At 42.7% G+C, this 121896-nt stretch overlaps 1 protein-coding gene and 2 long non-coding RNA genes across 4 annotated transcripts; 1 reads left to right on the plus strand and 2 right to left on the minus strand.

Moving 5' to 3' along the window:
* The first annotated feature begins 6185 nt into the window (after positions 1–6185).
* On the plus strand, positions 6186–121687 carry LOC109872916 (roundabout homolog 2). Of its 2 annotated transcripts, XM_031808087.1 has the most exons (28): positions 6188–6757; positions 33858–34184; positions 68451–68608; positions 70706–70826; positions 71031–71169; positions 71379–71506; positions 72189–72200; positions 80726–80850; positions 84859–85030; positions 94861–95063; positions 98526–98607; positions 100033–100201; positions 102791–102957; positions 103252–103373; positions 103816–104032; positions 104665–104789; positions 105487–105664; positions 105975–106211; positions 107592–107631; positions 108011–108150; positions 113784–114071; positions 114414–114564; positions 116249–116473; positions 116838–117034; positions 117325–117441; positions 117687–117833; positions 118238–118386; positions 120919–121687. In XM_031808087.1, exons 1-28 carry the CDS (start codon positions 6694–6696, stop codon positions 120928–120930), a joined length of 4212 nt encoding a protein of 1403 aa, XP_031663947.1. In that variant the 5' UTR covers positions 6188–6693; the 3' UTR covers positions 120931–121687. The 2 variants fall into 2 exon arrangements, with proteins under 2 accessions (XP_031663948.1, XP_031663947.1); XM_031808088.1 differs by lacking the exon at positions 72189–72200 and having other exon boundaries at positions 6186–6757; positions 120919–121684.
* LOC116358125 (uncharacterized) lies at positions 98764–99430 on the minus strand. The gene is made up of 2 exons (XR_004205992.1): positions 99279–99430; positions 98764–99112 (listed from the first exon to the last, which is right to left on the minus strand). It is a non-coding gene; the product is annotated as an uncharacterized LOC116358125 (long non-coding RNA).
* LOC116358124 (uncharacterized) lies at positions 101374–103380 on the minus strand. Its single transcript, XR_004205991.1, has 3 exons — positions 103265–103380; positions 102828–102965; positions 101374–101424 (listed from the first exon to the last, which is right to left on the minus strand). It is a non-coding gene; the product is annotated as an uncharacterized LOC116358124 (long non-coding RNA).
* Positions 121688–121896: the final 209 nt, after the last annotated feature.

The raw sequence follows: 121896 nt of genomic DNA on the forward strand, positions 1-121896 counted from the left end.
GAACCACAGTTCAAAAATAACTACAAAGATATTGGGTGGGTTAATGAAACGAATGGGCCCCGTGTTCGGCAATTATATGCTTTGTAAATAAGGGAATAATGAAAAATGTGTATAAATGCTTTGGAAAGCTATTATCAAAATCTTCACAGAGAGATGCTAACTTTACCTCATAAATGTTGAATAGATGTGCAGTTACCACCTAAAATACAGGTTATTAAGTGTGTGTGCTTTTGTCCACACCAATGTAGGCTCAATTAAAACTTGTATTGTAGTATTTATGCAGTAGCATTTGGACATACCTTTTCCCAGAAGTAACAAAATCCATGAACAGTTTTTTGGTGCTATAAAAACAGCTGGAAGAATCCCCTCACATGCAAAAGCTTCCAGTTTTCAATATATGACAGGTAGCTAGCATGAAGCGATGGTGTAAACAAAACATTTGTTTTATACATGTTACCCTTGCAGAGTCATGTAGTAAACACGTAAATAAAATGGCAGGTAATTTGGAAAATGAAACACTGAAGTGGCTCATGACATTTGCATATAATATACTTAACTCAATGGCCTTAACAGAATTTCCAGCAAACGTTTAGAGCAGTTTGTGAAATGCAGTCAAGTACTATTCAGAGGCAGCGTTTTTGATCAGTCTCCATGGCAATCACAGTTTGATTTCTCTGCAATATGTGTGAACACTTGAGTTGTTGGATAGCAGTGAAAAATAATGAAATGGCAAGGCTTGACAGAGGCAGATATGCAGTATATACAACAATGAGGCCCATTGTGTCAACGGGTGTATAAGACGCGAAGTCAGGTGCAGGAGAGTAGCGTGAGTGTAATGGTTTTCTTCATCTGAAGGAGAGGTGGACCAAAGCGCAGCGTGGTGGTTATTCATATTCTTTTAATTTATAAAGAAACTACACATGAGATAACTAACAAAAACAACAAATGTGAGAAAACCTAAAACAGTCCCATCTGGTGCAAAACACAAAGACAGGAACAATCACCCACAAACACACAGTGAAACCCAGGCTACCTAAGTATGATTCTCAATCAGAGACAACTAATGACACCTGCCTCTGATTGAGAACCATACTAGGCCGAAACATAGAAATACCCAAATTATAGAAAAACAAACATAGACTGCCCACCCAACTCACGCCCTGACCATACTAACTAAATACAGAACACAGGAAATAAAGGTCAGAACGTGACAGTACCCCCCCCCAAAGGTGCGGACTCCGGCCGCAAAACCTTGACCTATAGGGGAGGGTCTGGGTGGGCGTCTGTCCGCGGTGGCGGCTCTGGCGCAGGACGCGGACCCCACTTCACCATTGTCTTAGTCCGCATTATTGTCCGCCTCCGTGGCTTTCTCACCATGGCCACCCCTCTCAATGACCCCACTGGACAGAGGGGCAGCTCGGGACAGAGGGGCAGAAGCTCTGGACAGAGGGGCAGAAGCTCTGGACAGAGGGGCAGAAGCTCTGGACAGAGGGGCAGAAGCTTTGGCGCCTCTGGGCTGAGGGGCTCTGGCGCCTCTGGGCTGAGGGGCTCTGGCGCCGGACAGGCGGGAGGCTCCGGCAGCGGCGCCGGACAGGCGGGAGGCTCCGGCAGCGGCGCCGGACAGGCGGGAGGCTCCGGCAGCGGCGCCGGACAGGCGGGAGGCTCCGGCAGCGGCGCCGGACAGGCGGGAGGCTCCGGCAGCGGCGCCGGACAGGCGGGAGGCTCCGACAGCGCTGGAGAGGAGGGAGCCCCTGTAAGGATGGGCCGGAGAGAGAGCCTGGTGCGGGGGGCTGCCACCAGAGGGCTGGTGCGTGGAGGTGGTGACGGATAGACCGGGCCGTGCAGGCGCACTGGAGCTCTTGAGCACCGAGCCTGCCCAACCTTACCCGGTTGAATGGTCCCGGTCGCCCTGCCAGTGCGGCGAGGTGGAATAGCCCGCACTGGGATATGCAGGCGAACCGGGGACACCGTGCGCAAGGTTGGTGCCATGTAAGCCGGCCCAAGGAGACGCACTGGAGACCAGATGCGTAGAGCCGGCTTCATGGCACTTGGCTCGATGCCCACTCTAGCCCGGCAGATACGCGGAGCTGGAATGTACCGCACCGGGCTGTGCACCCGCACTGGGGACACCGTGCGCTCCACCGCATAACACGGTGCCTGCCCGGTCTCTCTTGGCCCCCGGTAACCACAGGGAGTTTGCACAGGTCTCCTACCTGGCATAGCCATACTCCCTGTGAGCCCCCCCCCCAATACATTTTTGGGGCTGACTCTCGGGCTTCCATCCGCTCTGCCGTGCTAGTTCCTCATAATGCCGCCTCTCTGCTTTTGCTGCCTCCAGCTCGGCCTTGGGGCGGAAATATTCTCCTGGCTCTGCCCAGGGTCCTTTACCGTCTAGAATCTCCTCCCAAGTCCATCTCTCCAAATAGTGCAGCCTCTCCCACTGCTGCTGCTGCTGCTCCTGCTGATGCTGCCTCTGTTGCCTCTCCTGCTGCTGCTTTTGCCGTTGCCCGTTACCACGCCGCTTGGTCCTTGGTTGGTGGGTGATTCTGTAATGGTTTTCTTCATCTGAAGGAGAGGTGGACCAAAGCGCAGCGTGGTGGTTATTCATATTCTTTTAATTTATAAAGAAACTACACATGAGATAACTAACAAAAACAACAAATGTGAGAAAACCTAAAACAGTCCCATCTGGTGCAAAACACAAAGACAGGAACAATCACCCACAAACACACAGTGAAACCCAGGCTACCTAAGTATGATTCTCAATCAGAGACAACTAATGACACCTGCCTCTGATTGAGAACCATACTAGGCCGAAACATAGAAATACCCAAATTATAGAAAAACAAACATAGACTGCCCACCCAACTCACGCCCTGACCATACTAACTAAATACAGAACACAGGAAATAAAGGTCAGAACGTGACAGTGAGGTAAACAGGCGCACTTTTATCTTAGTTCCAAAACGAGAGCATTACATAAATCAAATGCGCTCAAAACATGGAACATAACAAAAGTAAAGCGCGTAATAAGACACCACAATAACATGAAACAATTACACACAGAAAATGATGGGAAACAGAGGGTTAAATACAAGTAGATTGATTGGGGAAATGAAAACCAGGTGTGTATGGAAACAAGACAAGGCAAATGGATATATGAAAAACGGAGCAGCGATGGCTAGAAAGCCGGTGACGTCGATCACCAAACCCTGCCCGAACAAGGAGAGGAGCGACTTCGGCGGAAGTCGTGACACTTTGTGAAAGGGTGAACATTTGCAAGCTAAAAAGACACAGCTCAAATGAAGATGAAATAGATTGTGCAACAGAACTTCAATAATTTGAATAAATCTGTATTATTGCTGTGTCATAAAAAACAACTATTTTCCACATTCCACATAACATGTGATCTTGCTTTGGCGTGCCACAACCAAGGGGCTATATGGTCGAAAGACTTGCTTGGCCAAAGTCCAATTGGAGCTGTCAGCTTTAATGGTGAGTTGTTGATCTGGGGCAATAAATCATGATACACTGGCACATGTTGAAACCCAGTCCACAGTCATTGGATTAATTAGCCATATTAGCCATGTGATGGTCATGTGTGTTGTGTGATGTCCTGGGGGTTGTATGGATGGTTCATGTATACGGTTCCAAGTTCTTGTTGACGATGTCTGTCTTTCCAGCAATCATTATGCATGGCTAACCGTGTTGCGCAAAGTAATTAAGGTTAGCTAAGCTATTTGCATTCTGATCACAGTTCACAATATTCTGAGAAGATCTTTTCCAGTTTACACTTTCAAGGCTAGAATGAACTTTCAACCAGATCTCAGGGCAATTTGTAGGATTTGGTATGTATGACATATATGTTAGGTTAGGATACATTATGAATGGAATAGTGGTTGGACAATATCATACGAATTGGATGACGTAACGTATCATACATCTTGGAGGATGTATAGTATTATTCGTCTTTCTCTGTTGCGTCTTTCTCTGTTAACATCAAGAGAGAATTACTGGGAGAATTGGTGGTTAGGAGAACTAACGATAAAGGTTAGGAGAATTTCCATAAAAGGTTAGGAGAATTTCCGTAAAAGGTTAGGAGAATTTCCGTAAAAAGGATGCTAATGGCGAAAAGAAAGGAGGGGAGAGAGAGAGAACCCCCCAAAGGCGTCTCGTCAAATATTCCAAAAAGGTCATGCTCATCCGTTTTAGCATTTGTAATCCACAATGATAATTTACTTCAAACAGCAAGGCGTGACAAATGAAGCAGAGGCACAGCAATAGAAAGATCACCCGCTAAAAACTGAAGTACCTCTAGGGCCGAGACACAGCATCCAACCATGTTGATAAGCTGTCAGCCATAATACGACATCTAATGCCGGATAATTCATCTAAATTCATTGACTGCACCATTTCGCTGACAGCTTGGCCAAATGTTTGATGGGGGCCCCAAACTAGCGGCATCCGTCACAGATGAGCTGAAATGTATTTAGGGACTGCATCATCATGTTTTATTCAATTACGCACTGGAGCTCAATGAATCAGTTTTTGCAATTAAGTTAAACATGCACATGCATGAAACATGAGGGCGATATCAAGGGTATTCAAAGTTAGGGTTGCTTTCCTTGGTTTTGTTGTGCTTTAGGAGAAGGATGCATTTCAAGTTAAATGTTGTTAGATTGTGTAGATTGTGTTTGAATGCATGGATTTGTAAGTTAGGAATTTATAACAGAAACACTTTTTTTTTAGAAATCTACAATGGTGGCCTACACCAGAATAGCATGGAATCCTGATAACATCGCAGTCCCTATGCACAGGCATGTCAGTAAATGCAATCTCCAGAAGCATTTCGATGAATGTCAAGCACCGCGTTTACTTGGGTATTTTGCAATAAGTCATATTATTTGGCCAAGGGGCACTCTATCAAATCACTCCATATTATTGCCCACTGCGGCACTTGATGGGTCCTACTATGTCCTGCTCTGTTGAGTCTTATCCTCTGCAGTTTCCCCCTGTTCAAGCACATGTAATATTGCCTTTCGCATTCCATCAAGTCAAGACACAGCCCTCGTTCAGATAGGTATAGTGACATTTTCTCAGCACGGTGGGGTTTGTTAAGATTCTAGAATGGTCTATTTTATTCCTTGCTCTGTGTAAATAACATCATATCGGCCTAATGCCTACTCAATGTGATTGTGAAGCCTGGTGTGTGTCTTTTCATATAAGGCATATGATACGTTTACATTTTAATTCATTCCATGATCAGGTGATTGATGCCAGTATCTCAAGGTAAATGTTATGGCAGGCTAAATGAAATGCACATGTTGAATAATGTATGCATTTTCATGGGAATATTTTGAATCAACATACCCCATATAGATAGAAAACTATGATTATAGGCCTAGCATTCTGAAAGCATCTTATTTGAACCCTCTAACTGGCAATACAAAATCTCCCTACAACCTTATTAATTAACACAAATTGTTCGACTGATATATGACATTCATAAAATTTCAAGTGAAAATATTATCCTGACACTAACTGACATATTTTTGTGAAATGAGTTGAGACCAGTACATTCTACTGATCTGTAGACCATATTTTAAAGGTGCAATATGCAGAAATCACATTTCTTGGTTGCTAAAATTTTAATAGTTCACCTAATTTCAGTTTATGTGACAAAACAAGCAGTCATTGTGTAGAGAATCATTGCACCATCTAAACCACTGTATTTTTAGCTGTTTGAAGCTGGTATACAAAACTGAAAGTAAAAGAAAGTAAAATGTAGAACGGGAAGCATAGAAATAGTGCACATAGAACAGATATACAGCTTCCTGGACTTGCTTTCAAGTCTGGTTGGGTCATGGAAAAGTTTAAAGGTTTTTATTTCCCATACCTGATTGATTTGTATACACTGAATTTTCTTATACAACTATTTGGTCTATTTATTGAAACATGTATTTTTTATATAAATGTAGATTGAAGTAAAGGCATTGGCGTAATTATACCTACAGTCTCGAAATGCGCAACATTGTGTGCAATTTTGGTCAGTTCTAAAAAAAGTTATAGAAAATATATTTATTCACTGTCTCTTTAAGTGTTCACTGTTTCGACTGCTATACACAGGAGCTAGGGGGTGGGCTTTAGCCACGAGAGCGTTTTTGCAGATAACAGGACTTCTGTTCATTCAAGAGTGAGGAGGAAATGGGAGACACAGAGAAAGGATGAAAGTCTCTATCAAGAATTAAGCTGCACATAATCTATCAGAAGAATACCTTTTTGATGAGGAAGTTGACTCTCAATACAGAGGGACGGAGTTACGAAAAATTCTCATCAACAATACGGTGACAGTGGCAGAGAACTAAGAAAATAGCGCATATTCTAGGGCCGACCATATCCAGACGCGTAATTTTGCCATCCTTCCGCGCCTGTTGCAGGACATTATCAGAGGAATACATGATATAAGTAGAAGCCGAAAGGAACCAATTCTTCAGAATGTCTTATGTAGGCTTTTTTAATCAGTTGTAATGCTGCGAGTGGTTAGGTGGTGGAAATTGTCCGAAAATGTGGGGCTGACTTTCCAAAGTTGTCGGATGCCACTTCTGTAGACTTGACCGACCATACCCACATTTGGATAATTTAGATTTTTGGGGGGATACCTTTGAAGACAACTTTATCATACACCAGAGGGTAATGGAGTTTCGCCTCACGTTGGATACCCTATTGGTTTTTATTGTGCTTATTGGTTTGGTTTTTGGTAAGTTCAATGCATGATACAATTCTACTATTTCTTATATTTTATGCTCAATGTGTTTGACTATAAATTTGTTATCCATTGTGATGCATTTGTTTTTGGTGACACTCTCGGTCCCATTAACCAATTAAATTAAATGTGGGGTTTATTTTTGCGCGCAAGCCTTCTGTGACAGACGCGCATTCACTTAAACTCCTCTCGGTATAGGCCAAGTAAAAGCATATTATGGAGTGATCTTGAATAAGAAGATAATATGACAAATTTGTGTATTTTGCTCAAAACATTGACAATTGAGAAAGTTGATTACGACATTATAAACAATGCCCTTTGATGCGCATCCGTTTCTCAGCTAAACGCAGACTACTGGCTGTACCTATAAATGAGGAAAATATATCAGTGTACCTTTTAAAATGAGGAAAAGATATCCGTGAGGGGAGAAATGTTTAGGTCTTTGAGGCCACCTTGACAAAGCTTGACCAATCACAGAAATAACTATTCAGTGATGCCACTGGGTTCGACACCACTTAAATTATGCAAACGAGTTTAAGAGAGGAAAAATGGATGGCATGGGGACCTTGGCAACATGTTGACCTCTGTTGTGACTGTGTCTTCAATATCTATATTCTTGAATAACTAATGAGAGGAGATAGGGCCAGAATTCGAACAGCTGAATGTTGCAGTTGTAAGTAATAGAGATAGTAACAGTATGTCCCAATCACAATATAATTTCTTATTTGAAGTTTCACTGAGTTTTGTAACAGAAGGTGGATTGTTCTCAAGGGAACTCAGCCTGTTGATTAATTCAACTAAGTTACCATAACTCGCTATCCCCATTGCATGTCCTATGGCCACAGGGAGGATTCCCGGTCGTATGCTGGTGCCAATTTAACAGGAATTACTGGGATTTTGTCATTTTCCGACAGCATGGTGTCTGGGACCCTGCCCTATACTGCTGAGCTGGCTTTTACGAGGCTGTAAACATAGGCTATGAACCCAGACCGTGACAACATCTGCGAAAGCACTCCTTCAATGACTCTAGATGCTCCAATGCGGCCACAAGGCTACATTGAATGCACACTCGTTCACAGCTTTGTCAAATCTTCCTAATTCAATGTTCCCATAACCTCAAATCGAATCAATGTCATTTTCCACCAGATTTTCCTCTCTTAAGTCCAAATATAATTTTTATCCTATGTGTCTGCTCTGCGGTGAAGGTCCATCCTGCTATCGCCCATTACTTTTTCACACCTGATAAGAGCCTTAAATGGGGGCCAGGGTTGAGTTTCAAGGTCTGGCTTCGGTTTGTCAGTAAGGTGACGTTCAATCAACCCAGTTGCTAGTTTGTCAACCCTGTTTTCAGTCTCCTGAATGACCGAATGGGAGAGGGCCATGTGTTTGCTCAGCTCCTTTTAAAGTCACTGGAAAATGGCCTCAGAACAGCTGTCAGTTTTCTCATGACTGTCCCCAAACAGGCCTTTAATGAGGCCAAAAAGCCAGGATGAAACCTTTGACGTAATTACAGTACACACATCCCAGAACAGGCCTGGGTGGAGAATGGCTTCTGTTATTGGTCTAGAGTGCGTGCAGCTAGAATAGAAACCACTAGCTAAGCTATGCATCTCTATGTCATCACCATTACTCAGTGAGTCATTTCCTAAACGGTGACGTGAATAATGGAGACGTTTGATGGGTATCAGGGATCCCTCACTAGGCTACCATAGACCAGGCTTTTCCTGTTTGTCTGTTGTAAACACTGTCTAAGACGTCTGACTGCCACCAGCCCATAAAACATACAGTAGACAGAGAGCTGCTTCCCCAAGTGAGGACACCAGACACCTTAATCATCTCGGTTCTGATCTAAAATCCTCACTTTGATAAGATCTAAAAAGATGTACAGACAGCGAGAGACACCAGAGAGACAGACAGACAAACAGGCAGAGAGAAGACAGAGGGAGAACGTTAGGGCAGGGCATGTGCCCCTCAGATTATTAATATTATATTTTATTTTTGCTTTTGTTGTTTCTCTGTAATAGTACTAGCCACCTAGCAATTTCATGAAGTTGGCTTTAGCTAGCCCAGATAGGCTCTCAATCTCCCAACCTCATAACTAGCTGGCATCTTAGCTGGCATGCCTGCTGGCAAGGTTGGTAGACTTTAGAAAAGCAAGACATGACTAAATGTACTGAATAAAACTCACATTCCTTTCAATCTTTTACCCAAGTCAGGAGTAAACAGACAGCTCAAGATGTATGCTTAGATATGCAGACAAATACACTTTTTTTTCTTACATAGAAATAAGTATAATGATTAAGGCTGTAGGAAAAATGCAACATTCTCCAACTAGGACCACCCCCCCAGCCATCCTCACATATTTTGTGCCCCAATAGATTTTTGCGGTGAATGGTGCCCTTGCTCTCTGTTGCCTCTCAGATAACACACACACACACACACACACACACACACACACACACACACACACACACACACACACACACACACACACACACACACACACACACACACACACACACACACACACACACACACACACACAGGGAAGTGCAAGAAGGTAGTGGGTACGGCCCAGGTCATCACTGGGGCCAAGCTTCCTTCCATCCAGGACGTCTATACCAGGCAGTGTCAGAGGAAGGCCCCAAAAATTGTCTCCAGCCACCCTAGTCATAGACTGTTCTCTCTGATCCCGCACGGCAAGTGGTATCGGAGCTTCAAGTCCAAAAGGCTCCTTTACAGCTTCTACCCCGAAGCCATTAGACTGCTGAACAGTTCATCAAATGGCTACCTGGATTATTTGCAATGACCCTGCTTTTTTTTACACTGCTGCTACTCACTGTTAATTATCTATTCATAGTCACTTTATCCCTACCTACATGTACTGTACATATTACCTCAATTACCTTGACTAATCTGTAGCCCAACACATTGCCTTGGTACCGGGACCCCCTGCATATAACCTCCTTATTGTTATTTTATTGTGTTACTTTCTTTCTTTTTTTACTTTAGTTTATTTAGTAAATATTTTCTTAACTTTTATTTTTCTGAGAACTGCGTTGTTGGTTAAGGGCTTGCAAGTAAGCCTACTTACTAGTAGTAAGTCTACTTACACCTTTTGTATTTTGCGCATGTGACATACAATGTGATTTGATTTGACACACTAGCAGTCCCCCTCATCGCTCCTATCTTCGTCTGTTATCATGCAGATCAAACAAACTGTCGATAACTTGGGAAGCGTTGGCATGAGCCGTAGAGTTGATCCATCACCCATAGCGTGACTCAGCTAACCAAGCATGAAGACATGTTCAAAATCTAAATCACTCACTATTAAAGACGATCATGATATTCCTCATGTCTCTGCTATTTGTCATCAGCCAAAGTCCGTTATCATAAGCGCTAAAATACCCATCAAGAGGCACAAAGTAATTTGAAGGTCAGACACATTCTTATTCCGAGGGCTAAAAAGAGGCACCCTAACCTGTTTGCCACTGCCAGATAGGGCTGAGGTATCCAGTTCATCTGGTCATCAAAAGAAACAAACCAAACCACAGGGGACAATTTCTTTAACAGTGACTGCTGACAACACCTCTCTCCAGACTTTGAAGAGTTCCAGCGTGGCTGTCCGAAGTGAAAAAGTCCACAGGGCCCTCAACAATACCAGCGTGGCATAAATCTGACGGGCCCCTGGGCCGGGGCCCCAAGTCGCAGACGGCTTAATGGCCAGTGGCATTAGTTCCAGTAGTCCAGTGGTTGTATGGACGTTGATAAAACATTGTGTGGATGCTGACCCCTAGCGCTGGTCACGCACTAAAAGGGACAGAGAAAGAGAGAAAGAAAAGAGAGCGAAGGTGACAATGTATGACTGTTACGGCTTTGTGTTTCTCTGTATTTTTTTCAGTTTTACCATAAAATATATTCTATGCATTGTATTTCTATGTCCTGTTTTTGTCGGCATAGGAATATAATTAATATAATGTATTTTTATCCTGTCACTGTCAACACAAGCTGTCAACAACATTTTCTGCATATTCCGTTAAACTTCTGCTACTTGAGGACTGTGTAGTTAGTTATATGCAGAACAGCGTGATGTGGGCTGAGGAAGAAGACATTTCAAACTCTGGAAGTCTCACCCCTCCACCTTTTGTCTGCGGAGGCTCTCAAAGTGTTTTCAATTTCATAGATACCGGTTGAAGTGATTGAACTGCAAATTAATAGTTTTCTTTGCATGAAATGGCAAAGTAAATAGGATGTTTTCCCTGCTATTGCTGTGTTAATCCAACATTAAAGCAATATCTGCGATCCTTCTGTTATGTGTTTGTGAATACACATTCATCTATTTCTGGAAAACCAGGGAATTTTACTGGAATTTTGAAACATTATACCTACACCTATAACCCCTAACCTATACCATATGCCCATAACCAATGCAATTTTTACCCATAGGAGTTGACTTCTCTGTGCCCTTGTTGCCCCTTGGCATGGGGCACATCACATCCTTAATGCACTGGCTACAGCATGTAACACCAAGTGTTTTGAAAATGCCCTTTTATAAGAAAGTGTGTGTGTGTGTGTGTGTGTGTGTGTGTGTGTGTGTGTGTGTGTGTGTGTGTGTGTGTGTGTGTGTGTGTGTGTGTGTGTGTGTGTGTGTGCGAGCATATGTGAGACACAGGGGGAGTGACATGTGTGGCTGCGCGGCGCTGTGTTGATGAAGACAGCGTGGGCACTGGAACATAGCAGAGGAGCTATCCTGCTCCTCTCAGGCATCCTGTTCACCCCCATTGCCCTGCCCAGACCTCACAAGGTCCCCCTGTCTGTCTGTCAGGAAGTCACACAGAGAGGCAGCATGTCAAGGGTAGTTTGGTGTTTGGTGTTTGGTGTAGATGTGTCTGAATGCACTGTGTGTTTGCTTTGTATGTGTTTGTCCATGAGTGTATGTATGCCAATTTTATGTGGCGTTGCGTGTTTTCAAATTCAATCAATACTCTTGGTGTGTTTCAAGTTTTAATGTCACGTGCACAAGTACAGTGAAATGCCTTTCTTGCAAGCTCCAAACCCAACAATGTGGTAATCAATATCAATGTAGTACTAACAATAACATAAGGTAGAACAAAAACACACAAGAAATAGAAATAAGAAGAACACGAGAAGTAAGAAGCCATTTCCTATACCATATTTACAATGTGCAGGGATACTGGAGTGATAGAGGTAGATATGTTTCGGGATAAGGTGACTAGGCATCAGGATATATGATAAACAGCGTACCAGTAGCGGGAATGATGATTGTATGTGACTGTGTGTAGAGTCAGTATAAATGTGTGTGCATGTTATGTGTGTGCTGGAGTGTCAGCATGCATAAGTGTGTAGAGCCTTCTGAGTGTGCAAAGAGAAAGTGCAAAAATAAAATACAAGGGTGAACTCAGATAGTCCGTGTAGCCATTCAGTTAGCTATTTATCAGTCTTATGTGTTTGTGTGTGTGGGGTGGTGTTGTGCACCACTTCAGCCCGGTATCATCCTGATGTTATCTCGTGAATTGAATAACTTTGTTTGTGAATGTGGGTTCCACTCTGACAAAGAAAATCAGAAGAATATATGGAAATCCCTGTGATCACGTTAAGGGACATTTCCCTTCTCTGCTTTAGTTTGATCCACCTATTGTGATGGAGGTGATGGAGGTAATTATCATTTAAAGAGGCAGGTCATGATGAGACTGGTACCTCTTTGGTGAATTCAATGTCTTCCTCAATTAAAGTACAGAATATCTTCACCAAATCAATGCAAACTGATATCGTTCCTCAAGAAAAAAAAAATGCTAAAGTTAACCCCACTATACATCTGGGGATCCAAGATCTTTTACAAATGATTGACTAATATCTGTACTACCATGTTTTTGAGAAACTGGTGTTTGTAAAAAAACTGCACTGATATGGCTCTTTTACAACTTGTAAATAGACCTTTCTCGATTTATCCAAAGTGTTCAACATTGTTGATCATTAAATATTACTTGCTAAATTGCATTATTATTATGATTATACATATAAATGGCTACGTAATTACGTTTATGATTGAGAACAATTTGTATACGCAAATGGTCCTGCATCTACAGGTGCATCTACCATCTACTAAGATATCCTGTGGAGTTCCACAGGGTTCAATCATTGGACCTTTGTTATTCCTAATCTCCCCACTGCCACACCTCACATAGTCAATTGTCTATCAGATACAGAGGATCTATACTCTGGAATTCCTACCTTCACATTGCCAAAACATGATCATCCCTCAATAACTTCAAGCATAGACTAGGGCCTGATGAACCAAACAACCCAGTAGTCTCCTCCATGTAACCTAACTCTTACACTCACACACAACATGCGCACACACACATATAAAAACACATGTTTTCGGCATTCAGATTTTCATATCGTCATACCGTCCGTCTCACCCTGGAATTTACAGTATTACCTGCTTAGTACACAAGGGCGCCAGAAAACACAAAAAAGACCATTGGGCGTCTATTATCAGAATGCTAACAAAAGTAGCGCAAGTATGAGCAAATTTCCATAGAGGCTGCTAGCTACAGTTGAAGTCGGAAGTTTGCATACACTTAGGTTGGAGTCATTGAAACTCGTTTTTCAATCACTCCACAAATTTCTTGTTAACAAACTATAGTTTTGGCAAGTCAGTTAGGACATCTACTTTCTGCATGACCCAAGTAATTTTTCCAACAATTGTTTACAGACAGATTATTTCACTTATAATTCATTGTATCACAACTCCAGTGGGTCAGAAGTGTACATACACTAAGTTGACTGTGCCTTTAAACAACTTGGAAAATTCCTGAAAATTATGTAATGGCTTTAGAAGCTTCTGACAGGCTAATTGATTAACTCAGTGCCTCTGCTTGACATCATGGGAAAATCAAGAGAAATATTGTAGACCTCCACAATTCTGGTTCATCCTTGGGACCAATTTCCAAACGCCTGAAGGTACCACGTTCATCTGTACAAACAATAGTACGCAAGTTTAAACACCATGGGACCACACAGTCGTCAAACCACTCAGGAAGGAGACACATTCTGTCTCCTAGAGATGAATGTACTTGGTGCGAAAAGTGCAAATCAATCCCAGAACAACAGCAAAGGACCTTGTGAAGATGCTGGAGGAAACTGGTACAAAAGTATCTATATCCATAGTAAAATGAGTCCTATATCAACATAACCTTAAAGGCCGCTCAGCAAGGAAGAAGCCACTGCTCCAAAATCGCCATAAAAATGCCAGACTACCGTTTGCAACTGCACATGGGGATAAAGATCATACTTTTTTGAGAAATGTCCTCTGGTCTGATGAAACAAAAATATAACTGTTTGGCAGTAATGACCATCGTTATGTTTGGAGGAAAAGGGGGAGGCTTGCAAGCCAAAGAACACCAACCCAACTGTAAAGCATGGATATATTGAAGCAACATCTCAAGTCAGGAAGTTAAAGCTTGGTCACAAATGGGTCTTCCAAATGGACAATGACCCCAAGCATACTTCCAACGTTGTGCTTAAAATAGCTTAAGGACCACAAAGTCAAGGTATTGGAGTGGCCATCACAAAGCCATGACCTCAATCCTATAGAACATTTGTGGGCAGAACTGAAAAAGAATGTGTGAGCAAGGAGGCCTACAAACCTGACTCAGTTACACCAGCTCTGCCAGGAGGAATGGGTCAAAATTCACTCAACTTATTGTGGGAAGCTTGTGGAAGCCTACCCAAAACATTTGACCCAAGTTAAACAATTTAAAGGCAATGCTGCCAAATACTAATTGAGTGTATGTAAACTTCTGACCCACTGGGAATGTGATGAAAGAAATAAAAGCTGAAATAAATCTTTCTCTCTTTGGACATTTCACATTGTTAACATAAAGTGGTGATCCTAACTAACCTAAGAAAGGGCATTTTTACTGTGATTAAATGTCAGGAATTGTGAAAAACTGAGTTTAAATGTATTTGACTAAGGTGTATTTAAACTTCCAACTTCAACTGTATTTGCACGTCTCTGATCACTCTATTGAAGGAAAAAAGCACGGTTGACTTTCAATATACACAGCTGGACTCACCTGCTCCCGCTTTCTCCGGTTGTGCTATTTATAAACAAATATGTGACTGGCTCAACTGTTCAGGGGAATATTTAAAACCTCTTGGGGCTAGGGGGCAGAATTTTCACTTTTGGATAAATAGCGTGCCCAATTTCAACTTCCTGCTACTCATGCCAAGAATATAAGATATGCATATTATTCATAGATTTGGATTGAAAACACTCTGAAGTTTCTAAAAACTGTTTGAATCATGTCTGTGAGTATAACAGAACTTATGTAGCAGGCAAAACCCAGAGGACTAACTATTCAGATTTTTTTTTTGCCTCTCTCTGTTCCCTGACTTGTCATTGCCAAGGGATATTTCTTAGGGACCTGTTTTCAGTTCCTACCGCTTCCACCGGATGTCACCAGTCTTTGGAATTTGGTTGAGGTTATTCCTTTGTGCAATGAAGAAGTAGGCCAACTAGGAACTGGGTACATTTTGTGAGTTGCGCAAGACGTGAAAAGTGGCGCTGGTTTGTTTTCATTCCTGTATTGGCACAGAAAGACCAGTCTACAATTTGATCGATTATTAACGTTTAAAAATACCTAAAGTTGTATTACAAAAGTAGTTTGAACAAACTTTTTAAAAACGTACAGTATATTTGTATATTGGTTTTCGTGTCATGGTTTTCATATTATTATTCCAAGATGGCGTAGCAGTCAGACGTCTTTGTCCTTCGTCTTGTCATGTCCCATGTACAGTGGGGCAAAAAAGTATTTAGTCAGCCACCAATTGTGCAAGTTCTCCCACTTAAAAAGATGAGAGAGGCCTATAATTTTCATCATAGGTACACTTCAACTATGACAGACAAAATGAGAGAAAAAAAATCCAGAAAATCACATTGTAGGATTTTTTATGAATTTATTTTCAAATTATGGTGGAAAGTAAGTAGCTTGCTAGCCGGGACCTTTATCATCATCTGACACTAATTAGCATAACGCAACGGACATAAATCTTCCTAGACAATATTCCTATTCATAAAAATCACAAGTTAAATATATTGGAACACAGCTTAGCCTTTTGTTCATCACCCTGTCATCTCAGATTTTCAAAATATGCTTTGGCTGAGAAATCGCCCGGAAATTGCGGTCACCACAACGCCAAATTAACTCCATAATATCGACAGAAACGTGGCAAACGTTGTTTAGAATCCATCCTCAAGGTGTTTTTCTAATATCTATCGAATAATATATCTGTCGGGACAATTCCTTTTTTCTCTAGGACCGATTGGAGTAATGGGTACCTCTGTACTTTACGTGAGAATCTCTTTCGGAGCCACCATGTGACCACTTACGCAATGTGCCCCCATACGGCTATTCTTCAACAGAAATGCATAAAACGACGTCACAGTGCTGTAGACACCTTGGTGAATACGTAGAAAGCGTAAGCTCGTTGATGGTCCATTCACAGCCATATAGGGAGTCATTGGAACGCAGCGCTTTCAAAACCTGGGGCACTTCCGGATTGGATTTTTCTCAGGCTTTCGCTTGCAACATCACTTCTGTTATACTCACAGACAATATCTTTACAGTTTTGGAAACGTTAGAGTGTTTTCTATCGAAAGCTGTCAATTATATGCATATTCAAGCATCTTTTCCTGACAAAATATCCCGTTTAAAACGGGAAAGTTTTTTCCCAAAAATGACAATACTGCCCCTAGATATTATTAAATAAATTGTGAAAAATAAATAAATAAATATAAGCCCTTTTGGGTTTCCACCTCACCTGCAGACTGTTTAAAAAAAATGTTTTTATCTGTTCTGTTTTGTCTTACATTTGTTTTCTTTGGTGCAAATAAATACAACCTAATCATGGTCTTCTTATATGGTGCTGTATTTGGATAGTTCCCCGCTAAGTAAACTAGTTGCCAACTTAGACCCCTCTGAATGGCACTTCAAACAGCATTGGCCCACTGCCATGTGTACACTCCCATCAGGAGATCTCAGTCTAATGACTTTGAGCACAGACACACTTCCTCACCTCCACTGTTGACTTTTTCATTTAACTAAACTCATACTTTCTATCTCCTGTCACTCTATTACTACTACTACTACTACTATTAGGGAATAGACTCCTAGCTAGTCTTACTTGCCAACAACAGTAGTCTGTATGTTGTACTGGTAGTAGCTTTATCTTAGTTCCATTTCCATTAACAGCATAGTATTCAGTGGACAGTTATAATTGCTCAGAATTCTGGTGAAGGTCAGATGAAAATGTTACAAATAAACAATGCATATATGGCATATGGTAAAGAGGATTGGAGATGGAGTGAAGTTATCAAGCTTCTGTTTCTCTCTTCCCCCTTAGCCATCCTCTGAAGTCTAACAACAGAGATTTGGTTTTCATTAGATGAGACAATTTACTTGCGAAAAAGTGTCTATTCATTGACGGACTTGTCTGCCTGTCACGCAGCTTTGAAGCAGCTCAGGTAGTGGTTCCACAAAAGTGCAGCTAAATTTTCAAATTGACTGTCAACAACCAAAATGATATGCGTAGTAAAAGTGTGCGCCCTCCCGAAGTCTAATTGTCACCCGAAGCAGCTGGCAGAATTCTACAAATTGTCAGGGAGACCATTTGGTATTTCTCAGGTGCCAGACATTGCAGACTTGAGCACTTCGAAAGGCTCAGGCAATCGTTTGATGATTCATAATTTACCGTCCTCTGTTTCTCACAGTGACTGGTTTCCTGTCAGTGTAGGGGATAATTTGTCAGCTGCTGTCATCGATTCCTTGACTTTGGCATCTGTCATTAGGATAAGTTCCTGTCAGATTTCCACTGAATATTCCTGTCGTCTCAAATAGGAATGTCAATATGGGAGAGGTAGTGAGAAGTAGGTACAGACTAGAAGGGAAGATCTTTCTCCACATAGAATTCCTCCGCTGGTTGTTTGCTCCATTTCCTTTTGTGTCCATCCCTTATCACTCTAGGACACATCCCTAGTGCCTTGTATTGCCTTCGTTTTGTAAAGCAGTATTGCCAGTTTATAAGAAACTCTAAAGAGTACATCTGGAATGTGAATTTTGCAGAGTGAGTTTAAAACTAGCTATGTTGCATACTTTGCCTTGTTACCTTTATTATGTTGTTGTTCAGGTAGGCATTAAGCACCAAATGCACAAAGAGAGGCTAGGCCTCTGACTGAGCATAGGGATGTTAGCCTGACTTAATCTGCTGCGGATAGCAGGAACAGGCTCTGCAGCCAGACATTTGATATCCCCCCTACTACACCATTCATCATATGCCTTGATAATATTCACCAAGTTCACTTTGGGCCCCTTTCCTCTTCTGTGGTGATATGTTGGGGTCTGTGGGTCAGACAGGATATGAGTTAGGGGCAGTTTGTGTGTGCACACGTGTATGTCTGTGTCTTCAGTTCCGGTGGGGTCTCTAATCCAGAAGAATGCTGAGACTGTGCCACTGTGTGTAAACTGCTGCTATCTCCCCCAGCTGTGGTGGTGGGCTGGTCTCAGTGGAACCCCCAAACCAGGAACTCACTCTGGGATACAGTCTCACACGCCCCAGTGATATGATACAGCTAAGCAGGGGCTCCGCTGTTGCACTCACTGACAATTTATTAGTGATCTGCCTTTTACACCCCTGCCTCTACGCTATGTAAAATTACTGCCTGTAGTCTGAAACAGACAGCTCTTTGTGAAACGTGATCAGTTGCAAAGTTGTTTTCCAGATGTCGCTGTTGTTTGGTTAATGATTATAAAGAAATAAGAAAATACTTGTTACCATCTCTCTGAATTAGTTTTCAGTGGGATCAAATGTAGAAAGAGTTAAGCAGACGTAAGACTTGAGGGTGGCTTGTGCATCGCCGTAGCCTTCATGCAAAGTGACAACCCCTGGAAAACTCAGCACATGAAGCATCAATATCTCGCTTATGATTCCACTCTCTATTCTCCCCATCCTCCTCCTCCTTTCCCTCTCTCATGTACAATTGACAGTGTTAGTAGGGGAGAGTGGGGCATGTTGACCCATTTTTTTTTACATTCAGCATCACTACTTCAAGGAAAATATAGTATTATTTCTAACAAAGCTGTCTATGTATATTTCAGGATATAATCAGAATTCATGTAAACATTACGGAAAACAATGGGGTCACAACTTACCCCAGGTATGGGGTAAGTTGAGAATAAGGATAGGGTAAGTTGAGCCCCCTTGGGGTAACATGTTCCACTTCTACTAATTTCTGTACTGACTTGTGTTTTTTTCACAAACACAATTCAACACAATCACAATAACATTTTTGGATTTTAGGCAGTGACCCTTGCCAAGGATGTGGCCTCTGGTGTCCAACATGATAGATGTTGCTGTTTCTTGAATAACTTGAACCAATAAAGCCCTAGAAAAAGGATGATGAGTTTAATTTATGGATGGGGTTGTGGTATATTGTACATCTTAAATGTATGCCTACATTCAGATTCTTGCTGTTCAATATCACTTACCCACTCCAATTCGTAGGCAAGCTCTCTGCATTTGAGGCTTCTAAAGTGTTTGCCGGCCCAGAGTACTTAGCACCTCTGAACAGAGTGCAGGTCATTTGCAAACCAAGTGCAAACCGATTCTACATGTCTCTGTGAACGAACAGCAGATGAACGGTAGACCGTCATGAGGTGCAATGTGTTTTCTCCTTAATACTAGAACCGCTGAGCCTCGAGGGACCCCCCTTCAAGCTAGTGAGCAGTCATTCTTACTGCAACATTCTAACAATGTAATTAATACATGTAATATTTGCTAGCGCAAAAATGATAATTTGGTCATGTTTAGAATAGGATTTTTTATGTTGTTCAAATAACACAATAGTATTTGCCTTAGTTTATGTTACTGTAGGCTATATGTAAAAACAAAAACAAAACAAAATATATATAAGTTCAAGTGTTCAATCAATTTCATCCATGGAGTGCATTTGTTACAACTTTGAAATAGAAAGCATATGTTAGAACATGGTAACAGCTTATTTTTATAATGACAAAATAAATGAAATACCCCAACCACCAATATGCACTGTCAGCAAGATGTGAGGTCCAATTATGTATACGGTAAACTAGTCTTGCTAGCTACATTTTCAGATATTACACATTTCTAATTTTGACAAAGTTGTTTTCATTTCAAGTGTACTGTTAGCTCACTAGCTAACATTACGTGTATGATCTTATTATTCGTATCTCAGAGCCATTTGCTTTGCTAGCTATAGCCTAATGTTAGCTAGCTAATATTGAACCTGGTTAGTTAGCTACCTGCAGATTCATGCAGGTTATGGTTCATTGTTTACCTGTGTCTTAACAAAAGACTCCACTATGCAAGTAACCATTTCAATAGAATGTCACTGTGACAACTGTTGATAGACGTAGCTAGTAAATGCACCCTGGCTATCTACTCCGATTTCAGAGTGTGCCAAAGCGCAGAAAAACAGACACATTTTGAACACTTAACACCCGTTGAATATGGGAAAATGCATAAATTGTTGCCAGCAGCACTGTTGCAGTCACCAAGAAAACATCAGTAGCCTAAACATAATTATAAGTGCCAAGTGGCCTTGATAAATTGTGAAAATCTTTACAAAAGCAATAATGGCATTATAGCTGTTATCTCTTATCCTAACAGTTGACACAAACCTTTAACTTTCACTTGCTTGACACACTTTGACGTACTTTTGCTTTGTTGTAGTATGTAATAGCTTCCGTTTTTTTCTTTATTGTGTTCCTGTTGTCTTGTCGTTCTTCAGCACTGTTGCACAACGGCCATTCACGTGCCTTATTTTGTGCAGAGGGAGCTCGCCTCTCACTTTGTTCATGGTGCCGGCCAATGACAGTGAAGATATTGTCCATGGTGAAATTTCTCTCCTTGGCATCATAAGGTTCCACAAGCCTCATCACCACATTCTCTGATACTTGCTCACATGCTATCCGATGTAGATGTTTTCCCAGGTATTGAAAGTCATTCAGCATGTACAATTACGGACTGATGTAGGGTACAGAACATTTTGAGATTATAATTAGAACAGATCAATTCTTCATTCACAGTTGGTGAATATATAATAATGCATTGTTCTGCTCATCAACTCACCCATTCACCCCCTTTCTCCCCATCATATTTTACTTAATTTATTTGATCTATTGTAATATGTGTAAAATTCGGTATAGTTTAGGTTCAGTTTAGAGGCAATCATCAGGGTGATTATCAGCTGGGCACTGCACTTTCAACTGTTGGGAGATGGAGCAGAGCTCTACTTCAGGAGGAGGAGGAGCAACAGGGAACACCATTCAAAAAATGACATGTCCTCCTAAAACTGGTTATAACTCCAGTTCGTGATATTAAGATTCTAACTACGATGGTGTGTTGTATAGACTTATTTACGAAATGTCAAGGACGGAGGGAGCCATGACTTAAAAATTGGCAGAGTTTTTTTTCTCCATTGATGAGCGGTCAAAATGACTGCTTTAGCAGTTCTAGTGTTAAGCCCATGAAACTGGTCTGCAAGATTTCTGATATGTTTAGCAGGTTCAGCAAGAATAGACTCCATGTCATCAGATAAGACCTTGTGTGCCTCTGCTATTCTATTATAGCTTCTCTTTCACACATACATGTTCGTTTTTCTTTTTTGTCAATGTACCTATTCGGTGTCATTCAGTTTATTTTGTCTTCCCTTGCTTCTGCTCAAATGGACTTCTTCCCTACTTTCACTTCTTTGGCTGCTCATTCAAGAACTTCAAGGGGGGCGAGACCCCTGTTTTGTTTTACGTTTGTATACACAGGGAATGATGTCTGCTCTGTAACAATAAAAATGCACTATCTTGAGTTCATATGCATGACAAATTTCTAAAATACTATGCATATTATGTATAAAATTTACAATATGTAATTCATATTTGTATGGGGTATGTTGGGCCATTGGCTCAACTTGCCCCTGGCCAAATGGCACAATTTTCCCCAAAGCAACATTTTGACTATATTAGCCCACACACCTACAAGGATGCACTTTCATGCATATTGTAGCTTATAGACATCATCAACTACATTTTCAGATATTACACGTTTCTAAGTGTACTGTTAGCTCACTAGCTAACGTTACGTGTATGATCTTATTATTCGTATCTCAGGGCCATTTGCTTTGCTAGCTAAAGCCTAATGTTAGCTAGCTAATATTGTACCTGGTTGGTTAGCTACCTGCAGATTCATGCAGGTTATGGTTCATTGTTTACCTATGTCTTGACGAAAGACTCCACTATGCAAGTAACCATTTCAATAGAATGTCACTGGGACAGCTGTTGATAGACGTAGCTAGTAAATTTGCCCTGTAAATTGTTGCCAGCAGCACAGTTGCAGTCACCGACGCGCTGGAAAACATAAAAACAGCCTAACCAGTTCTGCTAAGGTGAGTAAAATGGTCAGTGATCTGTTCTCTCATTTGTGTCTGGAAGTAGATAGCAAGCAATCCAACATTGGCCAGTTAGTTTTGGTGCTTGACTGCTGTTAGGACAGAACGCTCAGATCAACCCTTAAAGAGATGGGTGGGGCTAAAGCTTAAGAGGGTGTGAACGAATGGGTCCATTTTCTCAAAATGTGTTCCTCAAATGCAGTGTATGATATATCATTTTGTGTCTCTGCTTTTATCCAATGTAAAAAACACTTTTTCAAATTTTGCTACATAAGACCGAATCAAGGCGTACACTTCCTCAAAATAGTCAGAAGTAACCTAAGATAACTCAAGAAATATGTCAGTTAATTGTTCATTTTTTTGCTGAAGAGATCTTAGTCACACAATTTTACATCTTTGGTGCAGTATTTCTCAAGCGCAAATTTTGGCATGAAAACTGAGTTGTCTATCGTTGAATGAAAACAAACACTTCATTGAAGAAACACTACTGTTGACCAATGACCAAGAAAGGGGATGTATACTTCAGCTACCGACTTCGGCTAACGACTTCAGCTTGCCTCGAGAAAAAATGTGTGCATGAACAACCCTTGCTGAAGACCAAAACAAACATAACGTCACAAAATGTGTTCATAATAATATGCAAAAACTGTTTCGAACTGTTTCGGATGGGAAGCATGCAGACGCCTTAAGTCCCCTCTCAAAGACAGAGAGAGAGCCTCCGGTCATGAAACCCTCTAGCCCCAAGAGCGAGAAGGGAGAAGGAAACACCAGAGCAATTTCCATTCCAGAGTTGACCCTGGCTTATTTAGTCACTCACAACCAACAAAAGCTCAATTTTGAAGACCACTTTTTATTGTACCCCGGGTCAAAGAGTAGGCGGTTGGAGAGAAAGCACCCACTCTCCGCCCCCTTCCCTCTCCCAATTTAACATAGGGAAAGGATTGCCCATTTGCAAATAAATTCCCAGGCTTTGGTGAAAGAGAAGAGGAGGAGGTGGAGGAGGTCTGCTGTAAAACAACAAACTTCAGTGTAGAGGGAGGGGAGGGCAGTCTGGTAAAAAGAATTGCAGATGAGGGAGGAATAAGAATGTTGGTGGTTCTCTTTCTCTTTCCCCTCATGCCTCTCCTCTTGTCCTAATACCTCTGGTTGATAACCCCCTTTAAACTCTCATATGGCGGTCACTTCTATAGTAGCCACTGTACTGGAATTACAATGTGAATGGCGTCTTCCAGCCGTGGAGACTTGAAGTCAGAAGTTTTATTTGAGAGAGTTGCGGGGAAGCGGGGCTGAGTTAAAGCAGGGGGTTGACTTAGCTGTGATTTCAAATGGTAAGCCAGTGCATGGATTAATCTTCTCTTTTTAGACTCACAGTGTGATAAGGATTTGAGGTGCTATGTTCTGATAGGCAGCCCATACCTGATTAAATCTCAAGTTCCTCAGGTGGAAATTAAAGAGATTTTTCACGGTGTCAAAATGTCTGACTCCGACAAAGCTAAGATGTCATCAGTGTTTTATTCTCAGGTTTGCCCCGCAGGGAGATGAAAGCAGGGTCTTCTCACATACTTTACCTGGTGTCATAACTGCCATGAGAGTACTTTGGAGGTATGTGGGCGGGTGGTTAGCAAGCTAGCTAGTTGTGTGGGGGGATGTTTAGCAAGCTAGCTGTATCAATTAGTCTTCTGTATGTTGGTGAGTGTTGACCTCAAGGCTTTCTCATGTGCTTGAATGAAGAAGACAATTATTCATTGGACCTCTAACGTCTTAGGGGGGTTGAGCCTGTTGTCATGAAGATTTGAAATGGAACTTTTTTCCCAGGTCAAACCAAGATAGAATTGCCAAATGCCACCATGGACCACATTTTAGTTGATGTGGTGAATTTGTGTGGTAAAAATAGTGTTTATCCATTATTGAATTATATTTTGACTACTAGAAAACACAAAGAAAAGGTTTAATATGATCTTCGTTCCGTTTGTGAGAAGTTGCGCTAAATTGCTAGTGTCTCTTTTAAATCTTGAACAATGTTAGCCCCGGGCAAATTATTTGTCTGTCAAGTGAGTACTTAAGTGATTTGTGGGAGTTGGGTGATGTGCAGATTGAGTTAACTTCCCCAGAGAAGTTGATCAATCTGTTTAGCGGGTAAAAGCCCACCAGGATAGACATTGTGAAATAAATAGTGGAGGGAGATGGCATGGAGATGGAATCCACTATGGATGCTGGTACCGTCTCTTTTTTCAGATGACAAGGTCAAACCAATCCACTCGCTAATTTGAAGAAGAGAAAAACGCACAGCCACAGCAGTTTTTCATTCTCCAGTATAGAATGATATTTGAAGTCTGAACAAGACTATGTACCCGTACTAAGGCCATTGTGTTACTTTCTCTCAATTCAATTCAATGGGCTTTATTGGCATGGGACACATGAAATGGATGTGAAATGGATAAACAAAAGTGAAATAAACAATAAAAAGTTACAAGTAAATACTTCTCTCTCTCTCTCTCTCTCTCTCTCTCTCAGACTTAGACTTAGATCTACTCTCCAGCTAAGAAAGGTCTGTCTAAGATTTGGAATAAAGTATTTTTTTCTTGTGACTGTGCATTTCTGCGTATTCACTCTAATAACATTGACACAGTCCTGATGTTTCGTGCTGATGCTGATCGTGCATCAGTTTATTAGTTTAGCATCAGCATTAGTTTAGCATTTGTCCCTGTCATTTTGAGGCTTACCCGACGAACATGCAATACTCAGATTTACTCTCATCCTTTGCTTTTAATCAGTCACGATAGCTTGCTGTGGAGTCTTAGTGGGCATGACAATATTGTATAGCATGTTCTTCTTATGAGGCTATTTGTATGTTTAAAAAAAAAAGTTGTTTTTTTAACCTTTATTTAACTAGACAAGTCAGTTAAAAACAAATAATTATTTACAATGACGGCCTACGTTAGCAGCAACCATAGCATGACCACACATTTCGGAATGATTTGATAAACATCTGCACTTCCATACACACAGTATCTGGTCAATACACCCATAGCCAAACAACTCATATGTAATCACACAACTGCCAGTATGTAATGTTAAAGCATTCTAATATCCATTGAAGACAAAGCAGCTCAACACTCTGTTGCAGTACATTGAGTAGCAGAGCAGAGCAACTTACAGTAGTGTGCATACATTTTCATTCCTTTTTTCATACTTTTCCCCCGTCGGAATCTAACCCACAACCCTGGCATTGCAAGCGCCATGCTCTACCAACTGAGCTACATGGGACCATAGCCCATCTTTCTGCCTTTGGACTAGGGCTGTAGCGGTGACCGTATTACGCCACACCAGCAGTCATGAGTCATGACCGCAGTCAAATTCAATGTGACAGTTGAGTCACCGTAATATCCTCTTATACACTCTGGACATGCGTTGGTAGTACCCAACTTGCTAATAACGTTGCTAATGGCCTGGTACTAAGCACTCTATTGTCCCTCTAACCACTCTGACATCAATGCAAATGCGATCAAAAATCACATCAAACACTCATCATCAAAACAAAATCATGCTTTTAAAACTCACCTCACTGTGATGATCAATTTGAAGAAAGAAGTTCAACACCAGGTTAAAACTGAGTGGAATAAGCAGAGGCCCATATGAGCCCAAGCTCCCCCCAAAACAGAAGTGAAATAATGATTGTGTTGTTATACAATACATAGCTCAATAGCCTACAGCATATAATGCATGGCAGAAAAACAAAAAACAACAGATTTAAGATGTCTTTGGTACACAACTGGTATGTAATCCAAAATGTAACAAATTCTAGTAGTAGCCTTTGAGTGTGGACTGTATTATTAGGCATACTGGATGGACTGTTACCTTGTGCTACGCTTCAAACTTTATTTCCTTGAGTCTGGGGGAGAATGTATAAGCCTAAGGTGATGCTGTTGGTTCATTGATTGTGCAGGGCGGCTTACAGAGTTAGCCTATCATTATAGTGAGTTTGTACTTGATTTTGAATAGCCTAGTAATAGGGCCCTTTTATATTTTCATAATGAATAGGCTGTCATATTACCGTTAGCTACAGAATATCTCACCACTGTGTGTTTCATTCGCTTCTCTTCTCTCTCCTCTTCATTCCTTTCTTGAGAGAGGGGCTGTCAACAGTTTAATTAAATATGTTTAGTTGTGACAACATGTTACTTTCGATGTTCCTGAACAGATTTCACTTGGTTTCCCAAATTAAGCACAGTTAGCTGCAGGAACAGGTTTGGCGAGCCCATGGCATACAGAGTTTGGATGGAATATCACCTGCCGCGCAGAGAGAGGCTGCATGTTCCTCAAACAGTGGTTGATTCATGGGGTGTAATATTCAAATTATGATCAAGTTTATTGGTTGCGTACACAGATTTGCAGATGTTATTGCAGGTGCAGGAAAATGCTTGTGTTTCTAGCTCCAATAGTGCAGTAATACCTTGCAATAATAATAATTTAAAAACGATATACATATAATCCAGAAACAATCAAAAGAAAGAAAGTACATACGGATGACATGCCTTTTTCCCTTGACCCTTTTCCTGCCCATTGCCACGTTCTGACCTTAGTTCCTTTGTTTTGTCTTTGTTTTAGTGTGGTCAGGGCGTGAGTTGGGGTGGGGCAGTCTGTTTGTTTTTCTAGGTTGGTTTTTGAGTTTGGCCTGGTATGGTTCTCAATCAGAGGCAGGTGTCTTTAGTTGTCTCTGATTGAGAATCATACTTAGGTAGCCTTTTTTCACCTGTGTTTCGTGGGTGTTTATTTTCTGTTTTTGTGTGTATTCACTAGACAGGATTGTTTCGTTTGTTCGTTCTTCCTAGTTGTTATTTTGTTTAGTGTTCAGTTTTGATTATATTAAAAATCATGAACCCTTACAACGCTGCACCTTGGTCCTCACCTTCTTCCACCGACGACGGCCGTTACACCCATTTGATAATGGGCCATTCTAAATCAAAATAAATGTTACATATTAGTAAAGACCAGATTATATTGAGGATAGTCTGATTGGTGGAAATATGATCACTTGATGAGAGAACAGAATGCGCAGCCTGAGGCAAGGAACAGAGCGCAAGATTTTTTTGCAACTTTTTCAAATCATCTCAGCCTATAGTCACATCATGCAGCCCATACTGTATACAGTGCATTCGGAAAGTATTCAGACCCCTTCCCTTTTTCCATATTTTGTTACATTACAGACGTATTTGAAATTGGATTACATTTTTTTTTTATTCTCATCAATCTACACACACACAGTGGCCTCCATTGTTCGTAAATGGAAGAAGTTTGTAACCACAAGACTCTTCCTAGAGCTGGCCGCCCGGCCAAACTGAGCAATCAGGGGGGAAAGAGCCTTGATCAGGGAGGTGACCAAGAACCTGATTTGTGGTAGAGTGGCCAGATGGAAGCCACTCCTAAATAAAAGGCGCATGACAGCCTGCTTGGAGTTTGCTGCCACCCCTGTGCTTCACGGTTGGGATGGTGTTCTTCGGCTTGCAAGCCTCCCCCTTTTTCCTCCAAACATAATGATGGTCATCATGGCCAAACAGTTCTATTTTTGTTTCATCAGACCAGAGGACATTTCTCTAAAAAGTACGATCTTTGTCCCCATGTGCAGTTGCAAACCGTAGACTGGCATTTTTATGGAGTTTTGGAGCAGTGGCTTCTTCCTTGCTGAGCGGCCTTTCAGGTTATGTCGATATAGGACTCGTTTCACTGTGGATATAGTTACTTTTGTACCTGTGTCCTCCAGCCTCTTCACAAGGTCCTTTGCTGTTGTTCTGGGATTGATTTGCACTTTTCGCACCAAAGTACGTTAATCTCTAGGAGACAGAACACATCTCCTTCCTGAGCGGTATGACAGCTACTTGGTCCCGTGGTGTTTATACTTGCGTACTATTGTTTGTACAGATGAACGTGGTACCTTCAGGCATTTGGAAATTGCTCCCAAGGATGAACCAGACTTGTGGAGGTCTACAATTTATTTTCTGAGGTCTTGGCTGATTTCTTTTGATTTTCCCATGATGTCAAGCAAAGAGGCACTGCGTTTGAAGGTAGGACTTGAAATACATCCACAGGTACACCTCCAATTGACTCAAATGATGTAAATTAGCCTATCAGAAGCTTTTAAGCCATGACATAATTTTCTGGAATTTTCCAAGTTGTTTAAATGCACAGTCAACTTATAGTGTACACTTCTGACACACTGGAATTGTGATACAGTGAATTACAAGTAAAATAATCTGTCTGTAAACAATTGTATGAAAAATGACCTGTGTCATGCACAAAGTAGATGTCCTAACCGACTTGCCAAAACTATAGTTTGTTAACATGAAATTTGTGGAGTGGTTGAAAAACGAGTTTTAAGGACTCCAACCTAAGAGTATGTTAACTTCGACTTCAACTGTATATATTTCATGGAGGCTCAGCTCCATGCTCTTCCCCATGGTTTCATGAGTTCATATTAAGCTTTGAAGCTGACACTTTCTTGCCCCTATATACCACGCCAGGTGGGAATAAGTCCAGAGAGAGCCTAGGTTTGTCAGTTATATGTCTATCTCTCCGGACAGTCAGGCATAGACCTATTTTCAGACTGTCTACTGTCCTCTCTCATAGTTTGTTAGCTACTCAATAGCCTCTTTCCCTTTTCAAGTTGCAATTGGAGAAGTAGAATGTAGAGCTCACCTTACCTTTTGAACACACCTTTAGATAAAACTATACTAAATATATTGACATCACCAAATATTTGATTAAAACACACTGTTTTTCATAAAGGTCTACAGTAGTCTAAACAGCACTATCGTGGGTAGCAACATGGTGGAGCCGGAGGACAGCTTCTTTCTGTCCTCTGTGTACATTGACTTCAATACATATCCTAGGAGTCTCATGGTTTTCACCCCTTTCCATAGACTTGCACAGTAAATATGATGACTTCCTGAGGATGTCCTCCTACCTATCAGAGCTCTTGTGGCATGAACTGTCATGTTTTCCATCCAATCAAAGGATCAGAGAATGAATCTAGTACTGAAAGCATAATCTTCAGCTAGATATCACTGCAGTGCATAAAATGAGGTGAGTAGTTGACTCAGAGAGATAAATATAATAGTTGAAGAGTTTGGATCAAATTCATTTCTTCAAAAAATGAAGGAGAAGCAGCAGAAAGAGAGAGCTAGCTATATTTTGCAGTAGTTTTTTCACCTTCACTTCTATTTACCTAGCTAGCTAATTCACTTACAGTGAGGGGGGAAAAGTATTTGATCCCCTGCTGATTTTGTACGTTTGGTCACTGACAAAGAAATGATCAGTCTATAATTTTAATGGTAGGTATATTTGAACAGTAAGAGACAGAATAACAACAACAAAAAAATCCATAAAAACGCATGTCAAAAATGTTATAAATTGATTTGCATTTTAATGAGGGATATAAGTATTTGACCCCTCTGCAAAACATGACTTAGTACTTGGTGGCAAAACCCTTGTTGGCAATCACAGAGGTCAGATGTTTATTGTAGTTGGCCACCAGGTTTGCACACATCTCAGGAGGGATTTTGTCCCACTCCTCTTTGCATATCTTCTCCAAGTCATTACGGTTTTGAGGCTGACGTTTGGTAACTCGAACCTTCAGCTCCCTCCACAGATTTTCTATGGGATTAAGGTCTGGAGACTGGCTAGGTCACTCCAGGACCTTAATGTGCTTCTTCTTGAGCCACTCCTTTGTTGCCTTGGCCATGTGTTTTGGGTCATTGTCATGCTGTAATACCCATCCACGACCCATTTTCAATGCCCTGGCTGAGGGAAGGAGGTTCTCACCCAAGATTTGACGGTACATGGCCCAGTCCATCATCCCTTTGATGCAGTGAAGTTGTCAAAGCATAGTGTTTCCACCTCCGTGTTTGATGTTGGGGATGGTGTTCTTGGGGTCATAGGCAGCATTCCTCCTCCTCCAAACACGGCGAGTTGAGTTGATGCCAAAGAGCTCCATTTTGGTCTCATCTGACCACAACACTTTCACCCAGTTGTACACTGAATCATTCAGATGTTCATTGGCAAACTTCAGACGGGCATGTATATGTGCTTTCTTGAGCAGGGGGACCTTGCGGGTGCTGCAGGATTTCAGTCCTTCTCGGCGTAGTGTGTAACCAATTGTTTTCTTGGTGACTATGGCCCCAGCTGCCTTGAGATCATTGACAAGATCATTGCAACTCCACGAGGTGAGATCTTGCATGGAGCCCCAGGCCGAGGGAGATTGGCAGTTCTTTTGTGTTTCTTCCATTTGTGAATAATCGCACCAACTGTTGTCACCTTCTCACCAAGCTGCTCGGCGATGGTCTTGTAGCCCATTCCAGCCTTGTGTAGGTCTACAGTCTTGTCCCTGACTTCCTTGGAGAGCTCTTTGGTCTTGGCCATGGTGGAGAGTTTGGAATCTGATTGATTGATTGCTTCTGTGGACAGGTGTCTTTTATACAGGTAACAAACTGAGATTAGGAGCACTCCCTTTAATTTAAGAGTGTGCTCCTAATCTCAGCTCATTACCTGTATAAAAGACACCTGGGATCCAGAAATCCTTCTGATTGAGAGGGGGTCAAATACTTAGTTCCCTCATAAAAATGCTAATCAATTTATAACATTTTTGACATGTGTTTTTCTGGATTTTTTTGTTTTTATTCTGTCTCTCACTGTTCAAATAAACCTACCATTAAAATTATAGACTGATTATTTCTTTGTCAGTGGGAAAACGTACAAAATCAGCAGGGGATCAAATACTTTTTTCCCTCACTGTAGCTAATTTAGCTTAATCAACAACCTGACTCAAACAGTTAGTTGGCTAAGGCTATCCAACATTGGATCTCTTCCAAGTCAAGGTATGCTTTCGGTTTTATTAAAGTATGTGGACACCTGCTCGTCGAAATCATGGACATTAGTATGGAGTTGGTCCCCCCTTAGCTGCTATAACAGCCTCCACTCTTCTGGGAAAGCTTTCCACAAGGTGTTGGAACATTGCTGCGAGGACTTGTTTCCTTTCAGCCACATGAGCATTAGTTAGGTCGGGCGCTGACGTTGGAAAAGTTTTCTTAAGTGGTGCAGTGGTCTAAAGCACTACAGACACCCTGGTTCGAATCCAGGTTGTATCACATTTGCCTAATATTTTGCTCATTTCAAGTTGAGCAAAATAATGTATTCTTCTCCTTTAAAAACCTTTGCATAACATTTTGCTCCATTTCCTGTTAGGTGCTTGGTTGCTTTAAAAATGGCCACATAACATTAGCTCAGTCTCAGACCACGGTCCCTTCCCCTTTAAAAACCTTTGCTTAACGTTCCCACATGGCCTGCTCTGACAGGCCTGGCCTGTAATATTTATGAAGGAGCTCTTAAAGCCCGGTCATGCTGGGTTTCCCGACAACCTTCCACCAACCCCCTCAACGTAAATCTGTCCAGCTTTTCTACACCCTAAAAGCTATTAGCTGAGTGTCAGTTGGTCCTATACTGTTCTTCTGCAGAGTCTGCCCTAGAGGGAAGACAACTACTCTCCACAAACAAATGGAGAGTAGTTTCTTGTTTAGTGGACCGTCAGATTCTGTGTTATATTTGGTTATAGGCATGAGTAGACCAAGCTCTGCTGGAATACAGGTTATTTGTGCTCTTCGAGAGACAGTATTCAAGTTATGATTTAGCAGCCAGTTCAAGGATTTGCTTTGAAAGGCCTATCATTCTCTATGATAACGATCCATGATAAGATATTAGCCACTAAATAAGGTCAAGCTATCACATTTGCTGTTTAACATATGATTTGAAATTCCATCTACCACCATTTCCTTTACGCCAAGATTCCACACATTCCTTCTATAAGAAAGTAATAGGTTTGAGCGAGGGTCCATCACTCAACACAATCATCATGTATCTCCTCCATCAACTAAAAGCCATCTACCTTTGACTTGTTAATCCTATAACCCTGGAGGATTCGACCGTGGAGGGAAAGGCATTCGTCCAGTGGATACGAAGCCGCCCTCTTATCAGTTGTTATCAGACATAATTTGAACCTACATTCTCACACCTGGCTCTGCGGAGAGGTCTTGAGAGCCTCCTCCTCCATCTTGGTTTGCTGACAAGTCAACTCGGCTCAAAGACTCAAAAAACTTGTGGCGTCATCAAAAATCGGCATCGGGATGCATCTCCGTAATTATTCTGACAAACACCGTGAGAAAAACACACAAAAAAAACACTCGCACCATGGGTGCTAGTGTTTCTGCTCCTGTTGCTATTCATCCATAATTGTCCCATCAACACACTGTCATTAAAACTTGGGGGAATGACAAGGAAGCAATTTCTAAGCACTACAGCATCAAAACCTGCTGGAGTTATTCTCTCTCTCTCTGTCTCTCTGTCTCTCTGTCTCTCTTGTCTCTCTCTCTCTAAAAAACCCTTGGCGGTAAATTCTAAATATAGGGCATGTAATTTCTCAGCCATCAAGTTGATATGATTACGGAATAGTTTCACGTGGAGAACAATAACTCAACATGTCCCAGTTTCCTCGGGACCTATGTTTTTTGTGTGTTTTTTTTCAAATGTTGTTGACATTTGTTTGAGCCAGAATTGAATGTTTATGTTGACTTGTTTATTCTGTTGTTTGCTGCCCACTCAGCCCAAGTGTTGAGTGTCTCCTTAGTAAAAAAGAGTTTGAAGGCTAAGGTGGAGCTCAAAGAGAAATGAAGCCTTTCCACCTAGTGATCAGCACCAACCCTCTTCCATCCTCTCCTGTAGGCGTGTGCATACTGAAGGAGCCCTATCCCCTCTCCCCTCCAGAAAGTTAGTGCATAGTCAAGGAGCCCTATCTTCTCTCCCCTCCAGAAAGTTAGTGCATACTCAAGGAGCCCTATTCCCTCTCCCCTCCAGAAAGTTAGTGCATAGTCAAGGAGCCCTATCCTCTCTCCCCTCCAGAAAGTTAGTGCATACTTAAGGAGCACTATCCCCTCTCCCCTCCAGAAGGTTAGTGCATACTCAAGGAGCCCTATCCCCTCTAGAAAGTTAGTGCTTACTCAAGGAGCCCTATCTTCTCTCCCCTCCAGAAAGTTAGTGCATAGTCAAGGAGCCCTATCCTCTCTCCCCTCCAGAAAGTTAGTGCATACTTAAGGAGCACTATCCCCTCTCCCCTCCAGAAGGTTAGTGCATACTCAAGGAGCCCTATCCCCTCCAGAAAGTTAGTGCATACTCAAGGAGCCCTATCCCCTCTAGAAAGTTAGTGCAGACTCAAGGAGCCCTATCCCCTCTCCCCTCCAGAAAGTTAGTGCATACTCAAGGAGCCCTATCCCTCTCCCCTCCAGAAAGTTAGTGCATACTCAAGGAGCCCTATCCCTCTCCCCTCCAGAAAGTTAGTGCATACTCAAGGAGCCCTATCCCCTCCAGAAAGTTAGTGCATACTCAAGGAGCCCTATCCCCTCTCCACTCCAGAAAGTTAGTGCATATTCACAACATAGAAGAGTATTCACCCTCTTCACTCTCTCTCCTGCTTTTTCCTACTTACTGACAACAAGTCACACAACACTGTACACTTTTAACCCGTTACCCCCTCTCTCTCTATTCCAGGATCCCGGCCCAGGTTAGAGGATGCCCCCCCGCGGATTGTGGAGCACCCCTCTGACCTGATCGTGTCCAAGGGCGAACCAGCCACCCTCAACTGCAAGGCCGAGGGGCGTCCCAGCCCCATGGTGGAGTGGTACAAAGATGGCGAACGAGTGGAGACAGACAGGGAAGACCCACGCTCCCACCGTATGCTGCTGCCCAGCGGCTCCCTCTTCTTCCTGCGTATTGTCCACGGTCGACGGAGCAAGCCTGACGAGGGGGTCTATGTGTGCGTGGCACGCAACTACCTAGGAGAGGCCATCAGTCGCAATGCATCGCTGGAGGTGGCAAGTAAGTGCCTTTGCTTTTGTCTGCCATTTTGGCTCTTGGTGTCAGCCAAGATGGAAGAGATACAGAATAGCACTGTATAGCACTGATAGAAAATAGAGGCAATCTTCCTGGACTGGGTTCATTATTGCGAATAAGTGACAGCTCAAGCGAATAAGTGCCATTGGAAAGGGAAAGTGTAGCAAGAACAGCCAATGGTTCCTGTTTCCAGGTGTTAGCCCCCGAAATCATCTCACACACATGCACCCACTATAGAAAACCCTGTAAGAATGGAAAGCAATGGAAGTTGGCGCCTAGCAACTTTTCACAATAGGACACTGCTGATATCTGTTCTGTTGTAATGAAATGTGGACGGGCCAATTTGATTTCACTATTAGATTAGCCAATGCGCTATTGCATTAGGATTTCATTATGTAATTCCATTCCACAACAACACGGGTCATTTGAGTATTTCAGTACTTAAGCTGTTTTTATTACGTTTTTCCTGATATGAGTTGAGGATGGTTTCTTCGTATGTATTGTTGCCTGGGAAGCTACAGTTACCCAATTCCTCAGACTCGGTTATAGGATGATGTAAGCAGTTGGTTGTATACAGTATTGATAGCAACATACACATATCTATTAGAGCTAAATTCTTGTGAAGGCTGTCTTTACCCCATGACTAACTGTCAAATTAATCAAATTAGCCCCGAAACACAGAAACTGTTTTTACTAAGGTAGCAGTGAAAGTCAAACGCTTTCATCCATCCTTTGTGGAGTGTATATTGGAGCCAATATTGCTTACCTTAAAACTTGCAAACATCTCAGGAATTTCTAAATTCTTCTGCCCTTTGCTCAAACCCCCCATAACATGAAACTCACCTCCCGATGCAGTAATAAGAAACAGCTGAAGAGAAGAGAAAAAAGAGGGGAAAACATCTCCCCTTCACTCCAAAAGTCAATGAAACTCTAGACCCTCTTACAACACATCAGGTCCTGCGTCCTGTTTTGGAAGGCTCCAGCCCTATAACCTAATCTTCAAGCCTAATTTCACCCTGACTGCTTCCACAGAAACACTAACATAAATTAGTCCCATGCTTGTTCTTTGGCGGGGTCGTTAAGGCTTACGTCGGTCACCTGAACTGAGAGCATAGCTCCAAGGATTATCTTTTTACTTTGTCTTGCTCTCATATCCCGATGCCTCAAATAGCTACATGTTTTATGGGATTGGCTGTGAGAAAGCAGATTGGAGTTGTGTTCTTGGCCGTTCAGAAGGGTGTACTTTCAGCAGTAAAGCCTTAGGAGGTAATCGTTTGAGCTAGGGGAAGTGGAGTAGGCTGCAGAACACAGGACACTTTGGGAGCTGAGGAATAAGGCAATGTGTAGTGGAAATGTTTTTGTTGGAATCATGATTTGTCTGACTAGTATTTTCAGCCTTATATGCCATGATGGTATTTTTGAGGCGGGCTGCTTATGTTCGCTCTAAGACTGGTGCTGGTTTTACAGAAGACATACCCTTCTTTTACCAGGGTAAGTTGATTGAGAAGACATTCTCATTTACACTGTATGGTCTAAGGAAGAGTTGCAATGGAAAGTGGTTGACTGAGCCACAGATGGCTCTCAACTTCTCTCGTCTCTATTTGATGCTGGTCTGGTTTCACTAAGTCAGTGCTATACAGGTTTCTCTCTTGCTTCACTGAGTCACTCCTAATCCAATGGCCCTGAGGTACTGGCATCCTGACCTAGTCTCTGGAGCCCAGTGTCTCCGCTGGTCTCTGAAGCTAGTATCTCTGAGACCAATGCACCCTGCAGCTGGCTTTCAACTGAGAAACACACACACACACGCACCGAATGCCTGCTCCGACCCTCAGGGAGATGACACCCCCCCGCCCTCACCAACACACACATCCCTTACTACAACACACACCCCCACACACTGCCCATTGTGGATCAGTCGCTCTGCTCATACCTCCCATCTCCTCTCCCCAGAAGATAAGGATCCTATGTTTCCTTTTTCTCTCAGTCTGCAACCTCATGGTTATATGAGTGTGTGTGCGCACACATCTGACTTTCGGATCACTGGCCCCAGGGCTGGCTCATGGCTGGGGTCGCCTAGAGAGGAACTGCTCATCTCCATCAGTGGGCGCGTGCCAATGGTGCCTGCATGATGATGATGCTTGAAATACGACCCTGGATGCCAGGACCCTCTGTGCCGCTTTGCCCATGCCAGGGGCACAGCATGGCATCGGTGTGGCGCGGGTATGGGGCAGGCATGGCAGTAGCCTTTCAATGGCTCTTTGCTAGTTAGTGAGCTGGGGGCAGGAGCCAGATTGCTCGGTGGGACGGCTCACTCACAGGTTCAGGGGGTTTAACCTCTAGTTGCTCCATCTGCTACCAGCGGAGAGGCACTGAGCAGCACAGATGAGCGGTGGTCTAGAGACCAGACAGGCACTGTTCATACTGTGAGTGTGTGTGTGTGTGTGTGTGTGTGTGTGTGTGTGTGTGTGTGTGTGTGTGTGTGTGTGTGTGTGTGTGTGTGTGTGTGTGTGTGTCATTGTATATATAGTACATTAGTGTGTCTGTGTTGAATGTGTTCGCCTGTGTGTGTGTTTCGTGGATGGCATCCACATCAAAGACCATATCACATTTTATGGCTAAAAATGCAACGTAATAGCCATCGCTGTACAATAGACCCAACTGAAAAGAAGCTGTTTGAAATTCAGACTGCCTTTCCCCAGGTCGCCAGTCCATTGTTTGGGGTTTTATATTGCTCTGAAGGTTTTATGACCCTCTCTCTGTCTCTACCGCTGCTTTTATGGTTCATGAATATGTTTGAGGAGACGAGGCATGGAGGTGTACCAGAGGGGGACAGGGTCAGTCCCTGAGATACATTTGAAATAGGATTGCCTGGGGTAACTTGGGAGAGAGGGGAGTCCAAAAAAGAGCCTGAAGGTCATGTGGAGGTCAGCTGTGGTTTCCAGGGGAACTGGTGGGGGCAGGTGGGGGAATTCTGGGATTCCACAGGTGAGGGGAGGATCTGACGACACTGTCCCCTCTCCTCTATCTGGTGTGTGTGTGGTTCAGTGTGTGTGTGTGTGTCTCTGTTTTTTATGTTTGTGTGTGTGTCTGTGTTTGTATGTGTGTGGCAGGAGCAGGGCCAACTTTATCACCTGTCCTAATCCAGGACGGCAGTGTCTGAGAAGCAGCTGAAGCACACACACACACGCACACAAACACACACCCCCACCATTCCTCCAGAAAAAAATATTGAGGTTTTAGGGGATTAGGAACTGGGAGGAAGGGGGGACTTGGCAGATAAGGGTGTCTGAGTTGCCTCCCTCCATTTTGAAATGGCCAAGCTGCTACAGGGCACGCTCTCCTCAGGCAGCTCCAGGATGGTTTACCTCTTTGTTATTAACCATGGTCAGGGCCAATATGGGGCACGTTTCTCCATAACTGCTTCACACTCCTGACTGAGATTTTTCCAACCTCATGTCTAGCTAGGAGCAGAAATCCTGAAATATAGGCCTGGGCCCATAGTCACCAGCAGAGATGAGGGACATCAGTGGTTCCAAGGCAATTTGCCACTGTCTTTGAGTCAGACTGTCTCTGAGTTGGTCAGTCTCTGAGTTAGATTGTCTCAGAGTTGGACTGTCTCAGAGTTGGACTCTCTCTGAGCCCTCCTGTGTGTCCAGGCTTCACTAATGAGATCAGTGGGCTGGTGGCCAGGCTTGTGCAGGCTGAGGACGGGGCAGAGGACAGGACCAAGGGGGCTAAACACAAAAGGAGGGGTCAGATGGCCCGAGGTGAGGCTGGGACTCTGGCTGGCCACTCTTGTCCCCCTTCCCTCTGGTGGTCATCGAGCCGGCCCCAACGGCCAAATCTGACCTCCTCATAGGATCATGAATTAATTAGACCAGTTAGGGGCTAACGAGACCAAGACCTCTACTGGTGGCCTGGGGCCAGTGATGTGTGTGTTGTGTAGAGAGAGGGATGATGGGGATCAAGAGGAGATGACAACAGGTGGCGTGAGGAAGAGCTTTATAAAAGTACCCCCTCACACACACACACACACACACACACACACTCTCTCTCTCTCTCTCTCCATCCACCCCTGCCCCATGCTAATGAGCAGTGGGGCATCTGCAGGGCCATTGTGGGGCATCTGCAGGGCCATTGTGTGCCCTGGGTTATGGCAGAACCACGCAGACCATCGTGGAGAACAATAAAAGCCCGCTCCGACCGTTGTGACTAATCACACTACATTATGTCTCATGGCTACAGATCACTAGCACCGTCGGCTATACCGCCACACTGTCAAATCCACCAGACCCTCCCACTGACCTCCACCATCTGTCAGATTCTGTTAGTTCCCAAACTGTTATGCAATAGTAGGAGTGCTAATTGGAGTCCTGTAACCTTGTTATACTGTGATCACAGAATTCCTCAAATTTGTTCGGATATATTTCAAAGCATGTTGTTCGGGAATAAGATGGGGTTCAAAAAGAGATCAACTCCCATTCTTGTCCCCAAGGTGACTCCTGTGGGGTCAGGCTCGGTGAATATATTGCTGTTTTTAGGTTCTACCAACGGCTGATCTATTATTCCGTTCATTTTGTTGCATCGTCCTCTTCCCCGGGAGCCTTCTGCCTGCCAGACGAGAGGCTGATTCAAAGTCAAGTTTTCGCTTAATTGACTCTGGGAACATTTTATTTACAGACACATTCAACTCTGGGCGTTCAACAATACCATACATTGTTGTATTAAAAGCACATTTCAAGTGGATATATTTGTTTTTAACCCTCCACAAATGGTAAATGACCAAGTAAATGACCGTTTAAACTCTCTAAGCTGAAATTCACCTTAAGATGACCACCGCTTCAGAGTTGGAAAGGTCAGAGAAGAGCTTAAGTCATTCGACTGGATCTAAATGGTTTTTGGCAATGCTGCTGCAAAATTCAATCTTTGTTCAATTAAGCTTTTTATGTTTTGTTATTGTCCATTTTATGGTAATTTTATTGTCATACAGCTTTTAGAGAAAAGGCTGAGATATTTTTATGTTTGACCACTCATCAACTCCTTGTTTGTGTGGAACGATAATGCCTCCGGGCTGCTATACCCCCTATACCTATTTTACACCATATCTATCCCCAGGCTGTGATGGTTGGTTGGTTGGATGGTTGGTCGTTTTTTTAGAAAGGCATAAAACACTCTTCAAGAGATCAGTTGGGAATCTAACTCTTAAGCACCTTTTGAAACCTAATTTTCAATAATTCATCAGACTTCGCTTAGTATTCAGAGATCTTCATTATCGTACTGAGATACGGTACCTTAAAGAGAGGGGTTGGGGGAGGTGGAACCAGAACTACCCATTCTAATCTTCCATTCTCATCTCATTGTGATAGTGTGGGGACATAACAGTTTGTCCAGATGGCTGGCGTACAGTAGACAGAATAGAGAGGGTCAGTGGGGGGAATTTGGGAGAATGTGGGCAATTGCCCCTCTAGACAAGGGGGTTCCTTGTGGCCCTATGCTCCCCTTCCATAGGGCAAGCAGACCATTACTAGATTAAAGTAACTCTCTTCCAGGGCAAACAATGTTTCTATTAGCTGGGCACACGCATGGGATTAGACCACATCAGTAATGGATTTATTGTTGGAGGAATCTGCATACAAAATGACTATGCTTGGGGGCTGAAAGAGGCAGGACTCTCCCCCCGTCAGCCCTGCCATCAATATTGCCCAGTCCCCTCGTTCTTCTCGTCCCTCCTCCCTCTCACCATGCTTCCTCTCTTTGTTTTCACCATTCAGTTGTTTTGGGTCAGACCTTTATTCCAGTGGCGAAGGGGTGTATACACAGCTCGCAAACATCAAGTGGTATTTTAATATGACTTGAAGTGCTGTATGGCTGTGTTTCAATCAAACTGGCCCACTATGACTGTTGGGGTGGGGTGGAGATGCACGCAAAAGAGGGTGGAGGCCAAGCCAGCCCATGTATAAACGACCCTCCCCTTCCTCCCTCCAACTCACTGTTATGAAGGAGTTTACTGGCCTTCTCCACACACATATACTGTAGGCTGCACGTTAGGAATTGTATTCATTTTCCACTCTTTGCTGGCCTTTATATAACATAGTCACTCATAGGGAGCTGTTATGAAACAAAGTGTTTTCATTGTTATTCATTGTGGGAAGAAAATATATTATATAAGTTAAGATACTTTTCTTGGACCTATTAGTTATTTAGGTAACATCTAGCCCTCCGTTGGTGCTGTTTTCACATTCTCAGACAGAGACATAGTATGCATCCCAAATGGCACCCTTTTTCCTTTATAGTGCACTACTTTTTATTAGGGCCCATTTGGAACATGGCTTCAAAACTGGCTTCAGTCAAAATGCTCCAGTGTGACGGCAGAGATGTTGGAGAGGGCTTCTTGGCTGGCAGCAGACATGTTTCCCTATCGTACTCTCCTTGAATTATGGTGCTCAGCTAAGCCTAGCTGCCTGGGGGACTGTAGCCCAAATACATACATATGCACACAGGCACGCATACACCCCCCCCCCCCCAAAAAAAAAGACACATACAGGAAAGGTGTGTGTGGGGGATTAACCTCTTGCCCCTGGTCGGATGAGCACAGCCAGAGCAGGACCACCGTTATAGGAGATGGGAATGGGCCATGAAGCGAGACACTAGGTGAACACTTCCCATGGTATGGGGGATTGGAAGGATTTACACCCCAATGAGGTGTGTGTGTGTGTGTCCACAGGTTGCTTCCCAAGGCTGAAAGAGACCAGTGATGCTTTTGTGGGAAGAGGGCTAAGGAGAAGGGGAGAGAGGAAAAGAAAGCTTGAAAAGGCAGAGTGGAGTGTGATAGTATGATGGGGAGAAGTAGTGGGTTGGACTGGTGTCAGAACATTCCAGCTGTCCAGTATTTTAATAACGTCCCTCTTGACTTGAAATATGTCTGTGTTTCAATCAAACTGGCCCAGTAGGCCTGAGACATGGGGCAGACCTTTGGGGGGCGGAGGTGCATGGAGGAGAGGGTGAGGACCAAGCCAACTACCACATAAACTAACCGCCCTCCCTCCAACTCACTGTTACGAAGGAGTTTACTGGCCTTCCCCACACACATATACTGTAGGCTACACATACAGCGGGGAGAACAAGTATTTGATACACTGTCGATTTTGCAGGTTTTCCTACTTACAAAGCATGTAGAGGTCTGTAATTCTTATCATGGGTACACTTCAACTGTGAGAGGCGGGATCTAAAACAAAAATCCAGAAAATCACATTGTATGATTTTTAAGTAATTAATTTGCATTATATTGCATGACATAAGTATTTGATACATCAGAAAAGCAGAACTTAATATTTGTTTGCAATTACAGAGATCATACGTTTCCTGAAGTTCTTGACCAGGTTTGCACACATTGCAGCAGTGATTTTGGCACATTCCTCCATACAGACCTTCTCCTGATCCTTCAGGTTTCGGGGCTGTCGCTGGGCAATACGGACTTTCAGCTCCCTCCAAAGATTTTCTATTGGGTTCAGGTCTGGAGACTGGCTAGGCCACTCCAGGACCTTGAGATGCTTCTTACGGAGCCACTCCTTAGTTGCCCTGGCTGTGTGTTTTGGGTCGTTGTCATGCTGGAAGACCCAGCAACGACCCATCTTCAATGCTCTTACTGAGGGAAGGAGGTTGTTGGGCAAGATCTCGCGATACATGGCCCCGTCCATCCTCCCCTCAATACGGCGCAGTCGTCCTGTCCACTTTGCAGAAAAGCATCCCCAAAGAATGATGTTTCAAACTCCATGCTTCACGGTTGGGATGGTGTTCTTGGGGTTGTACTCATCCTTCTTCTTCCTCCAAACACGGCGAGTGGAGTTTAGACCAAAAAGCTCTTTGTCTCATCAGACCACATGACCTTCTCCCATTCCTCCTCTGGATCATCCAGATGGTCATTGGCAAACTTCAGACGGGCCTGGACATGCGCTTGCTTGAGCGGGGGGGACCTTGCGTGCGCTGCAGGATTTTAATCCATGACGGCGTAGTGTGTTACTAATGGTTTTCTTTGAGACTGTGGTCCCAGCTCTCTTCAGGTCATTGACCAGGTCCTGCCGTGTAGTTCTCGGCTGATCCCTCACCTTCCTCATGATCATTGATGCCCCACGAGGTGAGATCTTGCATGGAGCCCCAGACCAAGGGTGATTGACCGTCAACTTGAACTTCTTCCATTTTCTAATAATTGCGCCAACAGTTGTTGCCTTCTCACCTGTCCTGCTTGCCTATTGTCCTGTAGCCCATCCCAGCCTTGTGCAGGTCTACCATTTTATCCCTTACACAGCTCTCTGGTCTTGGCCATTGTGGAGAGGTTGGGGTCTGTTTGATTGAGTGTGTGGACAGGTGTCTTTTATACAGGTAACGAGTTCAAACAGGTGCAGTTAATACAGGTAATGAATGGAGAACAGGTGGGCTTCTTAAATAAAAACGAACATGTCTGTGAGAGACGGAATTCTTACTGGTTGGTAGGTGATCAAATACTTACATGTATGTCATGCAATAAAATGCAAATTAATTACTTAAAAATCATACAATGTGATTTTCAGGATTTTTGTTTTAGATTCTGTCTCTCACAGTTGAAGTGTACCTATGATCAAAATTACAGACCTCTACATGCGTTGTAAGTAGGAAAACCTGCAAAATCAGCAGTGTATCAAATACTTGTTCTCCCCACTGTATACACACACCTATACATGTACAAATATGAACACACACAGGCAAGGTTTCGCTCGCTCTCATATGAGGCCCTGCAGGTCACAGTCACCCTCCAAATTGAGTAGTGCGGTCGCCACACACTCATTTATTACTCCAATTTGTACCCTGGCACTTCTGTCTGTGAAAGGCTGCTGAGGAGGGCCAGGCATGGCCATTTATGACCACTTAAAAAGGCCTGAAATGTTGCACCTTGACAGCTCACCTCGTCTATCTGTCCCTCCCCGTCTATGCTGGCCTCCCCCAACTATTTTCATGGCTGTCTGAGATTTTTATGTCATATAAGGTTGAATTACGAACGTTACAGTATTTCTACATTGCGTTGTTATGAGTCGTGCTACGAGTGAGTTTTTATGAGGTGCTTCGACCAAAGCTGATGAGTTTTGAGAAGCTTTAAAGAAGTGTATGTTTTCTGTCATGCATCCCTGGGTAGATTTGGAAAATGGAAGTGAAGCCTTATCTGTAAACACTATTACCTCATATAGTTGCCCAAACTGACACACTACTTTAGCAGACATGCAAACATTGTTTGTTTTATTGTTTCATAAAAAAATACATTTAATGCAACGCAACAAAGACAAAAGGAAGACTGCTTAAAATCAGTATTATAATGCATGGTGGTGTATCAGAACTCCAATCAACCTGGAGAGTCCTATGCGTTTTCTCTGTCATAAAGGAAATCATTTTTAATGCCCTGTCACCACCACGGTGGGGCCAGCTGCCTTACACCCATCAGTCCCCCAAAAGCCAGAGAGGTTGGCCTAGGGATGGGGGTCTGTGAGGGGAAGGGGAGGAACCCCCAGCTGTTGTGTGTTAACAGGACCCAGGCGACGGGCCTAACCAGGGGAGACAGCTTCTAAATGAGTGGCGCGACAAGGACAAACACGCATCATAAACAAAAGAGGGGGAGAAAATGAGGAGAAATGAGGGAAGGGGAGAAAGGAGAGGAGAAAACACACCACCAGGGTCATATGGCTGGGGGGGGGGGGTGGAACTCTCCTGGACTGGACCCTCCTCCCCCCAACCTCCCCTGATCCCTTCTCATTTCCCTATCATCCCCAAGGCAATATCTGTCTGGGTCCGTCAGTGGTTGCCTCACCATACCAGTACCAGTCTTCCCTACCACCATCAACCAGTCTCATTATCCAGAGTGGGCCTTTCTTTGATCCCTATCGGGAGTTTGGAGATGATGAAACGTCAAGGAGAGAGCGTGGAGGGAGGGGTGGGTGTGTGTGTGAGGGGGCTCTGGGTGGGACAGATGTCCTGGCCGCAGGTGTCTCTAAGCACCAAACTCCCTCCTCTCTTCGTACACACACACTCACACACAAACCTCCCCTCAAACCACCCTTCCAGCTCATGCCACCAACTCCCCCAACACCAAACACACACACACACACACACCCTCCATGACAGCTGTGGTTCCTGCAGTAGGACAGACAGTGCTGTCTGTCTGAGTCCCAACACTAATACCCTCTAAATTATGAGTATGAGGGGTAACTAGAGATAATCTGCCCCTCAGGTACACATTCTCACACACACATGTGTGTGTTTTTGTCAATGTCACTCAATGTGTGTATGTGTGGCCACATGTGTGTTCATGTTTTAAGCGAGAATTTAAAGGCCAAACCACAACTGTCTTATCCTAGTCTCAACCTAGTGAAAGTATGGGGCCCCATGGAGAGGCCCCAAAGGCATACCTCCTCCATCCCCCTACCTCCCCTCCCCTCCGCCAAAAATGAACTTTTATTGATCACCAATTTGGGGACCCACCAAGACACTCAATACCCCACCCCCTTTACATCTGCCTATACATCTGGTGTCCAAGGCAAAATAAATATACAGTCGTGGCCAAAAGTTGAGAATGACACAAATATTCATTTTCACAAATTCTGCTGCCTCAGTTTGTATGATGGCAATTTGCATATACTCCAGAATGTTATGAAGAGTGATCAGATGAATTGCAATTAATTGAAAAGTCCATCTTTGCCATTCAAATGAACTGAATTGCCCAAAAATATTTCCACTGCATTTCAGCCCTGCCACAAAAGGACCAGCTGACATCATATCAGTGATTCTCCCGTGTTGACGAGGACAAGGCTGGAGATCACTCTGTCATGCTGATAGAGTTCGAATAACAGACTGAAAGTTTCAAAGAAGGGTGGTGCTTGGAATCATTGTTCTTCCTCTGTCAACCATGGTTACCAGCAAGAAAACACGTGCTGTCATAATTGCTTTGCACAAAAAGGGCTTCACAGGCAAGGATATTGCTGCCAGTAAGATTGCACCTAAATCAACCATTTATCAGATCATCAAGAACTTCAAGGAGAGGGGTTCAATTGTGGTGAAGAAGGCTTCGGGGCGCCCAAGAAAGTCCAGCAAGCGCCAGAACCGTCTCCTAAAGTTGATTCAGCTGCGGGATCGGGGCACCACCAGTACAGAGCTTGCTCAGGAATGGCAGCAGGCAGGTGTGAGTGCATCTGCACGCATAGTGAGGCAAAGACTTTTGGAGGATGGCCTGGTGTCAAGAAGGGCAGCAAAGAAGCCACTTCTCTCCAGGAAAAACATCAGGGACAGACTGATATTCTGCGAAACGTACAGGGATTGGACTGCTGAGGACTGGGGTAAAGTAATTTTCTCTGATGAATCCCCTTTCCTATTGTTTGGGCATTCGGAAAAAAGCTTGTCCGGAGAAGACAAGGTGAGCGCTACCATCAGTCCTGTGTCATGCCAACAGTAAAGCATCCTGAGATCATTCATGTGTGGGGTTGCGTATCAGCCAAGGGTCACTCACAATTTTGCCTAAGAACACAGCCATGAATAAAGAATGGTACCAACACATCCTCCAAGAGCAACTTCTCCCAACCATCCAGGAACAGCTTGGTGACGAACAATGCCATTTCCAGCATGATGGAGCACCTTGCCATAAGGCAAAGTGATAACTAAGTGGCTCGGGGAACAAAACATCGATATTTTGGGTCCATGGCCAGGAAACTCCCCAGACCTTAATCCCATTGAGGACTTGTGGTCAATCATCAAGTGGCGGGTGGACAAACAAAAAAAACACAAATTCTGACAAACTCCAAGCATTGATTATGCAAGAATGGGCTGACATCAGTCAGGATGTGGCCCAGAAGTAAATTGACAGCATACCAGGGCGGATTGCAGAGGTCTTGAAAAAGAAAGGTCAACACTGCAAATATTGACTCTTTGCATCAACTTCATGTAATTGTCAAATAAAGCCTTTGACACTTATGAAATATTGTAATAATACTTCAGTATTCCATAGTAACATTCTACAAAATATCTGAAGACACTGAAGCAGCAAACTTTGTGGAAATTAATATTTGGCAAAACTTTTGGCCACGACTGTACAACTTCCTCATACAGAAAACGGACATGCAAAACCATAAGGGGGGTGGAGGGCTAGGCCTACTTAATACAACACACAGGAGATGAGGCATAGATTGCATACATTGACCTTATCATCATAGGCACTGGCCGCTTTCATTGAATGTCAAACACATGCCATCAATACAGCACACATTCATAGTCAGCTATGAATAAATTCAAATTAAATTCTATTCACATAAGTATTCACACCTCTGAGTCAATACATGTGAGAACCACCGTTGGCAGTGATTACAGCTGTGAGTCTTTTGGGGGTAAGTCTAAAAGCTTTGCACACCTGGATTGTACAATATTTTCCCATTATTATTAATACAATTCTTCAAGCTCCGTTATATTGGTGGTTGGTCATTGCTAGACAGCCATTTTCAAGTCTTGTCATAGATGTTCATGCAAATTTAAATCAAAACTGTAACTAGGCCACTTAGGAACATTCAATGTCATCTTGGTAAGCAACTCCAGTGTATATATGGCCTTGTGTATTAGGTTATTGCCCTGATGAAAAGGTACATTTGTCTCCCAGTGTTTGTTGGAAAGCAAACTGAACCAGGTTTTCCTCTATGATTTTGGATGCACTTAGCTCTATTCTGTTTCTTTTTATCCTAGAAAATATCCCTAGTCCTTGCTGATGACAAGCAAACCCATAACATGATGCAGCCACCACCACCATATTTTTTATTCCGTACAAGCTTAATTCTTTTCACTCTGTTATTTAGGTTAGCATTTTGGAGTAACTACAACGTTGTTGATCGATCCTCAGTTTTCTCCTATCACAGCCATTTAACTATATAACTGTTTTAAAACCTCATGGTGAAATCCCTAAGCGGTGTCCTTCCTCTCTGGCAACTGAGTTAGGAAGGACGCCTGTATGTTTGTAGTGACTGGGTGTATTGATACACCATCCAATGTGTAATTAATAACTACTAAACCGTCTGTTTTTACCATCTACCAATAAGTGCTCTTCTGAGGCATTGGGAAACCTCTGTGGTCATTGTGATTGAATCTGTGTTTGAAATTCCCTGCTCGACTTAGGGACCAGAACGATAATGGTCCTGCTTTAAATTATGTTCAGCTTATAAAGGCTTCATAAAGCCTTCATAATGCCTTCATAAGCACTATATAAATGTGTTACAAAGCATCTATGACCATATGTCATGCTTTACAGAGATGTGGACTCAAATCACATGTCTTGGATGCAAATTTTGCAACTTGAGACTTGACTTGGCAAAAAGTTAAAACACTTGTGACTCGACTTGACCATCTATGACTCGTGACTTAATTTGGACTCGTTTTGTCAACTAGCCCACTATGTAAGCCTGTCTGTCTTTTATATCAGCGCTGTAGGTTCTGTGCGTTCTGTATCTTGACCAATCTGATTCATGGAAATCACAGGTTGTGCAGGCAGGGCAAATGCATGTCACCTAGCAAAGCGCAAAGTGCGCGCCATGCCACTGTCCTTTGGTATTTATTTAGCAAACTTGATAATACATCACTCCAGACATACAAGCAAGAACTCTTCACAGAAATGTTGCAGCAGCCTACACCTAAACTGTATTGAACTTCTCAGTCTGATCAACTAGACTACTGATAACAACGTAGCCCACAGCTGCATAGGCTACAGCCAATGCGCCCTGTCCTCTCTTGCCAGGGTAATGTTAATAATGTTAATAATGTTATTTATAGCACATTTATTTATGTTAGGGGAAAATGTGATAAAATGTCATTTGGCTATATTCAACTTTGGCTGGCTGGCTGGCTAGGCTACCTTGACCTTTTCAATCCAAAATTACTGAAATTACTCAAACAATACCGATTACATAAATAGACTGTGTGTGTTTCTTTTTAATTGCAGTTGCATAGGCCTATACAATGCAAACCTGCATAATGCAAGCTCAGCCCTGTGAGTTCTATTGTCCAATTGCAGTGGTTGTGTCTGTGTAAAGGAAAGTCTAGTTTTAAAATATAATTAATATTAACACGTACTAGGTTGCTGCAGTTTGACAGGGTTTTCACCCTCCCTAGAGCCAGACGTTTTACCAGAATTAAAAAACAAACATGTGACCTGTTTAGAAAATATCTGTATACCAGGTAGCCTAGTGGTTAAGAGCGTTGAGCCAGTAACTGAAAGGTCAATGGTTTGAATCCCCGAGCCGACAAGGTCTGTGTTCCCTTGAGCAATGCACTTAACCCCATGAATCTGGTCCCACTCCCACCTTTGCCAATATAAATACCATTTTACAACGAGTAACGAATCACTGTCAGACCCAATAGGGTCCTGATTTATACCTGGTAAGGTTACCAAATTAGGAAAAGCTCTGGGCCCCAGGGAAAACAATTTGCCCCACCACTCTGGGACCTGTAGTGTCACCTCTGCATCAGGCCATCATCGGATCCAAAAATCATTGCTATTGGTTTCAATTGCAATGAAATTGGCATTAGACACTTAACCATTGACTTGAGGACTCGAAACCCCAAATTAGGTACTTCTGACTTGACCTGAGCTGTGGAACTTAGGACTTTACTTGAGACTTGCCCATTATTACATGGGACTTGAATCAAGACACGAAGGCTAAGACTTATAAAGGGTTACATGTTGTGCTGAAGGATGACATATAAAGAGCCATACCATAGTGGGCTGGGCCCAGTGGTGTCATTAGGCCTTGGCTTCCGGGGCTTCAGCCAGATGTTCTTAATCCAGCACCGAATCTTTTGATGTTATTTGTTTGTTCTTACATTTCAGTCTGATATGATTTTCCATAATCACACATCGCAAGCTGGATTGACCAGTTTGTTGACTTTCTTCCTTTTGAAAAGCTCACTTATGACCTCCACAAGAGACAGCCCAAGTTTGATAGACTCTGGTCTCCACTACTCCACTACACAAATTGGAAAGAGTGAATGGGCAGATGCATGTGCTATAAAAACAAATTCTTTGCTCGTCGTCTCAGCAAAGGCTGGAATTAGCTAATAGGAACGCTGATAGTGCTGCTGCAAGTTTGTTTGTTTTATATTTTTATTTGGTTATTTATGTCTGCCACATCTGTGAATGTGGAATGTGTTTTGTTGGTTGATTGAAAAACAAGAAAACGTAATAAAACTTTAAATAGAAAAAAAGAGTGCCTTGATTTTTTTCTTAAATGTGTCACCAGCAAAGCGCCCCCACACCATCACTCCTCCTCCATGCCTCATGGTGGGAACTACACATGCAGAGATGATCCTTTCACCTACTCTACGTCTCACATGGCAGTTGGAACCAAAAATCTCAAATTTGGATTCATCAGACCAAAGGACAGATTTCCACCAGTCGAATGTCGGTTAGTGTTGGGCCAGTTACTGAAAGGTTGCTGGATCGAATCCCTGAGCTGACAATGTAAAAATCTGTCGTTCTGCCCCTGAACAAGGTAGTTAACCCACTGTTCCCTGGTAGGCCGTCATTGAAAATAAGAATGTGTTCTTAACTGACTTGAATAGTTAAATAAATGTTTCACAATATCCATTGCTTGTTTCTCCCTTTAGTGGTGGTTTCTTTGTAGCAATTCGACCACACAGTCTCCTCTGAACAGTTGATGTTGAGATGTTGAGCGCTTAATGGTTTTTGGCAACTGCTCGGCCTCCGACTGCAAGGCACACAGAGGGTAGTGCGTACGGCCCAGTACATCACCGGGGCCAAGCTTCCTGCCATCCAGAACCTGTTTACCAGGCAGTGTCAGTGGAAGGCCCTAAAAACTGTCAAAGACTCCAGCCACCCTAGTCATAGACTGTTCTCTCTGCTACTGCACGGCAAGCGGTTCCGGAGCGCCAAGTTGCTACTCTCTGTTGTTATTATCTATGCATAGTCCCTTTAATAATTCTACCCACAGGTACATATTACCTCTATTATCTCAACACCGGTGCCCCCGCACATTGACTCTGTACCGGTACCCCCTGTATATAGCCCCACTATTGTTATTTACTGCTGCTCTTTAATTATTTGTTATTCATATCTCTTACTTTTTTTTAGGTATTTTCTTAAAACTACATTGTTTGTTAAGGGCTTGTAAGTAAGCATTTCACAGTAAGATCTACACCTGTTGCATTTGGCGCATGTGACAAATACAATTTCATTTGATTTACGACTGCACTTGAAGAAACTTTTCAAAGTTCTTGACATTTTCCGGATTGACTGACCTTCATGTCTTAAAGTATTGATGGACTGTCATTTCCCTTTGCTTATTTGAGCTGTTCTTCCATAACATGGACTTAGTCTTTTACCAAATAGGGCTATCTTCTGTATACCACCCCTCACAACACATCTGATTGGCTCGCATTAAGGAGAGAAATTCCACAAATGAACTTTTAACAAGGTACATCTGTTAATTGAAATGCATTCCAGGTGACTACCCCATGAAGCTGGTTGAGAGAATGCCAAGATTGTGCAAAGCTGTGAAGAATCTCAAATATGATTTGTTTGACACTTTTTGGTTACTACATGATTCCATATGTGTTATTTCATAGTTTTGATGTCTTCACTATTACTCTACAATGTAGAAAATAGTCAAAATAAAGAAAACCCCTTGAATGAGTAGGTGTGTCCAAACTCTTCACTGGTACTGTAAACAAAAGCATTCACTGTGAAAGTTGATATGCTACATGTAGGCCGTTCATATATAGCAGCACTTAGTTAAATTTCTCGAATGAGTTATTGTTTTTATACGCAAACCGAGAGCAACACCTGTCAAACTCAGACATTTCTCTTAAAACACAAGGATGTCGATTCGCACGGAACTAGTATTATCAGATGACTTTGGTGTTTGCCAAAAAACAGTAGGTTATTCTGGTTGGAATTGTTACACTCCTGCCATTTAAAAAATTACTGAAATGCAGGTTCGGACGGGACAAAAATGACAGATGTGGTGTTGTGTGCTCATGCACATAATTACATTACCTGACATCCGACCAGTAAAACTGATCCCGTCCAAATAGGGCACAATAGGGCCTGACCTATAGTCAGGGTCGCTCTTTGCCGTTTGCCGTTCTGCTGCCATAGACAAGACCAAAAATGCTGCCCCCCAGCAAAACTAGAATAGTCCCAGTAAGTAAAATTACATTGGAAAGACGTCTAAAATACGTATTTTCCAGACATTTAAGTTTGGTTCAATTTAGGTTCTGAATGAAAGGTGAAAAGGTATTTTCCGTATGTTTAAAATATATATTTTCCAGGACACTGAACATGCATATTTTCCAGACGTTGAAAAATACGTATTTTCTGGATGTTGAAATCAGGCTCATTTTGTGTTCTGAATAAAAGTTGGAAAGAAGTCATATATAGACATTTATGTTTTTACCAAATGTTTTTACCAGATTAAGGCTGGTCCAGTCCGGATCGGACCAATAACCAATGTCCGTGGATGTGGAAATCAAGTCCGGATCTGCACCAAAAAAAGACGTCTAAAAGGCTTTGGCGTCGGTCCTTGCTTACTGAGGTGTAGCCTACAGTGTTGCCTTAAATTGCATTTTATGAAAGCCCATCTATGTGGTAGGCCTACCGTTTGTAAAACACCAAAAAACTACGCCAGGACAGGACCAAAAAACACGTCCAAAAGACATTGGCTCGTGCTTACTAGGGTGTAGCCTACCATGTCCGCCTGCAATGGGATTTTATGAATGCCCATGTACAGTATGTGGTAGACCCACCATTTGTAAAACAGGCCATTGCATTGTCTTTATTAGTCCTGATTCCTGTGACTAATCAATTTGGCTATTTATGCTCTGAAAATCAGTTACCCAACTTTATCAGGAGCTATCGCGGCAGGGTAGCCTAGTGGTTAGAGTGTTGGACAAGTTCAAACCTCCGAGCTGACAAGGCCCCTGAACAGGCAGTTAACCTGAAAATAAGAATTTGTTCTTAACTGACTTGCATGGTTAAAGAAAGGTAAAATAAAAATAAATAAAAAATTAAATTGCGAGAGTATTTGCAATGTGTTTACACAGTGGGAAATCCAAAACTATTAACTTTTTCGCTCTATATGATCAGCTTGTGAAAAAATGGTAGGATACAAACTTTCCTTAAGAAAAAAGATGCAGTAAAGGTGCAGTAACTGCAGTTGACCAATGCCAGCGCCTTTTAGATGTCTTTTTTTTGGTGCAGTTCCAGACAGGCCTTTATTTGGTTGCAGTAATTGTGGAATAACTGAAGTGTACTGCAGTTGTATTGCACTTTAACTGCAGTTACACTGGTAAATTACTCCTGTGAAAAAAACAATGTTATTTTGGATGAAGTATTTTCAGGATACTGCAGTTATATAGCACCCTAACTGGAGTTATACTGCAGTGTACTGCAGTTATACTGCATTCTGACTGCAATCTTTATTGCAAGGGTTGAAACCACTGATCATGACAATGGGGTGAAACTCCTGGACAGCAGTTGTGATTGTCCATCTTACTTTGACCTGTCCTGTTTGAAGGATATGTTGCTTTTCTAACATGACAGCTCCTTTTTTATTTGATTGAGTGCCATTTGGGTTGGGCTATTTGATCGGAGAAACCTGCATGATGTAAAAAGTGTCCATCTCATTACATACATTCATACATGTTATCTCCAGCCTGTAGGCTTCAGAAAAGGCCACATACTCTTTCTACCATATCCTATATCTGTTACATAATTTATGTTAGATAATCTTTTTGGACTGAATGTTGGTGGAGCACTGCAGAAATGCATCTTTCCAACAGTACTCTGGAGAGAAACGCTGGGAATGGACAAACAAAATATTTTGCAGCCCTGCCTTTGACAAATGGAGCACCTTAAATTTAATTTTGGGCAAAAAGGAAAACTCCTCTCCATCGGTCATTGAATCTGATGGCTCATTCATCAACAAACCTACTGATATTGTCAACTTTCATTGGCAAGATAAGCTAACTTAGGCATGATATGCCTGCAAAAAACGCTGACACTACACCTCTAAGTATGTCTTACCAAATTATGAAACACAAGCATTGTAATTTTGAATTCCGTAAAGTAAGTTTGGGAGAGGTGAAAAAAATGATTGTCTATCAACAATGACAAGCCACCGGGGTCTGATGACTTGGATGTAAAATTACTGAGGATAATAGCGGATGATATTGTTATTCCTGTTTGCCATATCTTCAATTTAAGCCTACTAGAAAGTGTGTGCCCTCTGGCCTGGAGGGAAGCAAAAGTTATTCCCCTACGTAAGGATATGTAAAGCCCCCTTTACTGGCTCAAATAGCCGCCCAATCACCCTGTAACCAACCCTTTGTAAACGTTTGGAAAAATTGTGTTTGACCAGATATAATTCTATTTTACAGTAAACTAATTGACAACAGACTTTCAGCACACTTATAGAGAATGACATTCTACAAGCACAGCACACAAATGACTGATGATTGGCTGAGAGGAATTGATGATAAAAAGATTGTGTGGGATTTTTTGTTCGATTTCAGTGCGGCTCTTGACATTATCGATCATAGTCTGTTGCTGGAAAACATGTGTCATACCTTTACACCCTCTGCTATATTGTGGATAAAGAGTTACCTGTCTAACAGGACACAGAGTGTTATTTAATGGAAGCCTCTCCAACAAAATCCCAGTAGAATTAGGAAATCCCCAGGGTAGCTGTCCCCTTACAATTTTTATCTTTACTAACAACATGCCACTGGCTTTGAGTAAAGCCAGAGTGTCTATGTATGCGGATGACTCAACACTATACATGTCAGCTACCACAGCAACTGTGTCACGATCTTCGTCAGGGAAATGAAATGACCGGACCAAGGTGCAGCGTGGTGAGCGTACATTTGTTTTTATTAAGAATGTTGCCAACAGAGACGACGACCATGGCGCTTACTAGGGCTATACAGGCCACAAAGTCAACTACCCACAACTATGGTGGAAAAACAGGCTGCCTAAGTATGATTCCCAATCAGAGACAACCATAGACAGCTGTCCCTGATTGAGAACCATACCTGGTCAAAACATAGAAGCAGAAAACTTAGAAATAAAGAAACTAGAATGCCCACCCAAGTCACACCCTGGCCTAACCAAAATAGAGAATAAAAGCCTCTCTATGGCCAGGGCGTGACAGACTGAAATGACTGCAACACTGAAAACAAAGAGCTGCAGTTAGTTTCAGAATGGGTGGCAAGGAATAAGTTAGTCCTAAATATTTCAAAAACTAAAAGCATTGTATTTGGGACAGATCATTCACTAAATCCTAAACCTCAACTAAAACTTGTAATGAATAATGCGGTAATGTCACGCCCTGACCTGATTATTCTTTGTTTTCTTTATATATTTTGGTTTGGTCAGGGTGTGACATGTTTGTGTTTTTGTACTGTCTAGGGGGTTTGTAGGTTTATGGGGTTGTTTACCATCTAGGTGTTTATGTATGTCTATGGTTGCCTAGATTGGTTCTCAATGAGAGGCAGCTGTTTATCGTTGTCTCTGATTGGGAACCATATTTAGGCAGCCATCTGCTTTGGATATTTCGTGGGTTTTTGTCTATGTGATGTTGCATGTGAGCGCTCAGTTTTGATAGCGGTCACGGTCTGTTTGTTTAGTGGTTTTTTCATCTTTCATTAAAAAGATTTATTCATGCTGCGCTTTGGTCTCCTCACTATGATGATCAAGACAGGTAATTGAGCAAGTTGATGAGACTAAACTGCTTGGAGTAACCCTGGATTGAAACTGTCGTTGTCCAAAAAATGTATACAACAGTAGCTAGGATGGGGAGAAGTCTGTCCATAACAAAGAGCTGTTCTGCATTCTTAACAGCACGATCAACAAGGCAGGTCCTACAGGCCCTAGGTTTGTCGCACCTGGACTACTGTTCTGTCTTATGGGTAGGTGCCACAGAGGGATTTAGGAATATTGCAATTGGCTCAGAACAGGGCAGCACGGCTGGCCCTTGGATGTACACAGAGAGCTAACATTGAAACTATATATGTCAATCTCTCCTGGCTCAAAGTGGAGGAGAGATTGACTTCATCACATGTTCATTGCACCAAGCTGGCTGTTTGAACTACTGGCACACAGCTCGGACACCCATGCATACCCCGCAAGACATGCCACCAGAGGTCTCTTCACAGTCTCCAAGTCCAGAACAGACTATGGAGGCACACAGTAATACATATAGCCATGACTAAATGGAACTATTCCACATTAAGTAACTCATGCAAGAAGTTAAATTAGATTTAGAAAACATGCATACAAAACATACGCGCTATACACACACAAACACATGGATTTTGTGTTGAGGATATGTGGTAGTAGAGCCTGAGGGTACACACTTAATATGTTCTGAAATCTGTTGTGAATGTCTGCCTTAATTTTGCAAATGTGACTCGCCACCTGGATTCGGTCTTATGTTGTAAAGTGAGAAATCGTTTTATTTTTATTTTTTACATTGGATAAAGTAGAGACTCAGAGCTACAAAATGGTATATCATACACTGCATTTGAGGAACAATGGGAAAGTAATTCTGCTTTGAGAGTTGATCAACTTGTAAACTCACTTTTGAAAAAATCCCCTTTGAATGTTTTGGTATCTAGTGAAGACCTCTTCTTTGTCTACAACCATTGAGCATCGTTCACACCTTCTTAAGCTTTAGCCCCACCCATCTTGTTTCTCTCTCGAAGCACACACTTGACACTGACCGATGATTAGTTTACCTCTGGATAACATGAAAACTGCTGTCAACAATTTCATTACGCTTTTTTTGCAGACATTTACTGACACCGGCCATATTCAACGGGTGTTGTACACATGTCACGTTAGCTAACGAGCCAGCCAGCTAACATTAGCTAGAAACTTGTTAAGCCTATGGGTTCCCCTACAGGAACTACACCCCCCCGTTCAGCTGAAACGTGACATGTTACACAGTACATTTATGTTTTGTTAGATAATATGCATTTTATATCCATAAATCTCGGTTTACATTGACGCCATGTTCAGAAAATTCTCCAAAATGTCCGGAGGAATTATAGAAAGCTACGCTAGATAACAGAAATACTCATCATAAACTTTGGCTAAAGATACATGTTCTACATATAATTAAGAACACTGGTTCTTAATGCAACCGCTGTGTCACTTTTTTTTTACGTTACGGAAAAAGCCTAACATTGCAATAATCTGAGACGGCGCTCAGACGTAACAATATTTCTCCGCTATGTTGGAGTCAACAGAAATACAAAATTACAACATAAATATTCCCTTACCTTTGATGATCTTCCATCAGAATGTAGTGCAAGGAGTCCTAGTTCAGCAATAAATCGTTTTGTTTCATAATGTTCAATTCTAGTGTCCATGTAGCAGCATTTGCTACCACTTTCAGCTCAAAAAATGACTTCTGGTCCAGGATAATTTTGCATCAAAACTTCCAAATTACATTTTACAGGTCGACGAAACTGGTCAAACTAAGTGCAGAATCAATCTTCAGGATGTTATAATCATACAGATCGAATAGCATTCCAACCGGGCCATCCATGTTCATCTGGGGCTGATTGGAACAGGCGAAGCACTCCAACGCATACGCGCCTTCAAGCACCTGAATCTTTTGCGACACTTTAGTACTTTCCTTCCCATTAGGTCAAACTTCACAGCAAATGCTCCATTACACTTTCTACTGAATGAGGACATCTAGTGGAAGACATAGGAAGGGTTTCCAGATCCATAACTTGTTGGGAAGGGAGGGGGCGATGACGTCAAAGTTGCCCCAACTTTCAGGATTTCAAAACTAGTTTGCAAGATTGCCTGCCCTGTGAGTTCTGTTATACTCACAGACATAATTCAAACGGTTTTAGAAACTTCAGAGTGTTTTCTATCCAATATTAATTATAATATCCATATATTAGCAATTTAGGACAGATTTTGATGCAGTTCACTATGGGCACGCAATTCATCCAAAGGGGAAATACTGCCCCCTATCTCTAACAATGAACAAAGTGGCAACAATACCACAGAGCTGGGAGATAACCAACAAGGTCCAATGTTAGCTAGTTAACATTAGACTCTCACAAGAAAAGTAAATGGCTCTGGGAAAGAAATAATATCAGCTAGGGAGCCAGCCAGCTAACGTTAGCTAGCTAGCTAGCTAAGAGTGCACTTTAGCTTGAAATGAAACCCCTTTCTGTCAAATTGTGAAATGTGTAATATATAAAAATGTACAGTAGCTAGCTAACGCTAGACTAGCTCACCTGCATACATCAACATGCATCATGGACGTATCTCCCTGTCAGGAATGCCATACCACAGTTGCCCTTAGTTTGAAGATGTAATTCAGAGACTTTAGCTATCATACTCTAATTCCACTGATTTCAAAACTTGATCCTCCAGAAAATGGAGAGCAACAATTATGCAGCTCCACTACACAATACATTTTTTTTAAAGCCACATTCGATAGGATTACCAACAGACTGACGAGCTCAAATAGACAGACGCCTTCAAAATGGCAGACCAATCCGAACTCCTCTCTCGGCATGTCCAACCCACTCATCTCAGCCAATCATGGCTAGTGGGAAGGTTGCTGACTTCTCTGTGGCTTAATTAACAATTGTTTTCATATTTACAGATGGCATACAAATTTGTTATTAAGGCACATGAAAGTTCACATGGTCGAGAAGGCATTTCTGCCAAAGGAAACGCGTTTAGTAAAAAAAATATTTTTTTACGTTCAAACGGCTCCCCTGTGAAGTGGTGACTTGCGACATACGCCTAGTTTCCTGAATCGGGTCACAATTGGGGATCCATAATAAATGCAAATACAACTACAAACTGGCAACAGAAGCAGAATCTGTCTTATTTCTGTAAATATACTGATGATTTATAAAGCCAGGGACATTTAACAGTTAGGCTATTGATTATAGACCTAATTAAGTTTGGGTTTCCTTTCTCCTCACTTTTCTTAGACAATAAGGCAAGAGCTGTTTTCTCATCTCCTCATTCTGCTAGTGCCTCCGCGGCATTGCTCTCAACAGCTGGTTAACATTCCTAATGTGCACATATCAACATGGTCTAGGAAAAGGTGCCAATTCAACAGCGCACTGATGTGTTTTAGAACCGTGGACAGCAGCCACTATCCTACGAGGGAGAAAGTGCATTTGTTATTAAATAATATAATTTGTATTAGTTTTGCACTATTGTTTATGTAATACCACCATATACAAGTTCAGTATCACGTCTTATACTGATGGACTGTGCCATCCCTACGGCCTACAGAATTGATCAGTCCCCTCAACGCGAATCAGACTGTGTCTTGTACACCACAATATAAATATTTTTTTTTTGGGGGGGGCTACTGCTCGACTAAAGAAATCTCAGTCGACCAACAGCCTATTGACTAAACAATCGACCAGTTGACCAAATGGGTGTCACGCCCTGACCTTAGTTATCTTTGTGTTCTTTATTATTTTGGTTAGGTCAGGGTGTGACGAGGTAGTATGTATGTTTGACTTGTCTAGGGTTTTTTGTATATCTATGGGGTTTTGGTATTGTCTAGGTAAATGTAGGTCTATGGTGGCCTGAATTGGTTCCCAATCAGAGACAGCTGTTTATCGTTGTCTCTGATTGGGGATCCTATTTAGGTTGCCATTTTCCATTTTGGTTTTGTGGGTTATTTTCTATGTGTAGTTGCATGTCAGCACTCATTATTATTAGTGGCACAGTCATTTTGTTTTAGTGTTCTTCGTAAATGAAGAATAATGTATTCAAATCACGCTGCACCTTGGTCTCATCGTTTCGACAATGGGGTCAGCCCTAGTAGCTAGTAGCTTGGATGGCTAGCCTATTCAGTAACTACTGGCTGGCTAGCTAGCTGAGACCTGAAGAGATAAGAGAATGTTTTTCTGACTGAAGCACAGCCAAGTGACACAGTGCCCCCCTGTGGACTGAACTTAACAACATTATATTTAACCCTATATAAAATTAGCAATGTTGAGGTGGTAGAACTGACAGTCTTCTAACCTATTCCATACTTGGTTCATGTTTGTTATTTCCATATAGACTATGTAACAATTTGTATTAATATATATATATATATATATAAATGAACTGCTCATTATTAAATTGGTGAAATTACTGAATTAAGATTTTATATTACTGTTTTATTTATTTAGCTACATACCTTTCTTATTGTTGCTGCATTGTCAAGAGGTTAGCCTGCAAGTAAGCATTTAATTGCACTGTGTACTCCATGAAAAACATGTGTATGTGACAAATAAACCAACTTGAACTTAGAAGGGAAGGGGGAGTGCAGCCAGAAAGAGAGGGGAAAGAATTGCCAGCTTTGTGGTTAGACTGTTGGTGAACAAAACATAGAAAATACATCGGCCCATAAGTAATGTTTCCTCAAGTGTTATGTAATCTAAAAACCTCACATTCGCTGGTATAACTGACAAAATGAATCATAGAGGTCTTATAACTTAATACATTTTTTTAGTTTGCAAGCCCTGCCACATCCAACAAGCGTCGGAGCCGGTGCAGTAAGATTCGATCTTAGTCCTGTATTGAAGCTTTGCCTGTTTGATGGTTCGTCGGAGGGCATAGAGGGATTTCTTATAAGCTTCCGTTTTAAAGTCCCGCTCCTTGAAAGCGGCAGCTCTACCCTTTAGCTCAGTGCGGATGTTGCCTGTAATCCCAAAGGTGTTTGATTTAGCAAATTTAGCTTAATCAACAACCTGACTCAAACAGAGAGGAACGCTATTTATGTTAGCTAGTTGGCTAAGGCTATCCAACATTGGAACTCTTCCAAGTCAAGGTATGCTTTCGGTTTTATTAAAGTATGTGGACACCTGCTCGTCGAAATCATGGACATTAATATGGAGTTGGTCCCCCCTTGGCTGCTATAACAGCCTCCACTCTTCTGGGAAGGCTTTCTACTAGGTGTTGGAACATTGCTGCGGGGACTTTCAGTCACGTGAGCATTAGTTAGGTCGGGCGCTGATGTTGGGTGATTCGGGCTGGCTCGCAGTCTGCGTTCCAATTCATCCCAAAGGTGTTCGATGGTGTTGCGGTCAGGGTTCTGTGCAGGCCACACCGATCTCGACAAAACCATTTCTGTATGGACCCCGCTTTGTGCACGAGGGCCTTCTCCAAACTGTTGCCACAAAGCACAGAATCATATACAATGTCATTGTATGCTGTAGCATTAAGATTTCCCTTCACTGGAACTAAGGGGCCTATCCCGAACCATAAAAAACAGCCACAGACCAATACTCCTCCTCTACCAAACTTTACAGTTGGCAGGTAGCGTTCTCCTGGCATCCGCCACCCCCAGATTCGTCCATCGGACTGCCAGATGTTGAAGCATGGTTCATCACTCCAGAGAACGTTTCCACTGCTCCAGAGTCCAATGGCGGCGAGCTTTACACCACTCCAGCCACGCTTGGCATTGCACATGGTGATTTTAGGCTTGTGTGCGGCTGATCGGCCATGGAATCCCATACGAACATATACGAACATATATTGTATTGAAGTTACTTCCAAAGGCAGTTTGGAACTCTGTAGTGAGTGTTTTAACCGAGGACAGACTATTTTTACATGCTACGCTCTTCAGCACTCTGCTGTCCCGTTCTGTTAGTTTCTGTCCTGCCACTTTGCGATGGAGCCATTGGTGCTCCTAAACGTTTCCACTTCACAATAACAGCACCTGCAGTTGACCAGGGCAGCTCTAGCAGAAACTTGACCAATGACTTGTTGGAAAGGTGGCATCCTATGACGGTGCCCATTTGAAAGTCACTGTGCTCTTCAGTAAGGCCATTCTACTGTCAATGTTTGTCTATGGAGATTGCATGGCTGTCTGCTCAATTTTATACACCTGTCAGAAACAGGTGTGGCTGAAGTAGCCGAATCCGCTTATTTGAAGGGTTGTCCACATACTTTTCTATATATAGTGTAACTTTTCTATATACTGTATAGTGTAGCTTCTTATCTGTCATGTTTGTGTAAAGGACATCACGCTGCTTGCTTTGTGAGGACCTTTTCCTCCCAATTTCTCCCATACCTGGCGCAAACTCGGGACCTCTGTCTTGCTAGCACACGTGACCGCCCTCCTGAAGCATCTTACCAGTTGGCTCCACATGAAAAGCTACCTATTTGCTGGAGCAAGTAGGGACAGTTCAGGCTGAGTAGTACATTTTACATCCGCATGTGTTACATTTGGAGTTGTGTTGTGCAGACACCTGCATTTTTCTTTACAGTGGAGTTGACCTGGTCGTGTCAGTTTACAATAACTTTAAAGAGCAACTGACCCTAAAAACAACTTCTGTAGAAAACAACCTATGTGGCATTGATTTGAGTTAGACACATTTATTCTACTGTCAAATAGGATCATTTTGGTCATAAAATCAATCTCGTGCTAAACTGAGTTTTGTTAGACTTGTGGTTGTGACTGCATCACAATGTAAATGAAGGTTGGGTTTGTTTAAATCCTGCCCATGTAACGGATGTTTTCAAGCATGGTGGTGGCTGCATCATGTTATGGCTATGCTTGTCATCGTCAAGGACTACAGAGTTTTTAAAATTAAAATAAACGGAATAAAGCTAGGCACAGGCAAAATCCTAGAGGAAAACTTGGTTCAGTCTGCTTTCCAACAGACACTGAGAGACAAATGCACCTGTGAGCAGCACAATTGCCTAAAACACAAGGCCAAAGATACACTGGAGTTGCTTACCAAGATGACGTTGAATGTTCCTGAATGTCATAGTTAAAGTTTTGACGTAAATCATCTTCGAAGTCTCTGGCAAGACATGAAAATGTCTGTCTAGCACTGATCAATAAACAACTTGACAGAGCTTAATGGGAAAATGTCAAGGTCCATGTGTGCAAAGCTCTTAGAGACATACCCCCCCAAAAAAATGTACAGCTGTAATCGCTGCCAAAGGTGAATGTAAAATGTGTTGACTCGGGGTTGAATACTCATCTAATCAAGATATATTTGTGCTTTATTTTCCTTAAATAATGTTTTTGCTCATTGGCAAAATATTACACAACAGAATGTGGAAAACATCATGAGGTGTGAATACGATCTGAAGGCACTGTACATAGGGCAGCGGTCACTAAGGTGCAGGGTAGAGTATCGGGTGGTAGCTGGCTAGTAACAGTGACCTAAGTTCAGGGTTGGGTTCTGGGCGAAGGCCAATGACTGTGTGGCCACACACGTCTACAACTCAAGTCATCCGCATTTTTTCTGATGACACAACAGTGGTAGGCCTGATTACCAACAATGACGAGACATCCTACAGGGAGGAGGTGAGGGCCCTGGAAGTGGTAGCAGGAAAATAACCTCTCCATCAACGTCAACAAAATGAAGGAGCTTCTCGTGGACTTCCAGAGAAAGCACACCCCCATCCACATCGACAGGGTCGCAGTGGAGAGGGTGAAAAGCTTTAAGTTCCTCAGCGGGCACCTCATTGATAACCGAAAATGGTCCATCCACAAAGACAGTGTGGTGAAGAAGGCGCAACAGCACCTCTTCAACTTCAGGAGCTGATGAAACTCTGCTTGGCCCCTAAGACTGTAACTTTAGGTAAATCCACAGTCGTATAACGTATTAGAATTTCAATCTCTGTTTGGAATCATTTCACAGGGGTCTGGGGAGCTTGTAAATGTGTGTGTTATGTTTTGTCGGTTCTAAATCAGATCAATGTTTGAGGTTGATAAAACGCAGCGATTAGTGTGTGGAGGCGTATATGACCTGTGCGTACGTGTGCACGTGTGTGTGACAGATTGCCTCACATCAGCTTGAGATGCAAGTGGACAGATTGACAGATGACCGCCGCAACCCCCACACAATAGAGCCTGAAATGGAGACCTACGTCTCTTTCTCTCTTCCCTCCCCCTTACTCTCTCCCTATCTTTCCCGCTCACTTCTCTTCCCTCTCTCTCTTCATCTCTCTCCTTTTCTCGCTCTCTTTTTACCAGTCTGAGATGATCTGTCATTCTCTGTCTCTCTTTCTCTCTCACTCTCGGTCATCTATATGAAAATGTATTCATGAATAGAGCTGCTGTAAATTACTGACGCTTGTCAGATGGAAAGAACACACACTAGCCTCTTCCTGAACATCTGATGAATGTGATGAACGTTTGATGAGCATTTGATGATGACAATAAAGTGGACTTTTAATTAAAAGTGATCCACCTGCCTGCCTCAAGCGTTTACTTCAAATCAGGAGCACAAACGATGCACTTATATATTAGTCCTGACATTGAAAAGTGTTGTTGTAGTGGGCACATACTAGAAGCATGACATTGCGAGAGTAATTTGCTGGTCACTGGGGAAAAGTTTGATTCCGTAAATACACAGCTGATATTGTTGATTTTGTTTATATGCGTGGCTTATTATTTTTGTTAGATTCAATGTAATGGACATGTTTGCATGTAGATGACAGAGTGGTAAGCTTAGACTTGCTATTTGTCATTTTGTGTGACTAGTATATTTGTCATTGGTGTAGACAAACAGCTACGTTGGATGAGAGACGCGCATTGACAGCTAACTCAAACAGACGTGCTGCATGATTGTTGACTCTGTAAAAGAGCTCACTTAAAAATAGAAAAGGCTTCTGAGATGAGAAATTGATTTATGGTAGCTGATAGATGGAATAGGGCTGCCTTCATTAGGGTCTACCTCTCTCATGAGATGTGTTCGTGTGTATCTGTGTGTGTTTATGTGTGTGTATATATGTATATATATATAAATAAAAAATATCTGTGTGTGTGCATGTCTCTCTGCATATGTGTGTGTGTGTGTGTGTGTGTGTCTCCCCCTCTTATTTGAAGTGGACCATGCAGGCCTGGTGGTAGGGATTATGCCTGGCTTTTTTGAGGAGCTTCCCCCAAGGGGCATCAGCACTGGCGGGTCAAGGTTCACCTGCTTAATCTGGTCCCCCAAGGGCTTTATGGGTAATTGCCAGTGCCTAATCAAGTTTCTGTGGAGCCCCTTTTCTCAAAGATGCTGGCCAGTCAGTGTCTGGGTCCCAAAGGGCACCCTATTCCTTATATAGTGCACTACTTTTGTCCAGATCTCTATGGGCCCCTATCAAATGTAGTGCACTAAATAGGCAATAGGGTACCATTTGTGATGCATCCAGTGAAGCAGAGGCAAGTGAGGAGAGGGATCCAGGGAACTAGGATCAAGGGCCCCTTGCATCGGGTGTGACAGGTCAACACAAGCTTTCCTTAACCTTGTGGCACTCCAATCCGGACCCAGGATGTAGCAAGCTAAATAGGTTCCCTGAAACCACATGCCATGACTGGACAGGTCCCTGAGTGATTTTGGTAGTGCACTGCTTTGGTCTTGATTAATGGTGGTTGGGGTAAGGTTTGAATGAGGTTTATATAAGGTCAAGGACTGTGTGTGTGTGTGTGTTTCAGGCCCTCAGTTGATGTGCCGATGGGAGAGTGTGGGTCCCAAAGGCTGTGTGGTCCACTCCAATGATTGGAGTCTAGGGAAAGGGGTGGTAGTATGGGATCTAACATATACCGTATGGGCAAGTAAGCACACACATGCCCTAGGCAAGGGCTTAGAAATAGCAATGATATACTCATAACAAAGGCACTACAATTTACTATCCTCAAGGAAACTGAGATGTGGAGCGTTTTAACATCAATCTCAACAGTTCATTTACTGTTCATTCATCCCAGAAAACATATCTTCCAGCATATACTGTATCTCCGTGATACTGCTACTGTTGAAGGAAATAAAAAAAGAACCCCATTCTTTCTCAATCAGACACTTCGATCTGGCATGACCTTGCTTATAAACAAAACAGGCTGATGTATGGAGACACAGACACACACACACACACACTGAACGCCATGCTATCTTGACATTTGGAGAAATTATTACAAACATAATGGGGCCCTCTCATCCCGCTTCACAGAGTTAGGGAGAGTGAGTCCTCATAAGGAACATAACCCATCAGTAGAGATAAGGTGTCCTCATAATGGATGTTAGCCATTGACAGAGATAGGAAGTGTCTTCATAAGTTCCATGAAGGATGGTTATGGTAATGTCCTCAGGTTTTGTTGGCTTTTCTCTCAACCTTCATTATAGGAGTGAGTTGTCATTAACCAGATAGACTAAGCTCAGAACCATCCTGCTCGGGTGACATTGTGAGGACATTAGCACTGTAATTCAGCCCCTAATGCCCAGTTAAGGGATAGTGGTGCTTTTTGGAGTGTGACAAAGATTTTCATTGGACTATCTGAATAATAGACAATATAGTGAATCAGTGCTGTTGCAATTAATATAGGGTAAGGATTTCCATTTTTTGGAGGAAAACCATTGAGGGAAATATTTCCTCTTAACATTTGGCTGGAAGATTTGAGAGTTTCACACTTTCCATACACTCATGAGAGAATGTTCAGTGAGAATGTAGCGAGAACGTCCAAGCATTGATATTACTAATCAGGTCATCATAATATATGCAACACATCCACCCCCATAACACTCTCACACATCAATAAATCATCCACCATCATTGATGTCCGAATCTCAATTCACTCTAAACTTCAAAGATGAGTGGCCAATTTTGTGTAGAAAGTTGAGTAACTTTAGAAGCCGAAGACACCCAACATTTTCACAAGTTTCCCATTGGCTAACCGTGGGACAGAAGCTGATGTGAAAGGGAATTTTGGGAGGGTACAAATATGGGGCGTTATTTGAGGATAGGATCCTGGGGTTGGACAGTGATCCCTCTCAAATACCAACTCCACTATTCTCATAGTTATTTCTAACGCAATGATACAAGCTACTGCCATTTTCCAACTGACTCCATTCAGTTAAACAGCAGTCTGGTATTACAGTAGATCAGTGCTTAATTTGTAAATCAGGGGGGTGACCTGGGGAGTTCTAAGGTATCGGAATGCATGAGGGGGAAAAAAAGAAAATCACCTTTACAATAAAGCATTGCATGCACAGCATCGCATTTGTGTAGTGACATACAGCAGTAGAACACAGGCCCTTAAAAGAAGTTGCACACATTGGGAACATTCTATTAACCTAGGGTCTTTTATAAATGCATTACATGCAATTCTATGTCATTTTACATGACTGGAGACTTTTTTAATACATCACAAATTATTAAAATGACAGGCTTTGACATTGACAAACTGAAAATCTGAGCTCAATGAAAACGACCTCGTCTTGAATCCATCAATAGCCTAGGCCTAGGTGTGTGGAGACATATATTGTAGGCTACAATGTGAGGAGGAAATTATAGTCCTAAAAATGCTTTCCAGTTTCTCTGACTCGCCCAATGATGCGCAGCACACTAACTGATGATGGCAAATGTGCTCGTGCCAAAGTATCTCTCTTTCTTTTGTAAAACAATATTTGGAAGTTGATCAAATATTTTGGTAGCCTACAGTATAGAGTCTCTGCTTTTCAGCAGGAGCCATTTGCTTTCCAACCTGTGTTTTCCCTTGATTGTATTTGAAATTTTGCGAATGGCCTGTTTTGTCTACATTATATTCTTTCACTGACAGATTTGCCACACGTTCCCGACTGTAGCCTATTCCTTATTATTGGGCTACAATCAACAGCTGGGCAATTTTTTTTTAAATAAGCAAATGATCCTCTGGGGCTAAGTTATAGGCCTTCACATGATGTAGTAGGCTATTCTGAACGATTTCATTAACAGACAGCAGGAATTCTATTATTCAGGCAAATGTATTTCAATTGATCAGGGGTGCTGCAGTTCCTTTAGAACCCTTCGCGCGGCTATGATTCTATAATGAAATGAATGATGAAGTGCAACACTGGATAGATGACAGTTGCAGGCTCATGTCTGTCAGAGCAGAGAGATCATACAAGTTGAATTCATTCTAGTTATGTGAGAGATAGTGGTGCACTTCTCACACAGCCACAGCCTTGCGTTGATCTCGAACATACAGTAAATTACAATGTTGAGCAGACCATAAACCCGAGCCTGGCCCAAACCGAATCAGCTCTTAAAATATTAGGCCCTGGCCTAAATAGTTTTTTTTTTCACATGTTTTTTGTGGGGGCAGGATAATTAATGAAGAGGCAACTCGAATGAACTTTGATTGCTTTTATAATAATTTTTACATTGAAAAAAGTGAATTATTTTTCATGCCACAAGAGGTGCAGGAGTCCAAAACGGAGAGGTGCCGGATCCTGTTCTGGCAATATCCAGCTCAAATTAAGCACTGCAGTATATTGAATCGAGTGCAAAGCAATATCACAAAGCCCTTGTGCTCATAAACGTAAGGCCATATCCAGGCACCAATTGCAGAGTGGCAGAGAGAGTGAAATAAAGAGGGGGGGGGGGGGTGAGAGTGTAAGTGTGTTTGTGCATGATCATATATCAGTAGGCTTTTGTCTCATGTTCTGTGCGCAACTATGTGTTTTAGTGTATGTCTCTTTAGTATTTTCAAGTGTTTGTATATCTGACTCATGTACAGCACGTCTATATCTTTTGTGTGTGTGTGTGTGTGTGTTGGTAGTGTGTGGGTCTGATTGAAGAATTAATCCACTTTGTGCCAGAAAGGAGCCGCGATAACACACACACGAACACACGCACACTGTGTCAATGAAGACCATAGGGAGGAACCAGACGCACACACACGCGCAAGTAAACACAGTCATTTCATTATCCCAGTATTGAAGGGCTTTGTGTTATAACATTAAATCACACACTGAGAGTTGCTCTTGCTTTCTGAATTTCATCTGTTTTGCATTCATCTCTTATTTAGACTTGAGACTTGATAGTGGAGGCAGCACAAAACTTTATGGCATACAGTTCCCACTACCCTGCACAGTGAAAGATGCACTAGACTACCCTTACTTTAGAAATTTGATGTGGACTTCCACGGCAACTATGTCTCTCCCTTACAGAGGAAAAGGCAGAGCTATTATGATCTTGCTATTACCTATCAAATCATATTACATCAACAAAATGCTTAGGGGGTTAGGGGTTGATTTGGAATTGGGCAGTAGTTGTAGTGCTCTGTATCTCCCTCTCTCTATTCAATTCCATCTGCGATAGTGCTTTTTTGGCAAGAAATACATGTGTAAAATTACCAAGCAAATGATATTGAGGAATCATTGCTGTATAATAACCCCCCTTCACCTCCCTCTCTCCAACCTCTCTCTTACCTCCAGTCCTGAGGGATGACTTCAGGCAGACACCCAGTGACGTTGTGGTGGCGGCAGGGGAGCCAGCGGTCATGGAGTGCATCCCCCCGCGGGGCCACCCGGAGCCCACCATCTCCTGGAAGAGGAACAACATGAAAGTTAACGACCATGACGAGAGGATCACCGTGAGTACTTTCTATCTGTCTCTGTTGCATCCTTCAATCATTTTATTGTTGTGGCTATCCAAAAAAGACCTGCATGCCTGCATATTCTATACCTACAGTACCACTCAAAAGTTTGGACACACCTACTTATTGGATTTTTCTTTATTTTGACTATTTTCTACAATGCAGAATAATAGTGAAGACACCAAAACTATGAAATGACACATATGGAATCATGTAGTAACAAAAAAGTGTTAAATAAAAAAAATATAGATTTTAGATTTTAGATTCTTCAAAGTAGCCACCCTTTGCCTTGATGACAGCTTTGCACACTCCTGGCATTCTCTCAACCAGCTTCACCTGAAATGCTTTTCCAACAGTCTTGAATGAGTTCCCACATATGCTGAGCACTTGTTGGCTGCTTTTCCTTCACTCTGCAGTCCAACTCATCCCAAACCATCTCAATTGGGTTGAAGTCAGGTGATTGTGGAGGCCAGGTGATCTGATACCGAACTACATCACTCTCCTTCTTGGTCAAATAGTCCTTAGACAGCCTGGATGTGTTTTGGGTCATTGTCCTGTTGAAAAACAAATGATAGTCCCTCTAAGTGCAAACCAGATGCGATGGCGTATCGCTCCAGAATTCTGTGGAAGCCATGCTGGTTAAGTGTGCCTTGAATTCTAAATAAATCATCAAGAGTGTCACCAGCAAAGCACCCACACACCACCTCCTCCATGCTTCAGTGGGAACCACATATGTGTCACCTACTCTGCGTCTCACAAAAACACGATGGTTGGAACCAAAAATCGCACATTTGGACTCATCAGACCAAAGGACAGATTTCCACCAGTGTAATGTACATTGCTCGTGTTTCTTTGCTCAAACAAGCATCTTCTTCTTATTGTTGTCCTTTAGTAGTGGTTTCTTTGCAGCAATTCAACCATGAAGGCTTGATTCATGTAGTGTCCTCTGAACAGTTGATATTGAGATGTCTACTTGAACTCTGTGAAGAATTTAGAGGCTGGTAACTCTAATGAACATACTGTCTGCAGCAGAGGTAACTCTGGGTCTTCCCTTCCTGTGGCGGTCCTCATGAGAGCCAGTTTCATCATCATGGTTGAAATTTTCTGCATTGACTGACCTTGATGTCTTAAAGTAATGAGCTGTTCTTGCCATAATATGGACTTGGTATTTTACCAAATAGGGCTATCTTCTGTATACCACCTCTGCCTTGTCACAACACAACTGATTGGCTCAAACGCATTAAAAACAAATGAAATTCCACAAATTAACTTGCATTCTAGGTGACTACCTCATGAAGCTGGTTGAGAGAATACCAAGATTTAGCAAAGGGTGGCCACTTTGAAGAATCTCAAATATAAAATATATTTTGATTTGTTTAACACTTTTTTGGTTACTACATGATTCCATATGTGTTATTTCATAGTTTTGATGTCTTCACTATTATTATACAATGTAGAAAATAGTCAAAGTAAAGAAAAACCCCTTGAATGATTAGGTGTGTCCAAACTTTTGACTGGTACTGTATATGCAGATAGACAGATGGACGGACAAAAAACTCATTTAATTGAATCTATTTGAAGGTGTAATGACCAAAAACGGAACCCACCAGTACAGTAGACCACCTCTCTGCTCTCTCTGAGGCCTAAAGCACTAAGATACACTACACACATAACACAAACTACAGTCACTTATCTGTATAGAAGGCTTTGGGTATATGTATTCCACATTTGTCTATGTGGAGGTTCTCTCAATGTCAAATACAACCACATGAATAAGAGGAATAGTCAGAGGGGGGATGGGAGAGAGAAAAAGAGAGAGTGGAGTGGGGTGAGGTTGGAGAAAGAGAGAGGGAGAGAAACGGAAAGAGATAGTGACAATTTGATGCTAGGGGTATGGAGAAAGAGAGATAAACAGACACAGATGCCTAAATGTGTTGGTTGCTTAATAAACAACATGATAGAGTGAATAGGCTTGGGGACATGACAAGCACATCACCATGCTTCCTTCCCCCCTGCGGTGTCTTTTAAGGGGACTTTCTCTCTCTCTCTCTCTCTCTCTCTCTCTCTCTCTCTCTCTCTCTCTCTCTCTCATAGATTCGAGGAGGCAAGCTGATGATTTCGAACACAAGGAAGAGCGACGCAGGCATGTTTGTGTGTGTGGGCACCAATATGGTGGGGGAAAGGGACAGCGACCCAGCAGAACTAGTGGTGTTTGGTGAGTGGAGTTTACATTCAGATGACCTTGCTTTCCCTGGTTCTGTGTTTTCTCTGGTCCTCTCTATTTTCTACTGTGTATTTATCATATTTTCCCAACTTCTGTCACTCTCCAATCTTGTCCTCCTTTTCTTTTCTCTCTGTCTCTCTCACTGTACGTTGTTTTCTCTCTGACCATATCGCTCTCTCACTCTCGGTCTGTCAGAGCGACCCATGTTCGTTAAGCGTCCTGTGAACCAGGTGGTGTTGGCTGATGACACGGTGGACTTCCTGTGTGAGGCCCATGGAGACCCCGCCCCCACCATCCGCTGGAGGAGAGAGGAAGGAGAGCTGCCCCGTGGCAGGTGAGAAGAAAGAGAGAGAGAGAGAGAGAGAGAGAGAGAGAGAGAGAGAGAGAGAGAGAGAGAGAGAGAGAGAGAGAGAGAGAGAGAGAGAGAGAGAGAGAGAGAGAGAGAGAGAGATTAGTCACCAGACATCAATGAGAGTGAATGGACCCCATGTACAGTAGGATATCATTCTATATATTCACCCTGGTCTGTTGTTGTTGTTGCAGGTCAGATATCCGTAGTGACCACAGCCTGCGTCTGACCCAGGTTCGGGCTGAGGACGAGGGCACCTACACCTGTGTGTCTGAGAATAGCGTGGGCAAGGCAGAGGCATCGGGCAGCCTGCAGGTCCATGGTAAGACCAGGCACAACACACATGAATATGGGCATGAGTGACACACAGTCTCTTATGTAAAGCTGACAGGCAATTTCAATTTCAGCAGCATTTGACTCCATCAGTAATGACTTAGGTCTCCTGCACTTTTTGACAATTTACTTTTGGAATCCTCCACACACACACATGCGTGTGCGCATACACCCACACAAGTAAAGACACAGGTGCACACACACGCACCAATAGGAGTTTATGGCATGGAATTGCATGGAGATTGTTCTGTGTGAATTATGGCAACATTATTTAGTTTGGAGAGTGCAGCTGCAATATTAATGGGGTATGCTAGTGTGTGTGTGTGTGTTATTTTTTTAAAGTATAGCCATAGCTGGGGTTGAGGTCAATTTAATTTAAATTCACTCAATTCAGAAGATGAATAGAAATTCTGTACGAAATTTTAAAATGGCATTTATTTATTTCTCACTTCCTGAATCGACTAAATTTACTCCAACCGGAACCATACTACAACCCTCCAACCTGAGCCATACTACATAAAGCATAATCTAATGATGATACACTAAATCTTGAATCTTGGTTCACTGGACTGCACTGCCCATTAAATCAAGTCATAACTCAACCCATCTCATTTTCATTCATCTCTTTGTTTTTTCTCTCTGCTCAATTTTTCTCCATCTCTCCATTCCAGTGGGTCCATTCAGTAAGTACACCATTTCATCCAGAGGTGTGTGTGTGTGTGTGTGTGTGTGTGTGTGTGTGTGTGTGTGTGTGTGTGTGTGTGTGTGTGTGTGTGTGTGTGTGTGTGTGTGTGTGTGTGTGTGTGTGTGTGTGCGTGCGTGCGTGTCGGGAGGAGGGCAAGGAATTATCTGATTCCATGTGGTTGCCATACAGATGTAGGATCTTAATTTGAGCCAGTTAAACCCCTCGTTTGCTTTTATACTGTATGATTGGGGGGAAAAGTCAATATTCATTAAGTCCCCCTGGCAGACCTGTCAAATCATACTCTGACAATACCATATGTACTGTATGTTGTTGTAGGTGTACAGAAAAGGCTAGCTTTGCGTGCATCAATATCACAGACCAGTTTGATCCAATTGCATTTTTTGGCATTTTAATGTTTATGGTTGGGGTGTCAATGGCTGTTGCTGTATTTATAGTGCAGACTATCTATAGTACAGACCATTTTGTAGATGAACTCGAAGCTTATTGGATTGCTGACATTGAGCCACGACTTTCACATTCTTGTTCTGAAGCCATTCCAGTGTTGCTTTGTCTGTATGCTTGGGGTTATTGTCCTATTGGAACGTAAATCTCCACCCGAGTCAAAGGTAGTTTGCACTCTGAAGCAGGCTATCAAGGATTAGCCTGTTTTTGCTCCATTCATTGTTACCTCTATCCTTACCAGTCTCCCAGTCCCTGCCACTAAAAACATCCCCATAACATGTTGCTGCCACCGCCATGCTTCACGCTAGGGATGGTGTTAGACGGGTGATGAACTGTGCATGGTTTTCTCCAGGCATAGCACTTAGCATTCAGGCCAAATAGTTACATATTTGTCTCATCAGAATCTTTTGCAAACTCCAGGCATGTTTCATGCACCTTTTTCTTAGGAGTGGCTTTTTTCTGGCCACTCTCCAATAAAGCCCTAATTGGTGAAGTGCTGTAGAGACTGTTATCCTTCTGGTAGGTTCTTCCATCTCAGCCAAGGAACTCTGTAGTCCTGTCAGACTGGTCATTGGGGGGCCTTCCGAGTGTCACAGCCGTTTATGGTGTTGTAGTGCTTGGCGTCACTACAGACCCGGGCTCGATCCTACAGCCGGACGTGACCGGTAGACCCATGAGGCGACGCACAATTGGCCCAGAGTCGTCTGGGTTAGGGGAGGAGATGGCCAGCTGGGATTTACATCGCTCTCCAGCGACTCCTTGTGGTGGGCTGGGTGCCTGCAAGCTGACCTCGTTTGCCAGCTGGACGGTGTTTCCTCCGACACATTGGTGCTTCTGGATTAAGCGAGCAGTGCGGTTTTGGAGGATGGATGGCTCTCGACCTTCCCCGCTCCCAAGTCTGTAGGGGAGTTGGAGTAAATCAGCTACTTGCATATTACCTCAGTTTACTTGTTGAAATGATACAGGTGAGTTCAGTTATGGGGGCCCTATCTGGGATAGACAAACAATCTCAAATATATTTTTTTTATCATGCCCGCAGCACGAATAAAATCATGACATAATCTCAATGTGCTATTTCCTAAACTGCCCTGTGTATTAGCATGACAATAGAGGGATAAATATGCCGATGAGTGAGTGAGTGAGTGAGTGAGTGAATGAGTGAGCGGGCGGACGGACGGACGGACGGACCAGTAGCGATTTGGCCTGTTCTATCAGCATCTATTAACTTTTTTTTAAATAAATGTAAAAGATGGCATCCATTTTATTAGCAAAACATCAGTATGCAATGATAAGTTCACTTTCATCTTCCAAATACAATTTGGATAAAACATTTTTTGGACTTCAACATGCAAGGGTTTTCGTATAAACATCTGTTTCAATTGTTTTCTTCTGGGAAATATATTAACAGCATTTGGGTGCGTTTTTAATTACAAGTGGGTCTACTCCAGCGCATGTGTCTGTTGTCTGTCTGCGTCACTGTGTGACTGTGACAGCTGCCTGTCACTCTCTTCCCCTGAGGAGGCTCTCTCCGAGGACACGGCTGTGCTTTGTTACTGTGTCTGTGTGTCTGTGTGTGTGCATATGTAAGACAGCTTGAGAAGGAGAACTGACTGTTCTTGTGTGTATGTGTGTGTGTAAGATAGCTTGTTTGCGTTTGTCTATTTGAGTGTGTGTATGAACATCACAAGAGCAATGACAAGCGCAGATGACTGCTCGACAGACTATTGTCTAATTCGCTCCACTATGTCCATCTGACTCATGCGGAAAAGGAGGGTGCAGAAAAAGCTGAATCGGCCATGGTTTGACATCAAAAGTCTGGGTGATGCCAGCAAATGACAACACCTCCAGACTGTTCTAAGTGCAGAACTGCTAGAATAATATCCTAAGGATATTGAAACACACTGGAGCATGCTCAAGTCCACCATCCTTAACGCCTGCAAGGACACCCTCGGCTATAAGACCAAAAAGCAGAAGGACTGGTTTGATGAGAATGACTCTGAAATTGGACAGCTCATTGAGAACCTTCTGTGCCTGGCAGAACGATATCAACTGCAGGGCCACAAGAGAAGCTCATGCCAGATCGAAGGCAGTTGTCCAACACCAGGTGAAGGATCTAAAAAACAAATGATGGACAGAAAAGGCCCTGGAGATCCAGCAGCTGGCAGACACTGAAGATTCCAGACACTTTGAGGAGCTCCTCAACAGAAGTACAACAGTTGAGATAGAGGTCTATGATCACGTCCCTCAGCGACCAACAAAGGATAAATACATGGGAGAACCACCTAGCCTGCAGGAGGTGAAAGATGCCATCAGGAAGAGGAGGAACAACAAAGCCACCGGCCCTGATGGGATTCCAGCAGAAATCCTGAAGGAATACATACAGTACCAGTCAAAAGTTTGGAAACACCTACTCATTCAAGGGTAGTTCTTTATTTTGACTATTTGCTACATTGTAGAATAATAGTGAAGACATCAAAGCTATGACATAACACATATGAAATCATGTAGTAACCAAAAAAGTGTTAAACAAATAAAAATATATTTTATATTTGAAATTCTTCAAAGTAGCCACCCTTTGCCTTGATGACACCTTTGCTAACTCTTAGCATTCTCTCAACCATTTCTTTCCTTCTTAATACATTTTAGCCAATCAGTTGTGTTTTGAAGGAAGGGTTGGTATACAGAAGATAGCCCTATTTGGTAAAAGACCAAGTCCATATTATGGAAAGAACAGCTCAAATAAGCAGTCCATTATTACTTTAGAACATGAAGGTCAGTCAATGCAGAACATTTCAAGAACTTTTACATTTCTTCAAGTGTAGTCGCAAAAACCATCAAGCGCTCTGATGACACTGGCTCTCATTAGGACCGCCACAGGAAAGAAAGATCCAGAGTTACCTCTGCTGCAGAGGATAAGTACATTAGAGTTAACTGCACCCCAGATTGCAGCCCAAATAAATACTTCACAAAGTTCAAGAAACAGACACATCTCAACATCAACTGTTCAGAGGAGACTGCGTGAATCAGGCCTTCATGGTCGAATTGCTGCAAAGAAGCTACTACTAAAGGACACCAATAAGAAAGAATCAAAAACAATGAACATTAGACTGGTGGAAATCTGACCTTTGGACGAGTGAGTCCAAATTCGATTTTTTTTGTTCCAACCACCTTGTCTTTGTGAAACGCAGAGTAGGTCAATGGATGATCTCCGCATGTGTGGTTTCCACAGGGAAGTATGGAGGAGGAAGTGTGATGGTGTATTGCTGGTGACACTGTCTGTGATTTATTTAGAATTAAAGGCACACTTAACCAGCATGGCTACCACAGCATTCCGCAGTGATACGCCATTGCATCTGGTTTGCGCTTAGTGGAACTATCATTTGATTTTCAACAGGACAATGACCCAAAACACACCTCCAGGCTGCGTAAAGGGCTATTTGACCAAGGAGAGTGATGGAGTGCTGTATCAGATGACCTGGCCTCCACAATCACCCGACCTCAACCCAACTGAGATGGTTCAGGATGAGTTGGACCGCAGAGTGAAGGAAAAGCAGCCAACAAGTGCTCAGCAAATGTGGGAACTCCTTCAAGACCTTTGGAAAAGCATTCCTCATGAAGCTGGCTGAGAGAATGCCAAGGGTGCAAAGCTATCATCAAGGCAAAGGGTGGCTACTTTTAAGAATCTTAAATATAAAATTATAAGATAAAAGTTAAAGAATGGATTTTCAGAAATATATAAATATTAGGATGAGCAATGTTGGAGTCTGGAGTATATATACAGTATATTGAAGTCGGAAGTTTACATACACTTAGGTTAGAGTCATTAAAACTAGTATTTCAACCACTCCACAAATGTCTTGTTAACAAACTATAGTTTGACAAGTCGGATAGGGATATCTACTTTTAGCATGAAACAAATATTTTTTCCAACAATTGTTTACAGACAGATTATTTCACTTATAATTCACTGTATCACAATTCCAGTTGGACAGAAGTTTACATACACTAAGTTGACTGTCCCTTTAAACAGCATGGCTTTAGAAGCTTCTGACAGGCTAATTGACAGAATTGGAGGTGTACCTGTGGATGTATTTCAAGGCCTACCTTCAAACTCAGTGCCTCTTTGCTTGACATCATGGGAAAATCCAAGACCAATAAATTGTAGACCTCCACAAGTCTGGTTCATCCTTGGGAGCAATTTCCAAACACCTCAAGGTACCACGTTCATCTGTACAAACAATAGTACGCAAATATTAACACCATGGGACGACGCAGCCGTCATACCCCTCAGGAAGGAGATGCGTTCTGTCTCCTAGAGATGAACATACTTTGGTGCGAAAAGTGCAAATAAATTCCCTAACAACAGCAAAGGACCTTGTGAAGATGCTGGAGGAAACTGGTACAAAAGTATCTATATCCATAGTAAAACGAGTCCTATATTGACATAACCTGAAAGGCCGCTCAGCAAGGAAGAAGCCACTGCTCCAAAACCGCCATAAAAAAGCCAGACTACGGTTTGCAACTGCGCATGGGAACAAAGATCATACTTTTTGTAGAAATGTCCTCGGTCTGATGAAACAAAAATAGAACTGTTTGGCCATGATGACCATCGTTATGTTTGGAGGAAAAAGGGGAAGGCTTGCAAGCAGAAGAACACCATCCCAACCGTGAAGCACAGGGGTGGCAGCATCATGTTGTTGGGGTGCGTTGCTGCAGGAGGGACTTGTGCACTTTACAAAATAGATTGCATCATGAGGAGGGAAGTTTTGTGGATATATTGAAGCAACATCTCAAGACATCAGTCAGGAAGTTAAAGCTTGGTCGCAAATGGGTCTTCCAAATGGACAATGACCCCAAGCATACTTCCAAAGTTGTGGCAAAACGGCTTAAGGACAAGAATGTCAAGGTATTGGAGTGGCCATCACAAAGCCCTAACCTCAATCCTATAGAAAATGTGTGTGCAGAACTGAAAAAGCGTGTGCGAGCAAGGAAGCCTACAAACCTGACTCAGTTACACCAGCCCTGTCAAGAGGAATGGGCCAAAATTCACCCAACTTATTGTGGGAAACTTGTGGAAGGCTACCCGAAATATTTGACCCAAGTTAAACAATTTAAAGGCAATGCTACCAAATACTAAGAGAGTGTATGTAATCTTCTGACCCACTGGGAATGTGATGAAAGAAATAAAAGCTGAAATAAATCATTCTCTCTACTATTATTCTGACATTTCACATTCTTAAAATAAAGTGGTGATCCTAACTGGCCTAAGACAGGGAATCTTTCTAGGACTAAATGTCAGGAATTGTGAAAAACTGAGTTCAAATGTATTTGGCTATGGGGCTATTTGACATGTACTCTAAACATAGTAGATAGTGGCCTTATATGTGTGATTGGATTTTTTCTACCTTCACTACCTCGGGGCGGCCCGGCCTAGGTCCAGTACCCAGTTGCACAGGGCGGGGTTCAGCCCCAGTGTCCCGAACGTAATGATGAGCTTCACTATGGTGTTGAAGGCTGAGCTGTAGTCAATGAACAGCATTCTTACATACAGTGGGGCAAAAAAGTATTTAGTCAGCCACCAATTGTGCAAGTTCTCCCTCTTAAAAAGATGAGAGAGGCCTGTAATTTTCATCATAGGTACACTTCAACTATGACAGACAGAAAAATCACATTGTAGGAAGAAACTAATGTAAGCATTAGTTTCTTAAAATGTGTAGTAGGCGGAAGGCATTTCTTATTTCTTCCCTATGACACATCTGATACGTTTTCTCAATTCTGGTGTTATGTATATTTTAGATCCACCATTACAGTGTGTTCCCCAATGTGCTATCCCATGTGAGAACATTAAATCTTCTCAATTTTTCCTGCCTCTGAAGCTCTTTATGGCTAATTATTTATTGTAGCCATAGGCGATGTGTGAGTGAATGTCTCTTCAAATCAAGCATCGCCATTGTTATTCTCAAGATGGAGCTTCGGAGGGGAAAAAGACCCAGTTAAAAAAACACTAAAACTAGCTGGGTTTGTGCTTAGTCAAGTTGTCTTAATCAAACCCCTTGTCTAGTGTGGACTGAATTTGTTTTGTTGGTATTGTTATCGATATATATATTTTATTTCATTTATTAACTAGGCAAGTCCGTTAAGAACAAATTATTATTTTCAATGACGGCCTAGGAACACTGGGTTAACTGCCTTTTTGAGGGGCAGAATGACAGATTTGTACCTTGTCAGCTTGGGGATTGGATCTTGCAACCTTTCGGTTACTAGTACAACACTCTAACCACTAGGCTACGCTGCCGCCACATACAAGTGTGTTGTCTTTGTGTGTGTGCGCACAAGCCTAGGGTGAGGTAGCATAAGATGTGGTTATTACGCTGCGTTTCTGCACTACTTCAGTGCTTTCATCAACCGTGACAATGGGATTTAATCAATAGGAGCGCATGCTCCAGAGATAGCTACATAGACAGAAAAGAGGGATACATAGATTGTTGTTTTCTGGTGTTACTTTTGTTTGCTAGCTAGCTAGCTCTTCTGCCCCACTGCCCCTAGCTCAAATGACAGACAGTAGGGGTTGTGTTTCAGATTTGAACTTGTTGACCTTTGGGGTCAGCATGTGGTGCCTCGTTTGACCCCTGAACACGACCCTCAGCGACCTCTGCCCGGGGTCTATTTTGCGGGTGATTTATCCGGTTGTTGACATGCCGACCACACCCGTCCCACTATGTGAAGAGCGAGTGTGACAGGAAGAAGGGGTAGCTTTGTCTATGGTGTATCGATAGGGAAAAATGAAAGCTTGTGGTAGGCCTACACACTTCAGAAATAGAGCAACCATCCTGAAATAAACACACCTCAAATGTGAAAATACTCACAGGGCAGTTAACTAAAGGTGGTAGCTTTTCTGTTAGACTAACTGCTCTAGGTGGGTCGATAATGATTGCTGGAGTCTGGCTCCACTATTGGTTTGATGAATTGAAAGGAAATGATAGAGGAGATAATTAGGATGCAACCCAAAGGCACTATTAATGTGCTCTGTCAAGACCTGTCTCTAACTCTCTTTTCCTTTCTCTCTTTCTGCCTCTCACTCCCCCAACTCACTCGCTATACCCCCTCTCCTTCTCTCTACCCATATTCCTCTCTACCCCTCCTTCTCTTTACCCCCTGGCCTTCATCTCTGTCCGCTCTCTAATTGAGAGTGAAATAAGAGAGGTGGATCAGCCAGAGAGATGAGAAATCAATTAGGCACTGCAGGGCCAAAGGTGACATCATTACACAATCAGTCCCTCTGCAATAATATACAATAGCTGGTTGTGTGATCAATAGCAATCAAGAAGCTGTGTGTGTGTGTGAGTGTGTGTGTGTGTGTGTGAGAGAGAGAGAGAGAGAGAGAGAGAGAGAGAGAGAGAGAGAGAGAGATTATGAGGATGAAGTCTCATTCTCCTCACCCCCATTGTATTATTTTACTCCTTCAAAGACATCTGAATACAAGGTTCTAGATCAAGAAGTGACCTCCAAATCTCCAGATGTGTGCCCCAGTTTAAGGTGTACATGACTGGGTAGGATAGAGAGGGAGGGTGGGCTCCTCTATATGCACCCCTGAGCATGTAGAAAGCCAAAGAACCCTAATTATGTAAGTGCTAGATTGGTAGAGTTGTCAAAGTAGTGGTCTGTATTTTATTCACTCTAAACAGAGGTGTGTGTGTGTGTGTGTGTGTGTGTGTGTGTGTGTGTGTGTGTGTGTGTGTGTGTGTGTGTGTGTGTGTGTGTGTGTGTGTGTGTGTGTGTGTGTGTGTGTGTGTGTGTGTGTGTGTGTGTGTGTGTGTGTGTGTCCGTCCATAGTGTTTGTGAGCACAGGGTGCTCTGGTGGGCCTCTAAGCATTCCACACATGCACAGTGTCAATGATGACAGCTTGGTGGACACACACATCGCTTGCAGACACACTCACAAGAAGACAGGATAGCAAGTGCACACCAAACACAGGGATGCACACACACACGTGCACACACAAAGAAACACAACATGAACATATTCTGGATGTCCTAACATACTCTTCCCTCTCTCTGCAGTGCCCCCTCAGATTGTGGTTCGGCCCCGGGACCAGATCACAGCCCAGGGTCGCACTGTAAACTTCCTCTGTGGAACCAAGGGCAACCCTCCACCTGCCGTGTTCTGGCAGAAAGAAGGCAGCCAGGTAAGACACCCACCATAGAATACTGTATCAGGTCAACACAGTTGTTCTGTATACTGCCATGTCAATGGCAGGCCATTGGTCGAAAATGGGTCATTGTTGAAAGAGGACAGAGGAGGCTGACATGAATTGTGCAGAGCATCAGACGGGCTACAGTTAGTCAACTAACAGTACAATACAACATTGGTGACCAATTAAAGAATTGAAGTTTACACTACCATTCAAAAGTTTGGGGTCACTTAAAATGGCCTTGTTTTTTAAAGAAAAATAAATAAAATTGTCCATTAAAATAACATCAAATTCATCAGAAATACAGTGTAGACATTGTTAATGTTGTAAATAGTACCCACAAAACACCAGTCTCAACGTCAACAGTGAAGAGACGATTCCGGGAGGCTGGCCTTCTAGGCAGAGTTGCAAAGAAAAAGTTAAAAAAGAAAGATTAAGATGGGCAAAAGAACACAGACATTGGACAGAGGAACTCTGCCTAGATGGCCAGTATCCCAGTATCCCATGAAGCTGCCAGTTGAGGACTTGTGAGGCGTCTGTTTCTCAAACTAGACACTCTAATGTACTTGTCCTCTTGCTCAGTTGTGCACTAGGGCCTCCCACTCCTCGTTCTATTCTGGTTAGAGCCCGTTTGCTCTGTTCTGTGAAGGGACTAGTACACGGCATTGTACCAGATCTTCAGTTTCTTGGCAATTGCGCACATGGAATAGCCTTCATTTCTCAGAACAATAATAGACTGATGAGTTTCAGAAGAAAGTGCTTTGTTTCTGGCCATTTTGAGCCTGTAATCAAACCTACAAATGCTGATGCTCCAGATACTGTAAGTCTAAAGGTCAGTTTTATTGCTTCTTTAATCAGCACAACAGTTTTCAGCTGTGCTAACATAATTTCCAAAGGGTTTTCTAATGATCAATTAGCCTTTTAAAATGATAAACTTGAATTAACTAACACAACGTCCCATTGGAACACAGGAGTGATGGTTACTGATAAATGGGCCTCTGTACGCCTATGTAGATATTCCATGAAAAATCTGCCCGTTTCCAGCTACAATAGTCATTTACAACATTAACAATGTCTACACGGTATTTCTGATCAATTGTATGTTGATCAAATGTGCTTTTCTTTCAAAAACAAGGAAATGTCTACGTGAGCCCAAACTTTTGAACGGTAGTGTATATTATAAGCTCATAGAAAGTAACAAATGTGTTATCCTTTCTATTCGCTTATAATGTAAACTCCAGCGCGAAAGGTACTGTTTACTTGATCATGTCAACACGATGTAACAGCAGTTTAGAGCATTTGAAAAAATAGTTTTTATTCCTCTCCCCCAGTTAACATAAACTGTTTTGTTTTATTTCACTCCCTAGTGGCTGGAATACAACTGTAATAAGCCCCTTACAACACCAGTATCACCAGCAGTACATTTACCTTTAATTCCCATAACTTCTAATCTACATTTGTTAATAATGATATATTGAATGCGTTACAGTCTTACTGTTGTCAATGTAGTAGTGGATACGTTGTTTGTAGAGCGCACAACCTAGGCTACACATGTTTATTTCATTCCATTTACAAGTTGTCAATTTATTCATTGTCTTTTGTTTGGAGTGCTCCTGTCAATCTTGAGTAAGGACACACACTTAATTACGTATAGAACTAGGCCTAGGCTACCTGGCCTGCTCGGAAATGTTGGCTTATAAATGTGCCCATTTGGGGATCTGACACCATTTCTCATTGTCTTAACTCACCATCACTGTGGAGATTCTCAAACTCATTTTTCTTTGACAGTAAACAGTATTTTTTCACATCCATTGAGATTGTCAATAGATCCTCAACGTCGCCTATTTGAAAAATATTTCCAGCTCCCTCCCTTTCGATAACCACTCAGCATGAAACGGAAAAAAATGTCATGCTCTGGTCGGTCAGGTGGAAACGTCATAAAATAGGCCTACCTGATTACGTCTTATCCCTTGCACAAAAAGTCTACAGTGGTGTCTGTCTGTCTGGAGCTCATTGGCACAGGAAACTCTGAGGGCCCAGAATATTTGATACAATGTTGCAAGTTTGTTAGCACCAGCTTCTGGCTGACCAAGTAAATGGTTGATACAATGTTTCAAGTTACTTACAGACAGGCCATGCGTAGCCAATGTGGTTTATAGGATTTTTATTTTTATCAGGATATTTTCTACCTGCGAGCTGCAATGTTTATTTTTATTGGCTTTATGTAGGCGATTTTTACCCATTGGCAATGACAATAGAAGTTACTTTTAGATTTGTATCATTTTCATCTAGATAGTTTTGATTAACCACATGACATTGACTTTGAGATAGGAAGACCTTTTTATAAATAAAATGAAACCGTTCCATGAAAATGTGCATATGAAAATCATAACTGTCATACAGATCAGTAGAAATGGTACGATAACTTGGTACTCCAAATGGAAAAGGATGCCGACCACTGGTGTAGCCTATTACTGGAACTTCAGGAGTTTAAAGGCAGAATCTGCAAAGTCCAGCTGCAGCGGGCAACAGGAGGAGGAGGATCGGAAACAGTTTTTTTTCTTCTGGTTAGGCTATATCGATCTCTGGCTCCCTCTTTAGTAATTTTTCCTCACACGCACATGCGCTCAAGTGCACACACACATTTTGAGGCAGTGGGATATGAACCCTGGTGTTAGTCTATGGTGTAAATGTGCAATATACTTCTCATTTTAGAGCAGATCTCACCAGGAGTATATAGGCTCTTTAAGCAAGATAGAAAATAAGTGTGTGTATGTGTCTGCGAGTCACTGTGAGAATACAGAGAACTCTGTGATGCATCACAGTCTGCGGCAACATGCTGAAAGGCTTGATGGGAGTGTGTGCGTGGGAGCCTGTAGCACCACTCTCAGGGACAGAAGGAGGGTGGGGGAAGATGGAGAGAGATATGAAGAGAAGGTGGATAGAGGGAGAGAGTGGTTGGTATAGTGGGTAGAGGGAGAGGTAGAAACAGAAAAGGGAAGATAGAAATGGATAGATGCTAATGTTAAAGAGGGGAGAGGAATGAGAAGTTGATGTAGAGAGCAAAAGATTGTATGTTCGAGTAGGAGGTGCAGAGAGAGAGAGAGAGAGAGAGAGAACCCATTTGTAGCCCTGCCATGGCTGTTAGATAACACCAAACTGCCTGGCTCTAAATAGCACAACAGAGGGCTTCTCTTTGGTTTAACTAACTATTCCCACTATACCTTCCTCTATCCCTCTGCGCCCCTCTCCTCCCTCTTTCCCTCCCTCTGTGCCCCTGTGGCCCTCTCTTTTTTCCTTCTTTGCCCTTTCCCTCTATTATTTCCCTCCCTCTATTCCTCCCACTGTCCCTCTGTGCCCATATTCTCCCTCTATCCCTCCCTCAATCCCTCTGTGCCTGTGTCCTCCCTCTCTCTATCACTAAGCGCGACTGTGGCCCTCTCCCTTTTTCACTCTCTCTCTGCCTCTCACGCACACACGATTATCCCTTCATCTTTTACCTCTAGCCATGGGCTGTCCACCAACCAGCTTTAAGCCTCTTAGAGGACAGAGTCAAAGAGCACCGCGCCCCTGCAACCCCCCAAGATATACACATACACATTAGAGGCGACGAACACCACACACACATACATACACTGCATGCATGCACACACAGGCATTCTCTCTCTCTCTCTCTCTCTCTCTCTCTCTCACTCACTCACTCACTCACTCACTCACTCACTCACTCACTCACTCACTCACTCATGTGGCTGAATTATCTTAAGTGTATCCACTGCTTTACACTTTCAAAATTCCACTCGCAAAATACTATTCAGTTTTACACAGCCAATTTCTATCAGGGTGGTTAATTGAGAACCAAATTACATTCATAATAATGTGGTGTTGTGATATGCTTTACCTGTTGTGTGACAACCGTTTATGTAAAGTTTTGTCCCCCTGTGCTGACTGGTTTCAGCCTACTTGTTATGTGACAGTGTGTTGTGTCATTTCCTGCCTCCCCAGATCCTGCTGTTCCCCATCCAGGAAGCTGCCCAGTCGGGACGGTTCTCTGTGTCTCTGAGCGGGGAGCTGACCATCACAGACGTCCACAGTGAGGACTCGGGATACTACATCTGTCAGGCTATTTCTGTAGCTGGGAGCATCCTCACCAAGGCCCTGCTGGAGGTTGAGAGTGGTGAGTGTCTGTGGGAGGAACACAAACTCTAGAGGGCTTCACAGATGGCTTCACAGCAAGTAGCCTAGTGGTTAAAGCGTTGGGCCAATAACCAAAAGGTTGCTGGTTTGAATCCCAGAGCTGACAAGGTAAAAATCTGTCATTCTGCCCCTGAACAAGGCAGTTAACCCACTATTCCAGTTAAGAATATGTTCTTAACTGACTTGACTAGTTAAATAAAGGTTAAATAAAAATCCAGAACTCTAAATAATGTCACGGGTCTCAGTTGAATCTGATATGATTGTCTCGGGTATGTGTAATTTTAACCGACTTGCCTGGAATGTACAGGTCTGAATGCGATTGCTGCAGTATAGACAGAGAGAGACATTTTATAATTTATGCAGCTGCTCTTGCTTTTCAAGAGAAAAGAGCGTGGCGTGTGTAGCTTGTTGTTGGCCAATCATAGAGTTCCTTCGGGAAGTATTCTGATGCCTTGAATTTTCCACGTTTTGTTATAGCCATGTTCTAGCCCTAACCCTAACCCTATAATGACAAAGCAAAAACAGGTGTTAATTTAAATTTGCTAATTTAGAACTGATATTTCACATGTACACAAGTACTCAGACCCTTTACTCAGTACTTTGTTGAAGCACCTTTGGCAGCGATTACATCATTGAGTCTTTTTGGGTATGACGCTACAAGTTTTGCACACCTGTATTTCGGAAGTTTCTCCCATTCTTCTCTGCAGATCCTTTCAAGCTCTCTCAGGTTGGATGGGGAGCATTGCTGCACACCTATTTTCAGGTCTCTCCAGAGATGTTCGATTGGGTTCAAGTCCAGGCTCTGGCTGGGCTGCTCAAGGACAATCAGAGACTTGTCCCGAAGCCACTCCTGCATTGTCTTGGCTGTATGCTTAGGGTCATTGTCCTGTTGGAAGGGGAACCTTCACCCCAGTCTGAAGTCCTGAGCGCTCTGCGACAGGTTTTGGTGGAGTGCTGCAGGGATAGTTGTCCTTCTGGAAGGTTCTTCCATCTCCACAGAGTCACTCTAGAGCTCTGTCAGAGTGACCATCGGGTTCTTAGTCACCTCCCTGACCAAGCCCTTAGCCCCCGATTGCTCGGTTTGGCTGAGCGGCCAGCTCTAGTAAGAGTCTTGGTGGTTACAAACTTCTTCCATTTAAGAATGATGGAGGCCACTGTGTTCCTGGGGACCTTCAATGCTGCAGAATTTATTTGGTACCCTTCTCCAGATCTGTGCCTCGACATAATCCTGTCTCGGAGCTCTTCGGACAATTCCTTCGACCTCATGGCTTGGTTTTTGCTCTGACATGCACTGTCAACTGTGGGACCTATATAGACAGGTGTGTGCCTTTCCAAATCATGTCCAATCAATTGAATTTACCACAGGTGGACTCCAATCAAGTTGTAGAAACATCTCAAGGATGATCAATGGAAACAGGATACACCTGAGCTCAATTTCGAGTCTCATAGCAATACTTATGTGAATAAGGTATGTGTTTTAAAATTTTTTGAATACGTTTGTAAAACAGCTATCTCATTCTCCGGACTGGAGACCGTCGCTGGAGGCTCCGGATTGGAGTCCGTCGTTTGGAGGCTTCGTGCCATGGATCATCACTGGAGGCTTCGTGCCATGGATCATCACTGGAGGCTTCGGGCCATGGATCATAACTGGAGGCTTTTTGCCATGGATCATCACCGGAGGCTTCGTGCCATGGATCATCCCTGGAGGCTGCTTGCCATGGATCATCCCTGGAGGCTTCGTGCTATGGATCATCACTGGAGGCTTCTTGCCATGGATCATCACTGGAGGCTTCGGGCCATGGATCATCACTAGAGGCTTCGTGCCATGGATCATCACTGGAGGCTTCTTGCCATGGGAGCAGGCACAGGACTCACCAGACTGGGGAGACATACAGGAGGCTTAGTTCTTGGCAGAGGCACCGGAGACACTGGGCCGTGGAGGCGCACTGGCGGTCTCGAGCGCAGTGCTGGCACAACCCATTCTGGCTGGATGCTCACCCTAGCCCGGCAGACACAGGGAGCTGGAATGTAGCGCACCGGGTTAAGAATGAGTACTGGAGACACCTTTGTGCTCCACCGCATAACACGGTGCCTGACCAGTACGATGCTCGCCACGGTAAGCACGAGGAGTTGGCTCAGGTCTCCAACCTGACTCAGCCAATCTCCTCGTGTTCCCCCCCCGGTCTCCCGGTCTTTAGTGCCAGCCGCCTTCCTCTCTGCTTCCAGCTCCGCCTTCCTCTCTGCTTCCAGCTGCTCCCACGGCAGGCAATCCTTTCCCGCCAGGATCTCCTCCCATGTCCAGGATCCCTTGCCATTTAGGATGTCCTCCCATGTCCAGTCCTCCTGAACATGCTGTTGATCAGTTTGTGGTGGTGGGAAGTTCTGCCACGGTTGTTTTCTCGTTTGTTGTTTTGTTGGCTTTATTTTTTATAATAAAATAACATTTACGCTCACCACGCTGCGTCTTGGTCCACTTCCTTCAACAGCCGTGACAGATGCACAAATATCCTACCCCTTATAAAAAATTCTAACCTCCCCTGTTATAGTAATGGTGAGAGGTTAGCATGTATTTGGGGTATGATATGTGCATCATTATTGACGATTCATTTAGAACCATCCGTTATCACAGTAGCATCCACATTACTATAGACATGTTTAGAAACATATTATATTATTTTTCACCATAAAAGTGTCCTCAAAATGACACAATGCATAACTTTCCATACATATCTATTGGGTACAAAATAATCTGAAACACATCCTTAAACAAAAAGCAAATGCATCCAACAAGTTTGTAGAGTCACAAGCTTGATATAATCATTGCGTGTTAGGAATATTATACCAAATAATAAACTTTCTACTATTTTAATACACATAAGTGAATTTGTTCCAATACCTTTGGTCCATTAATATATGGGGGACTATGTACAAAAAGTGCTGTAATTTCTAAACGTTTCACCCGATATGAATGAAAATACCCTCAAATTAAAGCGGCCAGTATAACCGGCCAGTATAACCGCACTATAACCTTATTGTTATTGTATAATTTCAAATCCAAAGCGCTGGAGTACAGAGCCAAAATAACAAAACATTTGTCACTGTCCCAATACTTTTGGAGCTTATTGTATATCAGTCCATCCAGGATTCCGCAATTCTGCGATTGCATGTTTTTTGGTAAAATCAACAAATCCATGCATATTATGCAAGGCCTTGCAAATTTGACCAATCAATGCACTATTTCCGCATAAAGCAGTCAAATCATTACATTTACATTTTACATTTTTGTAATTTAGCAGAAACTCTTATCCAGGGCAACTTTCAGTAAGTGCATTCATCTTAAGATAGCTAGGTGGGACAACCAAATGTCTCAGTCATAGTAAGTACATTTTTCCTCAATAAAGTAGCTATCAGCAAAGTCAGTACTAGTGGCGGGGAGTCAAGTGCGAGTGTTAGGAGTGGGTACTGTGAGATTATTTAAGATACTCTTTGAAGAGCTACGGTTGTGTTTTTTGGAAGATGGACAGGGACTCAGAGGGAAGGGAAGCTGATTCCATTGGGGTCCCAGGACAGAGAAGAGCTTTGACTGGGCCGAGCGGGAGGTGCCCTCCCGTAGGGATGGGAGGGCCAAGAGACCAGAGTTGACAAATCATATCAATATTATCACATAAAACTGACCCATCACCACAGTACAAAAAGAGGGCTCACAATTTCAACCAATCACTGCACATTTACAGCATTGTATGGTTCAACCAAGCCACACGTCAACAAACGTTTTCCCTCGTCAGAGCATTTTCAGGACAAATTTGACAAAATCAGGGCATATTAACATGCAAAATGTCAGATACTGTATATGGTTGCAAAGGGAGATATAGGTTTGCAAAGTTTACCAGTAAACTGCCAGAATTTTGGTATCTTTCAAGGATTTTCTGTAATCTTTCACAAGACATCTAGTGGCCCTTTTGGGTACTTTAGATTATTACAGGTGTCTGTAATTAGCTCTGGCCCTCTGTGTGGCATTATCAATGTAAAATATAGTACATAATTAAATAAGATGATTTTAAAATAAACTAAAAAAGCATTATCCTAATTATAAACCATCAACTTAGTGAATACCTTTGGTGTTTAATATGAGTTTTCCAGCATGAAAAATCCTTTATTATTACATGTCAATATGTATTTGTTGTCAATGTTTTGGTGTCAAACTGGTGGCAGTTGTGAATAAAAGTCAACATTTGGAAGAGTTGCAGAGTTAATTGTTTTATTGATTAGGCTATTTTCTGATTAACCATGTGGTCTATCTACTAGAAACTCATGGACAATATGGACACAGATATAAAAAATGAATACTATATATATGAATATTTTTTTGTTAAAGTTATTAGAGTATAAATTACCAAATTTACAATAGATTGCCATAGATTCTTTGTTAATTAACACATTTACTGAAGATTCTCGGGACTTGGTAAATTACCAGTACCTTTGCAACCCTAGTCAGAATTGCCAAGAACACTAGCATTTTTTAAAATGCAAATATCCCAAGAAATCACCGGGAAATAGGGATGATATACATTGATATATATTGTATATCATGATATACGTGATATATATTGTATATTGTTCATACACAACAGCCAATAACCAATCTCCTAAACCCAACCCAGGGCCTTCCTCGTACAAACCCACATTCATATCCCATTACCATCTAACACTTTGGATGCATCCTAAATGGCACTGTATTTGTTTTATAGTGCACTACATTTGAGCAGAGCCCTAGGTCAATGGTAGTGCACTATAAAGGGAAAGGGGTGCCATTTGGGAATTAGTCTATTTCCGACTACCTAATTATCATTTTTTATGCTGACATATGTCATGGACTGCTGTTTTAGCCAATGGACTAGACCCCCAGTCATAGTCCATAGTCCACTGAACTATTGTCATAGTTCAGCCATGGTGTTTGAGTTCACCAACAATATCACTAGCTATGGCTTCAGCAAAAAAAATGAATTTCTGGGTCCCGTAGAAAGACATTTGTCTCATTATGATACAATAAGTCTGTAGTTTTGATATACATTTTGAGGTACATTTTGTGTTAATGATTTGTTTTGGCGACATTGGCTGGGGTACAATCAATCAAAACACTTTAAAAAATGATATATGACAATGTCATTGAGCAGACTTCATGTCAATAGACTACACACTGAAAGTGAGGTACAGTGGTACTTAAGTGATGTTGAAACTGTATGTTGTTCTGTAAGATGTCAGCACACACACAGTAATGTTTACGTGATGGTGTACACACAGACGTACAGAGTTGGCATAGACAGACACATATATGTCCATTGGCTTGCTTCTGTTTGCAGGGCAATGGTGGTTTAGTGAGCCTAAAGCCAAGGCCTGTGCTTCTCTACAGGATGGACAGTCTATGGAGGGATGGGATTTAGTGCCAAGGGGCAAGGTGTACACTATTGATGTAAACTGCATAATGTACTACTTATGTTCTATATAATGCAGAGAGTGCCAATGCAATTAAAATGATAATTATACTGTTCATCTGTGGACACTGTTCACTATTCAGGCACAGGCCCACACACATAACCACTCATGCACACAAACACTCCGCTCCTCCTTCCCATATTTTAGCCTCTATGAAGGTAGATTGACATGTATCCACTTACGCCATATGGCTATTTAGCACACAAAAAAAGCCACATAGTACCAATGCCACACTAGTACCAACTCCTCTGTTCTTAACTGACTTGCCTAGTTAAATAAAGGTTAAATAAATAAATAAAATAAATGGTACGTGATGTGGCAAATGCAGGAATTGTGTCCACAATCCTGGTGGTATGTTGTGAATTATTATGTTTCCTTTCCAATATGTTATTTCATAAAAGTATCCCCTTGGCATCTTGGAATGGAGTCCAATATCTCAAACCCAATTTCAGCATGTACTGTACACAATCTCAGCAGTCCAACGTCCTTGGTTTTACCATTAGAACTTTTAGATGCATTGGAGAGGGAATGGTAAATGCCAAAGTAATTGACTCGTCAATGACTTATTCATGGTCCTCCGCCTCCCTCACGCCGCTCGACACAAAAATAGTTTTCCAGGTCTACACAAATTAATATTTAATTATTCAGTGCTACTTTGACATGTTAAGCCATAACATTGCTGTCTAATGGGAGAAAGCAATATGAAGATTTTTTTGTAAATGTAACCGATCAGCTCGATTCGGTCTTATGTAGCAACATTTGAAATGGTGTTTTTTACATTGAATAAATGTAGCGACTCAGAGCTAGAAAATGGTATATCACACACTACAGCTGAGGAACAATGGGAAAGTAATTCTGCTTGGAAAACCTAACTTTTGAGAAAATGGCCTTTGAATGTTTTGGCACACCTATTGGAGAGCTCCTCTTTGTCTACACCCATTCAGCATCGTTCACACCCTCTTAAGCTTTAACCCCAACCATCTCTTTAATCCGAGCGTTCTGTCCTAACAACAGCAGTCAAGCACCCAGGCTAACTGGCTAACGTTGGCTAGCTTGCTAGCTACTTCCAGACACAAATGAGAGAACAGCTCACTCTGACCATTATCTTTGCCCTAGTAGAGCTGATTAGGCTGTTTTTATGTTATCCAGAGCGCTGGTGACTGCTGGCAACAATTTACGCTTTTTTGCCCACGTTTACTGACTCCGGCCATATTCAATGGGTGTGGAGCGTTCGTAAATTCGTCAGTTATTCTGCACTCTGGCACACTCAGACGAGAGTGCTCTGAAATCAGAGTAAAAAGCCAGAGCAAATTTACCAGCTATATCTATCAACAGTTGTCACAATGACATCATTAACATTCTATTGTAATGGTTACCTGCATAGTGGAATCTTTCGCTAAGACATGTAGCTAGCTAGCTAAACAATGAACCACAATCCCAACTCATGACATTACTACTCTGCATGAATCTGCAGATAGCTAACCAACCAGTCTCAATGTCAGTTAGCTAACATTAGGCTATAACTAGCAAAGTAAATGGCTCTGAGATATGAATAATATTACAACACAGATCATTCACGTAATGTTAGCTAGTTGACCTAACAACAGCAGTCAAGCATCCAAGCTAACTGGCCAACGTTGGCTAGCTTGCTAGCTATTTCCAGATACACATGAGAGAACAGCTCACTCTGACCATTTTACTCGCCCTAGCAGAGCTGGTTAGGCTGTTTTTATGTTATCCAGAGCGTTGGTGATTGCAACTGTGATACTGGCAACAATTTAATTACACTTTTTTTGCCAACGTCTACTGACACCGGGCATATTCAACGGGTGTTGAGCGTTCTTAAATTTGACGGTTATTCATACACGTAATGTTAGCTAGTGAGCCAGCCAAGTAACATTAGCTAGTGAGCTAACAGTACACTAACTTTATATGAAAACAACTTTCTGACAAATTTAGAAATGTGTAATATCTGAAAATGTAGCTAGCCAGACTATCTTACCCGTATACATGGATGAACACTTCTCCTTCTGTCACGGATGCCATGGTTGCCCTTAGTTTGAAGATGTAATACGGAGACAGGGCTCCTTAACTATTATACTCTAATTCCACTGATTTCAAAACTCGGTCCTCCAGAAAGTGGAGAGCAACAACAAGTATGCAGTTCTACTACACGATATATATACAAAAATTAGCCAGGTTAGACAGGATTACCTACACATACTGACCAGTTCAAAAATACAGAAGCGGGCTACATGGCAGACCAATAAGAACTCATCTCTCTGCATGTCCAGCCCACTCATTATCTCAGCCAATCATCGCCTTACTGTGAATGAAGTGCATTGAACACACAAATGTATAGAGTAACCGGAGCCCACAGATTTACATCATCGCGGCGTATAGCCTGAAACCATGAGGTTTGTCTAACCTGGTCCTTGGCCAGTTGAGGGAACTTGATTTGGTGGTTTTCTCCTACCATTGTTCAAACAAAACGGAACCCAACAGCTTTTTGGCGTCTTAGCTATAAAAGCAGGGTTAGTTATTAACATTAGCTAGTGTGAGTCATCAGGCTACTTATCAGCCTCACAGCAGTCAAGCAATGCATTCCGCCAAGAGTCATTCACAATCTAGTCCGCTTGCAGCCACAATTAGACCTCATATTTGTTTGCCTGGCAATTATCAAATGTACATTGTTTAAATCACACATTTACAAGTCTCCGTCAAAATGACAGCTCCAATAAGCCCCCTATGGTGAACGGCATGTGAACGAGAGGCTCATAAAACCAAACATACTCTTTCAAGTTTTCAGTTCATCATTCACCGTTAGGGGGTCCTGCAGTTATATACTGCACTGTAACTGCAGTTATACTGCACTGTAACTACAGTTATAATACAGTGTACTGCAGTTATACTGCACTGTAACTGCAGTTATACTGCACTGTAACTGCAGTTATACTGCACTCTGACTGCAGTTATAATACAGTGTACTGCAGTTATACTGCACTCTGACTGCAAGGATGTGGCTATCGAGCTAGTATCAACAAGGGCTTTCCACGACCCTGCCAAGCCGCACTGCTCGCTTAACCCAAAAGCCAGTCGCACCAATGTGTCGGAGGAAACATGTCTGTCTGATAGTATGATGGTCAAAGATAAAGTATAAAAATAAAGTCAAAATAAAACATAATAAAAAGTACGTTTGAATGACACTGAGGGGCAGTGTTTTTACATCTAATGCTGGTTTGCCTGAGGCTGATGCCGTGCAGGTGTTTGTACACATGCATATACACACACTCTCATTCAAATACACACATGTAAATAGTGCCAGACATGCACTCAAACATATACAGTTGGCCTTGTTGTTATGATTTTAGTTGTCCTTGATGTCCTTTGGTTTGTTTCCATTCTTGTTTTCTGTTTTATTTTGTCTATTTCTTTTTCTCATGAGTTCATTTTCTTGGCTTGTTGGTGCATTGGGGGGGTTCTTGGGGGTGGGGAATGGAATTTTAAAAAAATATTGGGAGAGGTGACTGTGGGAGGGGTCTCGGATGGTTGAGCGACAGGTATGGGGAACTGTGGGGGGGATCTTGGAGGGTTGGCGTCCCCGTTTTTTTTGGCCTTGTGGGAGATCTGTCGACGTGCCCTTGAGCAGGGCGTTGACCCTGGATGCTTCTGTGTGTCGCTCTGAATGGGAGTCTGTTGGATGACTGGTGTGGTGTAGTTGTTGAGGGGCTTCACTGCAAGTATATTGTATGTTTTGGATATTCAATAAAAAAAATACGAATTAAAAATGTTAAAAAATCACAGACCAGCTGACGACCGAAGTCACCTTACAGGCGCCCGGCCCACCACAAGGAGTCGCTAGAGTGCAATGGGACAAGGAAATCCTAGCCAGCCAAACCCTCCCCTAACACTGACAATTGTGCGCCGTCTCATGGGTACGGCTGGCTGTGACACAGCCTGGGATTGAAGTGACGCATCAAAGTGACACGATGCAGTGCCTTAGACCGCTGCGCCACTCGGGAGGCCCCTGGATTGGAGTATTTTAACAAGGCTGAGTGACTGGCGGCTTCAAGGTTTCTCCATGCTGCAAACGTTTAGGATACATTAACGTAACATGCCATAACTGTTACGTTAATTAACTATTACGATTCATTTATGTATATTCGTTTTTCTATGATCTCTAAAACAGCTATCTCATGAATATATAGCAATGTGTTTGTATTCTGTAGCTGGTTGGTGGAGGATGGTCCTCCAAGAGAATACACTCAACTACCCTCTCTCGTAACGTATCTCTCTCTCCTTCCCTCCCCCACACAGCATCCTCCGACCGAGTCCCACCCATCATCCGCCAAGGACCGGCCAATCAAACGCTGGCGCCGGGCTCCACTGCCCATTTACAGTGCCACGTGATGGGCAACCCTCTGCCCAGCATTCAATGGGAGAAGGATGGCCAGAGGATCCTGGGAGATGAGCGTGTCAGCCTGATGGAGAACGGAATGTTCCAGATCACAAACCTGCAGGTACCTGAAAATAACTTAAATAGAACGTTCCCAATAATTCTTAAGAACATAGAAAGAATGCTCCCAATAATGCTCATGAACGCTGCAAGAATGTTCCCATTGATTCTCTTTCCATCCTCCTTCGTAAATGCCATCACTCCCTGGATATTAGTAAATGAAATTAAATGCTTCACATTTCCTCTCAATGCACTCCAAGTCTCATCATGGCCAATCTTCTGAGCTAATTCTCCTAGGTGATACTAAACAACCGCATGCAGTCACAACTGAGTGCTGTTTCCAATGCAATCCAATCAACTTCTCAGCCTTAATGGTATTTAGCTTAAATTCATTTATTGTACTATTATGACTCACTGCAAGTCACAGCAATAGGCATAGCAGTTTTGAGATGCCACGGCAAAGCAACCTGTCCATTTGATATATTGATATTTACTCATTGAGCGTCATACAGGTCATAGTAGCCGTCCACTCTAAAACACAACTCAGCAATCTAATGCAATCTAATTGAGAAGCAGATATTAATATTGGAATACTGGCAGAGTGGCTTTTTTATGGTTTATGGGTGAGTCAGTGATTTAGTGATTGGTGGTCGAGTTTCTGTGGCGTCATAAAGCTTGGCGGTGATGCATACTCGCCAAGGTAATGAACGAGTGCAATCGTTAGTGGTAGTATATGCACGGATAATGATATACATTCTACCAAGAGCTCTCTGGGGTTGCGGGCTGCACCTGCAACCCGCAGGTTGTGTGTGTGTGTGGCGAGCTTCGGGACCAGCTGACGCGTTAATTAATTGATTGTTGGGCCCAGAGCGATTAACGATCGCCATGACTTTAATTAAATCCTTGTAGAGGTTTTGAGAGAGGCCGAGAAGGAGAGACCAAGAGAGAAAAAAGATTAAGTCAAGCATCTCAATGTACCAAAACATTTTTCATGCACTCAAGATGTAGAAAACACTCTTTGGTACTTCCTCTAATGACTGTATTAGAGAATTTCTCACATCTCGACTTGCCTCGACTAGATGGACTGTACTTATGGCCAATTCTATCTTTTTGAAACTTGGACACTGTCCCTGTTTGTTTTTAATTGCTCTCCTTCCCTTTTATCAGGGTGCTCATCTTTTAACTAAAGCAGAGTGGGGCACAGGAAGTTGACTTCTGGTGGAGGTAGGAGAGGTGAGAGAGGAGGGTGGGGTGGAGAAGAGAGGGCAGGGGACCCGACAGATGGTCGGTTTGTTCCTCTCTGTGACTGAAGAGATGCCCATTACCCCGGGACCAGAGCAAGAACGAGGGGGGTGGAAAGAAAATAGATGAGAAAGAAAGACAGGATATTGAGATGAGAGAGAAACAGAACACAACACAGAAGACAAGGAAGATGCTACAATATAGAGAAAGAGTGCACTCGAGATGATATCAGAACAGCGAGGATGTGGAGAAAATAAAAAACTCTTGCCTCCTTCATACATTTTTAACAATCTGTTTAGCGCAGCACCCAAAGCTGCCAACCATGATTAATAGTTAGATGCCAGGCCATTTACCCCTTCCCACTCCTCTCCTCCAATCACCAGTCACCAACATGGACCTGCCGCCACAGACAGCCACATCCTTGGCTGCCATACAGGTCCGTTCAGGGTCAGCCGGCCTATAGGAAGAGAGAAGGAAGAGTGATGTACTGTTCGACTTGGAGTCACCTCTCCTGTCTCTCTTGGGGCTTTTAGACAGGGCACTTAGACTTGTGTAATGCCATCGCCACTGCAACTGGCCAGTCAGCCACACACACACACACACACACACACACACACACACACACACACACACACACACACACACACACACACACACACACACAAGTAGTGGATGGCATCCAAGCACCAACCACATTGCAGCATTATATTGATTGCATTGTGTTGTCTCGCTTTGTGTTTTTGTAGTGTGCTTTGCATATAAGAGTGGTTGGTGCTTTGCATATAAGAGTGGTTTTAAATTAACCAAAAGGTCTGAAAACCTAGTTGTTAGTTTGAAATCTGTGTTTGTGTGATTGTGTAGCCCACTAACCTGCAAGCGGGTGGCCGTGAGCTGTCACCATCATTAGATCCTTGTCTGCAAATTAAAGTCTCTACATCTTCCACTGTTGTGAGCAATTTCTAGCCCCTGTCTAGCTCTGAGCTTCCCAATGAATTTTTAATGACCCACACTTAGTCTCTCACACACACTTACAAACACACACACACACACACACACACACACACACACACACACACACACACACACACACACACACACACACACACACACACACACACACACACACACACACACACACACACACACACACACACACACACACACACACACACACACACACACACACACACACACACACACACACACACACACACACACACACACACACACACACACACACACACACACACACAACGTTTCCCTTGCTAGTAGCATGGCTATGGATCATCAGCCCGTATTGCTGCTTACTGTTGAGTGCTCAGTATGCAGCACAGTCAGAGCCACAGAAATATGAAGTGCTGTATGAGCCGCAGAAGTTTGCAGACCCCTCTGGTTACATATTCCACCTCTTTTCAATGTCATGTTCATTATGCCCAGCACAATACCATTGTCTACATAATGTGAACAGTCCTTTAACCTCCTTTAAATGTTGGGGTACAACAGTTGAACTAAGCTTATGAGGCATTTATAAGTTAGTGTTCTTTAAAAATCAATTGGTAGATATAATACATTTATAAGTCCAAAAATGTATCTAGCAATGGCAGATTGCCCCTTAAAACTCTCACATTGGTACCAAAGGATCAGGGCCCATATTTATAAAGTCTTTCATAGTAGGAATGCTGATCTATTATCAGTTTTGCCTTTTAGATCTTAATGAATACAATTACATGGACAGTGGGGACCTGATCCTAGATCAGAAACTCTAACCCGAGACGCTTTATGTGCACAGGCCCAGAGGTGATATCATAAAGAAAACTAAAATAACAGCACATATGCTCCAAACCCTTTTTGAGGAACTGTGGTTTCTCTATTAAGGGACTAGCTAGCAGTGTTACAGCTACATGTGAGACTTAATTGACAGCAAAGCTTAATGTTACTCTTTATTAATGTTCATGCGACCATATGAGCGCAAATGTACATATCCAACAACTATGTTCCAATAGAACATACTGTAAATAGAATAGTTCCCCATTAACCATTATGAGAATAGTACTTATTAGATCAGAGCAATAAAACATATGGGTATCTTTGGGGAGATAGACAGAATTATTATACATAGTTAACAGTCTTTGGAGACTATGGATAGCCCATAGATTCTAGGTAGATGTTAATGTTGACTTATCTGGAAAGATTTGCTCCAGAACACCTGAATGGGAAAAGGCAAAGGCATTGTGCTTCTGTGCATATACACCGATGTTAACTAGGCCCTCACTCTTGTTGCCAGGAAACCGACTCTGGGGCCTATACCTGCATGGCTTCCAGCTCCAGCGGAGAAACGATGTGGAGCGGCGTACTCACTGTTAAAGGTAAATGCCCACACACGTAGACACGCGCGCACACACACATGCACACGGACACAGTGAATGGTAAATCTACTGTAATAAACTCCTCCCTACAGTATTAGATTGCCTCTGCAATGTCATTGTCACGTTTACATGAAGGATCGGGAGACAGACGCAGGAATGCGTAATAGTTTTTATTATTAAGCACAAATTACTGCGTGCCGTGTAAAGGCACGGGGGGGATCCGTGACAGCAGAGCAACGACACCGGCTTCGAGGACAATCACAGGAATGCAGTGCAGGTCGATCAGGACCCGATGCAGCTGCTGAAGTTGCGTCGGACGGGCCAGTTGCTGCTGCCAAAGTTGCGGCGGCATCGGACGGACCAGTAGCAGTGGCGCCGGACAAACTAGTTGCAGCATCGTCGGACGGGCCAGTTGTAGCTGCCGAAGTTGCAGCAACGCCAGACGGACCAGTCGCAGTATTGTCGGACGGGACATTCCCGCTGTCTCCCTTAATGGTCGATTATTCTGTCACGTTGGTAACAATGATTTGGGAGACAGACGCAGGAATGTGAAAAAAAAATAAAAAATTAAGCACAAATTACGGCGTGCCATGTAAAGGCATGGGGACAAAGACCAAACACCATGTAACAGAAACACAGGGTAGAAACCCAAACAAAAAAACTTGGAGTACCTTGAATAAATAAATCTGCGCACAATGATTAACACATGGGACGAGACCCGTAATCATCTGCGCAATCCACAAGGGCACGAAAGCCCAAAACACACACAGGTAGGTACTCAAACGCACCAACTGACATTGTAACAATAATCAACCCCCAAATGGAAACCAAAGGGCACATATATACAAATACAATCAGTGGGAATAGGGGCCAGGTGTGTTCCAGAAATATCCGTGACAGTCATGCCCATATAAGATCATTGAATCAAGAAATAAGGCAGAGGTCTTGTGATATTGTGGTTGAAATCACACCTAGGGGCGTTGCTTGGCCCATGGCGAAGCAGAGGGATGATGAGTTGGAATAAGTAGTGTCTTATTGCTGTTATGAAATGCTAATGTTTGATGAAGCTTGATAAGATGGTATTTAGTGCCTACTAATTCACAACTAAACTGTTATTCAGCCAGTCCGTCAAAGTCAGTTACTGTGATCAGGGCTGGGGTGTCGGTTCCATTTCAACTCCTTATTGACAATAATGTTGCTTTTCAATTCGTACTTGACAGAATTTATATGGAATTGACCTTATTGCATGAATTATTTATTTGTAACTCTTTAGACCACAAAAGGGCTTCCAACAACAGTTATATTGAGAATGGTACTACTAAATATAGGAGATTCACTACCATCCAGCTACCCTCTCATCCTCTGTCTCTATTGTCTCTTTTTAAATGCATTTTAAATAAAGTTTGATTTGATTGTGATTTTCAGAGAGTGGAGGTTCGTCTGTGCCCCAGGCATCAGAACCCTTCCAGCTACCGGGACCTCCCCAGAAGCCTGTGGTGACCGACGTGACCCGCAACAGTGTCACCCTCACCTGGCAGCCCAACGCCCATGAGGGGGGGGCTGCCGTCACCTCCTACATCATCGAGGCCTTCAGGTGGGTGGAGTCGACAGTAGAAGATAGACCTGGGCTGCGTTCTGTAGGGCTCAACCTTGTGGTACATTCTGTAGAACAGACAGAAAGACAGATGTGTGTCAGCACATGAGCCGTGTTAGCCGGGCATGACAGGCAGGAGGGCTCACACACCCCCCCCCCCTGCTAAGCCACTCCCCAAATCTCCCAGCTGCCCCCACTTTGCTTTTATTCCACATCAAACAAATCAAAATCAAATCACATTTTATTGGTCGCAAACACATATTTAGCAGATGTTATTGCGGGTTTTACGTCCGTCGTTAGATGAATGAGACCAAAGCACAGCGTGGAAAGTGTTCATGATTTTAAAAACTGAACTCAGACAAAACAACAAAATAGAAAACGGAACATAAAGTTCTGCAGCGCTAAACAGCAACAATGCAAAAACAAGATCCCACTATCTAAGGTGTGAAAAAGGGCTGCCTAAGTATGATCCCCAATCAGAGACACCGATAGACAGCTGCCTCTGATTGGGAACCCTACCCGGCCAACAAAGAAATAGAAAAACTAGAATGCACACCAAAATCACACCCGACCAAACCAAATAGAGAAATAAAAAGGCTCTCAGAGGTCAGGGTGTGACAGCGGATGTAGCGAAATGCTTGTGTTCCTAGCTCCAACAGTTCAGTAATATCTAACAATTCACAACAATCTAAAAGTAAAATAAAGGAATTAAGAAATAATTAATACTGGATATATATTATTTAAAATATTAGGACGAGCAATGTCAGTGTATGTGCAGGTAGCCTGCGGCAGGTAGCCTAGTGGTTAGAGCATTGGACTTAATCCCCGAGCTGACAAGGTAAAAATCTGTCGTTCTGCCCCTGAACAAGGCAGTTAACCCACTGTTCCTAGGCCATCATTGAAAATAAGAATTTGTTCTTAACTGACTTGCATAGTTAAATAAAGGCAAAAATAAAATAAATATATACAGTACCAGTCAAAATTTTGGACACACCTACTCATTCAAGGGTTTTTCTTTATTTAGACTATTTTCTACATTGTAGAATAGTAGTCAAGTCATCAAAACTATGAAATAACACATATGGAATCATGAAGTAACTAAGAAAGTGTTAAACAAATCAAAATATATTTTATATGAGATTCTTCAAAGTAGCCACCGTTTGCCTTGATGACAGCTTTGCATACTCTTGGCATTCTCTCAACCAGCTTCATGAGGTATTCACCTGGAAGGAATGCATTTCAATTAACAGGTGAGCCTTGTAAAAAGTAAAGTTGTAGAATTTCTTTCCTTCTTATTGCATTTCAGCCAATCAGTTGTGTTGTGACAAGATAGCGTTGGTATACAGAAGATAGCCCTATTTGGTAAAAGACCAAGTCCATATTATGGCAAGAACAGATCAAAAAAGCAAAGAGAAACAACAGTCCATCATTACTTTAAAGGAATGAAGGTCAGTCATTTCGGAAAATTTCCTTGAATGCAGTTGCAAAAACCATCAAGTGGTTTGTAATGACACACACATAAACACAAGGGTGATCAACTTAGCGCGCCTTCATGGAAATTAGTGGGGTAATCTAAAATGGTAATGAATTTAAATGCGGATGGCACAGACAGACAAGTCCTTGGGCTATTGTACGCTGAGAGGAATTTTGCCCCCTCCCAACCTGACTCACTAGCCCCCTCATCCCTCTTCTCTCACCTTGCCCCCTGGGCAGTAGTTAGCACCGTGCCAAGTGGGCAAAATTGTGCTGGGGGCTGGGAGTGTCCAGGGAGAGAGAAGTGGGGATGAGTATGTGTGTGACAATGGGGAGATGGAATCCTGACACATTGTTACTGTATGAAGAATGGCAGATGTACCATTCTAAAGGATATGCATGTTTATTGGGAAAGAGTGTATGTTTACGTGTGTATCTGAGTTTTCCTGTGTGTGTGTGCGTCCCACGCATCAGCCTCTCCTCCGACAAAGTGACCTTAGATTTATCACTACCAGTATTGGGTGGTCTGCTAGAGGAATATTTATGGCTCGCGCAGCTTTTATATCTCTGTCGCCTAATTGCACATTTAGCTGTAAAGTCACTAGTCTGCTGCTGTCTCTGGCAAGATGAAGAAAATAAAAAGTGAACGAATGGAGAGAAATTAGAAAAAATGTCCAAAGTGAGGGGTGGAGGAGGTTGTCATGTGACCATGCCACTAAATAATAAGAGGTGACATTTAATCTAAATAAGAAGAGTCAGGAGAGGAAAATGCGGGACCGTCAAAGCCAAAGAAGCTCAACATGTTTTCCTCTACCTTCATCAGATGCGTTGTTCACAAGATTTATCACAGAGCGAAATAGTATCATTATGCAAGTGATCTCACACATTTTCATAAAAACAAGCAATTTTAAAAGGACAAAAAAATACAAGACTTGACATACACAGCTGGCATTATTGTTGTTGTAATCAGAATGAAGACAGTGAATAATAGTTTATCACTATAGAGTAATGACATCGTTGTCACTACAGGGTATAAGGAAGGCTTGCCTTGCACAGTAACTTTACTAACATAAGTGGAAATGACACAACATCATTGTCTGTGGTCTCTTACTCTAGCCAATCAGCAGGCAGTACGTGGCAAACGGTGGCTGACCTGGTAAAGTTGGAGAAACACACTGTCAGTGGTCTCTTTCCCAACACCATCTACCTGTTCATCGTCCGAGCGGTCAACGCCTACGGGCTGAGTGACCCCAGCCCCATCTCTGAGCCCGTCCGCACACAAGGTCAGTACCTGGGAGGGGATATAACAGCTTTACTGGACATTTACTATGAAAGACAATTGAAAAAAAATGTAAGCATTACAAGGTGGTTGTTAGTGTAGAGAGAGCGTGAAAAGTTTGAAAGTAAAACCTTTTTTTCTCAAATTTTGAAGCATTTCATCATGAAAGCATGGCGGTTTGAAGGCTTCATAAAAATGATTTAGATTATTTCAATCAAGTGTATATGAGCTACAGTAAGCATCTACTATAGTTTTACTGTTATTGTCTGTCTGATGTTTGTTAATGTTGTGTTTGCAGATGGGAGTCCTACAGGTCAGGGAGTGGACCACAGGCAGGTCCAGAGAGAGTTGGGAGAGGTGGGTGTTCATCTTCAGGAGCCTGTCACACTCACTGCCTCCAGTGTTCAAGTATCATGGATGGTGAGTACCCTGACCTGAGTTTTTACATCTGTAACGATGTGCGCTGAGAGTCGGGAAGAAAGTTCAGGTAGTGAGTGTTTAAAAAAAAAATGCGGAACATAATACAAAACAAGAAACACTAACAGCACACAGACAGGAAACTGAAACAGAAACAATGACGCCAGGGGAAGGAACCAAAGGGAGTGACATATATAGGAAGGTAATCAGGGAAGTGAGTCTGATGACCTGCAGGTGAGCGTAACGACGGTGACAGGTGTGCGCCATAACGAGCAGCCTGCTGACCTAGAGGCCGGAGAGGGAGCACACGTGACACCATCAGTTGTACTTTCACACTCTGGAATGTTTTTTTTACTGTATATCCATTTCCAAGGGCAGTACAACTGTAATTCATAAATGTCTCTTTTTTTCTCTCTTTCCACCCCTTTCTTCTGTCCCTCCCCAGGTAGACCGTCAGTCCCAGTACATCCAGGGCTACCGGCTCCTCTACCGGCCCAGTGGTGGCACCTGGCAGCTGCAGGATATCAAGGCCCCGTCAGAGCGCCTGGCCGTGGTCGCCAACCTGCTCACAGGCACAGAGTATGAGATCAAGATCCGGCCCTACTTCGACGAGTTCCAGGGCAAGGACAGTCGGCTGCTGTTGATCAGAACAGCAGCGGAAGGTATGACTGGCTTGAAGCTACTGATACTCACAACTTCTGATGAGACTGACACAAGCCCTTATGAGACAGAGGCTCTCCTAATATGGACATGGTACACTTGAGATCGCCTATGTCCATAATGGAGGGAATGGTGGGTAACAAGGGTTTTAAAATAGGTTTTTCTCAATGGGACTTCCAGGTTCAAATAAAGGCTTTTAAAGTGGCGATTGATTGGTCATACTCAGACGTTGCTGTCAAAGAAAATGTGCCCTCAGTCAATTCACCCAGCAAAATAAGGGTGAAATACAAAATACATTCTAGAAGTGGTTTTAAATAAAACCTTTTAGTACTTGTCTTGAAACATTTTGAGGACTCTGTCTTTTTGAAAATAGCTAGCTGTTCAGGAGCCTCTAGGAGTCACATCACAGTCGAAGCAATTGGATTGCAATTCCAAACACCTGTGTGACCTTTACATCCTGTTATGAAGACGAAGCACTGTTTATAGTTCAATGACCATTTGATGGCATTTGATGGAGTCGGCCATTTTCATCATTCTCAAATCATATTTTCGCTATTTTGCCAAATGCCCCTATTTCATTTTTTCATATCAGTTGGGTTTTTTTCACACCTTGCTCGTATCTTTTCTCCTGCAGTCCCAAGCGCCCCTCCCAGAGCAGTCAACGTGGTTACAGTGAAGCTGAGCAACAGCTCCAGTATTAGTGTCTCCTGGGAGCCTCCACCCGCCGACATGCAGAATGGAATAATCCAGGAGTACAAGGTATGCTGACAGAGAAAATGGCATGATGATTGGATCTGTCCAAAAACGTGCATCCACGTTTTTTGGCATTTTCGTATAAACAAAATGGACATTACATAATAATAGTTACATAATTACGACATAGTTTCTTTGGGATTCATTAAAACAAGTAATGGGAAACAAAGGAGTAGCTATGAATTGTTTTGAATTATTTGAAGCAAGTATCAGAAAGTACCCAGTTACCAAATAAGTATTTTCTAAATAACAAAATATAATGTAAACACCAGCTCAAACAGGACTGTAAAATAAATTGTGTCTATATAATGACTTCCTCAGAATCACAACAGGCAGTCCTAATAGCATGTTGACGTTTACTGTCAGGAGTCTCGTCCTGGAGGCAGAACTGAGTGATTTCTTCTTAGATAGGCCAGCTACAATGTCAAAATTGGCTATATTGTAAAAAAATATATATAAAAACTCAAATTCATTTTTTAAAATCTTCATTTAAGGTTAGGGTTAGATGTTAGGGTTAGCAGAGTGGTTAAGGTTAGTGTTAGGTTAGGTTTAAAATCAGATTTTATGACTTTGTAGCTGTGCAGAGCTGCCTTCAGAACAAGATTCATGACGGAAAAAAACGCTAACCTGCGTCCTAATTTGGACACTGCAAATTTGACCTCTTCCATCTCACACCAACTCATCGTCCTCCAACCATCAACAGGTGTGGTGTGTGGGCAATGACACCCAGACCCGCTACCACATCAACACCACCGTGGATGGCACTGTCCTCTCCACCGTACTCAAGGGACTGCTGCCAGGCATCCTGTACCAGGTGGAGGTGGCAGCAGTGACCAGCGCCAGAGTGGGCATCCACAGCCAGCCTGTGTCCGTCCTCATCAGTGAGTTCCCCCAGAACCACAAGCTAGCAGAATTAGACATTTCAGTTCTGCGATATCAAGGAGATAGTGGGGGTAGCTAAAATTACTGAAATTATTGCTAAGCATTTTTTTAATTACATTTAAATGTTTGGTCATTTAGCAGACGCTCTTATCTAGAGCGATTTACAGGAGCAATTAGGATTAAGTTCCTTGCTCAAGGGCATATCGGCAGATTTTTCACCTATTTGGCTAAGGGATTCGAGGTTGGTTATAATACTTAACAGGTAAAAGTTAAATATCCCTCCACTAACTACTTGCCGCTCTCCTTCAGAGCTGCCAGTGGAGGCACCGTCAGTGCCCGGTACCGGGGGGGGCGCGGAGGGTGATGAGAGCAGTGTGAGCCTGGCCGAGCAGATTACTGATGTGGTGAAGCAGCCGGCATTCATCGCTGGGATCGGCGGGGCCTGCTGGGTCATCCTCATGGGTTTCAGCGTGTGGATCTACTGCCGCCGCAAGAAGAGGAAGGAGCTTAGTCACTACACTGCATCGTTCAACTACACGCCTGCTGGTACTTTACACTTTATATGATGCAATCTTTACACACCACTAAATGTTACTTTACCACAATATCAAAGAAGTATGTTGTAACCCACCTTACCATATCAACTATTCCACTGCACTTTACAAAAGGCTACTATTATACCTTAAAGTTACCTAACAAAATATTTACATATTGCATTCTAATATATTGGCAAACTTGCACTTTACAATGGAGTGCAATGGAGTAGAAACTTCTGTTTTCTCTTTTCAAAACTGGTTGAATGACTATTTTTACCCTGTAGGCACCTGAAACTTACCCAAAGTGACGAGAATCACCTGCCTCCAACCAAATTCATTTGAATTCTTCTGAATTCGTAATACTTTTTTTCTTCTACATTTCAGTTTAGATGTTTTACTTGTTGTGCATTTGTAAATAAAACAAATCCTTGTGTGAACACCAAAATAGTCTTTAGATGCATTAGATGCAGTTGCTACATCCATTTTCGGGCTTATAACTTAATGATATGTACCCATTGATTCTTGAAGAATATAACATATACAGTAAATGCCTCGCGAGCTTTGTTCAACTGTCATACCTCATCAGAACCCAAAATATAAGTCAACTGTCATACCTCATCAGAACCCAAAATATAAGTCAACTGTCATACCTCATCAGAACCCAAAATATAAGTCAACTGTCATACCTCATCAGAACCCAAAATATAAGTCAACTGTCATACCTCATCAGAACCCAAAATATAAGTCAACTGTCATACCTCATCAGAACCCAAAATATAAGTCAACTGTCATACCTCATCAGAACCCAAAATATAAGTCAACTGTCATACCTCATCAGAACCCAAAATATAAGTCAACTGTCATACCTCATCAGAACCCAAAATATAAGTCAACTGTCATACCTCATCAGAACCCAAAATATAAGTCAACTGTCATACCTCATCAGAACCCAAAATATAAGTCAACTGTCATACCTCATCAGAACCCAAAATATAAGTCAACTGTCATACCTCATCAGAACCCAAAATATAAGTCAACTGTCATACCTCATCAGAACCCAAAATATAAGGTTGCTTTACTCAAATGTTTGGAACAAAGCAAATGTAAACAAACACTATACAGCCTGAAAACATGGTTAGAACTATAATTTTGATATCATGGATGGTCAGTCCTTGCATCCATAGCTTTGTCTATAAATTTGAGTGGTTACATTTCTCCAGCCCCATCTCTCAGATTTTTACTGAAACAGAATATGAATGCGCTTTATTTTTTTCAAATGCTGATTCCTGCTTTAGGGTTGCCAATATATTACAGCGAACTATACCATACTGCACTGTGGCAACCTTACTGTATTTTACCTTGCCATTCACACATTACATTTTTTCTGCAGTTGGCTTTCCACATGGAGAGACATCTGGACTTAGTGGAAGGTAAGGATCCCTGTTTATGTAATTTCAAGTTGATTTTCACATTCTTATATTAGTCCTTTTTTTGTAATGTGGTGAGAACAAAGTTGTGGATTGACATCAGATATGATCATAGTGTGTGACTACCTACATGTACATATTACCTCAATTACCTTGTCTAACTGGTGGCCCCGCACATTGACTCTGTACCGGTACCCCCTGTATATAGCCCCGCTATTGTTATTTTACTGCTGCTCTTTAATTATTTGGTACCTTTATTTCTTATTTCTTGTAGGTATTTTTCTTAAAACTGCATTGTAAGCGTTTCACTGTAAGGTCTACTACACCTGTTGTATTCGGCGCATGTGACAAATAAAAATGGATTTGATTAATTGTGTTTTAGGCCTGGCATGCTGGGTGGCAACATGGGCAACTACCCATGGCTGGCAGACTCTTGGCCCACCACCAACCTGGTCCACAGTGGCAAGGAGGCTGTCAAATGTTGCACCTCCAAACATGACACGGCAGAGAGATACTACAATGGTATGAGACACGGCATGATTCTGCTCACGAGGGCCATTTTGTTTTGTATAAACATGAATGGTATACTACGGGGCTGCCAACATGCACGCAATTTGCGTACCAACTACGCAATTCTCTGTCCATGTACGCAGGTACGAGTTCCGGGTTAAAAGTATGCAGAAATTAATAGGGTCTGATTTTTTGTTTTTTGTTTTTACATTTTAATAAAAAATAAATCCACTGAGTATCTAACAGCAGTTCACTCGCATTTGCTAGTGCAAGAAAGAATACCCTCTTGCTAGGGACAGAGGTCCCAGGCCGAGCCAGGTAGCGCCTTGCTAACATGGCAACATGAGGGTATATTAACTCTTTGGTCTTCCACCATGTAAGTGGATCAGCATCCAGGGGACTACAGTCCACTTCCCTGTATGAGGTCACCTCCTCCTCTATGACCTTGACCTTTGACTTGGTTCCCTGCTCCTGGGTTGTGAACAACTCTCCAAAAAGCTCAGTCATGGCAGACTTCTTTTCTGGAGGAGAACCCCTGTCACCTGCCATCTCTGGAGAGGGGTTGGCTCCTGTGGTATCTGTGGCTTGACCCTGCAGAATTAAATTAGATGAAAATACTATCTCTGAAGTGGCTTTAAAAATATGATTTGTTGTTAGAAATATATATCAGACACTATTATGACAATTACAATTATTACCTTATAATGAATTGTTAAATCACTAATTAATAAAATAATAAATGTCACATGAACAAAATAAATACAATACCTGTTGTGTATTGGTCACAATCTCTGCTGTGAGTTCATTGTAGACTCTCAGACGAGCAGCAGCATCCAGGTGCAGCAGGGACTTGAACCGGGGGTCCAAAGCGGGGCTCTTGTGTAAGAAGTCTTGGACACCAGGGTCAGCATGTCTAGGCTCCAGGTTAACTCTGATAGCAGTCTTTACATCCCTTACTGCGGGTTCATCTTCATCAGATGCCACCATTGATTTCAGGATCATTGTTTTCATAGGCAGGACCATGGAAACTGATGGAATGCTTTCAGTGCATATCAGTGTTGTGACTGTTTTGAGAGGTTTGCACACTTTGATAACTTCCTCTGCTAGTCTTATGTTATTTTCAGACAGTCACAATATCTTTCACATTCTTCCTCACAGCTTGATCAGTCAGTGTAGAATACATAGTAACTTTCTGCTCAAGGTGTCTCTCAACCATGTCATGGCTTGAATTCCATCTAGTAGGGACATCTTGGATTAATGTGTGGTATGGCAGCTCAAGCATCTCCTGATTTGTCTTAAACACGTGCAGCAGTTGTGCTTTTATGAAAGAGGGATACCACGTCCTGATCTTCGCTAGGAGGCAAGAGATTGGATTCACTGACATTGCTTTTTGAGATGCTAGATGAATAACGTGAGAAAAGCATCCTATCTGTGGCCCCAATCCAGTTAGTGCAACAGCATTTACAATATTTCTAACGTTGTCCGTGGTCACAGGAATCGTTACGTTATCCCCCTCCAACTTCCACAGGGCAACTACGTGACTCTCAAGGGGACGTGTTTAAAGGAGATGGCTTTTTATCTCCCACTCTGCCGTAATGAAATGAGCGGTTACAGTATGGTAGCTCTAGACGTCCAACTGTCTGTTGTTAGAGCAACAGACCTCATTCCTGACAACTTTCTCTCAAGTAGTTTTTTGTTTGTTTATATAAGACAGGCATTAATGTCTGGGCCAAATGTTATATCCACCACTCTAACAGGCTATCGGTAATGAACAGAGCCTACATGTTGTAGATGTTATATCCACCACTCTAACAGGCTATCGGTAATGAACAGAGCCTAAATGTAGATGTTATATCCACCACTCTAACAGGCTATCGGTAATGAACAGAGCCTACATGTAGATGTTATATCCACCACTCTAACAGGCTATCGGTATTGAACAGAGCCTAGATGTTGTAGAAGTTTTATCCACCACTCGTTGGTAATCCCCGTTATAGTTTACAGGGAAACTGAAATGTTCCCAGACGGCAGACCTGGATGATACTGGGGCGTCTTCTAGTTCTGGCTCGCCAATGCTTGCCATGTTGCTCCTTTGCATTTAGCTAACTGCTAATTCCTTCATAAGATAATTGCTGCTACGACGGTCTCTCAGCTCTGTTCTCGCTGGAGTGAAATAACTAATGAGCTGCAGTCACCTATCAACAACTTTATTACTATGTGGATATTTTTCCCACGCTAATTTATACGTCATTGGTTTATGCAATAATATAATTTTTACAATGAAATATATATACATATATTTTCCTAGCTATAATATATGATTCATGTATTGTTCGGTTCGCAGTAGTACCGAACCGTGCACCGTGGACCCTGGTACCGAACTGTTCAATACGAATACATGGACCGTTTCACCCCTAACTGTAACTGTAATTATGATCCACGTCACAAAAAGCATTACAAAAGTACAATCAAAATAAATATAAACATCTTGGCATTTTGTTTTTATGTTTTTCAAAATTATTTTGCTTTTGGTGTTGATTAGGAACCGTGTCTAAAAAGCCAATACTTGTGAGGTGGTCCAAGTGATTGGGCCTGTTTGAGAGGCGACAAGCGTTCCTCTACTATAGAGGACTAAACTTGGGGGCATGTGCTAAGAAAAATATTATAGATAAGCCCTCACCTGGCTCCTCTTGAAGCAAAGTCACGCCATCCTCCATCAAATGTGGACCTACTGACAAAACCTTCGACTTGACTCAGTATCTGTTCAAGCAAAGGGATATCGGGGACAAAGGGGCAAAACAAAAGACAGAAAATAAGGAAAAAGAAGGGCCAAAAGATCTTACAAAAATTGAGAAAGTCCTAAAATGTCTCACAGATCCGGTATCAAAAATCTATGCATACTTTTTACAGAGTATACACAAATATATCTCTGAACCTCATAGTTATCTATCTAGTTTAAAATGGGTCCAAAGAACCTCAAAAATAAAAAAAATACACTACATGACCAAGCCATACCGATTTTTGATGTCGGAAATCTGATTCTACAACGAGAGGCGCCGTGCATTCACATTTTACTGTCAACTTTAGAGATGCAACTGCAGAAACTAATGTCCTACTGCAAGCCAGACACTGTCACTACCATGATGGCAGAAACGAGTAGTGGTGTCAAGCCTACACTCTACCTGGCGAGACAAAACCAGCTTCCTGACGAGGAGCTGTCCATTAGCCAGGACACCCGCAACTACATAGGAAGCCAAGGCAAGCTGGATCTGAAGACCTATACAGATGTCAGAAACATATTTTCTTCAACAGTAGACTACATGTTGCTGAAATTTCCATTTGGAGATGTGCTCCTCCAGCATGCAGTGGTCGCTGACATTGCCAACAGGCAGACTGCCAAGTTCTCATCCCTCAACTTTGTCATGGCACGCTTTCCCTGCATTATTCCTGAGGGAGCCGCTGTTCATCTGTTGGAAGATGAGTTTAGACTCTATCAGTCAACAACCTTCGAGCAGAGTCTGGTCAACGTGCGCAAGAATCAGACCTGAATAGAAATGAGCACAATGAAAAGGGGGGGGGGCAACCTTTTGGCTGTGATGCTGGGAATATTGGTCATATTCCACAGCAATGCAGACTGCGAACGAATATTCAGTCTTGTTTCCAAGAACAAAACCCAGTACAGCCTCCCTCAGTACAGACATGCTGAGTGCCCTCTTTACCAAGAAGGTTTCAATGATTGCCAGAGGAACAGTTTGCCACAGAGAAGTGTACCCTGATGCCCTGCTGCGTAAGGCTACATCTGCTAGCTACCTGGCAAAGCTGTCTAGGAAATGATTTCCTGAACATTTGAAGGTCTCCAGAAGATTTGTTCTCACCCACTGTTTCCTATCATAGCTTTTTTGTTTTTATTATGGATAACGTGTTTATTTGACACTGATGCACTGCTTCAAACATTTGTTATTCTTATCAGTTAAAAAAAACATGTTTGTACGTTTTGTAACCTAAATAAATAACTTATTATTGTTTTTTTTTAATAAAATAAAAAAGAAGAATAAAGGCCCTTTGTGTGTTCGTTCAAATTAGATGGGGTGGCAGGTAGCCTAGTGATTAGAGTGTTGGGCCAGTAACCGAAAGGTTGCTGGATTGACAGCCAGAGCTGACAAGGTAAAAATCTGTCATTCTGCCCCTAAACAAGGCAGTTAACCTACTGTTCCCTGGTAGGTCAATGTAAATAAGAATTTGTTCTTAAGTGACTTGCCTAGTAAAATATATTGTTAGTGACTTTTGCCATATGTGTAAATGGAATGCTGTCAAGAAAGAAAGTATTCCAAACAAACGAGCATGCTACACGTGCTACGTGAGTTGATTTTTCAATTTCCCGCGTGCGTCTGGTACTCTAAAATGCTGGACAGGGTTGGCAGGTCTGAATATCTTCTGCAAACCAAACAGGTTGAATTGTTGTACTTTTATATTTTTCCACATTTTGTTATGTTACAGCCTTATTCTAACATGGATTCAATAATTGTATCCTCTACAACTTGATTGGATTCCACTCGTGGTCAATTCTATTGATTGAACATGATTTAGAAAAGGCACACACCTGTCGGGGCAAAAACCAAGCCATGAGGTAAAAGGAATTGTCCGTAGAGCTCCGAGACAGGATTGTGTCGAGGCACAGATCTGGGGAAGAGTAGCATTTTTTTTTGTTCAGCGTTGAAGGTCCCCAAGAACACAGTGGCCTCCATCGTTCTTAAATGGAAGAAGTTTGGAACCACCAAGACTCTCCCTAGAGCTGGACACACGGCCAAACTGAGCATTCTGGGGTGAAGCATGGTGGTGGCAGCATCATACTGTGGGGGAGTTTTTCAGCGGCAGGGACTGGGAGACTAGTCAGGATTGAGGGAAAGATGAATGGAGCGAAGTACTTAGGAAATCCTTGTTGAAAACTTGCTCCAGAGCGCTCAGCACCTCAGACTGGGGTGACGGTTCACCTTCCAACAGGGCGCCAACCCTAAGCACACAGCCAAGACAATGCAGGAGTGGCTTTGGGCCAAGTTTCTGATTGTCCTTCAGTGGCCCATGTCAGAGCCCGGACTTGAACCCGATCGAACATCTCTGGAGAGACATGAAAATAGCCTTGCAGCGATGCTCCCCATCCAACCTGACAGAATTTAAGAGGATATGCAGAGAAGAATTGGAGAAACTCCCCAAATACAGGTGTGCCAAGCTTATAGCATCATACTCAAGAAGAGTCAAGGCTGTAATCATTGCCAAAGGTGCTTCAACAAAGTACTGAGTAAAGGGTATGAATTCTTATGTAAATGTGATATTTAAGTTTTTTATTTCTCAAAACCAGCTTTTGCTTTGCTTTGTATTGTGTGTAGATTGATGAGGGGAAAAACACATTTGAATCCATTTTAGAATAAGGCTGTAACATAACAAAATGTGGAAAAAGTCAAGGTGTCTGAATTCGTCCCGAAAAAATTGTATGTCATGGTAACTGTTTTGGGTAATACAAGAATCGCTTAACTCACATAACAATACTAACTCTGCAGTAGAATAACAAATTAATTCTCATTACCATAAGTCAGTCACCTGTCACCTGAATCTGACTTCTCACTTCTTCTGACCCCTCGCACCACCAGAAGCGGGCATCTCTAACTACTTGAACCAGACAGAGAAGTACAGCACGGGCAGCTCCAATGAAGGTCCTATCTACAGCACCATCGACCCCAACGCCGAGGACCTGCGTAGCTTCAACAGCCCCTACTCCTCCACCACGCCCTACGCCAGCACTCCCATCATGCCCTTCACCAACCAGACGCTCCAGGGCTCTCACAGCCCCACAGAGCAAGATGGCAGCCACTGGATCACCCAGCCCGCCGGACCCTCTTCCCAGTACGCCCAGCCCGAGCGCTGCAGGACGGACTGCGGTAAGACAGTGTTTAAGACTGTGTTTCCATTGGTAAATGGTTCACGGTGGGGCACCAAGACCCCAAAGCAACATTCACAAAATGTAAACATAATAACTGGAAGCACCTTGACATTTTTGGAGCCATGAAACCGTATTATGGTACCTACTATCTAGCAACAAGAGACGTAGCGGTAGTTAACCTACTGTGTAACACTGATTCATGTCTCCAAAAATTACAAGGGATCTCCAGTTATGTTTCCATTTTGCGGTTTGTGACATATACCCTTTTCAAGAATATTAAAATGAATTTAGGAACAGTATTGAACAGCACTAAACCAGCTCTTTGTGTGTCTATGTGTAGGTAAACCCAAGCAGAAGTCCATGGGGAAGGCGGTGAAGACCCCCTCTCTAAAATGGACTGAAGCCCTCCCCCCACCCCCCTCATCTGGGGAGCTGGAGCAGTGTGTGGTAGAGGATATGCCCATGGATGACCATGAGGACATGGAGCTAGGGTAAGCACACAGACACACATGAATACACATAAGCGTGAACACGTGCACACACACACTCTTACGATGTCTGGCATAACACACACCAACTAAACACACACATCAGTTACACCATCTTCTTGCAGACTGATTGAGGTATGGTAGCTCTCTCATGTAACCTCGGTGGACAATCTTTAATAGGTCTGTATACTGTCCTATGGACCTTTGACTCTCTCACACTGTGTTTCTCTTGGCCCATGTCCTTGTACTCTCAGGCCCCACTGACACATAGTGGTGGGCCAGGGCTTTGTGTGGAGGTTAATGACGTTAGCCTTATGTTGCCTTTCTGTCTGACAGGACAGTCTCTTCTTTGGTCTCTCTTTGTTAACCCGTTGCTAGCTCTGGACCTCAATGCACCTTTTATTCCAGGTCCCCGCTGGACCACATTACTGTCACACTGCAAAATGGATACACACGCATTCGCCTACACACATAGTCACACATGCATGCACGCACACACTTCATATAACACAGTATTGTCAAGGCCAGCAAGTCAGTATTCATAACATTTTGGCAAAGGGAACCATTCACTTATCGCTCCTAAATGCCACTCACTCCTCTAGAATAGGCTAGCAGCTCAACTAAAGCAGCCATGAGGCTTAGAAACTTCTACCTCTAAGCATTTCTGACAGCTAGATTACATTAGCGCTATCCAAGAAGCTCGCAGGCAGTGGGAAAATTAGCCACCATTCCCAAGTCCCAACCCTCTTACACATTGACCCCGTTAGCTAATGACATTAGCCTACGTTAGCCCGTTCACCTTCTCATGTTCTTTTCTCCTGGTCACCAGAACAAAGTAATCATTCAGCAGCCTTCTCATGCACCGCCCTCCCTGCGGTTAGCCGTTAGCAGTTAGCAGAGATTGGTGATGAACCCACGATAACAGTGTTAACCTATGAGTTAGCCCCTGTGGCTAGCTGAGAGGAACGTTGGCCTGGTATTATGACATTAACTGGCTTACTCCCTGGCCTCGGCCATTTCCTCCATGATGTACACACACATGAACGCACTTGGCACTCACACACGCGCACACACATACTTCTCTACCAAACACAAATGTATAAAAACTGATTCCATGCACACGTATGAAAAACATAGCTGAAAAACATTTCCCATGTTGTGAAGAAGCCAGTTCAGTTTGATGGAAATGCCTTGGGCATAGAAGGACATGGAATTTGATTTTTTTCACCCAGGTGAAGTCTCTTGTTCAGACATGGCCCTCAGCAGACCTGTAACAGGTATAGTGTTGCCCACAGGGAAGACTGTCTAATAATGCTGTAGAGCAGTGGAAATCAATACGGTACAGACAAATACTGTAGGCATTAGAGAGGGAGGGCCACCCATAGAATTAGGAATTAGAATAATGAATAATTGAATAGGATCTTATTGGAGCCACCATCGTGAATGTGTTATGATCGATCTACTGCTCCATAGCACCAACTGCACAAGCAGTGACGTAGTGGTGACTGTTTTATAATGGTCCAGATTGAAATTACCCTCAGACACAGATCTAAGAACAGTTTATCCTACCCAATCCTGACCATTAATAAGGAAAATGTCAAAACTGACCATTAATCATTTTCTCTAAGGTCCACGTCATCCTCCTCTGTCTAAAGTGTACCTATGGAATAATTACATTTAATCGCAGGTCTGATGAGGAAGAGTGGTGCCCACCCCTTCCGGAAAGAACCTATCTGATCGAGGGCTGCGAGGCAGGTCCCGCCCCTCCCCTCAGGGGTGACGCCTCGTCCCCCGCCACCTCCTATAGTCACCAGTCCACTGCCACCCTCACGCCGTCGCCCAGAGAGGAGAGTCGCCATCCACCCCACAACACAGCACGCCTTCACCACCTTGATGGGCAGCAGCTAGCATGGTATGACATGACAAAACAGTCAAATTCTAAAAGTCACATCATTTATGTACAAACACAAGGTTTGATGCCATTCCATTTGCCGTCCTCCACTCAGCAGCCTCGACTGATACTAATGGGGATGGCAGTGAATATCTCCTGTTCACATTAATAAGATGGTAATAACATAGGTATAATCATTGCTTTGGTATGGTAATTGCCCAATGTCATTAACAGCAGATAACACAATGCTCATGATATGAGCAGTAAAATCCCCACTCAAATAAACAAAACAATAATTCAATTGTATAACATATCATCGTAGTAAAATAACAGAAGTATGTCATTGCTATTGCTAACCCCCCACTCTTTCTTTGCCGTTATACAGTAGGTTACCTTGCGATCCTGTCCCAGTGCCCCGGGCGCCCAGCCCGCCCCTCACGCAGTCAAACCCCAACCTCTCAGCCCAGCAACACGGTGAGGGCTCCGAGGTGGGCACACCGCTCCGCAACGGCTTGGCCCACCGCCGTGACCTCAGCCAGGGGGCAGCACTGAGTGCCGACAATGTCAGCTCCAGCACACCTGGTCAGTGACGCTTACCGCTCTGTGCAAACACACACGAGTGAATGCACCACATACAGATGTGCATAAACACATACATTCAAGTCAGAAGGGCACGCACATGCATGTACACACACAGAAAATGTATTACATTTATATCCAGTATGTAATTCATGTTATTCGTAACACCTAAACAATCAGCTGAAATTACATAAGGCATTGCAATGTTGTTATTTATCCATGTATAGTGCTTCAAAGGACCAATGTCCAATTACCTTCTAGTAATGTTTTCTGTCTTTCTGGCTGACCTACAGTGAGAGCTCAGCCCTCCCCAGATGACAACACACACACTCCCCCCGGCCTGAAGTCTCGAGTGAAAAAGAAGACTTCCAAAAGCGGAGCTTACAGAAGAGAGGTGCTTAACCAAGGAGGTGAGTGTGTGTGTGAGCATATATTCCTTGATTTGTTTGTTCACACACACGCACGCACAGACGCAAACACACACACATGTGCGTGTGTGTGTGTGTGAGTGAACAAACAAATCATTGAATATATGTTGGGCATGAGCATGTCTCTGTGTGCGCAAAGCCTACATTATTGCCTATATGTTTATATATTTACTGGTCTTCTAGTGCAGTCCAACCCTTACCTGTTGTCCATGTGTCTTCTCCTCAAGACCTCCCTCCTCCACCAGAGCCACCTCCAGAGAATGGAGCAGTGCGGTGCCCAGCAAGGGCTGTAGACTGTGGCCAAGCATCCCTGGACAGAGAGGGAGAAAGGAGCAACCCCTACAGGAAGGGATCAGGACAGAGACGCCGAGATGGTGAGTGGTGCAGATACTGAAGTGTGGTGTGCAAACTCACACACAAGTCTCAGTCTCATATTCACAGTCTCATATTCACTACACACACACAAGCACAGCCAGAGCCTTTGCAGTTGCCTATTAGCACTGACTCCCAAACAGTCACTATTTCACCCAGAAAATACAAATTCACACAAATAATAAAACATAAATCAATTATGCTCATAAACCCGTTCTCACACACACACAATAACATATGAATACATTTAATTTCACAAATCCATCCATTAAAACTCTTATCACTTCCTCTTTCCTTCAAGACCCTCTTTCATCAGTAGAATAGCCATTTGTCTCACTCTCCATTCCCAATACGGAAATCCCTGACCCTAATTCTCCCCTCTCCTCCAATCCCATCTCCTCCACAGATGAGGACCTGATCCCGTACAGCAAGCCCAGCTACCTGGCGGGGCGGGGGTGTCAGATGTCCAGTAACTGCTCCACTACAGGAAGCTCCTCGTCGCGGGGCTCCACGGGGTCACGAGGGGGTCCCGGCTCAGGCAGGAAACGCAACGAGGTGAGACAAGGGTTCTGGTTCTTGGGAGCCACAATATCTGTAGTTGTTTTCTTCTCTCTTGCATTTAGTTGAACTATTCATATCAAGAAGGGGGGCAAGAAGAGACTACATTAGTAGGAATAGTGGTAATACAAGGGGGCCATGATTGGTTCTAGTTATTGGGAGCTACAATGTCTACTGGAGTTCAGTGGTTAATAGAGGGGTGAGAAGAGATACTACTACAGCAGAGGCCACCTAGGGTAATGTCATGATTAGTGTCTTAGTTAAGACGCTGTTTTTTTTTTTACTGACAGATTTGCCGCTCGTTCCAGACTGTAGGCTATTCCTTGTTATTGGGCTATATTCAACAGCTAGGCTACTTTTTTAAAAGAAGCAATTGATGCACTGTGGCTAAATTATAGGCCTTCTCATGGTGTAGTAGGCTATTATGAAGTATTTCATTTATTTCAGAACAGACAGCAGTAATTCTATACTTTTGGCAAATTTATTTCAATTTATCTGGTGGCGAAAGGCTCCTCCAGGACCCTTTACGAGGTTATGATTCTATTAGGAAATAATCAGTTAAGAACAAATTCTTATTTCCAACGACAGCCTAGGAACAGTGGGTTAACTGCCTGTTCAGGGGCAGCACGACAGATTTGTACTTTGTCAGCTCGGGGGCTTGAACTTGCAACCTTCCGGTTACTAGTCCAACGCTCTAACCACTAGGCTACCCTGCAACACAGGAGAGAAGAGAGTTGCAGGCTCATGTCTATCAGAGCAGAGAGATCATAAAAAGTTAATCTCATTCTAGTTATCTGAGAGATACTGATGCGCATCTCACACAGCCATGGCCCCGCGTTGGTCTCAAACATAGGTTACTATGTTGCACAAACCATAAACCCAGGCCGGCCCAACCCAAATTAACTCTTAGAATATTAGGCCCAGGCTGAAAATATATATTTGACATTTTTTGTGGGGGCAAGGAGAATTAAGGAAAAGACAACTCGAATGAACTTTGATCGCTTGACAATTTTTACATTGTAAAAATAATTTTGTAATTCCTGGGGATTACCAGATCCAGCCAAATAGGTGCCAGAAGAAAACAGTCCATAACTGAGAGGTGGTTATACTGTCTATGGTTCAGTGCTAGTGTCATACATAAATAATCATTCATTAACATAGAAATGCTGACACGAGGGATAACTGAGCAAAATGACAAACCTTGTCAAGCGTGTAGTACAAATACTATATATTGTATCTCTATAAAGAAAATGTGCACATACTCACAAATACTTAATCATTCTCCATTAAAATATCCACTCATGCACACACACACAATACAAAACCCCCTGCACAGTGTATAATAATGTCAAGGATAGCCCCAGACCCCACTCTCCCTCTATAGTGCACTACTGAGGGAACACTTCTCTGCGTGATGGTTGCTTATATGCACTCCCTGCAGGCTCCCTAGTGAGCGGGATGCCCCCCCCCCCCTCAACTCCACTGCCCTTCTTGCTCCACCAGGAACATAAAAGTGAAAGCCTTACAATAGAGGGACTGTGTGTTTCACTGGGGAGCCAGTTGTGGGTTACCCCTCTTTCTGTCATTGTGCTGAGCCTTATGTTTCCACTTGGACAGAGTGGTTGAATGGGGTATCTGTGTGATTGGGGAGGGAGTTGTTCTTTATCCCTCCAGTGGGGGATACGTTTTGTGTGACTCCCTCAGATCTTGACTTCCTCGATTAACGGCCAATCCCTCGGGTGATTACAGAGTCAAGTAATCCATGAAGGATGAACCAGAGCTGCTCCCATAGGGCGGTTGACTAGCGTTTGGGTTACAGTGAGATAGAGCTGAATAGGGGTTTTGTACTTTTGCTTTTACTTTACAACATTTTAAAGAACATTTGTGCTACATTTTCTCTGACTCCCAAAAGTACTATTTTTTTTACACTTAACGGGACAGGAAAATGATCCAATTTACACACTTATCAAGAGAACATCCTGGTCAAATTACTGCCTCTGATCTGGCAGACTCACAAAACCCCACATGCTTCGTTTGTAAATGATGTCTGAGTGTGTACCTGCCTATCTGTAAATTAAAATAACAAGATAATCGTGCAGTCTGGTTTGCTTAATATAAGGAATTTGAAATTATACATACTTTTACTTTTGATACTTAAGTATATTTTAGCAATTACATTTACTTTTGATACTTAATTATATTTAAAACCAAATACAATTTTTTTATATTAAAGAATCTTTACTTTCACTCAAGTATGACAATTGGGTACTTTTTCCATGACTGCTTAAAAGCCACCTCCTTAGGGTTTTTAAGCTCCTGTCATTTAGTTTTGAATCTGGTTATGGGTTCTGTTTTGAAAATAAATTGACAAATAAATACATGTTGTTGTATTCAAAACTAGCGATGTAGACTGCCATTTTGATTTATGAGACATGCTTTGTGAGAGCTCCTTACTGTTATGTGCAGATAATCATTTCTGCGTTTTCCCCCTTTTATTCGTATTTTGACACGTCTGTCTGTCTGTTGCAGGAAATGAGATAAGTGGATACCGGAAGACTCGCAGAAAACAAAACACCTTCGTCGTTCCTTTGATGCCTCCCATTTTCGTTCTTCGATCAAAGCAAACAGAAATAAATGAAGATCACTTTCTGAAGAACAATGGAATAAGAACAGATTTTCATGAATTGTTTTATATTATTATGATTATTTATGACTCTCGGGCTCGGCCCATATTCATTTGCAAATAGCCATTGCTGTGCTGTTTTTTACGTGGACTCTGGATAAAGGGAAAGAAAAAGTATATTGTATTTATAAGGAAAAACACATGTATAAAAAGGTAATGTCTTGAATGTGCCAACGTCATTTTGTAGAACTGTATACCGTTCGGAAAGCATAAAGACTATTGCACCCTTGTTGTGGTGGAGAAACAACAAATATGAAGCACAAAGTGTGTTCATGTCAGGCAGCCGGCCGGACAGCTGAACCTGCAGGGGTCCTCGTCCACTCAGGACGACTCTGCCTATCTTCTCTGGATCCCTATCCCCCGTGGTCCAATGAGAATATTATTTTCTAAGTTTTATTTTATTTTATTTTTTTACAGAGGAAGCTAGTTGTGAACCGACAGACCGACAACGTTGTGAAAAGATTGTAACCATCACTTTTGAAGGACTGTTGCTGCGATTGTGCGACGACTTGCATATTCTGTTAAAAGAACCAAAATAATCTGTTCTGTCAACTACCTTTTTGGTAGTCTTGTTGTTTTGTAATAATACAATAAAATACATTTGTTGAACAATAATTGGGAACTTTTTTGGACTTTACAAGTCATGTTTCATAAGAATATCTAGAAATAAGTTTACTGTGTACGACCCCCCCCCCCCCCCCCACCCCCACCCACCACTTCATTCCAAGTTAAATGAAAATGTAAAAGCTTAGCTGAAGTCATGTTTTCTTTATTTTATTCCTGAGGCCTCTGACTATTCACAGTACATTCCACCTGGTTGGTTC

The sequence above is a fragment of the Oncorhynchus kisutch genome, linkage group LG28 (genome assembly GCF_002021735.2).
Source record: "Oncorhynchus kisutch isolate 150728-3 linkage group LG28, Okis_V2, whole genome shotgun sequence".
Taxonomy (NCBI): domain Eukaryota; kingdom Metazoa; phylum Chordata; class Actinopteri; order Salmoniformes; family Salmonidae; genus Oncorhynchus; species Oncorhynchus kisutch.

What these genes read in the sequence shown, in the direction of transcription:
- LOC109872916 (XM_031808087.1), top strand. Translation starts at nt 6,694, where the DNA reads ATGGAGTTTCGCCTCACGTTGGATACCCTATTGGTTTTTATTGTGCTT. An exon ending in TGCATCGCTGGAGGTGGCAA is followed by an intron (nt 34,185 to 68,450) that starts GTAAGTGCCTTT and finishes TCTTACCTCCAG; the next exon opens with TCCTGAGGGATGACTTCAGG. An exon ending in CGGCGTACTCACTGTTAAAG is followed by an intron (nt 98,608 to 100,032) that starts GTAAATGCCCAC and finishes TGTGATTTTCAG; the next exon opens with AGAGTGGAGGTTCGTCTGTG.